This window comes from Cebidichthys violaceus, unplaced genomic scaffold (genome assembly GCF_023349555.1).
Source record: "Cebidichthys violaceus isolate CVI_PGR_0920_01 unplaced genomic scaffold, fCebVio1.0.p SCAF_82, whole genome shotgun sequence".
In the NCBI taxonomy this organism is placed as follows: domain Eukaryota; kingdom Metazoa; phylum Chordata; class Actinopteri; order Perciformes; family Stichaeidae; genus Cebidichthys; species Cebidichthys violaceus.
Window position 1 is genome coordinate 768,174 of NW_027176967.1, and position 119,157 is coordinate 887,330.

The 119,157-nt window shown below is 38.1% G+C and overlaps 9 protein-coding genes across 22 annotated transcripts; 5 read left to right on the forward strand and 4 right to left on the reverse strand.

Moving 5' to 3' along the window:
• Nucleotides 1-350: 350 nt before the first annotated feature.
• On the forward strand, nt 351-12,752 carry scrn2 (secernin 2). Of its 8 annotated transcripts, none has more exons than XM_068702188.1 (10): nt 353-432; nt 3,700-3,862; nt 4,958-5,139; nt 6,160-6,359; nt 7,311-7,526; nt 7,674-7,839; nt 9,810-9,946; nt 11,265-11,329; nt 11,488-11,644; nt 12,390-12,752. In XM_068702188.1, the coding sequence occupies exons 1-9, from the start codon at nt 389-391 to the stop codon at nt 11,638-11,640; spliced, it is 1,326 nt and encodes a 441-aa protein (XP_068558289.1). In that variant the 5' UTR covers nt 353-388; the 3' UTR covers nt 11,641-11,644; nt 12,390-12,752. The 8 variants fall into 8 exon arrangements, with proteins under 8 accessions (XP_068558290.1, XP_068558289.1, XP_068558295.1 ...); XM_068702190.1 differs by lacking the exon at nt 353-432 and adding an exon at nt 2,897-3,005; XM_068702191.1 differs by lacking the exon at nt 353-432 and adding an exon at nt 3,280-3,607.
• An 848-nt stretch (nt 12,753-13,600) lies between these two features.
• On the forward strand, nt 13,601-17,662 carry LOC137866405 (micronuclear linker histone polyprotein-like). Its single transcript, XM_068702293.1, has 4 exons — nt 13,601-13,763; nt 14,660-15,302; nt 15,394-15,495; nt 15,894-17,662. Exons 2-4 carry the CDS (start codon nt 14,700-14,702, stop codon nt 17,097-17,099), a joined length of 1,911 nt encoding a protein of 636 aa, XP_068558394.1. The 5' UTR covers nt 13,601-13,763; nt 14,660-14,699; the 3' UTR covers nt 17,100-17,662.
• A 1,089-nt stretch (nt 17,663-18,751) lies between these two features.
• On the forward strand, nt 18,752-24,442 carry LOC137866404 (micronuclear linker histone polyprotein-like). Of its 2 annotated transcripts, none has more exons than XM_068702291.1 (6): nt 18,752-18,841; nt 19,107-19,640; nt 19,778-19,921; nt 20,757-22,226; nt 23,622-23,697; nt 24,094-24,442. In XM_068702291.1, exons 2-5 carry the CDS (start codon nt 19,149-19,151, stop codon nt 23,694-23,696), a joined length of 2,181 nt encoding a protein of 726 aa, XP_068558392.1. In that variant the 5' UTR covers nt 18,752-18,841; nt 19,107-19,148; the 3' UTR covers nt 23,697; nt 24,094-24,442. The 2 variants fall into 2 exon arrangements, with proteins under 2 accessions (XP_068558392.1, XP_068558393.1); XM_068702292.1 differs by having other exon boundaries at nt 18,762-18,954.
• Nucleotides 24,443-25,585: 1,143 nt separating this feature from the next.
• On the reverse strand, nt 25,586-28,818 carry LOC137866386 (group XIIB secretory phospholipase A2-like protein). Its single transcript, XM_068702257.1, has 4 exons — nt 28,479-28,818; nt 27,340-27,428; nt 26,533-26,698; nt 25,586-26,071 (listed from the first exon to the last, which is right to left on the reverse strand). Exons 1-4 carry the CDS (start codon nt 28,738-28,740, stop codon nt 25,953-25,955), a joined length of 636 nt encoding a protein of 211 aa, XP_068558358.1. The 5' UTR covers nt 28,741-28,818; the 3' UTR covers nt 25,586-25,952.
• A 1,739-nt stretch (nt 28,819-30,557) lies between these two features.
• On the forward strand, nt 30,558-39,282 carry LOC137866398 (uncharacterized). Of its 5 annotated transcripts, none has more exons than XM_068702271.1 (10): nt 30,558-30,954; nt 31,040-31,118; nt 33,323-33,721; nt 34,706-34,819; nt 34,946-35,060; nt 35,187-35,296; nt 35,399-35,535; nt 35,678-37,443; nt 37,545-37,646; nt 38,652-39,282. In XM_068702271.1, the coding sequence occupies exons 1-10, from the start codon at nt 30,872-30,874 to the stop codon at nt 38,978-38,980; spliced, it is 3,234 nt and encodes a 1,077-aa protein (XP_068558372.1). In that variant the 5' UTR covers nt 30,558-30,871; the 3' UTR covers nt 38,981-39,282. The 5 variants fall into 5 exon arrangements, with proteins under 5 accessions (XP_068558372.1, XP_068558374.1, XP_068558373.1 ...); XM_068702273.1 differs by having other exon boundaries at nt 37,548-37,646; XM_068702272.1 differs by having other exon boundaries at nt 33,326-33,721.
• Nucleotides 39,283-48,490: 9,208 nt separating this feature from the next.
• On the reverse strand, nt 48,491-67,197 carry zmp:0000001082 (integrin alpha-D). Its single transcript, XM_068702256.1, has 31 exons — nt 67,149-67,197; nt 64,430-64,547; nt 63,991-64,082; nt 63,793-63,860; nt 63,550-63,664; nt 63,287-63,417; nt 63,044-63,186; nt 62,720-62,867; nt 62,304-62,439; nt 62,116-62,189; nt 60,460-60,577; nt 60,128-60,270; nt 59,436-59,582; nt 58,858-59,055; nt 58,269-58,399; nt 57,558-57,715; nt 57,301-57,467; nt 56,081-56,197; nt 55,339-55,409; nt 55,123-55,264; nt 54,621-54,719; nt 54,365-54,444; nt 54,148-54,228; nt 53,947-54,022; nt 53,253-53,360; nt 53,119-53,160; nt 52,900-53,025; nt 52,691-52,804; nt 52,549-52,581; nt 52,323-52,433; nt 48,491-52,148 (listed from the first exon to the last, which is right to left on the reverse strand). Exons 1-31 carry the CDS (start codon nt 67,195-67,197, stop codon nt 51,918-51,920), a joined length of 3,567 nt encoding a protein of 1,188 aa, XP_068558357.1. The 3' UTR covers nt 48,491-51,917.
• A 1,841-nt stretch (nt 67,198-69,038) lies between these two features.
• On the reverse strand, nt 69,039-72,940 carry LOC137866400 (nicotinate-nucleotide pyrophosphorylase [carboxylating]-like). Its single transcript, XM_068702283.1, has 5 exons — nt 72,885-72,940; nt 72,006-72,259; nt 70,430-70,740; nt 69,457-69,588; nt 69,039-69,332 (listed from the first exon to the last, which is right to left on the reverse strand). Exons 2-5 carry the CDS (start codon nt 72,256-72,258, stop codon nt 69,123-69,125), a joined length of 906 nt encoding a protein of 301 aa, XP_068558384.1. The 5' UTR covers nt 72,259; nt 72,885-72,940; the 3' UTR covers nt 69,039-69,122.
• A 1,331-nt stretch (nt 72,941-74,271) lies between these two features.
• Nucleotides 74,272-86,449, forward strand: ppp1r12c (protein phosphatase 1, regulatory subunit 12C). Of its 2 annotated transcripts, none has more exons than XM_068702263.1 (20): nt 74,272-74,619; nt 75,727-75,901; nt 76,011-76,141; nt 76,513-76,631; nt 77,491-77,650; nt 77,783-77,927; nt 78,098-78,172; nt 78,262-78,326; nt 78,588-78,700; nt 78,785-78,846; nt 79,791-79,921; nt 80,081-80,168; nt 80,666-80,783; nt 81,487-81,602; nt 82,638-82,690; nt 83,085-83,124; nt 83,377-83,481; nt 83,606-83,656; nt 83,992-84,042; nt 85,385-86,449. In XM_068702263.1, exons 1-20 carry the CDS (start codon nt 74,411-74,413, stop codon nt 85,475-85,477), a joined length of 2,100 nt encoding a protein of 699 aa, XP_068558364.1. In that variant the 5' UTR covers nt 74,272-74,410; the 3' UTR covers nt 85,478-86,449. The 2 variants fall into 2 exon arrangements, with proteins under 2 accessions (XP_068558364.1, XP_068558365.1); XM_068702264.1 differs by having other exon boundaries at nt 85,235-85,477.
• A 2,309-nt stretch (nt 86,450-88,758) lies between these two features.
• Nucleotides 88,759-90,327, reverse strand: LOC137866403 (uncharacterized). The gene is made up of 3 exons (XM_068702290.1): nt 90,140-90,327; nt 89,603-89,885; nt 88,759-89,419 (listed from the first exon to the last, which is right to left on the reverse strand). Exons 1-3 carry the CDS (start codon nt 90,223-90,225, stop codon nt 88,775-88,777), a joined length of 1,014 nt encoding a protein of 337 aa, XP_068558391.1. The 5' UTR covers nt 90,226-90,327; the 3' UTR covers nt 88,759-88,774.
• Between the last annotated feature and the right edge of the window lie 28,830 nt (nt 90,328-119,157).

The window sequence follows — 119,157 nt, forward strand, 5'->3', positions numbered from 1 at the left end:
TGCTAATGGTGCTGCCACTTCTCCACACTCGAACTGAAGTTAAAAATATACGTTTTTACAGAACTGTAAGGCCAGGAATCTGTGTTTTAAATCCATTTTCATCAGTTCATCACTCAACACCACTGTTTGTTGACAACGTGATTTGATTTATTGGTGTATTTACAAGTTTTTTTTCCTCCACTAGTCTGTTATAGTTTCACTGTGTCTCTGCTTGTTTGTGTGTGTGTGTGTGTGTGTGTGTGTGTTTGTGTGTACTGTATATGTGTGCGAGGTCTCGTTTGGGTGTGTCTGCCTTTGGCTCAGGTGGGTGTTTACTTCTCATGGTGTTTTTACTGTTTGTGTGCAAGGGCAGACAGGATGTGCGGTGCTTGTCAGCATGCTCTAGGAGATGAAAGGCCGGAGAGGGTGTGGAAGAAGCCGAGTGCCGTTCAGGTAACAGGTTGTCTTTACAGAAATCTCTCAAGTATTTAGTCCTGTTGCCTTCAGCATTCCTAGTGAGCCGTGAGTGAGCGCCACTCACCACCAAGCTGCTTAAAAAAATAGCTCAACACCTCCTACAAATCTGTCCATAACTGAATGCCAGTAAGGTCCAGGTGCTCGATCTCAAAACACAAACATTACTCAAACATTTCGGAGCAGATTGGATGGCGCTCCTTGTTCCCTATGCGCTCAGGTGTGCGTGTGAGCTGTTATTACTCTACTGCCATAAAACTGATTGCATCACCAAGAGACACGCCATGAGTCAGTTTTAAGAATGGGGCCTACTGACATGCATATTGATGAGCAATAGCTACTGACACGACAGTCTAATTTGGACGTTGACATATAATGCTGTAAGTCACTGCAATGCAGTCGGGCAGGTTTAGGTAATTAGAGTTATTACTTACAGCCACCACATCGTTGACATTCTCTATTGTCTCATCTCTTGTTAGCACAGTGGAAGTTATTAGTTTGACTCCATGTTGTCTGTTTACTGTTCAATCGACGGAATTGTTGTGAACAACAGCCGTCGCTTTGAACTGTGACCCAAATTACCACAATACATATTATTTATTTGACCAGTGCACAACATTACAAAGTTAGCCAAATCATCATGAATTTGCTTTCACTTCATAATTCAGTTAGACATCTTGTGTTGGCTTATTTCAGTTTGGGAAGAAGTTTTGCCCTAACCAATTAGTACTGAGTGACACATCTATTCTATGGATGTCATTTTCAGCAGACACATCAGCAGCTAGCTTTAACTAGCGGTTAGGAACAGTTAACGCAAAGATTATTAAGCAATTGTTGGCTACTTGGGGGCAGCTCAACAAGCTGTAAACACAAAATTGATATATAATCTCTTACAGTAAGAGATCAATACAGTTGATATGACAAACTTGTAAGCAAACAGTTGCCTATTTACACATCCAGAAAAGCAACAATAGCCTTGTGTTGTGTTTCTGTCACCTGTCCAATATCTATCCACCGGCTTTTTAGCTCTGTTTTGGTCTCCACCAACTCCTGAGTGAAATGGTAGCGCTTTAGCAGCTAAATACTCCACTATATTTACTGTACTATCTAGTTTACGGTGACCAGACATCACGGTTTGTCCAGGATTGTCACAGTTTTCACCAAAATTAAAATAGTAATAATATACTCATTGTTTTACATAAATGTTTATCTTGTTCTGTCCCACTCATTTATAAGTAATGGACCACACTTCTGAATTCAACACTGATTTGTCTGTATGTGTGTTACTCAATATGTCGTTGTCAAGGCTGTTGCTATGACGCTCTTTGGCTGATATGAGGAAAAGAAAGGCAGAATTTCTGAAGAAGAGCATAAGCTTGAAACATCACTTGTGGATAATATATTGCACTTAAGGCAGCAACAGTGTAAGGACCTTTATTTACATTTTCATTGCTTTCTTCTTTTGGTCCAGCACCTGCCTACACCAGTTTTTGAGGTACTTTACTTGAGTATTTCTATTTTATGACATTTTACTTCCACTCCACTACATTGGTGAACATGTTTTACTAATACTTTGTTGATCACTTAAAAGCCATTAATATGAACAACTTTTTGGTTGCCAGGTTATGTAAAGTCCTGTCTTTACAGACCACGTGCTTTGTCTTTTTAGTTAGCTTTTTATTTAATCGGAGTAAAGGATTATAATCTACTAATACTTACAATAACAAAAATATAAGTGAATTAGGTGAGTAGACTCAAAATGTTACAGTAAGCAAACAGAGATGGGTAAAAGTTACATAGATTAATATAATACAAATACAATCTGCAACCTTATCGCCAGATGCCACTAAATCCAACATACAGGTCCTTTAAAGGGCCGTGTCAGTGATTTAGTATTGTACATCCTCTTTATTCTCAGGAGACAGATTTTAAGGAGAATGGACAAAATCTTGACTTTTAGTCTAGAGTATCGGACAAGCTCCGGCTCCGGAAACACTGGATCACATAATGCAACTATGTTACTAGTAAACTGAACTTCAGCTCCAGTGGTGTTTCTTGTGAAAATGTGAATGCTAGGTAAGACTTTTGTTCAGCTCATCCTTTTGAGTCACACATACATGAACTCATGCTATGATTATATGGAACAATATTTTTGCTATATTTTTCTTCTTACTATTTCATTTTCATATACAATGAATGTGGTGAAAGGCTAAAACTGAAGCGGGAAAACTTCTTGGTAGTGACACTGGGTTATAGAAACTTGCATCATGGAGGGTTCCCCATGAACTGGAGTGAATAGTATTGGCTGGGGGTTTGCTTCCCTGACAAACTAGGCGAAGGGGAGGCAGACTCCCGATGAAGAACGACATCACGAGTCAGGGAGCCGTTCACAGGTGTGGACTGGACTCCTGTGTGAGACGGTGAGCTGTGCTTGTGGCCAGACGAGACGAGACCTTTAAGTACATACCTTTGTATAGCTCGGTCACGTGACTCGGTATTCACAACCTGCCTTCTCACAGCCGGCCGCCCGCTCTCACCATTGAATAAGAAAGGTAAACAAATTCTATAGCAGCATTCGCAGACTCGCTCTAGTTCACAGACTATTAGCCCAGAACTTTACGGTTGTACTAAACCCCCATAAAAAAAGGCGAAATGACACGAAGCGACATGCGCGTCGTTTCTCCGGAGAGAGACGGGCAGTGACGGTCGGTGTGGGCACTTTGCTCATTCAGGCCTTATCTGTATTAAACACTGATCACAAACCGAGCTGCTATCCTATGGGCTTCATCTGCGATCGGCGCACTTTTTGGCGACATTATTTCCAGATTGTATGCGATTAATTGTCGCAAATGCGCGACGAGAGCTACAATAGACCAACGTGGCGGTCGGATTTGTGAAGATTACAGTCAATAAAGTGCTGTGCACAAGACTGCCTCCTAATCCCTGTGTGAAAGGGACGGGCAGTGCACCGGCGGAATCTGACTTTCTGATAAAAGCTGGGTGGGGAATGGAGAGAGAATTTTCCTCTCGACTCCACACATGCACATTATGGTCAAAAGGGTGTAGTCTCACTTGGGTTGAATGTTAAACGCGCTGTCAGACTCGTATGATTAGTTCGAAGTCCGATTGTGTCAACAGTTACTTGGCTGAATCGGTGCGTATTTTACATGTCACCACTTTAAACTCTTTCCCAAGAGCCATCCAGACTTCTAACGTTTTTTTGTGTGTGTTGTTTCTTTATTGCAGGATGGCAGAGGTTCCCATGTCGTGTGATTGTTTTGTTTCTTTGCCTCCTGGCTCTCGCGATGACCATGTTATTTTTGGGAAGAACGCAGACCGTCCCCGGGATGAGGTGCAAGAGGTGGTCCACTACCCTGCAGAATCTCACCCTCCAGGCTTCATGCTGGAGGTAAAGCAGTCCTGGACTCCTGCAGTCTCACACCACATCTGATGCTGGTGCAAATGACTGACAACGGGCCTCATGAATCATTGAAAGAAGTTTACAGATATACTGCATATGTCCACAGTCTGGTGTATTGCAGAAAATAATTGAAAATTAAAGATTCAAATCATATATTTGCTCATATTACATTGCTATTCACAATAACCCTGTCTGAACATGGTAGAATATTATACAGGAGACTTGATGGAGAAACATTCATTCCTGTTAATGTTTACGGTAAAGGAACTGAACGTTTTAACCCACTGATTAAATGCTTTCACCTTTTCACCTCTCAGTGTTAGTGTAAGAAATACTGACTGATACACTATCAGATCAGACTTGGTACCGATGTTGGTGCAATGATATATAGGAACACGTTCTGTCCAGATGTGTTAATTGGCTTCTGGTTTTTCTTCAACAGCTCTTTTGGCTTTTCTGTTGAGTAAAAAAAAAAGAAGGAAAACCCCCAAGACTTTCATCTTGGAATGCACTGGTACTAATAATTTCAGAGTTGATATAATGGTATTTAGTCCTGCAGTTTGGGTTTTAATTGTCCAGGTTTGGACATATCTGTCTCTGAGATTTCTGCCTCAGCCTAAATACAGTGGAGGTAAAGGTTATTTTATTAGCTAAACTTAATGGTAAAGGGTAAACTTAAATAATAATACTAAATTAAAACAGACAATTAACATCATCTAGTAACTTAAAAGTTCATCTAATCAGGGGAATGGTTTCAATTTGCAATCCAGTTGTGATGCAAATGTTTATATTCTGCACCAATTCACCAATATCTGTTCTTAAAATACAATCTGGAACATTTGTACTTTTCATTCTAAATGGGACTAATGGATGCTTTAACATATCGTAGAAAGGCCATATATCTGATGGTATTGCTGCATAGTGATGTGTGAAGCAGGAGCTGATAAGATTAATTTACGTACAGCAATAGAAAGTAATTTTGACCTTTGAGTTTTACTGATGTGAAACTCAAAGGTCCTTGGACCTTAATTTAAACAACGGCTTTCTTTTTTTCTTAGTCTCCGTTTCTTTTTTTGTCTGCAGTGCACATACATCCAGATCCCTCAAGTGGAGCAGACCTGCGCCGTTGTCCTCAGCAAACCTGCCTGGATGTGGGGTGCTGAAATGGGAGCCAATGACCAGGGAGTCTGCATTGGGAATGAGGCTATCTGGACCCGAGAGCCCGTCGTCCCCGGAGAGGCTCTGCTGGGCATGGACCTTGTCAGGTGAGCACAGGAAACCTTTGCTTAAAAACAAATCATTTTGGATACAAAATACGCTTTCCCAATCTCAGCAATAAAAAAATTTTCAGAGCTGACTGGAAGCAACTATTGACCGCATCCTAATTAAATACAGTTTGGATTTTGTATGTTCAATAGAAATATTAACTTAATCCTTTTAGGCTTTGATCGGAAGGGTGTGTAGATTGTCGTGAGCATGTTATGACAGGTGTAGTAAATACTGTTGAAGCAAAGCACAGTATCGCTTATCTACTCATCTCTGTATATAAAAAATAGCATCATCATTGCCTCTAAAATACATGGTAGAGGAGTGTGTAAGTGTGAGATAAATGGATTTTTGACTAATTAATTGTATATTGTAATGTGTGTTATAGTTAAAACGGCCAGCAGGTGTCGCCATTTCACCACTAGGGGGCTTGTCTGCGCATGGTATTCACGCTTTCTTGTAAAGTTTCTCAGAAGAAGAACGTAGAGTAGAGATTTCTGTAACGTAAAGAACAGGCACCCTCAATAAAACGTGTTTAAACTGTATTCAAGGTGAGATTTCGATTTTAAAGGCACACATTGTTTAGGGAAACTGTTACGCTTGTTAGCTAAGGCTAGTAATAGATTGTAAGTCATTGTTTGGTAGAAAACTGTTGATAGGGCCGTTATTAGCATTAGCCCAACAAGCTAACCCGTTGGTGAATTTGACCGCATGGTTATTTTGGTATTGTTTTCTAGTTTGGACATTAGTAAAGTTTCTCAGAAGAAGAACAGCAAGAGAAGAGTGTAACGTAGAGAACAGGCACCCTCAATAAAACATTTGTTTAAACTGTATTCAAGATATCTGCTGCCATTCTTTGGTGCGCCAGCTTAACTGGTCTTCACTGTTAGTTAAAAAGACACATGCTAGGTAGATAAATGCTTGAAAATTAAAGAATAACATTTCTAACCTCATAACTAATGCCCCGTAGAGAAAGACCTTATTCTTTGAAGTAATCCTGCATGATTTGTGATCATCAGACTTGGGTTGGAGCGTGGGGACAGTGCCTGGTCGGCGCTGACAGTGATCACCAGCCTCCTGGAGCAGCATGGCCAGGGGGGGCAGTGCAAGGAAGACCCTGTGCCCTTCAGCTACCACAACACCTTCCTCTTGGTGGACCGCAATGAGGCCTGGGTCCTGGAAACTGCTGGAAGGCTGTGGGTGGCGCAGAAGGTCACAAGTAAGCATGGAGGGTTAAACATCTAGGGTGCAGAGTGAAGGGTACATGTATAGCAGAGGTGGGGCCAAGTTATTGTTTTGCAAGTCACAAGTATGTTTCAAGTCTTTCCCCAAAATACCAAGTTAAGTCCTAAACTTTAAGTTTTGAGTCCTAAAGAAGTCATAATGTGCTCTACAACCAAATGTAATGCCATTTGCGTCTCCGTCTGTAATCTTTGACACACACGTTTTGGAATTATTTTTACCAACTGCCGCTCAGTAACGTAACGTTCTCTCCTGCAACTTGATTGGATGCTGTAGCATGCAAAATTTTACAGCACATGACATCTTTTAGCCCTTCACTGAGTGAATCCTCAGGAATAGCAACGGACATAAAACACAATACACACTTGTGCAGTAGACAAAAGCAACAAGAAACAAGTTACAATATATAAATGTGATTTACAATATGCAGCTACGAAGCACTCAGTATACAGAGTACACAGTATATTGTACAACCAACAGCTGAAACACTGACTGATCTCATCTAAATAAGTCCTGAGTCACAGGAGCCTCAAATATGTATTAATCCAGGGCTTAAAATGGTTAAACTAAATGTACTATTTAGTCTTGTTTGAGTAACGTTTGCAAAAAAACTACTGTGCCCATCTCTATTACGAAATTACTGATCTGGCTGTGGCAATAAACCAAAGACAAATTAAAGATTTTCTGGAGTCATGGATCACCAAAATCAGTCATGACAACGCATCCAGTAGTTGAGATTTTTCAGTCCAGACCTCAGTTGTGGAGCGACCAGTAGACCGCCTCTGCCATTCCTACAGTCGCACCACTAGCATGGCTAAAAGCATTTTCAGAACAAGGCTAAACCAGACAAAAATTATGCATGGAGTGCTCAGATGGTCAAGCAGAAGACTTGCATGTTTACATGCTAACAGCCACTCTTTCTTCTCAGAGGGTGTGAAGAACATCTCCAACCAGCTAACCATCGGTACTGAGGTCACCGCAGAGCACCCAGAGCTGCGGGGCGTGGCCCAGGCTCAGGGCTGGTGGGACGGTGAGGGGGAGTTCAACTTCACTCGGGTGTTCAGCCCTGAGAACCCGCCTGCCAGGATGGAGCTGGCAAAACAGCGCTATAAGGGAGGCACAGAGCTACTCCAGCAACATGACGGTGAGGGTGGTCAAGTCCTACATTTCCCAGAGTGTTTGTGGACACCCCCCTTACAACATTATTGTCCATGCAACATTCAGTGATAGGCATAAACGGCAGTGATTAGTCACAGTTTCTGTGTCTCTCCTGCGTTGTCTCTGGTGTCAGGCTCTGTGACGGCAGCTGTGATGATGTCCATTCTGAGGGACAAGCCCAGTGGTATCTGCATGGATTCTGGAGGTTTCTGCACCACAGGCAGCATGGTATCTGTCCTGCCCAGAGACACCAGCATGCCCTGCATCCACTTCTTCACTGCCACCCCAGACCCCTCCCGGTATGTCACTAACTAGATTAGAAACATCTGTTAAGACTATAATAAACCATGTATATCACAACATATTCTGGAATGAAATTATAATTAGTCTATTCTGCCTCACTTTATAGCCACCTACTGGAAACACAATACTGAAGTAATCCCTTCACATGACAGCTTTTAAATGTGCTGTTCTAAATAAGTTGTGTCTTATGGAACACTTTTATAACATAGGAAAACCTCTGTATCACAAACTGTAGCAAATTGAACTCTTGTTGAAAGGTTTTAGCACTGATTCATACTGTATTTGCATGTGCGCTGTTCTGTGTGCTCTTAAATTCTCAGAAATCAGGGAAACAAAAGGGTAAAATATATGAATAATGCATTATTTTTTGTGTACATCTGGCCAAAAATAATGATAAACTCAACGCAACGGATTGACCTAACTACAATATCTTTTTCAAAGCTTTGTTCCAATGTTATGTATATCTTGTAAATGTTGCAAAATGTGTTTCACGGTGCCTCAGTGGCTGTTTAGACATTGCTGTTTCTTGTCAGGCACTCCCAACAAAAGGGAACAAACGTGTTCTAAATGTTGGAATTTCTATTGTTACACCCACTCATTATAAGAAATGACAAGAGTAGAACGTTTATAATACAGAGGTTCAGCTTTGCAGTTTATATTCGCACACCTTAACCTTCTCACAGTTGACTTTCCAGCTTTCACTAATATGGCAAGGACTGAGTTCAAATAGCACGCCAGTGTACATTGCAATCAAAACGTCTTTCACACTTAGTGAGTTAACACATTCCAAAGTTTACAGACATGATTATTTTCACTGCAAACAATTAACAATCACTTCAAACCTGAAACACGCCCTGACTGCCTGACTGGGATTCGACCTGAGTAAATTTAGGAAAACAAAACAAACAAACAAACAAATATAAGGAAAACAAAACTATTTTGCCCCAATGGCAAAATCTATATATTTTTGCCCACTATTTGGCTCACTCAAAAGAACCCTCCCAAAAAACAACAAGCAAACAACAAATAAAGTCCCATAGCAAGAGCAGCTAATGGACCACTGATACTCTGCAGAGAAACAAATATTAACAATCTTAAAAAAAGCTTCATAATAATACATGACATACAGATTAGATGTTAAATATTGCATGACTGAACTTAAGAATACCTGAAACGTCGGTCTACTTTCCTACCGACTACCAATCGCCTTCAACCCAGCAGGGAAGGCGGGTCTGAAATACATGAAAACAATTAACATCAAACATTCTACAGGATTAAACACTGCACAAAGAAAACAGCCTTAAGCCTACCAATTTGTTCCTGCACTCTTGTCTTCCCTCCACGCCAACATGACACCCACATCACTCCACCAGCCTGAACCACATGCAAAGTGTGTTCTTCCTGGAGGTAGCGCTATATCTGCAAACTTCACTATTTAGAAAAAAAGTCCCTTTTTTCACTTGGGGCCACCTGCCACATTGTTATATATTCTAAATGTTGTCTCATTTTTCATCGTGGGTGTATTCCAGGTGTGTGGTGGGTTCTGTCCGGGGAAAGATGGAAGTAATATGTTTTAACTTTATGGCATCAGAAACAAAGCTGTTAGCATGAGCAGCAATAGGTACATAAAAGACAGTGAAAGACTAAGAAAAAAAACTCATCTTGATAAAAATGGCTTATATGCTGATTGATCAGTTGAAGCAAAAGGTATTCACGTTAAGTTTCCTTTCATTGAAATGTAATTTCTATTTTAAACACAGACATTGAGAAGGTGTTTCAATGCTAATATTCTTTCCCTCCCTATCTGTAGCTTTCCCTGCATTCTGTCTCCACTTTGGGTCGATGGGAGTTTCTATATCTGTCTTTTTCTCTTTCCTGTCCCTGCTCTTACCCTCGTAGGTCTGTATTCAAGCCTTTTATCTTCTCGGACTTTTCTACCCCTGTGCTGGGGGTGGTCTCCCCACAGTTTGGCCCAGACGACCCTGTCAGGAAGCAGCCTCGCTTTCAGAGCCAGGTGGACCGAAGACATGACCTGTACAAGGCCCACCAGGTGGCGCTCAGCACCATGGAGACCAACCCGGTGGGCACTGATGGAAGACCTAGGTCAATGATTGTGATGTGCAGATCCTGGCAGAGTTGGAAGCTCATTTTCATTTAAAGAATACATCCAAAGTAGAATACATTTTATTAAGAGTGGAAGTTGGTCAGTTGTTGGTGATAAATTACAGGCAAGTCGCACACTGACACACTGACACTCCCAGAGCAGAGCAAAACACAACAGGACCTCACAGTTAGTGCACACAAGACACAGAGTGTAGACTAAACATGAACACACTACAAGTACACATTCAAAACCAAAGAGCAGGTTTTCAATCACGACTACCTCACGACCTTACGGGAGGTATTAGTATTTCAAAACAAAGTGACAATCTCCATTAAACCGGCGATACTACATTCTGATTCAAAGCAATGTTTTTTGAGTATGTTGGGCATTCACACTGAAAAGTGTAAAAATGAAAGGTGCATGTTTAGGATTTGGCGGCATCCAACAGTGAGGTTGCAGATTGCCACCAACTGAAACTTCTCCCGTGTGCCAAGTGTGTAGGAGATCTACAGTGGGCGACGTGAGTCAGTGTTTGGTTTGTCCCTACTGGGCAACTGTAGAAAAATGACGGGCGGCTTCGTATGTAGATAAGATAAAATGGCTCAATCAACAATTTTTATTTTCAGATGATTATACACTAAAGAAAACATACTTATTAATGTTATATTCCATTTATGCAATTAGATCTCTCTAAGTGCTACACACTGCTCCTTTAAGTACAGTGCAGATTAAAGTACATTTCTATCCAAAAGAAAGATATGACAGTAATGTTACATAACTTGCGAACACATTATATTAGTGTGATTATTACAACAACCAACACTTTTTTCACTTGTCAAATATTTTTCACCTGCTTACCCAGATGAAAGAAAAGTAACCTTTTTTCACTTGTTCTTGAGTCATAGACAGGAGATAAGTCTATTTAGATCAGATTTAGAAAATGGACCACCAGATTATTTTTCTCACTTGCCTCTAAGTACGTCTGTAATTTTGTAAAGTTAGTGAAGTTTGATTGGCTGTGGCATTTCAAAGTTTGGTTGATGTATTTTGGTGCATGGATTTCATAATTTTATATTTTGTACAAGTTAAGTGGATAGATTTTTTTGCAAATTTAACTGCAGAACAGTATACTCAGGCAGTTAGTCTATACATTTTGTACATCATCAGTATGTAGTATGGAATTGAAACACGACTGTTACCTGCTGTGTTGGTGAGCAACAAGAGTATGTAGACACCCAGATTAGCCTGTTGAGTAAATGGAGGTGTGTGATAGCTGGTACTCAACTACTTTCATTTAGTCTGCATCTCCCACCACAGACGCCTGTTTGAATTTCACTGAGGACTTTCAAAAGGCTAAGAGTGAGATCTGGATTCTCGTAAATGTACGTGATATTAAATACAGAGACTTGTCCATAGTTTAGGATTCAGATCAATGACTCCATTACTTAAGCATGTTAAAACATACAATATGCAAATACTATTTGACCCAGGTCTTATGGTTGTTTTGACATCTCTCTCTCTTTTCCTCTCTGTGTGTCAGGACGAGGGTTCAGCTGTCTTTGAGATTCTGAGGGAACTGGAGTCGCAGTGTCTGAGCGACGTTTCAGCCATCCTTAGTGGAGAGATATCAGGAGAAGAACTGGGGGACTTGTTTTTTGATTCCGTGGACACAGAAATAAAGTTCTACCAGTGAGGAGGTGGGCGGCTTCAGGAGCTGTATGTGGTGTTGTCTCGTGCATGAATGTGTTGCTGTTGTGAAGGGAAAACTTTAGACTGCAACTTGGGAGCAGAGAAACTCAAACCCTGAAGAGACTATTACTGTAATATAGTGATAAATATCCATTACTATGATAATAGAATGACTTTCAGTAGCAATATGGATTAAAGAATACATTGGGTCTGTTCATAAACCAGTACAAAATTGAGTTAATTTCCATGTGTTGTGTTAACTTATGGAGAGTCCTTGCATAACTTAAGAACACACTAGATAACATCTGAGTCAAACACAATTGGATGATGATTTTTAAGATCATAGAAAGTCTGTATCTCCTAACTGAGTATGAGACCAGTGAGAGTCATCACAAAAAACTTTACTGCTGAAACCGGGACAGGTCTGACCATGATCCTGCAGTATTGTAACAGTTATCTTTTGTGTTTTTGTCCAGCAATTTTTTGACAATGTTCTTGGAGTAAAGCACATAAAATAAACTAAATAAAGTTAACCTTTCTGCAGTAAGGCAGTAAGATCAAAAGGTTGAAGCCTTTTTGAGAACTTGAAGTTGTGAAGTTTCTGGTGTCTCAGTATGTTTCTGCTGCTCCAACAGCTCTGCCATTTTTGCATGCAAAAATAGAAATAGCCCTGTGTGGAAATGTGACTGTGTTCCCAGCAAAGGTCATTAAGTGCTTAACCTGTGTGCTGTGTTTAACTGTTGTCTTTTACAGCCCCCTCAGGTGGACATCCCTAACGCTAGCAGAGTTGCAGGAGAAGGCCCCGAGTCTGTTAAAAACCCTGTGTTCCTCATCTGATTGGGCTCTGACTCACTCACACAACACACATCCATCATTAACACAGACTAAATGTCTAAACTGCTCTGATTGGAGCAAATGTATCACCCGAGGAGCCAAAAGTGCCCCTTTATTAGTGAGTATAATGATGTAGACTACACAAGCGCCTATGTAGAGCTGTGTGAAGTTGCACAAATGCAGCGTGGCATTTGTTTAACATTTTGTTTGTTGTTACAAATTAATGGGTTGTCATTTGATGGCTACCTGTAGGAAAAGATCTAATAAAGAATGTGCATAGTCTGTTCTGTGTGTGTTGTGAGCTTCCTGGCCACTGTATATGTGCGGCTGTTGGTATTGGTAATACTGGAGTATGTCTCCTTTACATTTTCTCTCAGTCTCAGCCCTATGTCCAGACTTAAACAGCGCTTTTGCAAGCAATACACAGCATTGATATTAACAATTCAACTTCTGTCTCCATCCTATTTATTTTGTATCATTACTCTGCCTTGCTCGAAAGAGAATTGGAGTATGCATTATTTGGGGGATTTATGTCACTATTACCTCACTGACATTAATTGCAAAGTGATATAAAGTTTTTTAATAATTTTTTTTAATTAGTCCAACTGCTTTATGTAGAATTTGTATTGAAGTGTCCTATTCAAGCCATGACAATATGATAGACAGTTCACATGCACCTGAACCTAAAACTAATGCTAAAAGTCATTCGGCCATTATTGATTTTATGATTTACACTTGTGTTTTTCCTAATGTGACATGTGAAAGACAGTTACACATTATTTCTATAATAATGTGCAGCTCTGTTTAAATCGTAAAATGTAACACCTTTCTTAAACCATAAGCAGTGAAAACCCTGGAGCTATATGACAGCAGCCATAGTGGCTAATTTGCGTTTTTGTATTTACCTTGCAGGGGGATTTTTTGGGGTGGATTTCCCCTGTATGTCGTTTTTCAGCCTATCTACTGTTCGACACTCCAATCCAATAGGCGGCGCTAATGCGTTTTTAAGCTAGTTTACCCGTCGCTAATGGATGAACCCAAGGAAGAAGAAGACGAAGCATTATGTTGGGTTGTTCACACTCCATCCAGGAGGTGGCGGCAGTTTAAATATGTTACTGTCTAGGGGGTAACCAAACGGCCTGGTGGTGAGCGAGGTACACCAACTTCGCGACAAATGTTAGCCAAATGCTAAACTATTTGTTGTTGTCAGGCCTTGGTCATATTGCCGAGCCTAGTTTCAGCTTTTTCACCTGTCCATCCCCTTAAAGAAAGTGGAGTCGTCCAACGGAAAAGGTAATGTAACGCCAGGATGCTAACGTTAGTCAACGCTGTTTTGATGATTGCTAACCAAAAACTGCTCCCTGCACCTTAGCTTCCATGTAACAGTTACACCAGGACGAGAGGGTGGGCGCAAATGTGTTGATTCTAGATGGAAATAATTCCCTTTTTGATGATAATAAATTGTGATTTTTTTTCCCTATTTTATACTAGCAAAAGCTAACTAACGCAAGCAAGATACTACTATGTAGTAGTCGACCTACTAGAAAACGGTTTATCGCTTTGGATAAAAGCGTCTGCTAAATGACTGTAATGTAATGTAATGTAAAAAAACAACAAGTAGAGCTAGCCAGCCAAGCTAATGTTAACGTTAGATCTGAAGCTAACTTCTCCATTAAAAGCTTATGTTTCAACACTGGACGGCGGATCATTGTACTTATTATTATACGCCTGTAGTTGAAGTCAATTGTTGTTAATGTAACAGTTAATCTTGAGTGAAAAATCTCCCCACATTTTAGCTAACGTTCATGACTTGTGATACCTGCTAACGATGTTAACGGTTAATGTTTCTACCTGCAACATCTCGACACATTTGAAGATACATTTTTACTGTTGGTCCCCTCTATGAATCGCACAATAGTTATATGTGCTTAAATATGTTATATAACTTTTAGGAATTCCTTTATGAGCAATCGTGACGGAGAGTTTTTGGACTAAGTGGTGACAAGTTAGGGTGTGCACATCCATGGTGTCACTTAAGCCTACATTAAGTGTGATTCAGTTGTATACTGTTGGTCCTCTATGTGATTATTCAATATTTATAATCAAGGTTTGGCATATTAATCTTTCTGAACTCTTTAATTCATTATTTCAAAGCTATTTTTCATTTTATTGTCTTTTTTTCGCTGCAGGCTTTGACATCCACTCCGCTGCTGGAGTTGCTGTGAGATCATGCAGTCAAACAGGTCCGAGCACAGTCACAGTCGGCAATACAGCGACAGAAGTTCAAGGCTATGGGACGACTACGATCACAGATGGGAAGAAAGGCACGAACCTCACAGAGATGTACCACAGGATTCCTATCAGAAATATAGTGGAAATGGACAGAGTAGCAAAGAGAGTACAAGCAGAAATAGAGAGTACAGTGACTCGCCTAAGATGCTGTACAGCTTGAGCAGGAAGAGCTCAGCGAGGAGATGCGTGTCTTCCTCCGATTGGGGTACTTTTGAAAAGAAAAGGCAAAGGTTTATAGAGGACGATAGAGATGATAACAGATACAGGCTTGAGCCTGAGGATAATACAAACAGGCTGTCACCCGACAGATTTTCACGTGCACACGTGACCAAGGACTTTAAACAAATGCTGCCACAGGAAGAGGATTTCAAATACAGGCAAACACCTCAAGACTCCAGACACAAATATGTGCATGAGGAGTTCACCTATAAGCAACAACATGACAGACAATCGTCTGGATATTACAAAGATAGAGTGGGTCGTGAAAGGAGCCGAGACGGTTCACAAGAGAGGAAACGATCGCGAGATCGCTCCAAGAAGGTTAGTCACAATGTATCAGTGTCACTGTGACACGGACTGTGAAAGATTATTTTTAATGTAGTTTAATAAAATGTTTTTCCATGTCAAACAGAATTATATCAAACCTAGAGAGAGGAACGACAGCCCCTCTACGGATCATGAGGAGCATCTTCAAAATATAGCAATGTTTCCATTGAATGGATCTTGTGGACAGGTGAGTTTATTACCTTTATCATCAGTGACATGTGCACCAGGTTTCACTTGGGGTACAAAGAATAAAATAGGTTGTTTTGCAAGGAAGGAAATGCATTCAACACACATATTTTACAAATTCATAAGCTACCCAGCATTAAATACAGTAAATAAAATCCACCTTTACCAGCTGCAAGATTTAAAGTGATGAACACATTTATTAAATAATATGATACATGTTATTCTGAAATGGCCCATTCCAAATATTGAGTACTTTTACTGTTGGTACTTTGAAGTATATTTTAATGCTAGTTTCTCACAGGTGGTAATTCCATATTCTACACATTTATTTGTTAAATAAATAATGCAGATAGTGTTTCCATAAACTGTGGTTGCTTCTGTGTGTTTCCCCCCCAACAGTCTTTTGTGAGTGACGTCACCAACCAAAGCCCTGCTGTTCCTGAGCAGAAGTCCACCATGGGTTTCCAGCGTTTCCTCAATGTGCTCAACAAGGGCGTGAATGTCGCCACACTCACCAAGATAGTGACTCAGACCTCGACGGAAGTGGGTGATCCAACGAGTTCTACATCTTCTTTCATGAACACTGATCATCCCTGGTCTCCCGGTTATGCCAGAGGGCAACAGGGAAGCAACCAAAATACCAGCCACTGGAGTGAGAGCGTAGGATTTCAGAGACGGGCTTCTTCACAGCTTCGTCACAGGTCCTTCAGCCCAAAGGGGCAGTCTCTGTCTGATGAGAAGTCTCTGCAAAAGAGAGACAGAGAGCAAAGCTACTTAAGCTCCAACAGTAGATCCAGATCTCCCTCAGAAGAAGAAAAGACAACACTGACACCCGAGGATGAGCACAAGCACAGGCAAATGCAGGATGTTTTGCAGGCCATTGGCATGAATTTAGGATCCGAGGAACTGGGCCAAATGTCCAATCGGATCCAAGAGCGGTTATATGGAAAGAAGGATAGTGACCGCCATCGTAAAGGAAGCAGGGAAAGGGATACCAGGCAAGTGTTTTCACCACGGCCACGCAGTAGATCATCATCATCCAGCAGATCTAGTTTCAGCCCGTTAAATCAGGAATATTACAAGAAAAAAGACTCCTATAGTGCTCAGAGTGATGGAACCGAAGTACACCAAGTACAGGTGCACGATGGTGTTGAATATGGCCAGAATAGCACCAGTAGCACTTTACAGGAGAGTGACGAATGTGAAACTTACTCCAAGGAAAGCATGGCTGCATGTCAAGCATTTCCTCAAAATTCAGCGTACACTTTCTTAAAGCCATCTCCTACACCTGTAATGCCGATGTACCCTCCAGTAAACTGTTCATCGCTGCCATACCCACCTCCTCCTAACTTGCCCCACCTTGGACCCAGGCTTTTCTGGCCTCCCAGGCCTCCCTTCTTCCCTTCCCCCCGGGTGCCACCTGTGAGCATCTTTCCAGCAGTACTGGCTCAAACAAGGCACCTACTCCCACAGCACATGAGTAATCCACCCTTTCTTAACTCACTGGGTATGAACCCAGTTCAGCCACTAAACACCGCGCAAAAATCAAAACCACTGTCAAGGCCCCGCTGTTTGCAAGTCATTGAAACCAAACAGCCTGGATGAAGATGCCTGCATAGGGTGAAAATCTGACTGATATAGCAAAAAAAGACTATCTTTTCTCTCTGGAGAATCATAAAAGATCTTCATAATATAAACAACTGGGCCTTCACAGAGCACACAAAACACCCATTGATAAAACAAAGCACTAAATAACACGGACAAGGAAGTGAACAGGACTCAGGTTTATTGACATACCTGGAGCTCTGTCCATTGCCAGCCTATTGTTCTTACACCCGAAACACAATGTCACTCCAAAGAGAAAGATTGTGTGAAGAAAGTTTATTGATCTCTGAACATTTAGTTTTCTTGATTTTGTTTTTAAAACACCATGATTTGATACATTATCATTTTTGTTGAGGTTATATTTGTCAACAGAAGTATTTTTGTCTGAATTATTCTCATGAAATGGCGGCATGCTATTTCGGTCTTCAGAGGGTTTTGGCCAACACGTGATCTATAAAATGTGCTGTACTCTTAGTTAAGCTATTTTCTTTTCTTTTTTTTGTACACATGCAGAAAATTATGTAAATATTTGAATAGCATAATATTAAATGCAATGATTGTAAGTAAGTTGCTGAGAGCCGTTTAATTGCACCAGTTTTTGTTGACTATATTGGGAAGAAAAAAAGCAGTTCTCAGAAGAAGGAAACGTTGGATGGGACCGTCACGTACAAAATTCCAAATGATCCTCCGTGGCAGGCTGCACAGTACATTCAGTTATTGAGACAGTACATAGCACATCAGAGTGGGACGAATCAGGATCTTGGAAAACAACACCACATGGTTTGGAAAAATGTTTCATTTTAATTTATCCATTTCTATACCAAGCAGGTTCACCATACATTACATATATTATCTACATCTTATCGCATATTTTGTATTGATACCATTCTTGACAAATGTTGAGAGTAGGACATGTTAATGAATTTTAGACTTTAGTGAGAGGAACATGAGAACACGCACCCCTGTCTACATCGAAGGAGCTGATGTGGAGCAAGTGAATAGTTTTAAGTTCCTGGGAATCAGCATCACAAACAACATGACATGGTCATCACACATCTCCATCATTGTGAAGAAAGCTCAGAAATGGCTGTATTTCTTAAGGAAACGTAAGACGGCAAAGCTCCAGTGCCAAGTTCTTGTTAGCTTTTTACAGAGGATCAATAGAAAGCGTCCTGAATGAAACATTACAAACTGGCATGGGAAGTGCACGGCACAAAATATGACGGGGCTCTACAGCGGCTCCCAGAACATCATTGGTACCATCTACCGATTGGTGTTAAGAGGTGCCAGCGAAGAGCCCAAAGGATATGAAGACATTACCCACCTCAGCTACAGCCTGTCCACCCGGCTGCTGTCTGGCAAGAGATACAGAAGTATCAGCTGGGATACCACCAGACATCAGAGCAGCTTCTTTCCTTTAGGCTGTAAGACTCCTAAATTCAGCCTCCACATTTATGTTATTTCTACTTTTTAAAAGTTTGTTTTTTTCTTAGGTTGCAAAATTGGACGACAAACTGCATGTCACACAACAATAACACTTTATATGACCCTCTATATGGCCGTTACTCATTAGCAGAGTTATTTCTGTGGTGTCGGTACTCCCTCCAGCAGGGAGCGCTGTTAGAACCCACTTTTCAACACCACCGAAGCAGTGAGAACATTCTTAGCCACACTTCAAGCTTACTTCAAGCTAATGTTGAACACTAACGAGTGTCCTTACCTATTCCCGGAGCTTACTTACGGTCAGTTTTGATATTTTGCTTTTCAAGAACATCGTTTTCAAAATCACATCCCTAAAAATAACCCCCTGTCCGCGATGGGACAGAGGAACGGGTCGTTTGAGTCGCAGTAGTAGGTAAACAATCTGTTAGCTGCGAGCCTAAGCACAGTGTTTAACTTATCGTTACCTGTTAGATCACACCATCTTACATATATTTTGGTTTATGCACACACAGGTCTGTTATGACTATCCCACAGTAATCTCTCCACACTGTTTCTACTCTGCAGAGTGCACTGACTGCATACACCGTGAGAGAAACTGGCTGAAGGATGGATCCACTCGACTGGAATCACGGTGCTGTTCGGTCATTCCAGAGAGGTCTGAGTCCAAATCACCAGAATGATGTCAACAACAGCATGGAGGATGCTTCAATCACCCATGAGGAGTGGCACACTTTCTGCAAATATGCAAGACAGGCTGCTGATGAAGCTCAAAGCAGCATGGGGTGGAAGGAACTCAGTCTTCCCTTGCACAACGTTTACATTCAGGACTCAGAAGTTGAGGACGCAGATGGAGAAGCACTTGAAATGGATGAAGAGGATCCAGAGCTGGCAAGAAAGCGGAAAGAGCTGAGAGAGATAGAGGAGCGAATTCTACTTAAGAAAGCTGCTATTGCCTTGAAAATAGTTGAACCGTTTGTGAAGAGCACAACGTTTCCAGACTTTTCCTCTAATGAATCAGCATCATACATCGGTGCAACTCTTAAAGACAGGGTGAATTTGATTTTGCAGCAACAACATCCTGCCAGCTTTCTGTCAAAGGTGAGTAATAGATTGTTGGATCAGGTAACCAATCTGCTGTTTTAGATCATTATTTCACTTTGAGAATCAGTGTTTTCAGCTTCAACTGTTTTCCAGATAATATTATAGTTTATTGTATCGCCTTGTTTTTTTCTCAGGTGCATTCAACCAAAAAGAGAATGAACTCATCCAGCCTGAGCAAAGGTGGTCTGCTGCAGGACGAACATCCTCTGAAGCTCAGAGTTAAGGCACTAATGAAGCAGAGATGTAGTGATCCATTTGTTTTGCCAGCAAGCATCGAGGTTTGTAATGTTTTTTGCAATTTTGGTTGGTAAAGATGTCAAAGGGGATAGAGGGGGTCTTTTGACTGTTTGATGTGGCTATGAACCCTCGGCAGCCTACCTCCACTGGTCAGACCATTGCTTTCCAGCCATGTTGTTGAGCGTTGGCTGCAAGCTCAGCGTATCTCAGTTTCCTGCGCTCCTAGGCCTCCTCCGCTGCATCCTCCCAGGGCACCGTAAACTTGATGATGTAAAGGAGATGGAGGGAGGGCGTTGGCGCGCGTCCACGATTTTCAAGCACTGCTGCAAGACACAGCAGCACCCGGTTGTGCCGCCAGGTGTTCCCACTACTCTTTCCAGAAAATCCTTTCTAATAATCTTGACCTGAGCCATTGCCTTTGTGACCTTGTTGCCCCCTCCTGCCGACGAACCTCTTCCATCACAAACCTGTGTCTCTGAGACGGAGTAGCTTTGTTCTCGGCTGATATGCTGGCCCAAGGCCACACCTCCCCTGCTCCATGATGTTAATTACGATGAGTTTAATGTTGTGGTTTAATCCCAAATTGTATTTTTTTGTACTAGCTATACCTTTCGTCCGAAATGACCAAAATAATGGATGCTATTTGATGTCATAAATAACAGACAGTGATTCTATGAATCAAAAAGAGTTATTGGGTTGTTTATATTAGTGATTCTACAATAGGAGGTTTTGATTATTTGATTAATTATTATTCTTTCAGTCTCTATACAATTGTTGTTTGGTAAAAAACTTGGAAAGAAAGTGGATAAAAACATTCAAACTTTTGAATTATTGTTTTAACAAAGAGTAATACTTCTGTTTATTGATTTATTCCAGGTCCCTGACCTCACACCACCTCCTTCCAGCCGAAGTGTAACTTCACCAGACAACGAGAATGGCGTCAACGAGGGTTTCCAGCGCTTCCTCAGCATTCTCAACAAAGGAGTGGACATGGACTTCCTCAGTAGGATTGTCAACGATGACAGTGTGGATCTTCCTTTGGGTGAGGATCTTCCTTTGGGTGAGGAGCTCCTCAACATTCCGGTTCCCGCTGTACAGAACAAGTCAGATCTAACCTTCAGGAGTGAGAGCCAGCGATCGGATAGTAGAGCCTCGCTGCTGGGCAGCAGTCGAACCAACAGTGGAGAGAGGAAATGTGACCCGCCCAGTCAAGAGAGATCCCTCAGTGAGAGACTTTCACCACCTGATGATGACGAGAAGAAGAATGACCAGAGTCGATCCAAGTCTCCCTCCGCAGTGAAGAAGAAGAAGAAGAAAGAAGAAGAAGAAGAAAAAACAAAGGTGGACGAGCAGCGTGAACAGCTCCAGAACATTCTTAAATCTCTGGGGTTGAGCCTGGAAGTGGAAGAGATGAGCAAATTAGCAGACCGGACTCAGGAGAGGCTGTATGGGAAGAAGCATGAAGACACAAGAGTAGAGCAAGAGAGTCGGCAGAGGGGCTCTCAAAGACATTACAGTAACTCCTCCTCCTCCTCCTCCTCTTCTTTTTACTCCTCAAGATCAAGCTCTAGAAGCAACAGTCCAAGCCACTCTCGTCGACGGCGCTCCTGCAGCAGAGAACTGAGACGAAGGTCTGAACGCAGCTGCTCGAGAGACAGAAGGGGAGATGAGTTGACACGCCATGACGGTAACAAGGACAGCAGGGAAGAACAGAGGTATGTGGACGAAGACGAAAAATACCCCAAAGAAATCTCTTCTTATCAATATCCATATCAACAAAACCATACGTATACCCAGCCAGATAACAGTTTGTTCCAAGACTCACGGTACACTGCCTACCACAGTAGCACCTACAGTGCTGCTTCAAATTCTTACTGGGCACTTACTCAGGGTGCCATTCCTCCCTCCTTTTATACTAGCGGGTGTCCTTATCCACAAAACACCTACCAACACTTTCCTGGCTCTGTAGTGGCACCTAACGTGGATTACCCCCATCAGCGCGACTCTTTTGACATCAACCTATTTGTGAATCCAGATCTGTCTAAGAGTGAAGGCCAAACTGGATCTGTTTCAGGCAGTCGCTGCCTGCAGGTCATCAGCACTAAGCAGCCAACCGCTAATCACTGTCTACCGACATTCACAACACGCAAGAGGAGTAGAGCCGCGAGGAGACGACGAAAAATGGCAGCAAAACAGATGGTGGAGAAGTTGGTGAAGGTGGAGAAGGTGGTGAAGGTGGAGAAGGTGGAGGCTCCACAGCTTAAAGAAGATGACACTGAAGCCGAGCAGTTGGAAGAAAAACAACCGCCAACGGAGGAGGAAATTAAAGCGAACTTGAGGAAAAAGGTTGGTGGAATGTTGGTTTTATCAGCTTTCTAATGCATCTAATTTTGGGAGGTTAGATAATGGAGGTTTTGTCCCGTTCGTCTGTATGCTTGTTATCAAGATATACAGTATCAAAGAAGTATTTCCCTTAAATCTGCTGAAAAGTTGGGCCATGATGAGCTGAACAACAATTGATGTGTTTCATATGTGTATCAGGGCCCATATTTAGTGCATTTATCAAGTGTCTCAGAGTAGGAAATCACCAATGATTCTTAGTGATGTAAATGGTTTTCCTATTTTTAGGACCAGGGGGCATATTCATACAGCTTCCTAGTACAAGGAGCTGCTCCTAGTGACAAAATGCTAAGAAAAATTCTTAGAGTTATGACGTTTTCAAAGAAGAAAGAGAAAATGGGGGAAAGTCACTAATGTAGGAGAAATATTCTCTAAAACGCTGAATAACAGTAAATTAATGAAACGCCACAGATTACATCGTGCAGGGAGAATGTTTGTGGTGAATTTCATTCGAGGTTCGCTCACTTCTCCAACCCATCGCAATAATGCTGTAACGCCAGAAATAAATTTGTTCACAACACTAAGATATCTGGCAACTGGATAAATGCAACGTCGCTACTTATATAGGCTGTCCAGCAATCACAGAAACGGGTGAAAGCTGAGCCATTTTCCCCCATTAATATTAAATAAATTACTAGAATAACCAGCATGGTAAATAAACTATCAGCATATGAACTGGGCAGGTAGGCCTAAATGTGTTCATCAGAGATGTTCATTTCCTTACACCATGTCTGAATAGAGACTAGCTTCTATGATTACGCCTATTTTTCACTTTCCATTCTATGACCATTATCATTAAGAAAGCTTTTAATGGCCACGTGCCCACACTCGTGGCATCATATTATTGCATACATAACCTAAATCACTCGGTTATCTATTGTCTACAATATATTATCGTAGATAATATCTACATATAGAACCTATACACAAAAGAGTGATGCTGTTTTCTGCTTATCGAATGTTTCCATTGGTATTTGAAATTGAAACTGTATTAAAAACTACAACATGTGATCATATTTTTAACTTTGCTGCTAAAAGAGTTGTAAAACAGCGATGTCACAGAAAGTCAGTGTACGGTAGGGAGCGTCATAAATTACTCTCAAGTTCTACTATGAGGTAGGAGGGTTTTTTCGTTGATGATTCTGAGATGCTTGATCAATCTTTAGGATTTCTCAACATTTTCAGAAAGGGAATTTAATGTTTTCTCATGGAGTACCGCACCTATGTATTACATTTTTTTTACACATTTATCCTGTTCTTGTATATGCCGGCACTGCTACAAAAAATGTAAAAAAAAACGTTTCTGTATTGTTCAACTACTTCTATTCTTTTTATTTCAAGCTTGAAGCATTTAACCAGAAGATGAAGCAAAAAGTCACACAGCCAGCCAACTCCCTCCCATATCAGACTGGTTGAAGTAAGTAAATCACAGTGTGATGTCTTCACCCATGAATAAATGTTCCCGCTTTGGACTGCTTCTGTTTCGTAAGCACTGATCAAAAAAAATGTTTTTCCACTGCAATGATTCAGCACTACCTATTTATGATTATACCAATTTAACATGTAATACGTTAAGTTATGTTATGATGTTACATTTGAGGGGTAAGAACAAATTCTAACCAACAAAATGTCACAGAATGTCTTTTTCTTTCTCACTTAAATCGTATTGTAATACTATAGAGTTAAATGTCCATTAAAAACGAAGAAATTAAGTCTTTATTAACTGCACAATGAAAGAAGGAAATTTGTCAGGAGCATTGAGTAACTCTCATTCGGTCTCACATGTTTTATATTTTTTCTCCTTTCTCTGTAGATGTGTGGATTGTCATGACGGATGATTTGAACCTGCTGTGAGCCCCGACGGACCATGTGGATCATGTTCAACATTCATTATTTACACATGCAGTTAATGGTGTTACAGCGCCATTTAGTGTTTATCATATTTCCAGTTTTGTACTGAATCATCCTCAAACTCTTAACAAGTATATTGTATATTTCTCAAAAGAATATTTTTGTGCCATTAATTGCCGGTTTGGGTTGAGACGGGTATTACCCATATCAGCTCCACTTTTCTGTGAATATTACTACTTTGTAACTCTGTTTATAAACTGCCTTTTTTTCTTGGTGCTGTATACATTTGATTAAACAAAGTATGTTTTGCAGACTCTGTCTTATCTGTTGATGAATGTATATTTTTTTTGATATTAAAAGTGTCAGGTTCAGGTGTTTTGCATTCAAATTGCTTTTCAAAGTGAAGTCTTCCAAAAAATTTAACTGTTAGTAGTCGATACTAAATCAGTGTTGTTCTCTTTCGAGGACATTCTGACCAGTTCAGCACTGTAAACATTAACTCTTTAACACATGTTGACATTTAGCTGTAAGTAAAGTTTAGGCAGACAAAGGACCGCTAAAACAACCTTAGCCTGACAGAGTGGAGCTTGCCGACGTAAATTAAGCCAATTGTGACAATGGAGAGCTAAGTTTTGTAATTTTTAGGCTGCCTTCAAACATCTGGCCGGGGACAGCCGATGAAAACTAGCCTCTGGCTAACTCTGGCTCACTTACAGTTTCACTGTTGATTGGTGTGCATTGTCCCTGCAAAATAAATAAATAAATAACCTGAAGTCATTATTTGTGAAATGGTCAGTAGATGAGCCTTTTATAGACCCTTTGAGTCAACACAGCCTTAACTTTCTCACAACTTTGGACTTACCCTTCACAGGCTTGAGACTCAACGGCAATGTCTCTTTCCAGAGATTGTGATTTCCGTTGATTTTTTTCAAATGTGTCTTTTGGAGCTTTGAGCACCATTATATTCAAGAGAAGGCAGACATCTCTACCGCCGATATCTCCACAACAAGGCAACTAACACTAAAACAATCTATTGATAAATATGAATGTGTTTTTGATTTTGGGGTGAACTGCTCCTTTAAGTAACAGACAGTATATTATAAACTGTCATTAGTAGGAGATTCAGTGAAACTATACAATACGGTTAGTCTATATAGTCATTTACTTTAAAGGTCATTTACTTTAAAGGAAAGTTTGCATAACCTGTTTAAAGTGATTGTGTACCAAACTATGAATCAATGCTGATACTGCCAATAGATAGAATGATGATATAGTACATGCTTTGACTTCCTTAGATATAGCTATGCTCTGTTCTAAGCAGACCTACATGACAGAACGTTTATTACAACCATAAGAGACTTGAGACTTGGACTTTACTTACTTTTGACCATCTCTGCTTGTAGGTATTGAATGGTGTCAGCAGTGTACCATGAAATTAAATAATCACGTCCATGCATGTGTCCATAACATTTATTCATACTGTATACTAAGTAGAACATGGTAATACATACCCAAATGTATGAAGCACAAGAGACTATAGTTCACGCCACAATATTTTTGCTTTTCCAAAATCATATGCCTTTGCCAATTGTATTGGTGCTAATACACAAACATTATTGACAAATAAACAAATACGGTTTTGGCTTGCAACAAAGTTGAACTTTTAACAATAACATCTACATTTTGATGCAAAGTAATGTAATGACTTTGAATAAAACCAGAACAATAACTTCCAAATAAATTACTCAAGTAGTCCACACAGCAGTCTTTGCAACAGCTGCTCTAGTTGATACTGTTATAAATAGGAGAGTGCTTCATGCTTTAAAGTTCATCCTTCTCCTCCCCTTGACAGAAGCATGATGCTCTCTGGCCGTTCATGTAGGGTCTGCAGCCCAGAGTCCACACTGTGTTGAACAAGGTGTCTGCTACTGCTTCACACGCTGAGGAGAGAAAGTGACAGAAACAGGAATGGTCAGCACACAGCAGTATGTACAAAAGGTAAAAAAAAAGGTAATATTTGACATTTTCTAAAATACGCTCAGCATACAGTTAATGTCATAGTCCTCTGAATTATCAGTACTTGGCAGGTTTTAAGCACTTGTATTTTAATTTCTTTCTTTATTTAAATAGATTAGCCGATTTTTTGGGGGGATGGTGGGAAATAAAAAAATTAAAAATACTAGGAAGTATCACAACTGGTCATCATATTTTTCAGCTGTCACATACTGGGTGTATTTCAGTCCTCTCAGAGACCATAATTGTAAGTACTGTATGCAAGTAGAGCATGTACTTAAACCAGTTGTTGAATTATTAAAGCTGAAGTTGAGGCAGAATGGTGCTGAAAAACAGGGATGGGTTCAGTAACTCAGTCCTGGGTTAAATATGGGTTAAATCAACCAACCTTCAACTTTTGACACAAAGCCAAGACTCTTCTTGAGGTCCGAGCAGATGCTGTGGAGGCACCAGCGGAACTTGGAGTCACAGCGGTACTTGTTGGATCCGCAAGTGTCGTAACACATATCCAGCTGATTGCAGCACTTGGTCATGGCAGGGATGCCCATGTCCATCTGGTACACAACAGAGGTGATACATGTATTGGTATGTGGGATTCACATGTGGTTAGTTTTGCTGTAAACTCAAAATGTATTCCATTATGCAGTCAAATAAAGATGTTTAGGGACAGTATGATAATTATTAAGGATGGGAGGTTATATATTATTTTCTTTTTGCTGAAGGATGTTCTTTTGCTTCAGTTTTATATTATATTTTGTCTTTGTCTTGCAAGAATGTCCATAAAGGTGTGTTTTATCATATGCAGAGACACACCAATTATGTCTTTGTATCGGGTCTTTACTTAACATATATAACTATATCATTAACAAGTAACTGGTGTAACCATACTGTAAGTTTTGAGAAACAGTAGACATGGATCTCAAATCTTTCAGGAACAGGCCATTACTTCACTAGCCAACAGTTGCCTTAACTTTAACTAATCTAAAATATAATGCTAATTCAGCACAGCCCAACCTGCTCTGATACTGGGCTAAGCAAAAATGTTACAATGCTGAGTTAAGATATTAGAGTAGAGGATGTAGGAATCGTACGGTTCCATAGGAATGTAGTTTCAGCTTTGTATATACGTATCAATCAAATTTCCAAGTTCTATAAATCCCCATGACTTTGCCCTGAACAGACTGAAGAAGCATACCCCCTCTGGAACAGGAAGACCGAAGAAGTAGGAGCTACATCCATCAGGCTCTGGCATCTGGTAGCCAGGACGAGGAATAGGATCTTTACCTGAAAGGAGAAGCAGACAAAATATCAGATGTAGGTTGTGTATCACAGCAGTTAGAAAACCACATGGGTTTAAAGTTGGCCCATGTACATAGAGAGACAAAGGTTACTTATTTGGTTCACGTGTTATTAGTGACATTCCCCAGTCACTGCATGAATCATTATGAGGTCACAGTCCATTTCCAGGCCCTCTTCCAGATGATAACAGCTATGATAATAACAATGGTGATATGATAAGTATCAGTGCATTATTATAATTGGGTTTATATTGTTGCATTGCTGTTCCATACAGGCAATGTTTAGACTACTAACCACATTACACAGTTTATAATGTAATGTCAACCTATTATACTGTCAGTTACTATTCATAAGAGCAACAGAGGCATATTTGTGCAGAGATAGATTATGTATTGCATACACTGTCAATAAACTGCCTGTCCTGGGAAATGGTATAATTGATCATTTATTTGTGTTTCAAATAGTAATAATGTAGCTAATTTTTACATCATTGTTTGGTTAAATAAAAGTAGAGTAAAAAGTTTAAAATGTGAATATTTAAACCAATTAAAAATTTAATTTCAAATCATTGCTAGATATATAAGATATCATTTACAAAAAATTATATATTTGATGTGGTGAAGTGTAATCAAATGAACACTCTTACTGTGATTTGAGACATATATGTTTTGTTTATGTATTCTTTTAGGTAGAAGAGGCAGATTTTTTGCAATTATTCAATAGCTATGAATTTAACAATTTTGATTCCAAAAAGGAAGACATGTTTTCTTTTTCTCTTGAAGGACTTTATTGTTATTGGGGTGGAAACACCATCAACTGGAGCATAGGACACCCAACCCTTAGACTCACCCTTTCCACTGCACGTAATCAGTATTAAGGGGATACAGTAATACATTTCCTCCTTTCAATTAAAATTAAATTGTAAAATATTTTGAAGCTCTAAAATGATATATCAGGGGTTGTCCACAGCGGCTGATCAATATCACTATTATTCTAACGCTAAACTATACTTACTCATCCATGTAACCGACTTACCATATCGACAGCGGTATTGGCACACTCCATCACGTCCACCCATGAACTCCAGCATCGAATCAAAGTATCCGCCGACTGACTCAAAGCTGCCTCTGAGGGAGTTCATTCCCCACTCTGCGTCCTCGTCCTCCGCCTGTGTGCCATCGGAGGCCTGGTCCTGAGGTGGTGCTGCGGTTGCAGCAGGGTCCTCAGCATCTTGACTGACAGCACTGTGGATGAACAGGCCCAGCAGGAGGGGAGCAATAAGAGCCCAACGGGTCATTCTGTCGCTCAGACAGCTCTATATGGACAGTTAAGAGTTCAGAGACACAAACACACTCAGTGGCACAAACAAAGTGTCTCTGTGACCTAAACTTTGAGCCCGACACAGGGACGGCCTTCTATGTGGAAGAACAAAGTCCACCCTCTATCTCTATCTCTTTGATTAACGATAGGCAGAGTGTGCTTGTTCACCATTCAGCTGAGGGGATTCAATTACATTTTAATCTCATTCATTCAAGAGTTAATTGCTCATGACAGTAACAAAGAGAAGCAAACTGGATAGAGTGGATTTGATTTATTCTAACCCAAAACCATAGACCCAACTTTTTCTGTTAAATATACATCAGTGTATTTGCTAAAGCATTTACATGAGAGACTGTGTTGTGGGTGTTGTAGTACAGACCACAGTCTACTATATTTTAGTTCAGTATATTAGTCTACCAAGTCTGTAGCAGAACCAAATCTCAAGGTATTTCATCACAGGACAACGAGAAATTAAGATAATTGTAATGTGACAACTGACGGGACAACAAAGGTTAAATCTGAAAATTTGATAATTGAAAGGCCAAATTTGATAATTGACAAGGAAGACAGAACAGCAGATACTTCTCATGCACAACCATTGATTTTCATAAAGAGCATGGTTTATTTTCTCAATGGAACATGCACAAATCAAATTAGGGAATACAGTAATAAACATAAAATAATCACTTAACACAGGTATTAAGTTCTCATAGTCAGAGATGAGAATGTGAGTTGAATAAAGGCTACAAAAACAAAAGACGGATAAAATAACATGTAACATACTCATCAAAAATAATAAAAACTGAGACATAAGACAATGTAGTTTCTTGGCACTTTTCTTGGCTACAATTTAAAGTCATTATTAAAGTGTGTAAAGTTTAAGTGAGTCTCTTTCCATTTCCTAATTGCATATGATATTTACCAAGTAGCCTAATACTATAGGCCTTTTTCACAGCAGACATTTTGACTGATTATAGTAGGTAAAGCACAAGTATTACTGATAACATTAACAATGGTAATGGCTCTGTTCAAGTGTCCTATTAAGCTATGCCAGTGGGACAATGAGCCAGCACACATAATACCAGGACCCTGAAACTGGAGCAGATAATTGGAACTCAGCCATCATTAATTTTGTTATATACATCTCTGCTTTTCCTCTTGTGACATGTCAAAATGTCTTCCGTTAAGGACTATCAACTGACACTTTTTTTTAAAATTAAGCTATAATTTATCCCAGAAGAGTACATTCTAAAACATGTGGAATTTGCTATTATAATAGACAATCAAGTCCTTGCATCAACCTAACCCAGAGCTGCATCACAAAAAACAATTTGTACTAAAAATCAGCAACAGGGTATATGTACTTGTTATAATCCTAAAGTTAATATTTTTCCCTTTAGGTAGATGGGAGAGTATATGGTGAATTAAATACTCTTTTATCAATTCTTAATACACTGTATTGAGGGGCATCAATGGATATTGGCCACCCCTGCCTTCATACACTACATGACTCATTCCGCACAGCTTCTCCAGTTTTTACCAAAATGTTTTGTTTGTTTGTTTTGCTTTGTTTTGTTTGTTCTGTTTATCTCTGCCCTATGTAGAGCGTCTTTGTATACTTAGAAAATCGCTATATAAAATGAAAGTATTATTATTATTATTATACATTATGTATTAAATATATCCTGCGATACATAATTCTACCGCTAGATTTCTCTAAGTATCAGGGTCGTCACTCTACACCCCCCTCTGTCCGTATTTGGTAGAGTCCAGGGACTTGACGTCTTTCTCAAACACGGAAGAAGAGGTGAACGATGCAGGAACGATGGCGTGAGCCATGTGAACCACACATTTACTGGACCGCAAATCAAGCTTAATGTTTGGCATATCAGGCCTGAACAGAAAAGCAGGTTAGGATAGGTGATACCTGGGGGAGACTAAAACAACTTTGTTTTATTTCTTGTTTTATGGGCGCGAGGCAGCGTTCCCCCCTGTGCAGGTGGCTGTTAAAAAGTTTTACTTAAATAACCTCTGACTAGGTGGTCACATGCACATCGTGCTAGTCTTTCCACCAGAAGAAACAAATAACTAATGACGAGCAAAATAAAATGGCTTTCGCGAACCTGTTCACGGGACTAGCTGCTGTCGAAGAAGGTGTCAAGAACCCTGGTCCACCCGCCTTTACGCACAGGTGACGGTATTTGACTGTAGTTAGCCATTAGCTGTGATGTGCATGTTATGGCCATTATTCATTAAATATTTGTTTTGTTTTGCAGGAACGAGACTGGGAGCGGTCAAAGAGGCAATGCCGGAAAGAGGAAAATCCAGGTTGAGCAGACTGGCCCTTATAAAAAGGTGAGATGAACTGTAACCAGGCCTGGACTGGGACAAAAATTCGGCCCTGGACTTTTTGGTCCAGACTGGCCCACCACAATCCGCGCGCAGATACTGTGCCAACTCGGTCCGTTGATGTACTGTACATATAATCACACAAGCCCTTAATAACACTACTATACTGAATAATATCCCTTGATATTCTGGAGCATTGAATAAAATAAATGATGACTACACAGTATGTTGCTCACTTGCTCTTAAGAAGGATACTGGAGAAAGGATTTCAGATTCAAGAGTGTTTATTTATACAAATACTCATACAAATACAAATACAAATAGAACTCCCTGTGAAAGACAGAAACAAAAGATGTTATTAATATCCATTCAAGTTGTCAAGTGTTGACTAAAATAAATGTATAGTAGATAGCCAAGAAAAGAGTGTATTGCTCTTACAAGGAGGATACTGGCTAAAGTACATCAGGACAGTGGCACTGGAAGACAACTGTAGGTCCCTCACAAAGCACACACTGGAACAAATATAAAGCTCTCCTCAGCCCTGTGAAAGACAGACAACATTATTTTTGTGATTTGTACAGTACAAATCACAAAAATAATGTTGTCTGTCTTTCATCATTTTCCAACACTTTAGAACTAGATTTACACCACACGCTATCTATTATGTCAAGTAAAGTTCATAGACAACGTTTCTGAACATTTAGTGAATGAGTGTTTATCCACAACATGTTAGCTAGCACACACACCTGCTATCACCACCACCAATCTCCTCCTCCCCCTCCTGTACCACCATGGCAGCGGGAGCCTCACTTTCACTGTCCGACGACACCTCCTGAGAGGGACCCGCCGCGCCCGGCGCAGCCAAAGCCCCGGAGCCAGAGGCTACGCCACCGCCGCCGGCCCCCGCAGCAGCAAACATGTTTATTATATTTCTGCTCTTAGCAGCATCAGTTGCGAGAGCTTTTTTTTTTCTTTTCCCTCAGTTTTTCTGCACCGCCTTTTCGTTTTTTCTCCATTTTTGCTTTCTCTTCTCTCTCACAGATTGCTAATGATGTGTCATTAGCTCATCATTAAAGGTGATTGGACGAGGGGGGTCTGGAAAATGCGTGGGCGGGACTACTGGGCCTATCATAGGGCCACTGGGCCTCTTATGCGTCTTTACATACAAAAAAAAAAAAAGGTCAGCCACTGCCGGCCCATTACTGACCGGCCCACCGGGAAAACTCCCGGTACTCCCTATGGCCAATCCACCCCTGACTGTAACTAATATTAACTAGGTGACAAGGTTCAATTATTGTCATTGTTTGTAGTGCCAAAAAACAATATTTTATGTGGAGGGTTGAGAGTTGCCTTTTAATATCCGTTGGGCTCTTCGCAGGCACCTCTTTTCACCAATATCACTGATGCTGGGTAGATGGGTACCAATGATGTACTGAGCAGTTTAAATCACCCACAGTAGAGCCCTCCTGTCCTTTGCTGTGCACATTTCGTGCCAGTTTGTAATGTTTCCAATCAGGATGGTTTCTAATTATTATTTTCTATCTCTTTGTTAAAGTTAGGTCCTTGTTGCAAAACTTGCAAAAGATTTATGTTGCATTTTGTGAAAGTGATTTAGTTGACTGCACCATTACATCTCAGGGAAAATTCTAGGTTTCTGCATTGTAGATACACTCAGTTTCCAGTTTATGTGATACACCTAGCTAATACTAATGCAGCTTAATACAACAGCCCTGCAATAGACCTGACCTATATGAAGGTTGTAATACTGTACAATATCAGTGTTGTCTAATGCAAGAGAAAGAGTTGAATTCTTGCACACTGGCGGCATAGTTTGTTAAAGATTTCTGTAATGTAGGTTTTTGTCATCTGTCAAATTCACAATATGAAAGATTCCATGAAGCCAAATCAACACTTGAGTCAATTACAACAAACAATAATAGATTTATTTTTAAATGAGACATACAGCAGAACTCAAAATTTAAAAAAATGATTAAAGATGAGATTGGCGATTCAAACAGGATTGTTGAAAGCAATATGGCCAAAATTAAATCAACAAATTGATGAGAAAAAAGAATCAATTACTATTAAGGAAATCTTGTTGTCTGCACAACATGTGTTTGTAGTTGTACTTCCCAAACTTAAAAAGGTTGTCTTACAATATTAACAGGCATGTCGTTGAAATTTAATTTCTTTGCATTTTCTTTCCCCAGAAGCTGTGTCACGAAGTCCAGACAACCAGAAGTTATAATGTTGCATCCTTCAGAGAAGATGACTCCAAGGCCATACACTACCAGATCCAAAACACTGATAGCGAACATGCAAGTGTTGGCTTCACCAAAGAAGTGATAAATAATCATAGTTATAAAACTGGCCACAATAACAAAGGTCAGAATTACACAACTAAAAATAACCGAAATGTGAACAAGCAGCAGCAGCAGCAGCAGCAGCAGCAACAGCAGCAGCAGCAGAAAAAGAAGCCGGAGGGGCCAAAAAATCATCATCATCAACAGAAGGATAGACGGAGACCTGCCCATAGAGGTGGAAGCCATCAGACTCAACCTACTTGGGGACAAGGTGGAAGATACAGACAAAATAGAAATGACAAGCAGGTAAGCAAGAGTGTCAGCCTTGCAGAGTCCTTTTGCATGTCTAATGAAAACGGGGCCAACTGTATATTGTCAAAAACAAAGCCAAAAATGCTGAAAGAACTTTTTAAAAACATGGTCAGATATGATGAAAAATCACAGGGCTAAAAGGCTTTTGATAGCCAATCTACTTGCTGATGGTCTCGTTTACTTACAGTGGAGGAAATAAGTATTTGATCCCTTGCCGATTTTGTAAGTTTGCCCACTTACAAAGAAATTAACGGTCTATAATTTTAATGGTAGATTTATTATAACAGTGAGAGACAGAATATCAAAAAATAAATCCAGAAAATCACATCATATAAAAGTTATAAATTGATTTGCATTTGATTGTGTGAAATAAGTATTTGATCCCCTAGCAAAACATGACTTGGTGGAGAAACCGTTGTTGGCAAGCAAAGAGGTCAGATGTTTCTTGTAGTTGTTCACCAGGTTTGTGCACATCTCAGGTGGGATTTTGGTCCACTCCTCTTTGCAGATTCTCTCCAAATCCTTAAGGTTTCAAGGCTGTTGCTTGGGCAACACCAAAGAGCTGTCTAAGGATGTCAGGGACCAGATTGTAGACCTGCACATGGCTGGAATGGAATTTTTTTGGGGGATATTCTGTCACTCATTGTTATAATAAATCTACCATTAAAATTATAGACTGTTCATTTCTTTGTAAGTGGGCAAACTTACAAAACCGGCAAGGGATCAAATACTTATTTCCTCCACTGTATGTAGGTCATATAGAGGCATCAGTTTAAAATTGAGACTGGTTCATAACCAGTTAACTAACTAAGAAGAGTAACTATAAGTAATTCAGTAACTGACACTAACAAAAGCTTGAATACACCACTATTAGTTCAAGGGGTCAAAAAAAAAAAAAAAGCTTCCTTGAGAACGTTTTAATCATGTATTAATTCAAATGTTTGTGAATCTTAATGTTATGTTCATCTTTCCTCTCAGGACGTCCAAGTGAAACGTCCAAAGTTAATGTCACAGGAGTTCAAGGACCAGAATGCTGTGTTGGTGGATGGGCGGTTAATTTGTCGACATTTCCTTTGGGGAAGGTGTATCAAGGCAGGTCATGTTAAACATGTTTATATATTAAAAAAAGTTATATGATACCAAAGTTGACAAGTAACTTATAGGATAGAACAATGTCTCATTATTCTGGCCTTTATTGAGTGTCATAACTGCACACAGGAGGACGACTGCCAACTGGAACATGTTAAGGGATACAACAATCTCGTCAAAGAAGTGTGCAAGTTCTACGTTCAAGGACTCTGCACAAAGGGGGAGAGCTGCCCATACATGCATAATATCCTTTGGTTGAACAGCAATGATCTGTACATTTTTCATAAACCCATTGCAGTTATAAGTCTTGTACTATTTGTCAGAAACTCAGGGTTGTTGAATATCTAATATTTCCTTTACTAAGCTGCACAGTCATTTCCTTGCAAGTTCTTCCACAGAAAAGGGAAATGTTCTCAAGGAGCAAATTGCAGGTTTTCCCATAAGCCACTTAATGATGTCACAAACCAACTGTTGCATGAGGTGTGTATGTCAAAATCCACTCATGAAAATATTCTTACAATGTTTTATAGGCATTTCTTTGTGCTGAAAACAGGTGCATGTCTCCCCTTCTTCTCACTGCAGGTATTAAAACGTGATGATGACCTCTATGCACCTTCAAAAAAAGCTGAACAGGATTCGTCAGGACAGCCAGAAAACACAGATGAGTCAGAAATTACAGAAGCATGTAGGACTTCTGATACACTCCTGCAACCACTCAGGTATGCACATACAAACTTTAACTTCTCATTGTGATTCTGTAAATACATCAATGTAATTCTTGCATTGGAATTCATTTAGTAATCAATCATTGATACCAGTTATGATATGAGTAAGTAGCATGCTGATTTTTTTTTTTTTTAGGCCTAACTTTTACAACAGCGGAGAAACAAATGCTGAGAATGACTATCAGACTAAAGAGCTGGCGGATATAATGGAGGAAGCTGTCCCATCAAATGCATCAGATACTGCCCAACCTCACACCCCCCCGTCAAGTAACATTAAACATGAGGAGCCAGTCTGTTATTCAGTTGCAGCAGTGCTTGGACCTCAACTATTCAAACCGTTCCCTAATTTCTTTACAACTCCAGGAAGTCATGAATCTGTCAGTTCAGTCTCTGCAAACCAAAGTCAAGTTCCCTACTCTGTCAATGCTGTTCTCAGGTCTTGTAAATCAGTGGAAATTTCTACCTTTAGACACACACCTACCCCTCCTACTGCACAAAATGTGTCCTATACCCCAAAACCTGACTTTGAAGAGTTTGCTGTTCCTGTGCTATGCTCAGAAAACCAAAATGAGAAGGTCTTGCATTTGGTAAACACCAGAAATGAAGTGAACAATTCCCAGGAAAAAGTATTCAAGAGCCTGTCATCGCTCCAAGTGCACACCAGTCTGCTTTCAAAGAACGGCCCTAGTCTTACTCTGGCCTCCAGGGATAACAAGACACGAGGTGGCAATATGCCAGAGTCGATGAAACCTGCTCAAAGAGCTGCTCATGAAGTCAAGTTGGAGTTGCTGCATTCTCCTGTTACTGTAGCAGAGAAGTTTGTGTTACCCAAAGGAGAGATGAAAGGATGCATGCGCCTGCCTATGGATATTACATGCTCTGACACTTGTAAAAGTGAAGGTGTTCTTCCTTTTGGACGCGCTAATCACAAAAGCATTTTTTCAAGGCCATCAAGTCGGACATCTACTTCCAAACATCCTACACAGTTGAGGCCACATCTCTCTGTTCTGACGTCTGACTCGCAAGCCTCAACAAAGCCTTTTTCTCCTTCGGGTTTCACAGACTTTAAAGTTGGAGCTGCTGTTCCTGTTGAAACTGTCACCAGCTTCATTGAGACAAGTGATTCTGAAAACTCTGGCAGTCGTCATTTAGTAGAAAAACAACCCACTGAGAACCACCTGCACTCCAAAAAGACACAATCTGTTCTCAACCATGACACACCTTATTCAACTGCCATCACAGCAGAGTGCAGCAGTAAAACAGCACATTGTGGTGATTTGGCAGTTGGACGTAAAAAGACCCTGAAAAGACCCTTTCATAGCCTTTTCGCAAGCCCCATTACTGACGCTCTGCAGCCAATAGACAATCCTGTACCAAATTCCTCTTGTCCTCAAGGCTTCATTCAATCTTCCTGTCCTGCTCCACAGCTTGCAGGTTGCAGAAGTAATAGTGTTAAAAGTGCAGTTGAACCTGACAAAGCCCCTGCCAGTTCCTTCCTCTGCCTTTTTGCTGCCCCTCTCAGTGCTGCTCCTCTCCCGTGCATCCAATCTCAACCAGATTATTCAAGGACTTCCTCCTGTTCTCAACAGTCAACCCAGTCAGTCGATAATACATCTCATTTATCAAACTCCAAACCCAGCGCTTCTGATTTAGAGACGCCTCTCCAACACAAGGTTAGAACTGTCAAAGAAATCTCTTGTGCGACAAGATCCTTTGTTGAGAATGAAGACAGCTCAACGGAGCACATAAATAAACCAAAGCAACAACTAACAAAGCAGCTGCTTAATCCTGTGAGTAGCTTCGATTCTCTCGGTGAGATATCTACCAGTCCAACTCCTTGTGGTAACAGTCCATCTAGAACACATGCTCATCAGCAGCTGCCTGACATCGCATCCCACAAAGGTAAGGACATGCTCCACACTGCTTACAAATACTGGTGTGAAATTCTGACTTGCACTACTGAAATATGTTGTTAATGCCTCATTTTGTTGGATCTGAATTAGCAGACACTGCAAATTCAGTTTTGAAGACTCTCTTCCTGTGCCTAAGCCCGTACCAACAGGATGAAGAGCAACAGGACAGTTTTCAGATCGGTGTCACTTCAGGTATGCTGTTAACTCATTCCTGTTGAAGAGATTTATATTAATTGGTGCAGGGCCCTTTTGAAAATGTGCCCTGAATGCTTGCTGTGGTGTTTCTGTTCATACAAACAATGTCACACTCAGCACTGTGCTCTGCTACTCACGGTCAGAAACAGTGAAATACACTCTGGTTCAGGAAAAAAACACCATGGGCAGACTTAACCATTAATGTAAGCAACTGCTTGGGGCCCCAAACTAAAAGGCCCCCGACAGCTATTGATTTACTTTGGTGTTTAGATATGAAAAATATGAAATTATTATTAATTTATTATTATTGTAAGTCAATGTACCTTGAAGTCAATTACAAAACAGGCTCTTAATACAACTAAAAAATATGCAACTCAACTGTATACGACTTCTTCTACTTTAGAGGGTAGTATTGTAGTACTAAATTTAACTGACAGAAATGTTACTGGTTATGTTGCAGATTTAAATTTTACTCACAAACATGATGCATTATTATTATTTGAACTAGTGTTATATTAGAATTAAGTGACATTAAGTACATTTGAGTACATTGTGCTGATAATGCCTCTCTCACTGTTCACTTCAAATGTTTGAATGCATGACATTTACTGTACAGTATTAATAGTTTTACTATTATAGTTTTACTTCAGAAAAGAAGTTTTGAGTAGCTCTCATCTTCTACCACTCCCAATACCAACATTCCCAGCTAGAGAAAGGGTTGAAAGTAAATCAAAAGCACAGGGTTTTCCTGGGACCCCCAAAAGACTAAATCTGCACCTGAAACACACCCAAGTCGTGGTTACTCCAGGTCAGAAATATCTGTGAAACACACTTAGTGAATTTAAACACACTTAAGATGCTTGGGGCTTGATTTTTGGAATTTCCATTGGTCATTGTCAAGCTCTATAGTTCTAGTTGTGTTGTATCCCACATTTCTCTGGATAATGTGTGGCTGCTCGTAACTTTGTGTCTCTTTCTCCTGTTATTGTTTGTAATTTGCAGACTCAAGACTCCCAGTCCAACTGTCCACTGAGAAAACAGTTGCACACTCAATAGAGCACCAGCCGTCTCTTCAAACTCTACAAATGCCCTTGGAGGCAACAGTTGGATCTGCCCCCAGCAGTCCAGGAACAAATGAACTTCAGGTGAGAAACTCTGGCACACACAACATGCCGTGCAAACCGGTGGCGCCGCTGATGCAGCATCACACCCGACCAAGACCGAAGCGCGCATCAGAGGAAGTACTTTGGGTAAATGGGGACGTGGTTGTCACACCACTGAAGGACCTTTTTAAGTCTTTAGAAACCACTGTTTTCCATTTCGGACATTAACGTTGAATTACTTTCATGTTAAATCTTACTCATGATCTTTATTAATTTTGCCTTGTGGTCAGTCAGAATAACCGTGTTATGAGAGCACACATATTTAAATCCTGTTCTTTATTTAACATCTACAGTCTTCTTTGAATTTATTGTTTTTTTGTGCAGTTTTAAGACTTAATCTTTGTGTAGTATCAACATTGTAATGATTAAACATTAAAATATTTTATGTTTATTTTACATTTTACTTTTGCACTCAAGAATACAATATTTCTACAGTGGTGCTGCATTAATAAACTTCATGTAAAAATGTCCTTCTGGTTTGTCTTTTACAGTTTGTAGTTGTACCACAAATTGATGGAACACTCATCCACTTATATTTGTTTTCAATGTTCATGTTTCCCAGGTATCACAGAAATAAACAACTCTAGACTTAAATAAGGATTTCTGCTGGTTTATTGAACCGAATTTTAAAAATAGTACTCACAACTTCAAAGATTTTCCTTTTGATACCATGTATTGTTTTGCAGGACAGAAGTTACATCTTGAACAATGACAAATAAATACATTTCATCAATACTATAATACGAAATGTGTATGCTATGCTTGGGTACAGGAAAGTGTGTGTGATATATGTATGTATGTATGTGTCTGTCTGTCTTTGCACAGATATGTTGATATGAATATGTTGTAATAACTAGCGAGTGGCCTCAACATGTGAGAGGGGGGAGGGAGCAGGTGCAGTTGGGCGGGGGGGTGAAGGGAGCTTCATCATGAGCATCAGCCTTGATCATAAATTACAGAAGTTGGTGTCGTGTAATTGCACTGTAGAACTAGACAAATGTTTGCCCAAATCAGTGCTGGGGAAGAACAATATACTCATTATTTTCGCTTCATTTTAAAATACAATTATGATTTTATTATGGTAATTTCCATTCTTGTCCTACGGACTCATTCTTCCACGTTTAACGTTTGTGTCTTACTGCTTTTCAGATGTGCATATTTGATATTCATCACAAGTTCAGTAATACCAGTGTCATTTGCTCAAAGTTACTTTTAAAAGGTAACCTGTAAAACAGTTATTGTTTCTGTTCAGGTCACTTGAAAACAAAGTGGCCATGCACGCAACAAACAAAGTGACTTTTGGTTAAAAAAAAGTTCACATGGCTTTTTTACAATTTTTTTTGTTTCAATTCATCCAGCAAAATCATATTAAACTGAGACCGTAGCCTTTGATTAGAACTTCACCAAACGTGCAGACTTTTGGACCTAACCGGTGTTAGCATTGTGTATTCTGCTGTGAACCATCAGGAAAAACGCCCTGAGATTAGTTACAGGATCCAAGATCAACCTCTCAGCATTGATCAGGTAATGATTAAGGTCTGAAGTCTCTCCTCCTAGCGTATTTTACCCTCTCATAGTCCAGTGCCTTTGCAGACCTGATGCGATGACAGTGAGCACTTCCAACATGTCACAACACTTATGACCAAAGTCTCTAAGTCCAAAGGGTGGACATTTGTATTTATTGTGTAGCTCATTTTTTTATTTTATACACATGGGTGACAAATGCATGAGTTGAATGAGTGAAGGACAATGTGAGCATATACTATGGCCTTGGCAGTTACATGTTTTTTTTGGAGTGACATCTTACACTGCACTCTCCACCATTATCCTCAAAACACAAAATGATGGAAAATCTTTCTGAGGAACGGTGTTCATCCTTCCAGTCGGACATCAATGACAAGAAGCACTGAAGCTGTTCTGGAGGCTCACGGTGACGCAACACAATACCCAAACACTTTGTGTTAGTTTTTCCTTTGATATGTCTCCCATCTGTCTGTCTACGTTGTTAGAAACTGTAGATTTTTTATATTTATTGTTCTGTTTAATTACGTAATAATGATCTCACAAAACATATTTGGGTTTGGTTTCGATCAGAATTATGTGTTTCTCCACATATATTTAGCTGCCGGAGGGCAGACTCAAGTATCCTGTGTAGTAAACTACTGGGCCCCATTTAAAACAATTACTGGACATATAAACAATGCATATACACAGAAATCATACAAGGGCATTTATGAGGCAGTTCATTATATTTTCCTGGTATCCTTAATTGTGGAGCACTTAGATAAATTAACTACAATAGGAGTACTATAAACTAGAAAATTTCGCAAGAAATTTTGACAGTGTGGCTTCTACTGCCCGAAGACGTCGCAATATATATATATACACGCTGATGTTACCGGTAGTATCGTTGAGGTTCGATTGAGATAATGCTTCTCTCTTTTCTGCATTTAGATTCATACTCTTGAAAAAGTTAAACCAAGTTAAAGCTGACGCTTTTATTTTGAAAACTTACCGGATGCTCTATCCCTTATCGGTGTCTGACTTCCTGCCTGGGTCGATCTGCTCTGTGTTAATTGACGCGATAAACCTGAGCCTTGGGCACTCGCGCCCCCTTCATTGAGGCAGAGTAGTGTTTGCCTCTCCTTAATGTCAGATCAGCAACACTAAATATGTTCTACACAGACGTGAAATACATTACCTATTATATGGAAAGAAAGGACATATAAAAGTGTCTACAAATATTACAGTGTGTGCAGGAATGAGACAGCAAAAGGCACACGCTCAACCCAGTTAGTGAGGGATTCACAGTCTGAGGTGAGGAACAGCTGGTCACTGCCTCACCTCACTGTCTCCTCTCTGTTTGAACAGGACATGCGCTAATTCAGAGATTTTGATTATAAAAATGTTTGGAATAATACAGAAATTACATTTATAGCGCAGATCAGTAGAGAAATATTAATATTTATTTTATTTTAGCATTATTTGTTTTTTACATTTCATCATCACACCCTGACTGCACGTCCCTGCGTAGAGCTCTGGGTGAACACAGACGGCTACAGTTTGTACTTCCTGATTCAACAACAACAGGACGTCAGTGATGACAGGAGGAACATCGCGCCAACCGCATCGCTTGAAACGCGTCGCCCCAAACGCGTCGCCCCAAACGCCCCAAACGCGTCGCTCCAAACGCTCCAAACGCGTCGCTCCAAACGCGTCGCCCCAAACGCGTCGCTCCAAACGCGTCGCTCCAAACGCTTCGCTTCAAACGCTTCGCTTCAAACGCCCCAAATGCGTCGCTCCAAACGCGCCGCGCAAAATTCGCATCACTGCAGTCTCATCGTGTCTGTGCAAAGACTTTGTATGTAATCTCATCACACGAATAATTCGCCCTGCGTTCGGTGTGAACACAGCTGGCAGCCTCGTGGGGAGGGGAGGGGGGAGCTGCGCTCATGTGATTGCTTGAAAATGAGGCTGACATCTGATTGGCTACAGATAGGTCCATGTTAAAAAAAACGTATTTGTGAATCCGGCCAGGCAGGGGAGTCTCAAAAAACCCACCAACAAATGTGAAGAGATCCACAAACAAATCCACACAAATCCACAAACAAATAGAAAACATCCACACACAAATACATACAAATGCAGAAATATATTTGTTCTGCGTGCATTTGTGAGTCACATTTATTTGTAAATCCTTCTGTGTAGAGACAAACAGACAGACAGACAGAGAGAGAGAGAGCGCGTGCGTGCGTGTCACTGGTTGCCATGGTGACGACGCAAGGCCTGGAGAGTCTGTGAGTCTTTGTTTATAAACATCAGTAATTAGCTGAATTAAGAACACCTGTGAGCCTGGCAGACTTTTCATGAGAAAACACTGGAAAACACCTGTCAAACAAATGCACTTTATACCAAAACCATGAGTCCAATCAATAAAATAAGTGCACCGTGAGAGAGATAAGACTCTGCCGAACGCCCTGGTATGTTTTTTATGTTCGTAGTGTTATAAATGTGAGCGCCAGCGCAAGTTACAAAACTGGTACCGTCTGCTTTCTTTGACAAATTTCTTTTCTGATTTAACATGGGGTCTAATGGAGCGGTCGGTTGGAATTCATGTTGCTCCACGGCTGTTTGAGCCAAATGTGTAAGTCCGTTGGATTCCATAGACACTTTGTTGCGACCAGCACAAGATTTCCAAGCTTTTTGGCCAAAAATGGTGTATAAAGAGTAAAAATTGTGGGAATGGGAGCAATTTGTTTGGAAAAATCACAGAACATTTTCCTGCTCTGCTTCACTCTGACCGTGATGTCATCACTCTAGCACTTAACGAGCTGCGCAATACACACCCATTATAAAATCTGAAACAGACCCAAAGTTTTGCTGAAACTAAATCGGTGACTTCATGAAAACTATGCTAGCTAGCAAAATGTCCATTTGGCTCAATAACGTCCATCAATTTGGCTACGTTTTAAACTCTGAATCATGTTTCTACGTTAAAGTATGGCTGGTCAATATGGGTCCAAAGTTAAGTGTTTTTTTTGCTTTCTTCACGCCGAAATCCCATTCAAGTCAATGGGCCGATTTTTCATCGTAGATCGCGATTTTCGGGGAAACCGCTGGACGAATTTCTTATAAAAGTCATAGCTCACGATTCCCGATCAAGCCGCACGTGTTGAATTACTTTTTGAGCAGTTGTTGGCAACGCTGTGGGACTAGTTTCGTGGCAAACTCTGATGTGGAAGATGGAGAATAAGAACTAGAAAATGCATTTCCTGCTGAAAATGCGTTGGAATGCTGAAAGCTGAAAGCTGAAATGAATTGCAAAAACATTGCTGAAAATACAGAAATGAGAGACTACCGGTCTGAAAAATGTTGAAGCTCGAAAGCATTTAAACTGGACTGCTGAAAACCCTTCTAGTTGAAACGTCTAACTATGGTGTCTGTAGTTGAAAGTATGAGAAAGAAGGCTTTGACAGTTGAAGAAGTTTAACAGGATTTGAAGATTTTCTCTATAGATATCCCATAATTCAAAAAGTTTAAAGATTACAAATATGAAAAATATCACCCCTCTCCTGAAAAAGCTGAATATTTTTATATTCGAACAGCTTCTGTGGCTTAAAAAATGTCAGCAGTAGTGATATTTGTAGTAGTAGAAGTTGTAGTTGTAGTAGAAGTATTATTAGTAGTAGAAGTATTAGTAATTAGAAGAAGCAGTATAAGTAGTAGTATCAGTAGTCGTAGTAATAGCTGTAGTAGTGGTCGTAGTATTTAATATAACAGTAGTAGTAGTAGAAGAAGTAGTAATAGTAATGGCAGTATTTGAAGTGATAGCAGTAGTATTAGTACTAGTAGCAATCGTACTAATAGCTGTAGTGGTATTGGTACTGGTAGTAGCATGAATAGCAGCAGTAGTGGTAGCAGAGAGAGAGCCAGAGGGAGAGAGGGAGAGACAGAAAGAAAGACAGAGAGAGAAACACAGAATGACAGGAAGACAGAGATAGAGAGACTGAATGAATGAGTGTGAGAGAGTGAGAAAGGCAGACCGACAGTTAGATGGACTGAGTGTGTGGGAGAGAGAGACAGGCAGACAGACAGTTAGATGGACTGAGTGTGTGGGAGAGAGAGACAGACAGACAGACAGTTAGATGGACTGAGTGTGTGGGAGAGAGAGAGAGAGGGATGACAGACAGTTATATGAACTGAGTGAGTGAGTGAGTGAGACAGGGAGATAGACAGTTATATGTAATGAGTGAGTGAGTGAGTGAGTGAGTGAGTGAGACAGGCAGACAGACAGTTATATGGACTGAGTGAGTGAGGGAGACAGGATGACAGACAGTAATCTGGATTGAATGAGAAGAGCAGACAGACAGTTATATGTACTGAGTGAGTGGGAGAGAGAGACAGGCAGACAGTCAGATGGACTGACTGTGTGGGGGAGAGAGACAGGCAGACAGACAGTTACATTGACTGAGTGATTTGGAGAGAGAGAGAGGCAGACAAACAGTTATTTGTACTGAGTGAGTGAGAAAGGCAGACAGACAGTTATTTGTACTGAGTGAGTGAGTGAGTGAGACAGGCAAACAGACAGTTATATGTACTGAGTAAGTGAGACAGGTGGACAGACAGTCATCTGGATTGAGTGAGAAGAGCAGACAGACAGTTATATATACTGAGTGAGTCAGAGAGAGAGACAGGCAGAAAGAGAGTCAGATGGACTGAGTGTGTGGGAGAGAGAGACAGGCAGACAGACAGTTATATGAATTGAGTGAGTGAGTGAGACAGGGAAACAGAGAGTCATATGAACTGAGTGAGTGAGACAGGCAGACAGACAGTTATATGTACTGAGTGAGTGAGTGAGACAGGTGGACGGACAGTCATCTGGATTGAGTGAGAAGAGCAGACAGACAGTTATATGTACTGAGTGAGTGGGAGAGCGAGACAGGAAGACAGATCAGATGGACTGACTGAGTGGGAGAGAGAGACAGGCAGACAGTTACATTGACTGAGTGATTTGGAGAGAGAGACAGGAAGACAGACAGTTATATGGAGTGAGTGAGTGAGTGAGTGAGTGAGTGAGACAGGCAGACAGAGTTATATGTACTGAGTGAGTGAGGGAGACAGGAGGACAGAGAGTCATCTGGATTTAGTGAGAAGAGCAGACAGAAAGTTATATGTTCTGAGTGAGTGGGAGAGAGAGACAGGCAGACAGACAGTTAGATGGACTGAGTGATTTGGAGAGAGAGACAGGCAGACAGACAGTTATATGGAGTGAGTGAGTGAGTGAGACAGGTAGACAGACAGTTATATGAACTGAGTGAGTGAGTGAGACAGGCAAACAGAGAGTTATATGAACTGAGTGAGTGAGACAGGCAGACAGTTATATGTACTGAGTGAGTGAGTGAGACAGGTGGACAGAGAGTCATCTGGATTGAGTGAGAAGAGCAGACAGACAATTATATTTACTGAGTGAGTGGGAGAGAGAGACAGGCACACAGACAGTTACATTGACTGAGTGATTTGGAGAGAGAGACAGGCAGACAGACAGTTACATTGACTGAGTGATTTGGAGAGAGAGACAGGCAGAGAGACAGTTACATTGACTGAGTGATTTGGAGAGAGAGACAGGCAGACAGACAGTTACATTGACTGAGTGATTTGGAGAGAGAGACAGGCAGAGAGACAGTCAGATGGACTGAGTGTTTGGGAGAAAGAGAGAGACAGACAGACAGTTATATGAACTGAGTGAGTGAGTGAGACAGGCAGACAGTTATATGTAATGAGTGAGTGAGTGAGTGAGACAGGTGGACAGACAGTCATCTGGATTGAGTGAGAAGAGCAGACAGACAGTTATATGTACTGAGTGAGTGGGAGAGAGAGACAGGCAGACAGACAGTTAGATGGACTGACTGTGTGGGAGAGAGAGACAGGCAGACAGACAGTTACATTGACTGAGTGATTTGGAGAGAGAGACAGGCAGACAGACAGTTATATGGAGTGAGTGAGTGAGACAGGCAGACAGACAGTTATATGTACTGAGTGAGTGAGTGAGGCAGACAGACAGTTATATGTACTGAGTGTGTAGGGAGAGACAGACAGACAGAGAAAGAGAGAGTGTGTGTGTGTGTGTGTGTGTGTGTGTGTGTGTGTGTGTGTCATTGGTTCCCATGGTGACGGCGCAGCAGTTGGAGAGTCTGTGAGTCTGTGTGTTTATAAACATTAGTAATTAGCTCAAGCATGAACACCTGTGAGCCTGCCGCCTTTTCATGAGAAAAAAACTGGAAAAACACCTGTCAAACAAAACCACAAAACTCCCATAACCATAGCCCCTATTTCTCCGATATTAAGACTGAAGTGCAAGGATGACTTGAAGAACAGATCATGCGAATATTGGATCTGTAATGTAAAAAAAAGTGGCTTCAATGGCGATTTAGAAATGGGGTACGGTTGTCTGTGCAAGACTTTTTTGAAGTACGTTTTAACATTGGGGTCTATGGAGGAGAAAGTTGGTTTTCCTCTCAAGTAAAGGCTTTTGAGCCAAATGTGTAAACCTGTGGGATTCCAAAGTCATATGTCTACGAGAAGGACAAGATTAGCTACGTTTCCATCCAAAAATTATGCATGTAGAGTGAAAATTGAGGAGTCAGTCGCAAAAGACAAATATTTTTTTCACAGGAATCTCAGCCTTCTCTTCACTCTAGCGGTGACATCACGCACTCTAAGCTGCGCAATACACATCCATTATAAAAGCAGAAAAGGACTGAAAAACACATGAAAGCAAAAATGCTACTATTCAAAAAGTGTAAAAGATATCAAAATGATTATAACATACAATCATTGGTCAGGGTTTTCTCAACATTTGAAAGTTTAAATGGTGTCTCTAGCTGAAAGTATGAGGAAGTAGAAGGATCTGAAAGTTGAACAAGTTTAAGAGGATTTAAAAATATTCTCCATAGACATCCCATTCAAAAAATAAGTTGCAAAAAGCTTAATAATTAAAAAAGTTGAAAGATTAGAAAAATTATGAGAAATAGCACCCCTCTCCTGAAAAAGCTGAACATTTATATAGTTGAATGGTTTCTGTAGCTTAAGAAATGTGGAAGTTATTAAGTGCCAAAATACGTATGGAAGAAATAGTTGAATAAAGATTCGAAGAACAATACTTGGAATGCTGAATCAGCATTCCAACAATAATAAGCCCGCAGGATTACAGTCAGTGTGCTTTGGCACAGGCAGTATTACTGCCTTGTGCCACAAAGCCACACTGAATTAATAATTGATCACCTCTGACATTTAACATTCTCTAGATATCACAGCCAAGGATGGTTTGATGGCACGTGATGAATTAATGGTTCAGGCACAATTAAAAAAACAGCTGCTGTTTGAACATAGACAATTTGACACAATTGGTAAAATGCAAACCTGTTATTAATGGCATTTCTACATCCACTTGTGGCTAACTGGAAACTGAGTTGCACAATGATTGAGAAACGTTCAGTTCAGCAAAATGTGTTCTGCAATAAAAAGTAATACAAAAAACAGGAATTCTGAAAGATTCTAATCATTATTGTTCATGGTATAGTGTTAGAGAGTCGGGAATAAATAGTAATACTCTTTCAGTGTAGGTAGTCACTGAGGTTGTAGAAGTAGTCCAGGTTATGTTGAATTCCTCTTTCAAACCATAGACTGAAGTTTCCCCTCAACACAATTGTATTCTTACTTTCTCAATCTTGATGTATTGTATGCAACTGATGGCATTGCCAGCCTGTGTGATGAATGAGCTGCTCTGGGGCTTCGGTCACACTGATGCCAGGGTGCAAAGCGCTTAGTGCTTTACCAATCTACTGAAAGGAAAAACCCCAGCTAACTGAAGCAATCATCACAAACACATTTAAAGAAATGTTTAAATCATCAAGATATATGTTTAAAGGTGTCCTTGCATTTATTTTCTTGCATTTTTGAGTTTTTTACTACTAGTTTTTTTGCAGCTGCATTTCTGTATAAAATGACAAGATATATGAGATGCCATTTTTCTGGACAGGTTGTCAGTGAAAAGATAATGTATTTTTAAGTAAGTAAAAAGGTGTTTTATTTGTTTAAAACTGGCGCATCATAGAATGATGCATGACAAACACAAGATAATACTTTAATACAATATTCAATCTCTCACAGACACAATGGGATTGTTGAGGGTTTTATTGATAGAGAGCATAAACACTGCCCCAACAAGATAATCTAAAGGCATAAGAAAAATATATATACTGTACAGACACAATGGAAGACCAAAAATTCTAAACTCATACTGCACCTGTTAACACAAAATTATACTTGTTTTTTCCCTGTGGCCTGAAATGTAAAATGTTATTTAGTAAGTTATTTGAAGGTTTACTTTACAGGAATTGTTGCTTACTTTTTGTAAACAACATTCAAAGACAAAGTTTGATTAATGTGACTGCCTTTCAGGCTTGAAGATACCCCTTAAGCTGCTCCTGTGGACAGACAGGATTGATTTCCTCCTCACTCGTTGCTTTGTAACATACACACAATTTTGTGCACTTTATTGTAAAGTGGTACAAACCAAATGACTGCTGCTTATAAAAACAATGTTTTGCAGGCTCACAAATTAACAATGCATTACATTTACCACTGCATTCACACAAATGATCAAAAAGTTATACATTTTCAGAAGCACTCGGCTATAACACAAGTAAAACTCACATTTGCTCAATAAATACTGTGAGAGGTTCAGGGATGATTTAACACAGTTGCAGTGTTGAGCAGTTTTCAACACATGAAATGTCAATTGATGTGAATCATCACAGTTCAGTCATATAATTTAGTTAATAGCTAAAAAAAAAACATGCTTATGTGTCCAGTGCCTCTTTAATATTAATACTATATATAAAAGCATTTCACCATGTTATGATTTGACAAAAAATGAACAAAAAACTGCTTTTTCCAGAGATTTCGTTTTCAGATTTTGTTTGATCCGGAGCCTTTACCTATAACTGCTGTAGCTATGGAACGATGATAATGATAACAGTTTGCTGTATATAGAGGGAAGATTATAATCTTTGTCTCTGTTAAAAGTCTGGCGTCTGATGTGAATGATCTCCCTCCTTCCACTGACCCCTGGTCAATTACCTTGATGTTTTCCCAGTCAACACTGTGTGGCCACGTTCACAGACAGCTGATGTTTCTGGTGTTTATTCAGTCACTTGTTCAGTGTCCTTGCTGTTTTACACAGTTATTGTGTGTGATGAAATACACCATGTACATGTTTTTTTTTCGGGGGAACCTTGTCATAAGAGTGTTGATCTCACCCATGATGGTAACCAGCAGTTACCACGTGACCAAAGGTTTTTTTTAAAGCATGAACGCAAACAGCAGAATAAAAGAAGCTAACGTTAGGCAAAAAATTAATTGCACCATGCAATTCATTTTTACCACCACCACTAAGCCAGTGTTTGGTGTGATCAAGGGCGTAGGTTTGCATATGGTCCACTAGTCACGACCAAAGTTTGGGAAAGACACAATTGTCCCCACCAATATTTTGTTAATTTGAATTGCCTGTTAGAAAAAATAATGTTGCACAATATATTTGCAAACTCATTCGTATTATCTATACTATGTTCGTCGCCCAGAAGAGTGAAAAATACATTTCCAAGTTTTCCAATGCGCCCTCGAGCCTGCGAGACAAGATTCTGTCATTTAATTGGCTGAAGTGGCTAAGTCAGAAACACTCCGTGAATCGTGACTTGCAGAAAGAGAGCTGGCAGTAGTCTGACACAGTAAGCTACTAAATACGTCAGGAAATAATAAAGCCTCAGAATAGTATTTCGTTTGGTCTCAGCATTGATATTGTTGACCCTTTTGTGCTTTGTAGATAGGAAAATGCTACCAAAAAAGAAAAGAGATATCCGAAGTTTTTTTTACCAACTAGAGGGTAAGTAGCTATCAAGAAGCCCAGGTCGTTGTTAGTTAGCTAGTAGTAGGTTTTGAATCCAAATATATCATCCACGTGAATCGTGTAGATCCGTAGATTTTTTTTTTTTTTTTTTGGGGGGGGGGGGGGGGGGCTAAACTGAGTGAGAGAAAAAGTGATGTTGTGATCTTTGCAATAAAACATCTTTGATGTGACGTGTCGAGTCTTGGCCAATCAGCGTTAAGATATCTACACGTCTTCATTTCCCTCCGTTACAGTTTAAGTTACGTTATGTTCCGTTACAGTTCAGACTTGCTGGGTTAATGATAACGTCCACTGCATGCGGAACTTTGTCGACTGTTAACGTTCGTCATTATCGCGATTTAGGAGGAAAGAAACGTAACATGATGAAACATGCATGAGTGACCGCGTGAACTGAACCGGGGGGGTTCAGTTCACGCGGTCACTCATTAACGTTAAACCGGAACACCGGCGGATCTGGTTGCAAGTTGGTTTTTTTTTAACTCAAAGTAGAATGAGGCGATATCGTGGTCATAATAACTTGTATTCGTCATAATAACTTTTATGACCACGAAACATGAGGCCCAGATACTGATGAGATGATGAGGTCAAAGAGCTTAATGAAGAGGAGGCTGTTTGTGTAGCGCAGCTTGACGCAGGGCTGAGCTGTGAGTGGAGCTGGGCCTGGATAAAGGTGTTCACTGTGATGACCACAGCCAGTGTACTAACAGTCCCAAGTTGCTCCCAAGAACCCTGAAGTAATGAGAGAGGGTTAAGGTGCCACCCATTCTACAATGGAAACATATTTGAAAGTTGTTAGTATATTATCCCTTTGATAGTAATAAGGCTATCTCTGTTCCCTGTAATCTCGACCAATGTCAGCAGTCAACTAAGCATATTTAGTGTCTGTATTAAATTGATGAATTACTGTGCAGGAAAAACAGCAGCCTGAAGCTACAGATGTGGAGCAGGGTGGTGATGAATCAGCACCAGGGGTTCAGGTGAGACGCTGGCTTGTCCATTTTGGTAAAGATTGCATTAACTTGCTGTTTTTTAAGGGATGTTTAGACAATGTTACCCATGAGTGTTAACATTGACACTGGCTATTTTGAGAATAAATGTTATACTTGTAGGTAGTAAAAAGGTGCTATAAATTGGGATGCCCAAATGTATGCATCATATAATTCATTAATACATTATTTCATTGCTCAGAAATCCAGTACCATAAAACCTGAACCAATTACCTACATATTAAAAATTTCAGAACAAACAAAAGCGTTGCATGCACTTCACATTAGATAATTGTTTTAATGGTGTCCCTACCAATGCTGAGACCAAACCTACGCCCTTGGGTGTGATGGTGTGGTGGCACTTGTTAGGACCCACCCTTTTTAAAACCCTCAAAATTAAAGAGTGAAATATTTACTTACATATTTTATGCCATAGAACAAAAAGTTAAAATCTCTTAAGCTTGTGTTGCCAACAGACCTTATAAAGCCCATTAAACATTAAAGCCCATTAAACACACAAAAAAAAACATTGACTTTGAGATGAGGGAACTGGAAGTGCAAAAATTCTAACTGATTTCCTGGCAACTCATTCCTGCAGTACTCTATAATGACCTCCTGTGCATGCTGCATGCATTATAATTCAGTCAGCCCACTAATCCAGTCCCTCCTCTGTATCAGCTGGTGGGGTGCTGTTGTTTGCCTCACCATCATCAAGAAGTGTATCTTCCTCTGAAGGTTCGTCACATTTGCCGTTAGTCTCCGATTGGCCGACTATTCCGTTGGTGGGGGCAGATGTGGACTGTGTAGGGGTACCAGCCTGAAGAGCAGCTTCGTCCTCCTGCTCTCGATAATACTCGAGAGTTTTCATCTTAAAGCAACCCAACTTATGACAGACACAAGAATATCATTAGACCAAACGCCACAGAGGCACATTTTGCAGCAGAAAAGTATAATTTAAATGTTATTTGATCAGTTACTAACATTCAAGCAACAGCTCGAAGTTTGTCTTGGATAGAAGTTTTTCTTGTATTAATTAAATTTGGAATTCGACTCTCACCTTAAACATGATGACAGTGATTATGATCAGAAGCAACAGTCCCAGTCCAACTCCAGTTAAAATGATCAGCAGTTGATCCGGGGGGATTATGAATTCAACCCGAACTTCAGTCTGTTAGCAGAGAATACACAAGTGTTCAAAGTTGGGCCTCTATATATTTGAATAAGGATCTGAAATGTCTTGTAGATAAAATAGTTTTGGCTGCTCATGTGTAGACTGAATGTACCCATTTCACCGTTGGATCGTTGTTGGACTTCTCCTGCGTAAAACCATATTTATTTTGTTAATATATATACAGTATATCATCATGAAAAACAAAAAAAGCAATATCTTTAAAATAGCATAACTGTGGTCAAACGTGAACATACCTGTTGTTTATGAGAGTCCAGCACATATCGTTGCTTGTCATAGTTGACATGTATAAAGCTTTTAAATTTAACCTCTCCGCCATCTCCAGTACATCGTTTAAGAAAGGCAATATTCTGCAAAGTAAGAGTGTGTCAGTTAATGATATATTCACCACTTTCAATGGTATATGTGGTATGTATACTCTGTGTGTGTGGGTGTTGCTACGTACCGCTGCATACTGTTTGAGATCCCTGAATTGTACGTCTCCTGACAATGTGAACTCAGTAGGTGATTCTTTCTCCAGGATGAAACTGTCACACACGATGATTTTACAATATTTTTCTGGCGAACAGTACTGTAACACAGCAACAGTTAATTTTATTAAGGGATTTGTAATTCCACAACATTTTCAGTTAGAATATTTTGATACTAAATATGTTTTACCTACTTCAGATTTTGTATCAGTAATGCCTGTGCATTGAGTTTTGTTCTAAAAAAAAAAAAGTAATTAAGGATTTGTAATCCCATAGAAAGCAGCAGTATAATCAAGTAAAAGTAGCGTTCTGTCAGTCGCTGAGTTACCTGCTGGACAAAGACTTGATAGTTTGTCATTTCAAAGTTATGTTCCAGTTTAGTTGGGAAGAACAGGGACACGTTGACAGGAAAGTTCTTGAAACCAAGATTTTCTATCTGCAAGAGTGAGAAACATTTGCTCCATTTTAAAAGAATAGTTTGACATTTTGGGAATTATACCCTCTTGCTGTGTGGCAACAGTGCTAGCCACTACACCACCATGCAGCCCTCAAGTAGCATGTTGTGTCTCATTTATTTAGTCCATTCAAACTCATGTACTACATTGCAAACTACCTGCCCATCACATCACACAGTTAGCTAGCTGGTGAATATTTAGCAACTAATTCACCTTGGAGTTGGGGAAAATCAAAGCTGAGCAAAAAGGAGAGTGAATATTCAACTAAAGTTTGTCAGGTGAACTGAAACAAAACTCCAAATGAATGCTACTTTTGCTTTGTTTCTGCTGGACGTGTAAATAGGCAACTGTATGCCACAGTAACGAGTTCCCCATAACATCTTTACGGTGATGATGTGTTAGTGTTGTGTTTGATATTTGTTCAGCTCCTGAACAAATATCTGATTGTTTGTAGCCAAACAATCAGCAAAGGCAGGTCTAAAATTGCAGCTTGATCAGTAAGCTACTTAATGATTCGTTGAAATTTGCTTTGATGGTTGCTTGTTGCACAGTAATTTACTGCCTCACCTTGTATATTGCAACCACTTTTTTTGTTCCAGTATCCTCTGTTGTGAAGTTCAGATAGTTGATAGGGTCTTCTTTCCTGAAAAGTGTACAGGATAATCACAACATGCAGGTAGCTGTAGGATAATATTACCACTGACTGGATAATAAATGTAAACATTTAAAATGACTAGGCATATATAAGAACTACAGTTCTCAACTTACACTATTACTGCCATTTTTATTTCAAATTGCACTGGGATGCTTTTGGTCAGGAAAGTAATCCTGGTGGAGTTTGTATTATCGCTGAGGATATAAAAAGCATTTCTTGTGAATATTAAACAGGAAATATGTAATGATATAGTAATCAATCATATTTTAGTAATACATAGACAATGTTTGGCTAAGGTCTGTGTGTTGGATTGTATGAGAAGGCCGCTACCTTTCACCAGTAATGTTTATCGTAATTGTGTCATCCCACTCATACTCATTCATGATGTGGAAAGAAGTTCTGAATGTTGCCTTCACAGGAAAAAAGGAAATGATGTTAGATGTGAGTGAAAGAGAAAATATCTAAATGAGAGAAGTTGCCATGGTTGTAACTGTCACAGGTTCAGGCAGTTGGTCACAGTTCTTGATTTCTGAAAATAGTGAAACTTCTGTCTGGAATGAGGGCGTCCGGGTGCAATATGACTCACAGCTGATCTGCTGCGAAACACAGGGCGGCTGACACCACATGTAGTTCTGTCAAGTACTCCCTCTAGATCTAGACAGCTGTGGACTGTTGGTCGTGTTGCCTGTTTTAGGAAAGAAATATGAACTGAAACACTCTGGAATAAAAGCTTTTAGTTTGAATTCAATGCTGTCATGTTTGTGATGTGTTTTTTTTTTTAGCTTTCAGGCAAGTCAAAGATTTCAAACAACATTCGTTCTCACAGTCTGATGTTTTGATCAGTAACACCTCTGGCAACCCACACATCCTGAATGGGTTTTCTTCATCTACTCTTAGTGGCACAGAGATTGTGAAAGAAAGCATTGCAGTAGTTTTGCACTTGACATCAGGGGAGGTTAATTAAAGTAATGTCTTTCTGACATGTTATTTGTGATATAATTTAAAATTAGTATCATAACTTCTAATAAGCAGTAAAGTTGGAACAAGCAGATGTAGACATAGACATAAAAGTTTAACTTTAAAGTTACCTCTACAAGAGTCATCCTGGAGAAGGAGAGGCTTCTGGGATAGTGCATTGTTAGGCTGGTGTGGTAGGAGTCATCACCATGATTGGACAGTTTAACAGATACGTTGAAGTAATTATCTTCTGCCACCAATAATGTTGGAGTCCTAAGAGAAAGAGAGAATCTGGTCATATGATGTTAATGTTACAGTTGTGTGCTGTGTTTATAATTTATACATACGTGAAGTTGAAATCCACGTCAAGTTCGGCAATACAGGTGTCATTTTTTCTACAATGCTTTTCAAAGGGAATCTGTAATAAAATGAAATGTCTGTTCAGGTCATCGTTGAAAATACAGAGCCATCCAGAAAACAATGGTAACAAAGACACAGGATTCCAATAAACAAACCAGACCTACCAGACAAATTAATTATTAGTCACAGATGATTTTGATGATGATATGACTGAAACCTAACAGGAATGCCCTGACAAGCTGATCTGCACTTTCCATCTACCACCACAATTAATGTGCCAGACTCTAAGCCTGGCAATGGTAGTTTACAGCTCCACCACTTTGGTCAGAACAAAAATTTCTCAAAACATTTTGGATGTAAACTTTGTACATTGTTTGAATTAATCAGAGAAGTAATTTCAAATTCCTTGACAATATAACGACTAAAAAAGTAAGATACAAAAGTTTTACATTTAAAGTTTCTAGCTAGCCTGGAAAAAATACCACCATTTGGCTAATTCAGATCTTTGGTAACTCAAGGCAGTCTTTGCTGTCTGTGTCAAAGGTAAATTCCGACTTGGAAAAGTGAATTAAAAGACAAATTGACAAAAAAAACGAATTCCATTCATCCTTTTCTTTATGTATTCACAAATGTCTCACAGATCAATTTTTGCACATGTAAAGAGAAAATCAGCAAGGATTGAAATGAATGTGACTGCCTGCAGCCTTTTGCTGAAGTCACTGTACATACCTCAACAACAGCCTGCATTTTGCTGTCTAAATTCAGGACGGCAATCGCACTCTCACTGTCAACTTGGGAGAAGTTTAATTTGATGAGGATGGGTGATAATGTGTCTTTCACACATTTCTGCAAGAAAAAAAATAAGTCATCTGCATATTGTTGAAGCGCAAACAAAAAGCAGACACTTCATTTTAGAAAATTTGGTTTCAACATTAAGCTAAAGGACTGAATAATGCATTAGTGCAGAGGTTTTCAACGTTTTTCAGGCCAAGGACCCCCAAACTGATAGAGAGATGGAGCAGGGACCCCCTACTATATACGGTATATTGTATAAAATTGTGTTTATATTAAACTGGACCTAGTGCCATGTATAAACACACCTTGTTATTGTGCATTCAATTCTAAGCTATTCAAATAATACACAGGTTCATATATTCATGTTTTTATTTTAAATGTGCAAGGTATAGTGAGTAGGGTGGCTGTGCAACTGCCATTTAGAAACATACCTTGTATGATATTCATGCATACAAGCTATTCAAATTGACGTTTTTATTTTAAACATAAATGTGGAAACGAAAATGAGTGATGGCCTATTAGTGCCACCGCCATGCATAAACATACCTGTTATCTTGCATACAATACTGAACTATTAAAATAATGGACAGATTCGTGTTTTGAAAAAAAAATAAAAAATTGTCTTATCAACCAAAAATTTCGCAGACCCCCTGTTGAAGACCTCTGCATTAGTGTATTACAATTATTATTACTGTTTTAGTTTTTTGGTGATTAAGCTGACTAATAAGTCAGCATCTGGTTTTACAAACTAAATTTCTGATAACGTGAAAGAAAAGGTGTTGCTACACAGGCAGGTAGTGCGAATATTTTCTATTTTTATATATATAACAAGTGTCAAAGTGTTAATGGAAGTCATTATCAGAAAATTTTCTTATCTGTGAAGACAAAATTGAACACAATTTTGAGGAATCTGTAGCATAAAGAGCCCTTAGAACACATGCCCAAAGCATTCATTTTGACATCTTAATCACCGTAACCAAAAAAAGTTAATCAATAAATTTGACAAAACTTTTTGTGGATTTAAAGTGTGTTGTGTGGATTAGTGGAAATATCTAGGAGTCTAGCTGAGGTATATAACATGAATGGAATTTATAGATGTACAGTTTGTCATAGCTGCATATGGGAGGGTGAATATTATCAATTAATCTCCATACTGGCATGTAGACGGAGTAGTTGAAGCAGGTATCTTCATCCATCAGTTCATAGGTAGAGGTAAGATTTCTAGCTTTGTTGTTGGTTTGACTGAAGAAACCTCGAGATGTTTGTCTCATTGGATCCACATCGAGCATGTACGAGATGTTCAGGCCAGAGCTCATTGCCGCTGCAAAGGCATACATCAGGATTAGAATATTGATAGGGTGTGTTGTATCAGCAGCTGTTAATGAATCCCATTATTGAGTCAGGCCCGTACCTGGTTTGCTCTTTGTTGTTTCTACCATTTCAAAGCAGGCTGTTAAGGTAACCATTGGTAAAGTTTCATCTGTGTTGCCCAGGCAGTCAATTTTGTCAGTACTTATCTTATTAGGTAGAAAAGACAGATGGGCAGTGACATTAAAGATGGTCCTGGACCTGAAAGACATTCATCAAAAAGATGGATAATCAGACTTTGCACATGATATTTTCTGTAGGGTGATTGTTTACTTATGCCTGAAGGATGGTTTAACAAGATCTCAGTTCATGAATTTGAATTGGGGCTTCTGATTCATCCATTGAGTCATTTAGGTTGCTTATATAGCAAATGATTGACATTTCTCTCCTTCATTCAGACATCAATAAGAGTCCTTACGCCTGATTGGTTGAAAACACCAAATTTTATCTCAACTTTCTTTTGGAATCAGGCAAAAAATGTGCTATTCTTTGGTTTAGTATAAAATCATCTAGTTGGTGTTCATGAAGTTCTATAGTTTCAAAAAGAGGCAAGTCACTTCATGTAAACACTCATCATGTACCATTAACAGTACATGATGATTGTTCTGGTCCGTACATTGTCTCATGGTGCTTGGTAGGTTCTCGGGCAATGTGCTCAACTCTTTTGTTGTGAAAACTCATCATTGAGATGTAGACAGGCTTTGAGAGAGAAGGAGTTAGCAATTGTACAAGATAATGTTCACAGTATCCATACCTTAAGACAACAGCCGAGCCCTGTGATCCGACAACAATATCTGGGAGTCCATCCTCTCCAAGGTCAATGTCCCCATCAATGGCTTGTCCAAAGAATCTCAGCCCAGCCTTTATTTTCTGTCCCATGATTCTCTGGAATAACAGAGATTGGACAACTGAAACAGTGCATGATTTGCACACATATGAAAAGACGTTCATTGGAGAGGGGGAGTTGTCAAATGCTGTGTGTTTAGTTATTTTGGTAGATGCCCAGTGTGAGACAGGTACAGGTTTTTAAAGCTAAATACCAATATCACTGAAAAATACCCTGATAATAATCTGTTTCTCTACTAAGCCATATTATTTAAAGGATGTCTTTGTTAGTTTTATTCAAAAGCCAGTTCATGTCTGATGTATTGGCAAACAAACTCATTTGTCTAACCCTCATGATATTGATGCACTATCAATTATTTTTAAAAAACACCTGCTCCAGGCATAGTGACCACTCACCAAATCTGTGGCTGTTTTGTTCATGTATAGGGCCAACTAAGTTTATCTCAAAAATACAACAAAACAAAAAAGACATTTGTCAGTTTTTTTCTCTGTCTCACCTGGCTGAAAGTGCTGCGTATCCCTCTGTGTCTGTCACCCAGGTAGATGTACACAGACCCCGTGTTATCATCCTCAAGGGGGGCTCCAACAGCTATGTCTCGGAGTTGATCTCCATTTAAATCTGCAAGACTGGATATGGTGGAGCCAAATCTCCCCATGGATGGTGCAGTCACATTCAGTTCATGTATCAGTTGCATCTGTTGGAAATAAGAACATATTTTCATTTGTTAAGAAAATAATGCATTTATTCCTCATTAATACTCAAACACTGGTTCTAAACCATAGACTGTATATAGGAAGTAGATGTATTTACTGTGACCTCACCCATTAGTTTGTGGACCACGTTTATTTTATTTTTTGTGGGAACAGGAAGTGACTCAAGAGGTTGGAGCTAAGTACAACTGAACGCTGAACAGGAGATTTTTAGGCAAACACAACGTTACAATTAACTTTCATGAACTGAAAAGACACTGTAAAAGGGTTAAAGTTGTAAGACCAAAACATGGTGAACTCCCAGATTGTGCAACACCGTAATAGCGAGCTGTCAATCACGTAGTAGCCATTTATCACTGCCCACCTCATCAGTCAGTGTGTAGATGTAGATCTGGCCTTCTTTCTTTTCCTGATGCTGATAAAACAGTGGAGCTCCCACCAGCAAGAAATCTGTGTTACCATCTGAGTTCACATCTACTGAGCACAGCTCTGCACCAAAGTAGGAACCAATCTGAAAAGTGAAGTTTATATCAATCAAGTAAAAAAAAAAATGATATCCCTTAACCATTTTTGAAAAGCCTACATGTATAAACATTTATTGTACTTCGAACAACTGTCATTTCCTCACAGTTTTTCTTTAAGCAAAACTAGGTGGTGCAAGTGCAAGGAAGTGCTCTGGTTTCCTCCCTGCAACCACAGAAATAATATGCCTTTGCACATTTTCATAAAGATGCAACATGCAGAATTTTGCATCTCTAAATGCATTTTATCAAACAAATATATATGATTACTTTAAGGCAAAAAGAAGTCAGTCAGTTTAGTTTTCTGAGTCTGGGGTTTACAAATGTTACTGAGTTATCTGAAAGGTAAAAATATAAACCTTCCTTTTTCGACAGGCTACTGTTCGTTAAGTACTAAGTAGGTTAATGAGAAATGTCCTAAAAAGGAAGGACGCTAGCTCTAATGGGATAACAAAAAGGCAATGGCAGGAAAACATGCTGAGCATAGCACCCTTAAAACTTAAAAACTTTTTTTTTTCTCAAGACAATTACCAACCTGGTCCCCATCTATTCTTTGGGCTGCGTTCCAGTTCTTTCCATCGTGTCTGAAAAGTACAACCCGTCCTATGTGCTCAAATCTTGGTGCCCCCGTGAAATATAGAGGAACACTATTCTTCTCTCCAACAGAAAGAGAGTATCCTGCAACAGTGTCAGTCACATATGGTCAGATTGGAAACTGATAGAGGTAATTTACTGAGGCATATATTTTTGCCAAGCATCACCTCAAATAAAATAGAGCATCAACATCTTTAACCAAATAAAAAAATATATTTTGAAATAAAGAAGCAGGTAATCTGAAAGAGAAAGAAACAACTTTATGTTCAGTACCCATGTAGGAGTCCATCAGCATTTGTGGATCTTCAATTTGTGTTTCTTTTTGTTCATGACGGTCTTGGAGAGAACCACGCCAGCTGTTTGATCCCACTGAACCCAGAATCAATTTATCCTGTTAAACAGAAATGTGCAGGTCCAGTCAGAGCACAGAGAGGAGTGGAATTACCAACAGTAATTATGTTGGGAGGAGACAGATCAACTGCGTCAGAGAACAAATCATTTAACAGACATTCAAAAAGCTAAGAAACCAAATAAGCAAAAAACATGTAGTCTCCATGCTAAAGTGGAGCATGCTAACTGTACACATTTAACTGTCAACATTGATTTGAGGTGGTTGAGCAGTTAACATTAAGATGATGTCACACTTATGCTGTACATGGTATTTAATGTTTATGGTTAGTTTTACAGATTTATAATGGCGATCTGCTGGAAAAATATTTTTGGGCCGCAGATTTTCTTTTGTTATTTCAGTATCGCAGTTAGCCCCAACGATAAATCAACAAACAGTCTTTTTTTTTAGGTAGCTAGCATCATGTGTCAAAGAAGTCTACAGGATACTACTTTTTAGCCTTATTTTAGTAACTATTCCATGTATTTCGATTCACTAATTACCTCTCTATGTATTTTTTTTATGGTTGTTGTTTCTACATAAATAACACTCTCCTGGAAACAAGTATGACTTTTTCTGTTGCATTTTTGATAAAGTAAGCAGCTCAAGGCATCTTTGCTGCCAATATGTTTTTGATAACGAATGTAAATCTGAAACCTGTATTATCAAAACTCCCTTGTGGTTACTACCAGTTTTTATTTTAAATCTTTTATCTTAAATTGTCTGTATCAAACATCACTAGTTCAATTTTACCTTGATGGTGCGCTGTAATTTAAAATTGCTAAACCATTGATACATTACATTACAGTATATTTATCCAAAGCGACTTACAATTCAGATTCTATCACATTTCTACACCGTAGGCACAGCTACGGGAGCAATGTTGGAGTTAAGTGTCTTGCTCAAGGACACATCGGCATGCGACTAGCGGAGCCAGAGCCGGGGATCGATTGATCCTCTGATTGAAGGACGGCCCTGCTATCCACTTAGCCACAGTCGCCCACACCACACTGATAGGTCAAATGTTTGTCCTGTTGTACTCCTTGCAAAGTACAGTACATACATTGGTGGAAAGAGGGATACTACAATTATCCTACTTTTTCAGTCCTCCAGTTGTTTGTTATGGCACAGAGTTTGTAACCAGAAGATTGCAAGCTATTGCTGAATAGCTGAGAGTGTTTCACTTATGCCATGACAGAAAAGTAGAAGATAACAGGCCAACCAGGATGTGGCATGGCATGTATTCTAACTTAATTCATATATTATGAGACAATTGTACAAGATGCAGTCACCAATCTTTACAGGTGTATAGTTGAGTTTAAAATGAAGGCAGATTACAAAGATGGCTTTGATCAAGGGGGCCGGAAGTATGGGGGAATAGGAAGTGGGGAAGGGACCATTGGGCCCCCACTTTGTGCATTGACCCAAATTGGTATTGCAAGATGGTCTCTAGCTATACATTCTTTTTATTAACTAGATCAAATATTGCTGTTTAAAGATACTGTTTATCTGACCCTTTACAGATTTTTGACTTTACTCACGTTGTAGATGACAGCACTGAATCCACTCTGAGACATTTCATTGGTCATTTCGCCTGCCCGAGCCACTTTGGAGCCTAAACAGAAACCATTAGCACTTCATGTTGCTATTGCAGAGGTTCACCAGGGAGATAAAAAGGATTTTTGTAACACTATTGTACGGGAGGAAAAAAAACTGAATTGAACATCACCTTCCATTTTAAAGATCTTTTTCTGAAAGTTTTCCAGTACTCCTGTCAGTCCGTCATAGTTCTCAATTTTGAAGGCATTTTTCTCTTTTGGTTCTGAAGCAATGGCTCTGAATAATTCCATTTCAACATTTTTGACCTGAAACCAGAATGCTTCTTGAAAAAAAATGTAGTATCCAGAGTTCAATGTCAGCTAGATAAACAATATAATTTTGTACAATCTTGGACTCAAAACTAGACAAAATATTTTTTAAATGTTCTGATGTTGTGTTTTTCTGAGAAGTATGACTGTGTATTATCTGCATAGTGGTACAGTTGTAAGACTTGATCCCTGAGGAATTACATGTGTGACTGTTTTAGCTGAATAAATAGATTAATCAGACAGAGTAATGAGACATGTATATCACATCACAGCTTACCCCAATGACAAAGCGAATTATGTTTTTATCATCATATCTTTTAATAATGCCTTTGTCTGAATCGGTAGGAACTCCATCCGTAATTAGTACCACAACTTTAGTTGCATCAGGAGAAGCACCTGCCTTTGGGTTTTCCAAGATATGATCCCTGAAACAAATGTAAAAGTAACATTAAGAAAATAAATAAATAACCCTTCATCCATAAATTAACATTTATTATTTCAACAAATAAGATGCTCATAAGTAGAGTTGTACTGTGAAAGTTCTTTAATGTTTTCTAAATGTTATTCAGTTAGAATTTGAAAACTTTTTTATGTAACTTACAACACAAATGTGAGGGCTCCGTGTGTATTGGTCAGAGACCTCATATGTTGTTCTTTCATAAGTTTACCGCGATCAGTACCAGCGTTGTAGTCGTTGAAGTCAAAAACTTTTTGATGTTTTTCAGAGAACTGAACTGCTGCAAACTGAAAAAAGCAGACAAGATCATATAGTAGTCAACATTATGTGCATATAATTCAACAAACAAATGCTATGAACGCTTTCATTTTGCAGTAGCACACAGACCTTGATTGATGAGTTCTTAAGGCTGTTCATTATATCAACTATAAAATCTTTATTTTTTTCGAACTCTGCTTCGGTCATACTCCGTGATCCGTCAAATAGAAAGACAAGGTCCACTGTCTTTTTTGTGCATTCTGAAAAAAGTGAAAATTTGTAAAGGATATTTAGTCAGGACAAGGGCATTGACAATGTTATTTCAGTGCGGGAAGAATACGTTGTAATAACCACAGAGTTGTAGAAGTTTACACTCTCCAGGTGTCTTTTACCTTGGAAAGCAGGTCTGAAAGAGGAGATTGTCTCAAGTTGATTTGTGATGTTGTAGCACTTGCTGTTCACATAGGAGTTCCCATTACATTGATGGACTACACTTGGACTACACACCTAGATCAGAACATATGAAGGTGAAAGAAATTGATTCATCATACTGATTTGTTTTGCTCAGAACTTGTCACAGAGAAAGTGTATTTGCGATTTTTATCAAGCTTATTGAGCTTTGTGATTTTTCTCACAGTGAATTCGGAGCGTTTGAAGTCTTCAGCTATCGACAGGCCAAAGTGCTTGACTGGTATTGTTGTGTCTGTTAGAGAAATATGTGCGACAGTAGCATTTAATTTGACATTTCTTATTTCTGCATTGTTGGACACTGTATGTTTTCATGTTTTTTATTAAAGGATTCATTATAATATTGAAAAAAATTATTTATATACCTTCAGGGTTGAAGCACTCGATCTTTTGGTTTTGGTCGGATTTACATATGCCACCAGATCCATTTAGACGCAGCGGTGCAGTTACGATTATTCTGTGAAGTGGTTAATCATTTTAGTGGCCAGGCTAACATGAGCGACCACAGTTTTAACTAAGGGAAATACAAGGCTTCTGCTGTTGTCAGCATTATGTAATGCAACAGGAAGGTGAGTCACAGCATGCAATATCATTCAAGGTAATGAACTACAAAGTGTTCAGAGGAGCTTCTGATAAAGTAAACCAGAATGATCTTCCTTACACTTAAAGTATATATATATAAAAGGAAACCATGGATGGCTAATAGAGATTTGATCACTTTCACTTTATGAGTAATCACAATTTTGACAATTTCAGGACAACACGACATATAACTGAACCACCAAGCTGCAAATGGAAACTTACCCTTTGTTCGTGCCAGACATGAATTGAAGCACTTTGTATCCAAAGAAATCCTTTTGTTCCCCAATATAGACATCTGGAGTTGTCATATCAATGTTGAAAGTCAAAGAGACAGGGATGGCTGCAATTTGTAAGAAAAAGACCACATATTCAAGTTTTGATAAATGGCATGGGTAAATTCCGACCACTCAAAGCACTTTAACACTACATGTGATTCTCCCATTCACACCCATTCAGACACTACCGCTACCATGCAAAGTGCCACCTGCCCATTAGAACTAGCTAACCATTCACACTCTTTCATACACTGTAGGCACAGCGTATAGGAGCAATTTGGGGTAAAGTGTCTCACCCAAGGACACATCGACATGGACTCACGGAGCCGGGGATCGAGCAGCCGATCCTCTGATTGAAGGACGACCCGCTCTATCTTAATCTAAATAGGTGGCAACTAATTTGAAATTAATAATCAGAATTTGAGAAATATGAAATAACATTAGTTTTAGAAATAATGTTATATTTTAACGATTGGCTAGTAATCTAACATTGTCAAGCATTCATCACTACAGTTCTTTATAAGAATGCATTGATTTACTAAATTGTTTAGGTCTGCACAACCCACTTTTTACATTTAAGAATATATTTCTAGAAAAAGAAAATTAAATTATAAATACAGTTCAAATATAGGAAATGTAGCTAGTGTGTAAAAGAATGCCAAAGTAAATCTGAAAATGAATATCTTTAATCCTGCCTTTTTCATGATGCACTTACTTTATACATGTAGACATGTGGCTGCATCAAGAGCGCCATTGTTCACATACAATAATAAACATCTAACTAGGGGACAGATCAGGGCCAAATCAAGCCCAGTTGACACCAGAATACATTACTTGAGAACGTCTGATTTTACAAACTTTAAACATAACTACACATTGTGACACTCAAGGTGGTTGCTATAGTGTTATTCTTAACTCCACCGATCTAGCATTGCACTCCTAAAATATCAGCTTCAGGATGGACTGTTTTAAAGGATCAAAAAGGATTAAATTTGATGCAGAAAAATGCATACTTCCTTGTGTCAAAACCCATAGATTGTATATAAGAAGTGGACGTAGTCACTGACATCACCCATTGATTTATGGACTGCCATTTTCTCATAGACTTCTATACAATCAGACATCTTTTTGTAACCAGATAGTCGCCCCCTGATGGCCAGTAGATAGAATGCAAGTTTAACAAGCTTCTGCATTGAATTTACCTTTCAGGCCAGGAGGTTGCCGCTTGACAAAACCCAACGAATGCATTACCCACAATGCCACTCGTTTGTAACAATTTGGAAGGAGATCTGTGTGTGATGTGCAGTAGCGGCTATTGCTTAAGCTGCTAGCCTTAAGCAAAGATGAGGAGTGGGTTACAGAGGTCTGGAAAGCTTACTTATTTCTAAGTCCACACATCGAGATTTTTGAAATTTTCAATCTTCAGACCCAGCCAAGTTTATCAGATAATACACGCCTTCTGGAGCCAAAATATACTACACTAAAAAAATATAAAAAAAATAATAATAATAATCTCACCTAGTTTCTTCACAAACCTTTCTGCCATTGTTGTTGAACTTACTTCTGGTGTGCTACCCACATTTCAAGTGCTTAATTGCATTATGCAGATATGTGGCATTAATTCTGAGGGAACACATAACCAAAGATCTAAAGAAGGCAAGATGCTCCGTATCTGCTGGACTTTAATTGTATCCATAATACAAGTTATTGAGGGAAATATCAAATCATGAAAAGACAAATCTTTCTAATAAATGAAGAAAGTTGTTTGTGGTCCTTTTGTTGTTCAGTCTACAATGAACATATATTCAAACCAGATGAATCAGAAAACATATCAAATATAAAGCTTGAGTTTAATCTGATCCGTCCTCACTGTTTCATGTTGAAAAAAATCTTATCAGTCCGATCGGATGCAGTGTCCAATCACATAACTGATGAACAATGAGGGGGCGTGTCTGCCGTTAAAACACTTCCTGGAAGCCTGTTCTCGTGGGTCCTCGCTCATGGCTCCTCCTCGATCCCGCCTCTGTTCTCGATCCTCGCTCCTCCGAGGTAAATAAGAGCTTTGGGACGGCCATCAATATGGCGGCGCAGAACAACTTCTGGTTCAAGCGAGGATCGAGGAGCGAGGAAATGACAATTAAGAGACTTGAGATGTACGCAGAGACACAGGCGGAAATATTCTACTCTGCTTTTTTTTAGTGTGTGCTGCTCATAGACATTTAAAACAAATTATAATTTACATTTTAAAATCGCAATAACAATTTGTTTCTTTAAAACCACGGACCTTTCCGTTTTTATTTTGGCATTCTTCTGTAAAAAGTAGTTTCACCACGATGGATTTCCTGAGCTTTTGCACTCAGCACACATCAAACGGAGTGTTGAAACTGAATTGATTGAATATGATAAGATCTGTATCATGAGCATTTAAGTAAAAAAATTAAAAAACATACACCTAAGGTTTTTCAACATTGCAAAAAAAAAGAAGCTACTTTTTGTTGTTGTTTTACCCTCCCAAAAGGAGCTCACACAACATCAAACATCTCTCAAGGGGTTTAGCCTCAAAATCATCTTCAAGTCTTTCCCCACACACATAAAACTATATTTTCTTTTGTAGATACATATTGTCTCATAAATTACTCAACATGTAGCAAAATTTGAGATCTTACCAATAGCCACCATGTAGGTGAGCAGGAAGATGCGACGCTGCCCATACATCATTCTTTCTAGACTCACAATGCTGCCACTACTGCTTGAGACATGTGACTGTGCAATACTTCCTGTGTTTTTTTGTTTTTTTTTAAATTAGGGTGTTTCCGTAGCAGGTGGTTGTGACACTTCTGCTCACACAGCAATGTTCTCAGCAAAATGTGTCTTTTTCCTCATTCTTCTTCTTTCTTGTGTAATTCCTAAATCCCTCATTTTGTACTTTATTGTTATTGGTATTGTTAGCACAGGCATCTGTCATATTGGTTTAACATCTTTAAATTAACCTGGAACCCAAAACACACATTTTGGTCAACCTCCACAACATGTATACACTATAATAAGAAGGATTTACTGAGAACAAGACTGCTCCACTGTAATTATTGTGCTTAGGACAATTAAAGACTTAATTCCACCGCCATGCAGTTCTAACCAGCGTTGCACCAACGTGCTGAAGATATATTCCAGCAACTATTAAGAGCAAGAGACTCTAAACGAAAATACTTTGAGATGAAAGACTTAGTCCAATAAATATAATATAATATCAATTTTCTTTATAAAGAACTTGATCATTTGATTTGTGTGTGTATGAAATAATAGGGACCTGTACACCTTGAGAAGAACTCCATAGCAACCCTGAGATTAAGATTAAATTGATTAATATCAAATTTGGAAATTTTATTTTATGTTAAATTCTGTTTGTCAAACTAATGGTGGCTTATGGTGTAAACTGAGCACCATCATGATTTTATAATAATTTATGGGTTCATAAATTATAATTTAATCTCTAATAATAGTGACATAAATTGATATTAATGAATTATTATTTATTAAATCTGCTACCAGCAACAATGCTACAACATACAGACAGTAGGAATAGGAATTATACCACCAACCATTCATTCCTATCTATAGGTATATATTTTTACATAGGTTTTTTTTACCATATCATTCATAGTCTGATTCATAGACCATTGTATTCTTAAAAACATGGCAAATATTTATTGTTTTTAATGCTGTTGACAGTATTTTCTGATCTATGGAGTGAAACAAAGAGAAATCCCAAACTCCACCTTTAAAAACCTTTGACTCTAATATGTCAACAAAATTAAACAAGAATTTTGAACCTGGCTTTATCCCATTTTCAGATTTGTGTTCTTGAAATTTAATCAAATTATCACACATTTGATAAGATAATGCCTTATTTGCATATTTAAACATACATCAACAGCTCACAACAAGTTATGTTGATTTTTACCTCTGAAAAAGAACCTGGAGGTTGCGGTTTCACTTTGGCTGCCTGTGATGTCTGTAGATTATACAAAAATAATCTGGACATATTTTCTAGTAAGAAATGGGGCTGTTGCATTTTTCAATGATGTGAGCACCATTCACCTCCATTGTGTGTGGGGTGGCAGCAGATGTTAAACCTCAAAACCAGGAAAACTAAAATAAAAGTATATGCGTGGCTAGACACCACTATTAGAAAATATTTCAAGTGAGAAGAAAAATGTTTGGTTGGGACATATTATAGGTTGTCTGCTAACCTATAATTTAAATTTTCCTTAATTGTCCTGTATGTCTTTGATATCTCTGCTGATTCATTTTAACTTGTAACTGCTGTTTCTCTATGGCAATGCAGCTTTGCATATTTTGCTTTTCAAAGAACTACTTGAAATTGTCATTGAAGCTACACGGCCCTGGCAAAGAAGCAAGTACAAGCTTGTTTCTGTTTTCATTTTATTAAATGACTGACAACACAGTGAGCAAACAGGATGTGAATTGTTTCTCACGCTTTAGAAAGATAACTAATCGTAGCTGTACTGGGAAAAACTGAACACACTAAAAAGAAGTCTCCTCTATTTATCAGAACAATATCTCACACCCTGTTGTCCTTCAACCAGTGGTCCACTGTGTACATTGTTTTGTGATGGTCATCAATATTGCAGGCTTGAGTTAACAACAGGCTTTTGAACCTTGAGAGAAAAGTCCACAACTGGGCATCCCTGTGTTATGCAGCCCAGAGAAATGATGTCCACATTTGGGGACAAATACATAGCCAAGTTCTCTGGAGTCACTCCTCCACTGGCCTCGATCAGTAGTGTTGGGAACTCCTCCTTCAGTGCATGAGCTGCACCATGGAGCTCCTATGGTGAGAGACAATGTGGAGAAGGGATGTATTGTCTCATATAGTGGTTAAGTGGTATGGTGAGTTCAAACCAGGCAATTAAAAGAAGTGATCGGGGCTTGTGTTATTTCCATAGTCTTTACCTGAGGTTGAAAGTTGTCCAGCATAACTATGTCTGCTCCAGCTCCAGCTGCCTCTCTGCCCTCCTCTGAAGAGCGGCACTCCACCTCAATCTTACTGCTGAAGCCAGACACTGACCGGGCAGCTTTCACAGCCTAAAGAACAAAGATGGTTAATTTTTTTGTTGTACGTATTGTATTGTAAGCACATCTGACTTTAGGACAGATGTCAGTCTCTGTCCAACATTGTCTGTTGACAAACTTCCTAAAAAAAACTTGATTGCAACAGACCATAAATATACACAAATACACTGTAAAAGATAAACTATCTGTGATTTGTTGACCTTCTGACAGTTATTTTAAGTATTTAAACTTTTAGATAGTATTTATTATTTTGATAGAATGGTTTAATCAAAATAGTGTTCTATCAAAATAATAAATATTGGCAACATGTGTTTTTTATGCAGTCATTTTGATGGTTTTGCTGTGTGACGTAAAACTGGCCGTTTAAATTTGAACAACTTGAATAGAGTTTTATACTGTACAATTTATTATAAACATAATTTGTGAACCCTAAAAGACTGTTTAAAATAAGACAACTTTTAAAGGAGGATAATTAAAATAACATATTCGGATTAATGGTCTTCAAAGTATATATTATAAAATATTTGAATGCTTTTTTAAAATGTATAAAAGTAAAGAAAGATTATACTTTTATAAGCATAGGAAACCCTCTTAACCAAGTTTTTTTAACTGTCCTTAAAATGTGGTAAATTGAAACCACATAATTCAAATTTTAAAAGTAAAATATTTGAATGCTATAAACAGAGGGGTAATTATATTTAAACTTTTTCAACATTTTCAATAAATTTAGAAATAATCTATTGTGTTGCTTTTTAAATTCAAAAAATAAAAATGATTATGGCCCCTTTTTTTCTTTTGAACATGCTTAACTTCTTCTACAAGCCATTGTCCGATCTGTGGTGCAGCCGCCCACCTGTGTGATACTTCCTGATGCCCAGACATGGTTGTCCTTCAGCATCACCATTCCACTCAAGTCCTGTCTATGCATGGACACACTGCCAATCAGCATGGCGTACTTTTCCACCAGACGGAAGCCCGGAGTGGTTTTGCGCGTACCAGCCACTTCTCCATGCCAGCCTCTCACTGTTGCCATTGCCTGGAGCTGAGAACAGCGTGTGGCGATCCCCGAGGCCCGGGCCAGGCAGTTGAGAGCCGGCCTTTCCCCGAGGAGGAGGCACCTTGCTGGGCCTCTCACCACAGCAGTCAGCGTGATGGCATTTGGACCTGTTGAGGGAAGACAAAGACATTGGAGGATTTAGAGTTCAGAGAGTTTGACCATGACTATAACCATCGGATTCTAGCAGCCACTGGTAACCAATGCAGGGTACGGAGTAACGGTGTAGTGTGAGAGAACTTGGCTCGGTTGAAGACTGCTGCATTCTGGACGGACAGCAGAGGTTGGATGGTGCCTCCAGGAGCAAGTTCCAGTAATATACTGCCCACATTCTGGTGGGAGAATTGATCTTAAGTGATGTACATTTTCTGAACCTTAATATGTGCAAGATGAAGGAGCTAGTCATTGACCTTTGAAAAAGAAACTAGACGCATCTCGAGGTTTCACCACAAGTCAGCAGGTTGAAATTGTTTCCACTGCTCTTACAAATATTTTGGCGCCAGTTCCTTGTTTTATGCTGCAGCAAAGAGCATAACAACCAATGATAGGAACAGGATTAAAGGGCACTCCAACTATTTCGTGTTGCCATTAAGTTGGTACACCCACAAGAGACAGATTTAAAAAAAAAAAAAAGAATATTTAAAACTGATGCAGCAGAAACTGAGATGTCCTGACTTTTTAGTCAACACACTGGATAAATGTCCATAATGCAACTCAGTACTGTCGCATCTTTTGTTAAACTCTGTGTCCGGTTAATCACCATGATGACATAAGTTGCATTTCCTCAGACTCTAAAACGTTCTGAAGGCAAACTTTTTTCTCTGGCTGAGTTAACTGATCTTCATGTGAAAATTGTGTCTTGTCATATTTACTTGTTTTCTGAGATATTTTGCCACCTGCAAAAGTTCTCTGACGACTCTGGAATTGTCGGCCTCATCACGGACGGGGATGACAGGGAATACAGAGAACTGAACCAGGACATTGTAGGCTGGTGCCAGCAGAACTGCCTCCAGATCAACTCAGGGAAAACCAAAGAGCTGGAGGGGAACTTTCACCGGGGAACAACATCCAGGGAATGGACATTGAGATGGTGATATCTTACAACTACCTGGGTGTTCACCTGAACAGTGAACTGCACTGGGCAGACAACACAAACACATTATACAAAAAGGGACAAAGCAGACTCTATCTGCTGATTGTACTAGTTTGTGATTTATTGTTAATAGTGGCAATATGTCTTTGATATGTGGACTGTTGTAGCTGTCCTACTGGTGCATCTTTTGTCCAAAAGAGCAAACTAGTTTCCCCTCTAGGGATTCATACATGTATCTAATCTAATATCTTTGTGCTTTGGAAGACAATGTGTAATACCTACCAATCTCAGCTCCCTCCGGATGAATCCAGTCCACGCTGCATCCGACCTCAGTGAACACTGATGTGAAGAAGGGGCTCCCTGCCAGGACACTGTGTGGTGTTTTGCACAGCAACCGTGCCTCGACCTCCTGTGACCCCACACATACTCCTGCCGGGTCAAAGTTTGGTGTGTCCTCTGCCAGCCACTCTCGTGCCAATCGGGTCAGTGTGTAAGGTGGGATGGAGTGTGCTGCTTTGTGCGAGGGCCGAGACATTCTGATACATGCGTAAATGGAGGAAACTAGTAACTTGTTGTTCCACTTGACATGAAAGAGGAAACTAATAGATAATGAAGTGAAGTAACTCAATATGCTTTCTTCACAATGACTGTGAAATTCAGAAAATTCTGTGCTGTGTGCTGTAGATGACACTTTCAAAGTTTAATGATACATTTGTATTGTTCCTCTCCCTCTGTTTCCATGAAAGAATGACAGTGGAGAAGTTGTAGCAAAGCAACAACTGCAAGAACACCAAAGCAGATATTACACTCTGACAGACGTAATGCCTGAGTGGCAGAAATAAAAAACATCATAGGGGTTATTTATTATAAAGTATCATAAGCATGAGTGGAAAAACAAGAAGCCTGTATGTTGAGACTACATTCAACAAATCAATTTCACAGCACCCCACCCACCAAATTCCTTTTTTATGTTAAACTATACTGACAAATTAAAGGAAAACCCTAAATTTTCACTGAAGAAGTCAGTGCTGTATCATAACCTACAACTAGGTGGTGTTTTAAAGGAATTATTACAACCACAGCATATTCTGTCACACATTTACTAGTTCACCAGTCCAAGATCGAAAAGCACAAATAAATGCAAATTAGGTATTTACTTACTTCCTTCAATGGCTGTCCGATTTCTGTCGGTCACAGACTGTAGAGTTGTACTGCTGAGCAGAAAGAGCCACAGGAAAAAAGTGACATGGAATTTGACCCTGTGTTCACATAGGAATGTTTACAAGCTATGTAAGTGTTAGGACTTAACATTGATCGTTTAAATCAATGCTGATTCACAGGTCAGTATGAATATTTGGAAAAATGAGTGGAGGTAAATTCACGTTTTAAGTCAATGCAGCTGAGCAAAATATATGCATAACCTGCTGTAGGCCTAACCCACAGGCAGTGCATGACAAACTAAAATATGCAACTTTTTTGTACTTGGGATACATTATAAATTGGATGTATTATGCACAACTTTTTTTGTCTGTGGCACTTTGCATACAAATCTTTACCTGCCTCTTTTCTCAAATAGGCTTTATACCACTGATTATTTTGGGGCCTTTGTTGCTCTCATGTGTGTGCCCACGGATGTGGTGATCAGCAGCATTGTGCTAACTATATGTACAGGGAAGTTATTGCAACACCAACTACATTATACAGCAATAAAAAACACTCAACCTGCAGCACATCAGATTAACAACTGCATTGCTTTTACCGAGACAGACTGCTTCTTTCTAAACCCCTATTGTGGCTTTATGAATGCTGGTTATCCCAGCCTCAGGCTAGCAGCCACTGCAAGGTAGACAGCCCATGAGAATGAGCAGTGCTGGATGGAGACATGCACAGTAAAGTGGGAAGACTTGCACATCACTTACTGCCTTAAGGCAAAAGGTTGCATATTTCATCTTCAAACTAAATGGTGTACAGGTTGTGCGGCTTATGTAATCTCAATAAATGGCCCTGCTGTCTCCATATGGGGAAGCGGACAGGACGAACTTTGATTAGTCAAGCTTGGTCAATATCCTCAAAGCTTAAGGCTTCCCATCAGACAGTCAGATCCTATAATAGTTCAGTCCCACTTTCTTTAAGTTTAGGGCACCATTTATAAGGGGTAAAAAGTAATAGAGGCTCCTATTGGCTTGTTATTGATTCGCTTTGGACCTTCTTAATTACCTTCATTGTGGATATCATTTCAAAATACAACTGATCCGAGTCTCACAAGAATCACAATGTCAGGAAGTGTTCTGCTAACTGTGTGTGCATTATCATGTGTACAGTTCCCAGACATTGAGCTTTACTGCATTTCCCCTCCACACTATATACAGGTCTAATGGTCTAATCCTTCCTAAAATCAGTATGTGGTATATTCTATGTACAGCCTATGGTCTAATACTTCCTAAATTCAGTCAGTAGTCTACTCAATACACTGTCTATGGTCTACTAAAGAACAGTGGCGGTGACGTCAGACAGACGACAAGCCCGAACAGCTTTGCGCGCTCCCGACGCCAACGAACACGAGCCGAGGCTTCCTCCACATCCAGAGCTTAGAACAAGAACCAGGAAGTATACACATGGAGGGTGTGTCGTTCCCTGCCAGTGAATGTTTTATTTTTAAAAACACAGTCCTCCTCCTCTAATAAATAATGGGAGACTCGGCGAGGACCAAGCGGCGGGAGCAGCTGAAGCGCTGGGCCGGCTCATGCACCAACAAAGCGTCGGCCGTGCCCAGGCGGAGGTGGCGGGGCGATGCCGAGAACGGAGCAGGGGAGCCGGAGGCCCAGTTTAGCGACCCGCCTAGGGACCAGCCAGTGTGTGTAGGCATAGATGAAATCAGTCCCCTTCTCAAACGACGGTGAGGAAACGTCTCGTCGAAACGTTTTACAATAACAGCCGGCCGGCTAACACCCAGCTAGCTTAGCTTAACATCTAACGTTAAAGACATGTTAAAGGAGGAATGTTGTGCTTGGGCTTGGACAGGGGGTGGAACAAATAACACGACCCATATGTCTTTAAGTACAATATTCTAGCCCCTTTCAGCTAAATAACATCCACTCAACTGTCAGTGGCCAACGGTCATTTCTGTGGCCATAGTGTGTAGTGTGTAGTGTTAGCTAGCTAACAATCAGTCCTGGTGAGGGTCTGCTTGTCAAGCACCGTGTTGCTCATTCACTTTTTTTTGCAGTGCTGCCAATACAGGCAGTGGCAATCTATTTTTAATGTTCATTGTTTTCTTATTGGCAACAAATCCCACGAGAAGACCAAAACCACCAATGAACTGATCATAAAGCAAGTATTGCCTTTGTATTTAAAGCCTGGTCTTGCTTGTTTGCCCCCCCCATAGACTTCAATTGTTAGGGAGCCCGAGTGTTAAATTGGGTGACATGGTCCTTCAGTAACATAAACTAGGCTACTATGGTTTACTTTTGAATCAGGTCCACATAAACTGTCCTGCAGCTTTAAATATCCACTATCGCACCAAAATCCACAATTTGCAAAAGTCCCCAAGAAATACATATTTTACTGAGTGTTTTGCAGGAAATGCCCAGCTGTTTTAGGGAATTATTTAAAAATAGACTTTGTATTTATGACATCTTTAAAGATTTAAGACTTCAGTCCAGCTGGCCTTGGGACTGCAAAGAACCACTGATATGGTAGGGATGCCTGAAAATATTAAGAGATGGAAAAATGCATTGTTGGCTTAAGTATTTTCATTGGATTTGTTGACAGGAACGAAGCCATAAAATATTGCCAGCCTCATCCTGTAATTAAACCCCTTTAACAGTCTTATCACATCACATTGACTTTTCCTACACGGCTACTGCAACTGTGTTGAAAAATGTTTATTTTTTGTCTATTCCCTGTATGAATCTCACTGGTGCTACAAGGCATGTTTCTTCTTTAAATTGGCAAAACTGCTAATCAGAGAGGTCATCTAGCTAACTGTATCCCCTGTCTTTAGGAAAAGGGTGAGGTTTGACAGGGCTGCAGAGTTCCTGGCTGCCTGTGCCAGCGGAGACACAGAAGAGGCCCAGTTGATGCTGAAGGAGGCCAAAGAAACCAAAACAAGGAAGGAGGAGGAAGTGGCAGAAATTATCAACTGTTCCAATGCCGATGGAATAACTGCTCTCCACCAGGTGAGGCAGTTTCTCCTCCAAGGGTTTAATCAAAATTTCTGGTTGATGCTGATATGAATGAAACATTTATACTTTTTTTTTACTTTTTGTTTTCCTCTCTTCTACACAGTCCTGCATAGATGGCACCATGGAGATAGTGTCCTTCCTGTTGGAACACGGTGCCAACGTAAACCAGGTTGATAGTGAGGGATGGACACCGCTGCATGTTGCTGCCTCCTGCGGTTACTGTGACATTGCAGAGTGAGTAGTATACGTCTCTACAGTTAGCAGACTACAGCTGTGTAATACAGTACTCTTTGACACTTTGGAGACGTCAGAATGCAGCGTGGGTGCCAGAGTATTTGTGCATTGAACAATACTAACATTGTTTTCCTGTTTGGCAGTCAGCTGAAGCTTGAGTGGGCTGGCCTGGCACACAAATGCATGCAGCTCAAATGATTTAGCAGTTGATGCACCATTCTTTTTCCTACAGTCTCTTGTTCTGTTAATAATGCCTTTTTGGCATCGCTTTGACGGTAACGTGATAGGATTAGGCGTTTCCGTCTAGAATTGGTTGGCAAATGTTTCTGCAGTTAAATGGATTCTGACTGTGTCCATGTTTGTTTTGACAGTTTTCTTATGCAGCAAGGTGCATCTCTCTCTGCTGTAAACTGTGATGGTGACGTTCCACTGGACATTGCTCTGGATGAGAGCACTGAGTCCCTCCTTCAGGGTTACACTCTGAGACAGGGTGAGTGCTGTCCTTTTTAAAAGGATGCTTCATCATTTGTTTGTGGTTAATCTTGGGCAAATGTGTTTGTGTTTCTTGATATGAGAGGTTTAAATCCTGCATACTTCTAAGACGAAGCATAATTAGTAGAGATGCACCAATTTGGGATTTCAGGGCTGATAATAATTTATGATCTGTAGGGCTATACCAAATGTACTTTTTGCTCAAATTCAAAGCTTCTATTGAGATTTTCGAACGAAACTTTAAATGTCTGTTGTCTTATTTTATGACGTCATCACCCCAAAAAAATTGTTATTGTGGTTATCTAAACCACAATAACAATTAATTCATGTAATTCATGGTCCTGTTAGATTGCTGCTAGACTGCCCCATTATTATGGGTGTGTTTCTCCCTTTGTGTGTGGCAAGCAGAAGAGCAAACAGTTTTTTGGCCTCAGTCAGAAACAATCCTACGCATCCATCACTGGAATCTAATTCTACAAATAGTATAATACTCATAATATTATTGTAGCCTTTAATCAGCCCTACAGCCCTAAATATCCACTTGTTGTGTCCGATACCAATATGATAAATGATGATATTAATCTTACAAATGCAACAATGTGAAGACAAAAGTAAATATTTTCATACTGACCGGTTTATTTTTTTCTGTGCGTGCCTGCTCACTGACCGACACAGAGAGCCCAAGAGAAAGAGAGACAAAAGTCCACACTCAGAACAAGTATCAACTGATATTTCATTACTGGAACAATAACAATGATTTTGAATTTTCTAACATAATCCCTAATAACTACCCAAATGGAATGCCTCGTATATAAAAGAAGAGACGCATGTGTTTGACATGTTCTGTCTGTGTCCAGGTGTGGACTTGGAGGCAGCCAAGCGGCTGGAGGAGGAACAGATAATGACGGATGCCCGGATCTGGCTATCTGAGGGCCCACCTGCTGATGTAAGACACCCCAGGACCGGGGCCACCCCACTGCATGTGGCTGCAGCCAAAGGCTATCTAGAGGCTCTCAAGTAAGCATCTCCTAATGTTTTTCATAATGGATATAATTTAACATTTGAACTTAAACATTTCAGGAAGTTATATTTTGTCATTTAGTGTATCATGCAGTTCTGCTGTTGTCAACTTGCTGTGGTGTTGTTTAGGATACTGTGTCAGTGTGGGCTGGATGTGTCGGCTATGGACTTTGATGGCTGGACGCCTCTCCATGCTGCAGCACACTGGGGTCAGGGGGAGGCCTGTCGCATCCTTGCTGAACAGCTGTGCAACATGGAGGCTCGAAGTAATGCGGTATGACCCCATATATTTCCGAAAGCTTTTCTTATTACATCATTCTTCTATGTTTAGCGTGTTCTTTCATTTCCAGAAGCAGCATGACATTTAGATCATTTGTAGAAGAACTTGGTACTGTAAATGTAACATGCTTTTTCATTTTTGTCACGTTGTTTCTCACTTTTTAGGGTCAGACACCATTTGATGTAGCTGATGAAAGCATTGAGGAGCTCCTGGAGGATTTATCACAGAAACAAGCAAATGTGAGAGAGTTTGTCTTTACCTGGTATTATATGCATTTAATTTATGTGATTTTAACCAAAAGCACTGACAACTGTCTCTCTCTCCACAGTCTATATTGGACAGGCAAAACCAACCAGGCTCCACCGCTGCAAACGCACAAAACAAACGGCGGAGGTTAGTGTCCATCTGTAACATATCCTGAATTATGTTTCCCAATACAACTTTTTTTTTAATTGTTCCCTGCTGTGAACACATAGGGCAGGTTTCCCTGACAGGTATTAAGCGTAAACTAAAAACAAATAAACATGCCAGTAACACCTTCATCCACAAACATTGCCATGTAATCAACGCAGGAGCTCTGAAGAGTTTCTTTGAGCAGTGTCATCCAATAAGCTCCCTCGATGCCAACATCTGTCCCCATTTCATGTGTCCCAGGAGCTCAGTGTGCAGGATGAGTAGTAAAGACAAGATGAATGTGCAGGACCAGTCTAAAGAGAGGGGTGTTTCGGGAAGCCTGGAGCTGAGTGAGGAGAAAGAGAGCAGCTCTGGTAAGCCTGCTGCTGTGTTGATAAAAGTACTACAAACTCTGTAAATGCCTGTGATTCCAAAAGATGCTGGTTCTCTTTTCCCAGAAAGCTACACCGTGTCCAGTCCAGAGAGTGTGATCACATCCACAGCATGCCCTGATGACAAGGTACAAATTACAGTGCACATCAGCCAAGTGTTTTATATGAAGTACATCATAGAAAAGCTTGATGGAAAAGACAAAATGTGATCAAACATTCTTGATATCGCAAAAGGGTTTTTACTTTTTTCAATTTGTGCTTTTGGTGATTTTAGATATTTATTTTTTTTCCTCGTTGTTTTCTACAAAACTACTATTTTACATAGCTTGTTCTTTTTGCTCCAGCCCAGTTGATGTAATTACAACAAATAAAAAAAATATACTAAAAAGAAAATCCCTAAATTTGCAGTTTCAATTTGTTGTCTTTTGGATTGGGATTTTGCCTGTATATTAATGAAGAAAATATTGTTAATTTTCATTCAGTAGTTTTCTATTGAATGAAAACATGGTGTAAAGAACAAATAATGACTAAAAACAATATTATGAATATGAGCAAATTAGAAAAAAAGCCATAATGTCTAATGTTCCAGCAATTTTAAAACAAACAGCAGTGATATATATTCCAAATGGGAAAGAACATATAGTTCAATACTTTCCGCCTACCTGACTGCCTACCCTAACTCTTTCAACCTCAAGTAACCTCAAGTGTTTGCTCTTTCAAACACAAGAGCAAAGCAATGTACTGCTGTGATCGGGGGTGATTTTTATTTTATTTTTTTCACCGCCTATCCTTGCCATCAGACAGCCCTTACTGACGGGGAACTGAAGCTGTTATAAACTATGCTCTCTTCAAAAGAACAAGACTCCGTTTACAAAATCAGTAAAATTACCTCACAGTACACAGGAGTTGCTGCTCACTTAAAAAAATCCTAACTAACCTTTTAAAGAATGTTGACTAAAAAAATGTATTTGAACAGTATGCTGACATTGGGGCCATGAATCAAAAGTTTAATTGTTGACAGTTGATTACAGTTAAGCCTATGGCCTGTTTTCTTGTGTCTTACTTGGTTCAGACACCAGAGGAGAAAGGCGAGGAGGAGCAGGAGCAGGACAAGGCGAACCGCACTGCCAGAGTCCAACCAACCCCTCAGACGAGGGAGGCCGCGGCTGAGAGCCCCAACACCCCCAACACTGACAGGCGCAAGTAAGAAACAACACAGTGGTTGAGCATGAACATAAAACATTTTTTGTATTTAATAAATAAATGAAAAATACGGTCCCCTAATGGTTCTCTGATTGTAAAAAATGTGAACATATAATACTGTCTATGGAGCATATAATTTGTGTTTGTTGGTGTGTTTAGGTTCCAGGCTCCAGTCAGAGATGAAGAGTCTGAGTCTCAGAGGAAAGCTCGCTCTCGCTTGATGCGGCGGTCCCGTCGCTCCACACAGGTACTGCTTCACATCGGTTTTATTATGTGCAAAAAAAAAAAAAAAGTTTGTAACAGGCAATATATTTGTGTTTCAATATACAAAAAATGTTTCTAGAGCAGTGTTAACAACACATGGAGTATGAGTGGACCCGTTTTATTGAAGAGTAGCCACTGACCGAGCTCCTCTAATTTGGTGAAAAACACATTTCATGTCCTAAAAATTCTTCATAATAAAAGTGCCCCTTATTTTGAAATTTAAAATCTTTTACTTTGAGGTAGCAGCTAACACCAGTGGACTAATTGATCAGTCGAGATAATCATCCGATCTGTATAACTGAGTTTTTCCACAAAGGCACCACTTGAAATCTTGTGTTTACCAAAGATGTGTTAATTAGTTTTGTGAACGCCATTCATTCAGCATGAAAAAAAGCATAACGTTGATAAAGAACCTCAACTAAAGAGGTCTTAGTTGACTGGCCTTTGAGTGATTTTAGTTTTTTTGCTCTGTACCGGCAGGGTGTGACTCTGACAGACCTGAAAGAAGCAGAGAAGACTGTGCCTAAAGCTGCAGATCCACCGCCTCGCAACATCCAGCCTGTCAGCCCCATTGTTACTGTCACACCTGCTGAAAGGGGTGAGTGAGGCTGAAACGCTAGAGCCATTTCTATTTACTGTAATACTAGATACAAACATGCTGTATATTGTGGGTGGAGTGCTATTCCGGATAGTTTTGAAAGGTTGAGGTTTCCTCACATGGGTTCTAAGGGTGCTGCTGGTGTGGAGGGTTAGGTGTGGTTTATCTAGCGGGGTGGCTACCATATATTCATATTGTCGTGGGTAGTGTACTGCTTCCTCTTTACTATGTTTTGGCCACCCTTTCCCACACTCAATGCTTAATTTTTTTTAAATGTGGAACTGAGCATTTCCTCGTCTGATGACACCATGTTTACTTAAATCAGCCTGTTGGATCAGTAAAATGCATCAGGTCAGTTTTTTAAAGATCACAAAGCCAAACAGAGCGTCATGTTAACTGATCTCGCTACTCTCAACTTGCAGAGATAGAAATAGAAACTGAGGTCAAAGATATGACAACTTCCGGTTTTACAGAAAGTTATATTTGGAAACTAATCTACCTGATTGCATAGTTGCTTAGATTAATCCTGAACTGAGCTCCAGTGACGCATCTGTCAAGCACCTTTTGTGTTCTAGCCGTGTTTGTTACATGTTATTCATTCTTCTTTGGATCTTTACACCGGCGTGGGACGTGGTTAGTTAGATTCTTGACTCAACCAAATGTCCTTCAGGAGTGTTTTTTTGTCAACCTCCATGTGTTTCAGATACAGACCTAGTGAATGAGGTGGAGCCAGAGGGAGAGAAGCGTCTGGGAGTGAAGGACAGGAGGAGAGGGAGGAGGGAGCGACGCTCCACTGGCATCGTTCAGCCAGGCGGAGAGGTAAGAAAGAAAACAACCGTACATCATCACAAACATGGCAGAGAGCTCACCACAGTATTTGTGTGTGTGTGTGTGTGTGTGTGTGTGTGTGTGTGTGTGTGTGTGTGTGTTACTTTTTTGCTGGAAAAAGGAAAGTGACAGAGGCTTGCAGCTCCGGCCATGTCACTGCTTCCCAGGGCCGTTGACGTAGTGCTCGCTGCGGAGAGTAACTCCCTTAGCCCATTGAACATAAATCCATAATATATTTAGCGCTCTGATAGTACGATGTTCTTATGTGAGGGCCCTGGTTAGTAAATGTATTCTTTGATTTTAAAACAGTAGCCTTAAGTTGTTGTCGCTATTTAGCCTTTCTGAGGCTATTGCCAAGATTCTGCTCTGGTGGTCCTGCAAATAGTGCAACTTATATAACTTAAATTCACTCATAGTAAGGAGATTCATTAAAAGCACGAGTTTTTATTGAATTTTTATTTACAATATTATTCATCAAAATTGCATCACCAGAAGGTACAGGCTGGCTCACGCTGGAGCAATGTAAAATTGCCTTGAGAAGAAATAAGTTAGTTTTTTGATATAGTTGGATATATTACAGGCTGTTAAGGCCTGTAGGCTGTGTAACTGTGTCTCTCACATAATGCACGCATATGTGCGCTCACTCAAACACACACAGAGGAAAAGTGAGAGAACTTCCTTCCTTTACAAGCTTATGTTGCTTCTCACCTTTCACTCAGTAAGTCAGTAAGAGAAACAGATCTTATTCAGTTATACAGCTGTTAAAAAAAAACACTGCCATTGCGCCTTAACGTGCAGAGCGTCCGGTTGCAGCCATTGAGCTTGAACCCCGGAAGCCTGTACATGAATACAGCGGTGGGAGACCACAACAAAAACACAAGCTGTCATACTTTCCTCAAACTTGCTACTTGACTACAAGCATTTTGATTGAAACAAAAAAGGCTACAAAATGTGCAACAGCGAAAATGTCCTTATTAAGATAACGACTGTCGTGCAGCTGACAATGTGAGCCTTTTTGTTTTTCAGAATGAAAATGAAGATGATCATTTGGATGATACAAACAGTAACAGTACCTACAAGTAAGTGTTTTTTTCCTCTCTGTGACATTTTATTATAATTTCACACATTTCAGAGACAAACCATGATAACAGAATATTTGTTTGTTTTTTTACTTTTTGGTTATACATCTCTTTCGCTTTTAAAAAAAAATAAAAATGTTGTGTTATGGCTTATGTTCAATTCTTTTAAGTTGTGGTGATTAATGTCTTAAATGATGGCCGCAGGGGAAGATTGTTTGAACATGGTTGACTGTGTACTCTGCATTTGTATGTGCACCAGCTGGTTTGGCCTGCTAGTTGTATGTAGTGTTATTTTCAGGATATAAAGGTAAATTCTTAGTTTTATCAATGTATTGCCTTTGTTTGTGTGAAGGATTTTCTGTCGGGTGTTTAAAAGTCTTGTGTTTCTCTGCAGTGAGAGTCAACTGGGAGACTTATCAGCTGACTACAGAACGGTATGTGTCTGACCCTTTTCTCACAGAAAAGCTCACATATTAACACACCTGAGGACTGAAAGTGAATTATAGCTGATATCTAAACCAGCCTGAACAGGAGTGACACCCAGCAAGCTGTAGGGAGAAATGAACAGAAACCCCCAGTAGACCGTACTGTAGCATCACTCATGCTAACACCTGCACACGTGAGCTTTTATCTTCAGGTTGTTGTAGTTTGAATATCTTTGTGTGTGTTTTTGTGTTTCCCTCTAGCTGTACTTAAAGGTTCTGCAGGAGAACCTGGCGCTAAAGGACGAGCTTGAAGAAAAGGAGCTGCTGCTCAGCCAAAACAAAGTGGAGCTTGAGAGACTCCAACAGGTGTGTGTGTGTGTGTGTAGTTGTGTGTAGTTGTGTGTAGTTGTGTGTAGTTGTGTGTAGTTGTGTGTGTGTAGTTGTGTAGTTCTACAATCACCTGTTTGAATACTGTTTCTCTCTGTGGCAGAGTCAAGAGTGCAGCACAGACAGACCGGCTCTCCTGGAACTGGAGAGATTTGTAAGTCGTGTTTTTTTCTGCGTCTGTTCTTCTAGGAACAAACCTCCTGTACTATATACATAAATACTATTTTTTATATATATATATACATACACACAGAACATATATTTCTATATCACAATAAGGAGAAAAGCAAAAGAGTTGTAACAGTTAGTTTTAAAAATCAAAACATCTTTTATTTTCTGGTCACTGAAGCTGATAAAATAAATAACCAGAGAAGGATTGCATGTTTATATAGCGCTACAAGTTCAGCAGAGCCTGAAGCCAAGGAGTCAGAAACAATGAATGGACTTTCTGGCAAAATGTTTTTGTGATGTTCAAACCGTTGTTCACAGGAGAAGTTGGCCCTGCAGAGGAAAGCAGTGGAACTGGAGGATGAGCTGAAGGTACAGATGTCAACACTGATTACTTACCGTACTGAATTAACTTTAGTGTAATTATTTGATGCTCTTATTCCCAAATAATTGATTATAACAGTTGCACAAGCAATGCTGCTTTCAGATGAAAACTTCAGAGTGAATGTCCAAAAAAATATATATTTATTGTATGCACTGCAACATATTGTGACCCATTATGTTGGGCACCTTTTGTACTTGATGCACCTTAAAAAATATACACTTACAACGCTAAAGCTAGAATTGTTTTTAGTGTCATTAGTTTACATGTTTAATGTAGCCTATAGGGATGCTGCCCTGTCATTAGCGCAGCTGCATTTTCAAGTTTAGAGGGATGGTTTAGATTTTTTTTAAAGGGGGGTTGTATGAGGTACTTATCCATAGTCTACAGTAGACGGCGACCGGCATCCACCCAGCTTGGCAGGAAAGTGGTCACAGAAGCAAAGCAATATATTGCTATGAACAAAGGCAGCAGCAAAACTTTATTTTAGCCATAATCAATATCAGTTTAAGGGTGTGCTATATTCAGCCCTTTCTCATGGGGAACTGAAGACATTTATATGTGCTCTCTTCAAAGCCACAAACAAACTAACCAAACTATACTCTCATTTATTTCTCCAGAGTGTAGGTAATACACTGACTTTGGTCGTAAGTACCTCATACAATCCCACATTAAAACAATACTAATTTTATAATAAAAAATAATCCAAATCTTTCACCATGTGTGATCCAACTAAGGCAACATCATCGTGTGTTTGAAACAACGATAATGTAGTATTATACTGGAGGTCATTCGTAGCAACCATGTATTTATTTTTGCACCACTAAAAGTCCAGCACAGTAACGAGAGCATATGGTTCGTTTGTCAGCAGTGTAGAATGGTGAGATTTCAGTCTCCTGTGGCTAAAGGTCCTACAAAGAAAATATAATGGATATTTTGTAAAAAACAAAACAATTACCACTGTAGATTTAACGTAAGATCACTTGAGGTTTCCTGCAGTGTTTTACTGCAGAGGTGGACCACTTCAACTGGTGGTAATGCAAAAAAAATAAATTCTTCCAGCATAAAAATTACTTCTCTTGAATGAAGTAAACAGTTCAGTTTCATGGTAAAAGAGTAGAACGCTGTGATACTGTTATATTTGAAGGAGTGTTGAAGCTAAAAACACCAATGTTTCTGTAGGTTCTGGGGGATCTCAGAGCAGACAACCAGAGGCTCAAGGATGAGAATGCTGCCCTCATTCGAGTCATCAGCAAACTCTCAAGATAAATCTTCAAAAAAAACTACATGGAAATAAATAGTATTACTGGATTTCTTCTTTTGCCAACTCAGGAGACACAAATCGGGAATGGAGACGGCAGCATCGAACACCTGCACATCACATTCTACAGTAACTGGAACAAGTATAGATTTCGGGGTTATTAGCCTGTGTTTGGGCCTTTATGTTTTGGCAGATCTACTGTATAACAAGCTGAACTGCACCGCCTGTGGACTGACAGGACTTTCCCGTTTACATCTACTTTTATATTCAGTCTTCATTGTTGTATTTTTTTAACTGGAATATTTTAGTGTGCTTTGCTCCTCCGAAACTTTGTATAAAATCTGTATCAAGAGACTTTAAGCCATGCACAGTGCTAGATAGCCATCTTGACCTCTAAAGGGGTTGAGGGGAAAAAAAACAACAGACATCAGTCAGGTGTTGGGGATGTAGAAAAAGAAAAAATGACTTACCGCAAATGTGCCAAAAACAGCCCCAGTTTTGCATGTCCACTTGGAGAAAACTCCAAGTGGTCAGTGTTGTTTCTCAGGATGAGTCTTGGGTGGATGCTTTCTGTTTTGGCTGACTACTAGTGGACCAAATTTGCATGCTCATTTCTCCCTGCTCCTCTGAATGTATATTTAATATGTATATTTATGTACAGGGGCCATGTGTTCTGACAGTGATGTAAAGAAGTAGTTGTGGACTCTGTTGTACAAAGGACGGTTCTGGGTGCTTATCATAGAAGTCAGGTGCAGCTCATGTTCAGAGGGATTTTTACAGAAAATGTTTGTTACAAATGTCAGATCTTTCAAGAGCTTGAGGAGAATGCATAGCCGTATCCCTCTATCCTTAGTACTGTAAGTCAGTAGTAATTTTGCTTCACCATTTTGACTGGATGCCTCTGAAAGCAACGACCCTAAGCTAAGTATTCACCCTGTGACGGACAGCTGTTAGTATTCAACAGACAGGCCAGATGGGTCAACATTTGAATGTTTTCTCCAATTTTAAAAAAGAAACTTGCATGTCAAATTGTATTTTGATGCTGTGCCTTTCAATATACATTTTTAGTAATATTTCTATTTTGCTTTGGCAAATGTACACTGTTAAGTATAAAATACAGGATGGGTATAACTTTATTAAGGCTCTGTTTATTCTTTTACAAATTACTGGAACTTGCCTTTGACTATTTTTCTGAAAGGGTCGTATGTTTTTTAAAAGTTTGTTTTTTTTGATACTGCGGTATATGTAAAAAACTCTTAGTATGGAGATAAGAAATATTGCTTGGCTCTATAGCCCGGACAATATATTTGCTGATTTTAGTTTATCGCAGATATATCATTTTGGCGAGTATGTCGGCCAATAAGTAATGAGAGTTTCATTACTGAAATGTCTGTGCTGTATTTTTTTCTCTCCAGTGTTAATTATTTAAGAATGGGTGAAAAACGTTTTGCCAGGATAATTTGTCTCCTTTTTCATCTGTGAAACCAGTGGAAAAAAAAAATTGGAAGGTGAATTTTTTTTCTTACGGTTGGTTTTATTTCTCTATTCAGTCTAAAGATGAGGTATGTGATAGCAAGATATGTAAATTAAAACTCACAGGGAGAAAAAAATGTCTTGATTTAAAAATATATATATAAATAATAATTCTTCACATGTTCTCACAAATGAAAACTTTTTTATGGAACTTGGAAAGATTATCCTGGCAAAATTACTTTCACGCTGGCCTCTCCGAGCATCTTTAGTAGTGTCCACTACTAATGGTCACAATTCTTTTAGAAAATAACGAGAAAGGAAGTATTGGATATGCGATTTTTCTGTCAAATACTAATATTAGCATTAAACAACTGTTTAAGACTGCCTCTATTTAAGACCCAACAGATTCATGTTTTAGGCCTCTACTACTACGTCCTGTTTGACTGGTCTTAATGTCATCAGTCATGTAAATAAAATAATATATACAGTCTAGAAATGTAAAGCTCAGACTAGATGCTGGCTCTAGATTCCTTAATATAGGTCAAGCTACAAAAAACGTTGAATCCTACATTTCATTGTTTTTCTTAAAACATATAGTATAAAAATTCAAAGTATACTATGCCATGAAAAAAATTCATAGAATACTGTGTCAGAAACAAAAGTCATAGAAACTCAGTATAGTATGTCATCAAATGGTCATAAAAAAGTCATGGTATAGTATTCCATAGGAATGTCCTTAAAGAAGTCATACTTTATGCAATGTATATGAAAATATTAAAAAGTTAGTACTGTATGTTTTTATGTCTAAAAATGTCATTAAAAAGTCATAGTATGTTACGTCCTAAATTATGAAACTCCTTCTGAAGTATGTCAGAAAATATAAAGTCATAGTATAGAAGATCAAAAGGTCAGAATAGTATGTCATACAAAAGTTAAAGTATTGTTTGATTACAAATTTTGTGCAAAAGTAGTATGTTGAAAAATGAAAGCCATAATATAGTACTTTGAAAAACTTTGTGACGAAAGTCATAGTCTTAGTATGTCCAAAAAAGTATAGCATCTCAAAACAGTCTGTCAAAAAATGTCATTTAAAAGTCATTGTATATATAGCATTTTGAAAAGAATCATGAGAAAAGTCATATATGTCCAAAAACATCATGACTAAGTATGTCAAAGAAAGTATGGTATAACAGCAAATGTTTTGAAAAAAGTCCAACCCAGTAAGTACTGGGTTGGAGTGTCAGAAAAACTTCATGGAAAGAAGTCTCGGTATAGCCTGTCGAAAAACTTCAGGAAAAATGTCTTTGTATAGCGTGTCAAAAAACGTCATGAAAAAGTCTTGTTATATGTCAAATAACTTCATGAGAAGAATTCTTAGTATATGTGGAAACAAGAAATTTTAGTATATGTCGAAAACCTCCATGAAAAGAAGTCTTGGTATAGCGTGTCAAAAAAACTTTATAAAAAATCTTTGTATAGCGTATTCATTTTTAACTTTGTTCCTACATCATTTCACTGAAATGAAACTTCTTTTACAGTTTTTGCCCGTTGCTTGAACACATTTTGCAAAACTTCGCTGATTGTGCCCAAACTCTACACACAAGTAAACATGACACAACACTGGGAAATATACCATTCACATCTGTGTCAAATTGAAACTCTGCTATCAAAACCTAACATTCCTTTGTCAAAATGTAACTCTGATGACAAAATGACACATACTTGCATCATATGCATACACTTTCAGATCAGGGGGAACACAGTAGTCTACTTTATATAAAACACTAAAGTCTTTGATTTTCACTGTTTATTCAGAAGGCATATTTTCAGGAGGCACATTTTCAAACAACCAAAAAAGCAAATAGGCCTACTCAATATTGTACATTGCAGTAACATGAATTCAGATAAAGCAAAAAAGAAAATAATAATAATAGAAAAAACACTATACTGTAAACACAGAAAATCATGGCAATTGTGCATACGTGGGCTCATGGATTCCGCCGTCTGTTGGGGTCTGGCCACAGGACCTCATCGACATCGCAAGCAATGTCTTCTCCGGCTAGGCACCGGGGAAAATATCCCCTTGCATGACGAAACCATCCATGGATTGCTGTCACCTGAATGTCGCCGCAGGCCTGTTCCATTGCCTGCAGAAGAGGCATGCGGGCATGTGGTTGGCGGTCATATACACGCCATCTCCAAGCCGAAAAGAATCCCTCTATAGGGTTTAAGAATGGTGAGTAAGGGGGGAAGTATACCACTTCTAATTGATTGTGGTTGGTGAACCAGGCCTGGACCAGAGCAGCCCGATGGAAACTGACATTATCCCATACCACCACAAACCTGGGCTGATTTGGTCTGTTCTGTACAACTATATTATGGAGAGCATCTAGAAATGTGAGTATATGTTGGCTATTGTATGGACCTAGTTTTGCATGATGATGCAGAAGCCCTCGAAGGCTTATGGCGGCACACATTGTGATATTTCCCCCGCGCTGCCCCGGGACGTGCACAATTGCCCTTTGGCCAATTACATTACGACCCCGTCGTCTTGTTTTGCTCAGGTTGAATCCAGCTTCATCAATGAAAATGAATTCATGAGGCTGTGCAGCTCCATCCATGGCCAAGATTCTCTGTAACAAAAAAGAAAACATATTACTGTACTACATTGCTACACATACAGAACCCTCACCCCATCACACAGGTACCTGTGTAGCTCTCCGAATGGATCCATGTGGTACTGATATGGTACATATTCAGCTGCTACTGGATTTCAGAAATACTGTATTGTAAATGTAAAGGACAGTTACACTTACCCGTACATATTCAGCTTGAAGTCCTTTGACCCTGACACTGTTCCTCTCAAATGGGACCCTGTAGAGCTGCTTCATGGTGTTGTTGTGTTCTCCCAATATGCGTCTGATGGTGGTGATGCTCACATGGTTTATGTTGTTGAACACTTGCCTGTCTGCAAGTATTTTCTGTCGTAGCTGGTGGAGACGGATGGCATTGTCTGCCCTCACTAGGTCCACAACGGCAAGTTCCTGCTGTTGTGTGAACAGGCGTTGGCGTCCTCCCCAAGAAGGTCTTCTAGTCATTCTAGTGAAATACAACCACAAATTGTCATCGGTTTGCTTTTTGTTCTTACAGTACAGTATATACTGTATCATCCACTGTACTGAAACATCTCATTATAATCATGGTATGTTTCACAAAAATTATCACTTTGGCTGCAAAGGGAGCATTAGCACCCTGCAATACCCTGTACAAGTGATGTGGTAATGTGATATACTGTAGTAGAGTGCTGTAAATACCATCTGAGTAGAGTAGAAGATAGAGAGGTGAAGACATACCTGTTTTCTAGTCGGAATGTTCTTATTACAGATGCCACTGTGAAGCGGCTTAGATGTGGGTGGACTCTCTGCCCAGCTTCCCTCATAGTCAGGCCATGGTTGATGACATGGTCCACCAAAATTGCTCTTACATCATCAGAAATAGGGGTCCGTGCAGGGCCTCCTCGACCTTGACCTTGTCCTCCTCCTCTTCCTCTTCCTCTTGCTCTCCCTCCATCCACGCTTGCAAAGTTCTTGAAATGGCTAAACTGAGGGCTTTTTGTAGCTGGCTGATTGGTGTTCAGTTTTGCAAGTAAGTGCCTTCAGGTGTGTATTTGACTGGTTGCAATTACACGATGTGTATTGTATTTTGGATACATGTGTTTTCCAAATGGCACCCTGAGATTTCATTTTTAAACGAAATGTCTTATGTATGAAATAGAGTGTAGTATGCAGGACCAAGTGTGTTGCAGAATTGCAACTAGATTGCAACGCAGCGCTTTTGTTTAAGGTATGGGTACATGTGTTTGAGGTATGGTAACAAAAGCTTCAAGTTGTGTTACTTTAGTCTAAGCATGGGTCTATAGTGTTCAAGCAACGGGCAAAAACTGTAAGAGCAGCAAAAAAAGTGAAAATGACACTTTAGGCAGGAAAATGCTGAAAGCATCAGATTCTAATGAAAACATCATGAAACTGTGATATCAACTGTCCTAATGCACTTTTTTAAAGACAATCTTTGAAACTGTGTTTACTTTCACAAAATCAAAATGTGGCCTTTTCCAAGCCTGAAACTTCTTTTAAGAGCAGCATAAAATGTGAAAATGCAAGTTTAGGCAGGAAAGTGCTGACAGTATCAGATTCTAATGACAACATCATGAAACTGTGAAATCAACTTGTCTAATGCACTTTTTTGAAGAAAATCTTTAAAAATATGTTTACTTTCACAAAATCCACTTTTGGCCTCTTCCCAGCCTGAATCTTGGTTTCAAAGCAGCAACAAAAGTGAAAATGCCAGTTGAGGCAGGAAAATGCTGAAAGCATCAAGTTATAATAAAAACATCATGAAACTTTTAAATCAACTGTCCTAATGTACTTTTTTGAAAACAATCTTTGAAACTGTGTTTACTTTCACAAAATCAAAATTTGGCCTTTTCCAAGCCTGAAACTTCTTTTAAGAGCTTAACAATTTAAAATGCCTCTTTAACTAGTAGTGCTGTAAGCACCAAGTTCTACTGAAAACATCATGAAACTGTAAAATCAACTGTCCTGAGGCACATCTTGATGAAAATCTTTGAAACTATGTTTACTTTCACAAAATCCACTTTTGGCCTCTTCCCAGCCTGAAACTTCTTTTAAGAGCAGCATAAAATGTGAAAACGCAAGTTTAGGCAGGAAAGTGCTGAAAGCATCAGATTCTAATGAAAACATCATGAAACTGTGATATCAACTGTCCTAATGCACTTTTTTAAAGACAATCTTTGAAACTGTGTTTACTTTCACAAAATCAAAATTTGGCCTTTTCCAAGCCTGAAACTTCTTTTAAGAGCTTAACAATTTAAAATGCCTCTTTAACTAGTAGTGCTGTAAGCACCAAGTTCTACTGAAAACATCATGAAACTGTAAAATCAACTGTCGTGAGGCACATCTTGATGAAAATCTTTAAAACTATGTTTACTTTCACAAAATCCACTTTTGGCCTCTTCCCAGCCTGAAACTTCTTTTAAGAGCAGCATAAAATGTGAAAATGCAAGTTTAGGCAGGAAAGTGCTGAAAGCATCAGATTCTAATGAAAACATCATGAAACTGTGATATCAACTGTCCTAATGCACTTTTTTAAAGACAATCTTTGAAACTGTGTTTACTTTCACAAAATCAAAATGTGGCCTTTTCCAAGCCTGAAACTTCTTTTAAAAGCATAATAGGCTGAGAATGTACCTTAAACCTGTAATGGTGTGTAAGAATCAGATTCTAATGAAAACATCATGAAACTGTGAAATCAACTGTCCTAATGCACTTTTTTGAAGAAAATCTTTGAAACTATGTTTACTTTCACAAAATCAACTTTTAGCCACTTCCAAGCCTAAAACTTCTTTTAAAAGCATAAAAGGCTGAGAATATACCTTAAACCAGTCACGGTGTGTAAAGCATCAGATTCTACTGAAGACATCATGAAACTGTGATATCAACTGTCCTAATGCACTTTTTTAAAGACAATCTTTGAAACTGTGTTTACTTTCACAAAATCAAAATGTGGCCTTTTCCAAGCCTGAAACTTGTTTTAAAAGCAGCATAAAATGTGAAAATGCAAGTTTAGGCAGGAAAGTGCTGACAGCATCAGATTCTAATGAAAACATCATGAAACTGTGATATCAACTGTCCTAATGCACTTTTTTGAAAAAAATCTTTGAAACTATGTTTATTTTCACAAAATCAATTTTTGACCTCTACCCAGCCTGAAACTTGTTGAGCATACAATGTGAAAATGCCTCTTTAGCCAGTAAAGTGCTGTAAGCATCAAGTTCTACTGAAAACATCATGAAACTGTGAAATCATCTTGCCTAATGCACTTTTTTGAAGAAAATCTTTAAAAATATGTTTACTTTCACAAAATCCACTTCTGGCCTCTTCCCAGCCTGAATCTTGTTTTAAAAGCAGCAAAAAAAGTGAAAATGCCAGTTGAGGCAGGAAAGTGATGAAAGCATCAAGTTATAATAAAAACATCATGAAACTGTGAAATCAACTGTCCTAATGCACTTTTTTGAAGAAAATCTTTGAAACTATGTTTACTTTCACAAAATCAACTTTTGGCCTCTTCCCAGTCTGAAACTTCTTTTAAAAGCATAAAAGGCTGAGAATATACCTTAAACCAGTCACGGTGTGTAAAGCATCAGATTCTACTGAAGACATCATGAAACTGTAAAATCAACTGTCCTGAGGCACATCTTGATGAAAATCTTTGAAACTATGTTTACCTTCACAAAATCCACTTTTGGCCTCTTCCCAGCCTGAAACTTCTTTTAAGAGCAGCATAAAATGTGAAAATGCAAGTTTAGGCAGGAAAGTGCTGAAAGCATCAGATTCTAATGAAAACATCATGAAACTGTGATATCAACTGTCCTAATGCACTTTTTTGAAGAAAATCTTTGAAACTATGTTTACTTTCACAAAATCCACTTTTGGCCTCTTCCCAGCCTGAATCTTGGTTTAAAAGCAGCAACAAAAGTGAAAATGCCAGTTGAGGCAGGAAAATGCTGAAAGCATCAAGTTATAATAAAAACATCATGAAACTGTGAAATCAACTGTCCTAATGCACTTTTTTGAAGAAAATCTTTGAAACTATGTTTACTTTCACAAAATCAACTTTTAGCCACTTCCAAGCCTAAAACTTCTTTTAAAAGCATAAAAGGCTGAGAATATACCTTAAACCAGTCACGGTGTGTAAAGCATCAGATTCTACTGAAGACATCATGAAACTGTGAAATCAACGGTCCTCATGCACTTTTTTTGAAGAAAATCTTTAAAAATATGTTAACTTTCACAAAATCCACTTTTGACCTCTACCCAGCCTGAATCTTGTTTTAAAATCAGCAAAAAAAGTGAAAATGACTGTTGAGGCAGGAAAGTGCTGAAAGCATCAAGTTATAATAAAAACATCATGAAACTGTGAAATCAACTGTCCTAATGCACTTTTTTGAAGAAAATCTTTGAAACTGTGTTCACTTTCACAAAATCAAAATATGGCCTTTTCCAAGACTGAAACTTATTTTAAGAGCTTAACAATTTAAAATGCCTCTTTAACCAGTAGTGCTGTAAGCATCAAGTTCTAATGAAAACGTCATGAAACTGTAAAATCAACTGTCCTGAGGCACATCTTGATGAAAATCTTTGAAACTATGTTTACCTTCACAAAATCCACTTTTGGCATCTTCCCAGCCTGAAACTTCTTTTAAGAGCAGCATAAAATGTGAAAATGCAAGTTTAGGCAGGAAAGTGCTGAAAGCATCAGACTCTAATGAAAACATCATGAAACTGTGATATCAACTGTCCTAATGCACTTTTTTGAAGAAAATCTTTGAAACTATGTTTACTTTCACAAAATCAACTTTTGGCCTCTTCCCAGTCTGAAACTTCTTTTAAAAGCATAAAAGGCTGAGAATATACCTTAAACCAGTCACGGTGTGTAAAGCATCAGATTCTACTGAAGACATCATGAAACTGTGAAATCAACTTGCCTAATGCACTTTTTTTGAAGAAAATCTTTAAAAATATGTTTATTTTCACAAAATCCACTTTTGGCCTCTTCCCAGCCTGAATCTTGGTTTAAAAGCAGCAACAAAAGTGAAAATGCCAGTTGAGGCAGGAAAATGCTGAAAGCATCAAGTTATAATAAAAACATCATGAAACTGTGAAATCAACTGTCCTAATGCACTTTTTTGAAGAAAATCTTTGAAACTATGTTTACTTTCACAAAATCAACTTTTAGCCACTTCCAAGCCTAAAACTTCTTTTAAAAGCATAAAAGGCTGAGAATATACCTTAAACCAGTCACGGTGTGTAAAGCATCAGATTCTACTGAAGACATCATGAAACTGTGAAATCAACGGTCCTCATGCACTTTTTTTGAAGAAAATCTTTAAAAATATGTTAACTTTCACAAAATCCACTTTTGACCTCTACCCAGCCTGAATCTTGTTTTAAAATCAGCAAAACAAGTGAAAATGACTGTTGAGGCAGGAAAGTGCTGAAAGCATCAAGTTATAATAAAAACATCATGAAACTGTGAAATCAACTGTCCTAATGCACTTTTTTGAAGAAAATCTTTGAAACTATGTTTACTTTCACAAAATCAACTTTTAGCCACTTCCAAGCCTAAAACTTCTTTTAAAAGCATAAAAGGCTGAGAATATACCTTAAACCAGTCACGGTGTGTAAAGCATCAGATTCTACTGAAGACATCATGAAACTGTGAAATCAACGGTCCTCATGCACTTTTTTTGAAGAAAATCTTTAAAAATATGTTAACTTTCACAAAATCCACTTTTGACCTCTACCCAGCCTGAATCTTGTTTTAAAATCAGCAAAACAAGTGAAAATGACTGTTGAGGCAGGAAAGTGCTGAAAGCATCAAGTTATAATAAAAACATCATGAAACTGTGAAATCAACTGTCCTAATGCACTTTTTTGAAGAAAATCTTTGAAACTATGTTTACTTTCACAAAATCAACTTTTAGCCACTTCCAAGCCTAAAACTTCTTTTAAAAGCATAAAAGGCTGAGAATATACCTTAAACCAGTCACGGTGTGTAAAGCATCAGATTCTACTGAAGACATCATGAAACTGTGAAATCAACGGTCCTCATGCACTTTTTTTGAAGAAAATCTTTAAAAATATGTTAACTTTCACAAAATCCACTTTTGACCTCTACCCAGCCTGAATCTTGTTTTAAAATCAGCAACAAAAAGTGAAAATGACTGTTGAGGCAGGAAAGTGCTGAAAGCATCAAGTTATAATAAAAACATCATGAAACTGTGAAATCAACTGTCCTAATGCACTTTTTTGAAGAAAATCTTTGAAACTGTGTTCACTTTCACAAAATCAAAATATGGCCTTTTCCAAGACTGAAACTTATTTTAAGAGCTTAACAATTTAAAATGCCTCTTTAACCAGTAGTGCTGTAAGCATCAAGTTCTAATGAAAACGTCATGAAACTGTAAAATCAACTGTCCTGAGGCACATCTTGATGAAAATCTTTGAAACTATGTTTACCTTCACAAAATCCACTTTTGGCCTCTTCCCAGCCTGAAACTTCTTTTAAGAGCAGCATAAAATGTGAAAATGCAAGTTTAGGCAGGAAAGTGCTGAAAGCATCAGATTCTAATGAAAACATCATGAAACTGTGATATCAACTGTCCTAATGCACTTTTTTGAAGAAAATCTTTGAAACTATGTTTACTTTCACAAAATCCACTTTTGGCCTCTTCCCAGCCTGAATCTTGGTTTAAAAGCAGCAACAAAAGTGAAAATGCCAGTTGAGACAGGAAAATGCTGAAAGCATCAAGTTATAATAAAAACATCATGAAACTGTGAAATCAACTGTCCTAATGCACTTTTTTGAAGAAAATCTTTGAAACTATGTTTACTTTCACAAAATCAACTTTAAGCCACTTCCAAGCCTAAAACTTCTTTTAAAAGCATAAAAGGCTGAGAATATACCTTAAACCAGTCACGTGTGTAAAGCATCAGATTCTACTGAAGACATCATGAAACTGTGAAATCAACGGTCCTCATGCACTTTTTTTGAAGAAAATCTTTAAAAATATGTTAACTTTCACAAAATCCACTTTTGACCTCTACCCAGCCTGAATCTTGTTTTAAAATCAGCAACAAAAAGGGAAAATGACTGTTGAGGCAGGAAAGTGCTGAAAGCATCAAGTTATAATAAAAACATCATGAAACTGTGAAATCAACTGTCCTAATGCACTTTTTTGAAGAAAATCTTTGAAACTGTGTTCACTTTCACAAAATCAAAATATGGCCTTTTCCAAGACTGAAACTTATTTTAAGAGCTTAACAATTTAAAATGCCTCTTTAACCAGTAGTGCTGTAAGCATCAAGTTCTAATGAAAACGTCATGAAACTGTAAAATCAACTGTCCTGAGGCACATCTTGATGAAAATCTTTGAAACTATGTTTACCTTCACAAAATCCACTTTTGGCCTCTTCCCAGCCTGAAACTTCTTTTAAGAGCAGCATAAAATGTGAAAATGCAAGTTTAGGCAGGAAAGTGCTGAAAGCATCAGATTCTAATGAAAACATCATGAAACTGTGATATCAACTGTCCTAATGCACTTTTTTGAAGAAAATCTTTGAAACTATGTTTACTTTCACAAAATCCACTTTTGGCCTCTTCCCAGCCTGAATCTTGGTTTAAAAGCAGCAACAAAAGTGAAAATGCCAGTTGAGGCAGGAAAATGCTGAAAGCATCAAGTTATAATAAAAACATCATGAAACTGTGAAATCAACTGTCCTAATGCACTTTTTTGAAGAAAATCTTTGAAACTATGTTTACTTTCACAAAATCAACTTTTAGCCACTTCCAAGCCTAAAACTTCTTTTAAAAGCATAAAAGGCTGAGAATATACCTTAAACCAGTCACGTGTGTAAAGCATCAGATTCTACTGAAGACATCATGAAACTGTGAAATCAACGGTCCTCATGCACTTTTTTTGAAGAAAATCTTTAAAAATATGTTAACTTTCACAAAATCCACTTTTGACCTCAACCCAGCCTGAATCTTGTTTTAAAATCAGCAAAAAAAGTGAAAATGACTGTTGAGGCAGGAAAGTGCTGAAAGCATCAAGTTATAATAAAAACATCATGAAACTGTGAAATCAACTGTCCTAATGCACTTTTTTGAAGAAAATCTTTGAAACTATGTTTACTTTCACAAAATCAACTTTTAGCCACTTCCAAGCCTAAAACTTCTTTTAAAAGCATAAAAGGCTGAGAATATACCTTAAACCAGTCACGGTGTGTAAAGCATCAGATTCTACTGAAGACATCATGAAACTGTGAAATCAACGGTCCTCATCCACTTTTTTTGAAGAAAATCTTTAAAAATATGTTAACTTTAACAAAATCCACTTTTGACCTCTACCCAGCCTGAATCTTGTTTTAAAATCAGCAAAAAAAGTGAAAATGACTGTTGAGGCAGGAAAGTGCTGAAAGCATCAAGTTATAATAAAAACATCATGAAACTGTGAAATCAACTGTCCTAATGCATTTTTTTGAAGAAAATCTTTGAAACTGTGTTCACTTTCACAAAATCAAAATATGGCCTTTTCCAAGACTGAAACTTATTTTAAGAGCTTAACAATTTAAAATGCCTCTTTAACCAGTAGTGCTGTAAGCATCAAGTTCTAATGAAAACGTCATGAAACTGTAAAATCAACTGTCCTGAGGCACATCTTGATGAAAATCTTTGAAACTATGTTTACCTTCACAAAATCCACTTTTGGCCTCTTCCCAGCCTGAAACTTCTTTTAAGAGCAGCATAAAATGTGAAAATGTAAGTTTAGGCAGGAAAGTGCTGAAAGCATCAGATTCTAATGAAAACATCATGAAACTGTGATATCAACTGTCCTAATGCACTTTTTTGAAGAAAATCTTTGAAACTATGTTTACTTTCACAAAATCCACTTTTGGCCTCTTCCCAGCCTGAATCTTGGTTTAAAAGCAGCAACAAAAGTGAAAATGCCAGTTGTGGCAGGAAAATGCTGAAAGCATCAAGTAATAATAAAAACATCATGAAACTGTGAAATCAACTGTCCTAATGCACTTTTTTGAAGAAAATCTTTGAAACTATGTTTACTTTCACAAAATCAACTTTTGGCCTCTTCCCAGTCTGAAACTTCTTTTAAAAGCATAAAAGGCTGAGAATATACCTTAAACCAGTCACGGTGTGTAAAGCATCAGATTCTACTGAAGACATCATGAAACTGTGAAATCAACGGTCCTCATGCACTTTTTTTGAAGAAAATCTTTAAAAATATGTTAACTTTCACAAAATCCACTTTTGACCTCTACCCAGCCTGAATCTTGTTTTAAAATCAGCAAAAAAAGTGAAAATGACTGTTGAGGCAGGAAAGTGCTGAAAGCATCAAGTTATAATAAAAACATCATGAAACTGTGAAATCAACTGTCCTAATGCACTTTTTTGAAGAAAATCTTTGAAACTATGTTTACTTTCACAAAATCAACTTTTAGCCACTTCCAAGCCTAAAACTTCTTTTAAAAGCATAAAAGGCTGAGAATATACCTTAAACCAGTCACGGTGTGTAAAGCATCAGATTCTACTGAAGACATCATGAAACTGTGAAATCAACGGTCCTCATCCACTTTTTTTGAAGAAAATCTTTAAAAATATGTTAACTTTAACAAAATCCACTTTTGACCTCTACCCAGCCTGAATCTTGTTTTAAAATCAGCAAAAAAAGTGAAAATGACTGTTGAGGCAGGAAAGTGCTGAAAGCATCAAGTTATAATAAAAACATCATGAAACTGTGAAATCAACTGTCCTAATGCATTTTTTTGAAGAAAATCTTTGAAACTGTGTTCACTTTCACAAAATCAAAATATGGCCTTTTCCAAGACTGAAACTTATTTTAAGAGCTTAACAATTTAAAATGCCTCTTTAACCAGTAGTGCTGTAAGCATCAAGTTCTAATGAAAACGTCATGAAACTGTAAAATCAACTGTCCTGAGGCACATCTTGATGAAAATCTTTGAAACTATGTTTACCTTCACAAAATCCACTTTTGGCCTCTTCCCAGCCTGAAACTTCTTTTAAGAGCAGCATAAAATGTGAAAATGTAAGTTTAGGCAGGAAAGTGCTGAAAGCATCAGATTCTAATGAAAACATCATGAAACTGTGATATCAACTGTCCTAATGCACTTTTTTGAAGAAAATCTTTGAAACTATGTTTACTTTCACAAAATCCACTTTTGGCCTCTTCCCAGCCTGAATCTTGGTTTAAAAGCAGCAACAAAAGTGAAAATGCCAGTTGTGGCAGGAAAATGCTGAAAGCATCAAGTTATAATAAAAACATCATGAAACTGTGAAATCAACTGTCCTAATGCACTTTTTTGAAGAAAATCTTTGAAACTATGTTTACTTTCACAAAATCAACTTTTGGCCTCTTCCCAGTCTGAAACTTCTTTTAAAAGCATAAAAGGCTGAGAATATACCTTAAACCAGTCACGGTGTGTAAAGCATCAGATTCTACTGAAGACATCATGAAACTGTGAAATCAACGGTCCTCATGCACTTTTTTTGAAGAAAATCTTTAAAAATATGTTAACTTTCACAAAATCCACTTTTGACCTCTACCCAGCCTGAATCTTGTTTTAAAATCAGCAAAAAAAGTGAAAATGACTGTTGAGGCAGGAAAGTGCTGAAAGCATCAAGTTATAATAAAAACATCATGAAACTGTGAAATCAACTGTCCTAATGCACTTTTTTGAAGAAAATCTTTGAAACTATGTTTACTTTCACAAAATCAACTTTTAGCCACTTCCAAGCCTAAAACTTCTTTTAAAAGCATAAAAGGCTGAGAATATACCTTAAACCAGTCACGGTGTGTAAAGCATCAGATTCTACTGAAGACATCATGAAACTGTGAAATCAACGGTCCTCATGCACTTTTTTTGAAGAAAATCTTTAAAAATATGTTAACTTTCACAAAATCCACTTTTGACCTCTACCCAGCCTGAATCTTGTTTTAAAATCAGCAAAAAAAGTGAAAATGACTGTTGAGGCAGGAAAGTGCTGAAAGCATCAAGTTATAATAAAAACATCATGAAACTGTGAAATCAACTGTCCTAATGCATTTTTTTGAAGAAAATCTTTGAAACTGTGTTCACTTTCACAAAATCAAAATATGGCCTTTTCCAAGACTGAAACTTATTTTAAGAGCTTAACAATTTAAAATGCCTCTTTAACCAGTAGTGCTGTAAGCATCAAGTTCTAATGAAAACGTCATGAAACTGTAAAATCAACTGTCCTGAGGCACATCTTGATGAAAATCTTTGAAACTATGTTTACCTTCACAAAATCCACTTTTGGCCTCTTCCCAGCCTGAAACTTCTTTTAAGAGCAGCATAAAATGTGAAAATGCAAGTTTAGGCAGGAAAGTGCTGAAAGCATCAGATTCTAATGAAAACATCATGAAACTGTGATATCAACTGTCCTAATGCACTTTTTTGAAGAAAATCTTTGAAACTATGTTTACTTTCACAAAATCCACTTTTGGCCTCTTCCCAGCCTGAATCTTGGTTTAAAAGCAGCAACAAAAGTGAAAATGCCAGTTGTGGCAGGAAAATGCTGAAAGCATCAAGTTATAATAAAAACATCATGAAACTGTGAAATCAACTGTCCTAATGCACTTTTTGAAGAAAATCTTTGAAACTATGTTTACTTTCACAAAATCAACTTTTAGCCACTTCCAAGCCTAAAACTTCTTTTAAAAGCATAAAAGGCTGAGAATATACCTTAAACCAGTCACGGTGTGTAAAGCATCAGATTCTACTGAAGACATCATGAAACTGTGAAATCAACGGTCCTCATGCACTTTTTTTGAAGAAAATCTTTGAAACTGTGTTCACTTTCACAAAATCAAAATATGGCCTTTTCCAAGACTGAAACTTATTTTAAGAGCTTAACAATTTAAAATGCCTCTTTAACCAGTAGTGCTGTAAGCATCAAGTTCTAATGAAAACGTCATGAAACTGTAAAATCAACTGTCCTGAGGCACATCTTGATGAAAATCTTTGAAACTATGTTTACCTTCACAAAATCCACTTTTGGCATCTTCCCAGCCTGAAACTTCTTTTAAGAGCAGCATAAAATGTGAAAATGCAAGTTTAGGCAGGAAAGTGCTGAAAGCATCAGACTCTAATGAAAACATCATGAAACTGTGATATCAACTGTCCTAATGCACTTTTTTGAAGAAAATCTTTGAAACTATGTTTACTTTCACAAAATCCACTTTTGGCCTCTTCCCAGCCTGAATCTTGGTTTAAAAGCAGCAACAAAAGTGAAAATGCCAGTTGAGGCAGGAAAATGCTGAAAGCATCAAGTTATAATAAAAACATCATGAAACTGTGAAATCAATTGTCCTAATGCACTTTTTTGAAGAAAATCTTTGAAACTATGTTTACTTTCACAAAATCAACTTTTAGCCACTTCCAAGCCTAAAACTTCTTTTAAAAGCATAAAAGGCTGAGCATATACCTTAAACCAGTCACGGTGTGTAAAGCATCAGATTCTACTGAAGACATCATGAAACTGTGAAATCAACTGTCCTCATGCACTTTTTTTGAAGAAAATCTTTAAAAATATGTTAACTTTCACAAAATCCACTTTTGACCTCTACCCAGCCTGAATCTTGTTTTAAAATCAGCAAAAAAAGTGAAAATGACTGTTGAGGCAGGAAAGTGCTGAAAGCATCAAGTTATAATAAAAACATCATGAAACTGTGAAATCAACTGTCCTAATGCACTTTTTTGAAGAAAATCTTTGAAACTATGTTTACTTTCACAAAATCAACTTTTAGCCACTTCCAAGCCTAAAACTTCTTTTAAAAGCATAAAAGGCTGAGAATATACCTTAAACCAGTCACGGTGTGTAAAGCATCAGATTCTACTGAAGACATCATGAAACTGTGAAATCAACTTGCCTAATGCACTTTTTTTGAAGAAAATCTTTAAAAATATGTTTATTTTCACAAAATCCACTTTTGGCCTCTTCCCAGCCTGAATCTTGGTTTAAAAGCAACAACAAAAGTGAAAATGCCAGTTGAGGCAGGAAAATGCTGAAAGCATCAAGTTATAATAAAAACATCATGAAACTGTGAAATCAACGGTCCTCATGCACTTTTTTTGAAGAAAATCTTTAAAAATATGTTAACTTTCACAAAATCCACTTTTGACCTCTACCCAGCCTGAATCTTGTTTTAAAATCAGCAAAAAAAGTGAAAATGACTGTTGAGGCAGGAAAGTGCTGAAAGCATCAAGTTATAATAAAAACATCATGAAACTGTGAAATCAACTGTCCTAATGCACTTTTTTGAAGAAAATCTTTGAAACTATGTTTACTTTCACAAAATCAACTTTTAGCCACTTCCAAGCCTAAAACTTCTTTTAAAAGCATAAAAGGCTGAGAATATACCTTAAACCAGTCACGGTGTGTAAAGCATCAGATTCTACTGAAGACATCATGAAACTGTGAAATCAACGGTCCTCATGCACTTTTTTTGAAGAAAATCTTTAAAAATATGTTAACTTTCACAAAATCCACTTTTGACCTCTACCCAGCCTGAATCTTGTTTTAAAATCAGCAAAAAAAAGTGAAAATGACTGTTGAGGCAGGAAAGTGCTGAAAGCATCAAGTTATAATAAAAACATCATGAAACTGTGAAATCAACTGTCCTAATGCACTTTTTTGAAGAAAATCTTTGAAACTGTATTCACTTTCACAAAATCAAAATATGGCCTTTTCCAAGACTGAAACTTATTTTAAGAGCTTAACAATTTAAAATGCCTCTTTAACCAGTAGTGCTGTAAGCATCAAGTTCTAATGAAAACGTCATGAAACTGTAAAATCAACTGTCCTGAGGCACATCTTGATGAAAATCTTTGAAACTATGTTTACCTTCACAAAATCCACTTTTGGCCTCTTCCCAGCCTGAAACTTCTTTTAAGAGCAGCATAAAATGTGAAAATGCAAGTTTAGGCAGGAAAGTGCTGAAAGCATCAGATTCTAATGAAAACATCATGAAACTGTGATATCAACTGTCCTAATGCACTTTTTTGAAGAAAATCTTTGAAACTATGTTTACTTTCACAAAATCCACTTTTGGCCTCTTCCCAGCCTGAATCTTGGTTTAAAAGCAGCAACAAAAGTGAAAATGCCAGTTGAGGCAGGAAAATGCTGAAAGCATCAAGTTATAATAAAAACATCATGAAACTGTGAAATCAACTGTCCTAATGCACTTTTTTGAAGAAAATCTTTGAAACTATGTTTACTTTCACAAAATCAACTTTTAGCCACTTCCAAGCCTAAAACTTCTTTTAAAAGCATAAAAGGCTGAGAATATACCTTAAACCAGGTACGGTGTGTAAAGCATCAGATTCTACTGAAGACATCATGAAACTGTGAAATCAACGGTCCTCATGCACTTTTTTTGAAGAAAATCTTTAAAAATATGTTAACTTTCACAAAATCCACTTTTGACCTCTACCCAGCCTGAATCTTGTTTTAAAATCAGCAAAAAAAGTGAAAATGACTGTTGAGGCAGGAAAGTGCTGAAAGCATCAAGTTATAATAAAAACATCATGAAACTGTGAAATCAACTGTCCTAATGCACTTTTTTGAAGAAAATCTTTGAAACTGTGTTCACTTTCACAAAATCAAAATATGGCCTTTTCCAAGACTGAAACTTATTTTAAGAGCTTAACAATTTAAAATGCCTCTTTAACCAGTAGTGCTGTAAGCATCAAGTTCTAATGAAAACGTCATGAAACTGTAAAATCAACTGTCCTGAGGCACATCTTGATGAAAATCTTTGAAACTATGTTTACCTTCACAAAATCCACTTTTGGCCTCTTCCCAGCCTGAAACTTCTTTTAAGAGCAGCATAAAATGTGAAAATGCAAGTTTAGGCAGGAAAGTGCTGAAAGCATCAGACTCTAATGAAAACATCATGAAACTGTGATATCAACTGTCCTAATGCACTTTTTTGAAGAAAATCTTTGAAACTATGTTTACTTTCACAAAATCCACTTTTGGCCTCTTCCCAGCCTGAATCTTGGTTTAAAAGCAGCAACAAAATTGAAAATGCCAGTTGAGGCAGGAAAATGCTGAAAGCATCAAGTTATAATAAAAACATCATGAAACTGTGAAATCAACTGTCCTAATGCACTTTTTTGAAGAAAATCTTTGAAACTATGTTTACTTTCACAAAATCAACTTTTAGCCACTTCCAAGCCTAAAACTTCTTTTAAAAGCATAAAAGGCTGAGAATATACCTTAAACCAGTCACGTGTGTAAAGCATCAGATTCTACTGAAGACATCATGAAACTGTGAAATCAACGGTCCTCATGCACTTTTTTTGAAGAAAATCTTTAAAAATATGTTAACTTTCACAAAATCCACTTTTGACCTCTACCCAGCCTGAATCTTGTTTTAAAATCAGCAAAAAAAAGTGAAAATGACTGTTGAGGCAGGAAAGTGCTGAAAGCATCAAGTTATAATAAAAACATCATGAAACTGTGAAATCAACTGTCCTAATGCAGTTTTTTGAAGAAAATCTTTGAAACTGTGTTCACTTTCACAAAATCAAAATATGGCCTTTTCCAAGACTGAAACTTATTTTAAGAGCTTAACAATTTAAAATGCCTCTTTAACCAGTAGTGCTGTAAGCATCAAGTTCTAATGAAAACGTCATGAAACTGTAAAATCAACTGTCCTGAGGCACATCTTGATGAAAATCTTTGAAACTATGTTTACCTTCACAAAATCCACTTTTGGCCTCTTCCCAGCCTGAAACTTCTTTTAAGAGCAGCATAAAATGTGAAAATGCAAGTTTAGGCAGGAAAGTGCTGAAAGCATCAGATTCTAATGAAAACATCATGAAACTGTGATATCAACTGTCCTAATGCACTTTTTTGAAGAAAATCTTTGAAACTATGTTTACTTTCACAAAATCCACTTTTGGCCTCTTCCCAGCCTGAATCTTGGTTTAAAAGCAGCAACAAAAGTGAAAATGCCAGTTGAGGCAGGAAAATGCTGAAAGCATCAAGTTATAATAAAAACATCATGAAACTGTGAAATCAACTGTCCTAATGCACTTTTTTGAAGAAAATCTTTGAAACTATGTTTACTTTCACAAAATCAACTTTTAGCCACTTCCAAGCCTAAAACTTCTTTTAAAAGCATAAAAGGCTGAGAATATACCTTAAACCAGTCACGGTGTGTAAAGCATCAGATTCTACTGAAGACATCATGAAACTGTGAAATCAACGGTCCTCATGCACTTTTTTTGAAGAAAATCTTTAAAAATATGTTAACTTTCACAAAATCCACTTTTGACCTCTACCCAGCCTGAATCTTGTTTTAAAATCAGCAAAAAAAGTGAAAATGACTGTTGAGGCAGGAAAGTGCTGAAAGCATCAAGTTATAATAAAAACATCATGAAACTGTGAAATCAACTGTCCTAATGCACTTTTTTGAAGAAAATCTTTGAAACTGTGTTCACTTTCACAAAATCAAAATATGGCCTTTTCCAAGACTGAAACTTATTTTAAGAGCTTAACAATTTAAAATGCCTCTTTAACCAGTAGTGCTGTAAGCATCAAGTTCTAATGAAAACGTCATGAAACTGTAAAATCAACTGTCCTGAGGCACATCTTGATGAAAATCTTTGAAACTATGTTTACCTTCACAAAATCCACTTTTGGCCTCTTCCCAGCCTGAAACTTCTTTTAAGAGCAGCATAAAATGTGAAAATGCAAGTTTAGGCAGGAAAGTGCTGAAAGCATCAGACTCTAATGAAAACATCATGAAACTGTGATATCAACTGTCCTAATGCACTTTTTTGAAGAAAATCTTTGAAACTATGTTTACTTTCACAAAATCCACTTTTGGCCTCTTCCCAGCCTGAATCTTGGTTTAAAAGCAGCAACAAAATTGAAAATGCCAGTTGAGGCAGGAAAATGCTGAAAGCATCAAGTTATAATAAAAACATCATGAAACTGTGAAATCAACTGTCCTAATGCACTTTTTTGAAGAAAATCTTTGAAACTATGTTTACTTTCACAAAATCAACTTTTAGCCACTTCCAAGCCTAAAACTTCTTTTAAAAGCATAAAAGGCTGAGAATATACCTTAAACCAGTCACGGTGTGTAAAGCATCAGATTCTACTGAAGACATCATGAAACTGTGAAATCAACTTGCCTAATGCACTTTTTTTGAAGAAAATCTTTAAAAATATGTTTATTTTCACAAAATCCACTTTTGGTCTCTTCCCAGCCTGAATCTTGGTTTAAAAGCAGCAACAAAAGTGAAAATGCCAGTTGAGGCAGGAAAATGCTGAAAGCATCAAGTTATAATAAAAACATCATGAAACTTTTAAATCAACTGTCCTAATGTACTTTTTTGAAGACAATCTTTGAAACTGTGTTTACCTTCACAAAATCAAAATTTGGCCTTTTCCAAGCCTGAAACTTCTTTTAAGAGCTTAACAATTTAAAATGCCTCTTTAACCAGTAGTGCTGTAAGCATCAAGTTCTAATGAAAACGTCATGAAACTGTAAAATCAACTGTCCTGAGGCACATCTTGATGAAAATCTTTGAAACTATGTTTACCTTCACAAAATCCACTTTTGGCCTCTTCCCAGCCTGAAACTTCTTTTAAGAGCAGCATAAAATGTGAAAATGCAAGTTTAGGCAGGAAAGTGCTGAAAGCATCAGATTCTAATGAAAACATCATGAAACTGTGATATCAACTGTCCTAATGCACTTTTTTGAAGAAAATCTTTGAAACTATGTTTACTTTCACAAAATCCACTTTTGGCCTCTTCCCAGCCTGAATCTTGGTTTAAAAGCAGCAACAAAAGTGAAAATGCCAGTTGAGGCAGGAAAATGCTGAAAGCATCAAGTTATAATAAAAACATCATGAAACTGTGAAATCAACTGTCCTAATGCACTTTTTTGAAGAAAATCTTTGAAACTATGTTTACTTTCACAAAATCAACTTTTAGCCACTTCCAAGCCTAAAACTTCTTTTAAAAGCATAAAAGGCTGAGAATATACCTTAAACCAGTCACGTGTGTAAAGCATCAGATTCTACTGAAGACATCATGAAACTGTGAAATCAACGGTCCTCATGCACTTTTTTTGAAGAAAATCTTTAAAAATATGTTAACTTTCACAAAATCCACTTTTGACCTCTACCCAGCCTGAATCTTGTTTTAAAATCAGCAAAAAAAAGTGAAAATGACTGTTGAGGCAGGAAAGTGCTGAAAGCATCAAGTTATAATAAAAACATCATGAAACTGTGAAATCAACTGTCCTAATGCACTTTTTTGAAGAAAATCTTTGAAACTGTGTTCACTTTCACAAAATCAAAATATGGCCTTTTCCAAGACTGAAACTTATTTTAAGAGCTTAACAATTTAAAATGCCTCTTTAACCAGTAGTGCTGTAAGCATCAAGTTCTAATGAAAACGTCATGAAACTGTAAAATCAACTGTCCTGAGGCACATCTTGATGAAAATCTTTGAAACTATGTTTACCTTCACAAAATCCACTTTTGGCCTCTTCCCAGCCTGAAACTTCTTTTAAGAGCAGCATAAAATGTGAAAATGCAAGTTTAGGCAGGAAAGTGCTGAAAGCATCAGACTCTAATGAAAACATCATGAAACTGTGATATCAACTGTCCTAATGCACTTTTTTGAAGAAAATCTTTGAAACTATGTTTACTTTCACAAAATCCACTTTTGGCCTCTTCCCAGCCTGAATCTTGGTTTAAAAGCAGCAACAAAAGTGAAAATGCCAGTTGAGGCAGGAAAATGCTGAAAGCATCAAGTTATAATAAAAACATCATGAAACTGTGAAATCAACTGTCCTAATGCACTTTTTTGAAGAAAATCTTTGAAACTATGTTTACTTTCACAAAATCAACTTTTAGCCACTTCCAAGCCTAAAACTTCTTTTAAAAGCATAAAAGGCTGAGAATATACCTTAAACCAGTCACGGTGTGTAAAGCATCAGATTCTACTGAAGACATCATGAAACTGTGAAATCAACTTGCCTAATGCACTTTTTTTGAAGAAAATCTTTAAAAATATGTTTATTTTCACAAAATCCACTTTTGGTCTCTTCCCAGCCTGAATCTTGGTTTAAAAGCAGCAACAAAAGTGAAAATGCCAGTTGAGGCAGGAAAATGCTGAAAGCATCAAGTTATAATAAAAACATCATGAAACTTTTAAATCAACTGTCCTAATGTACTTTTTTGAAGACAATCTTTGAAACTGTGTTTACCTTCACAAAATCAAAATTTGGCCTTTTCCAAGCCTGAAACTTCTTTTAAGAGCTTAACAATTTAAAATGCCTCTTTAACCAGTAGTGCTGTAAGCATCAAGTTCTAATGAAAACGTCATGAAACTGTAAAATCAACTGTCCTGAGGCACATCTTGATGAAAATCTTTGAAACTATGTTTACCTTCACAAAATCCACTTTTGGCCTCTTCCCAGCCTGAAACTTCTTTTAAGAGCAGCATAAAATGTGAAAATGCAAGTTTAGGCAGGAAAGTGCTGAAAGCATCAGATTCTAATGAAAACATCATGAAACTGTGATATCAACTGTCCTAATGCACTTTTTTGAAGAAAATCTTTGAAACTATGTTTACTTTCACAAAATCCACTTTTGGCCTCTTCCCAGCCTGAATCTTGGTTTAAAAGCAGCAACAAAAGTGAAAATGCCAGTTGAGGCAGGAAAATGCTGAAAGCATCAAGTTATAATAAAAACATCATGAAACTGTGAAATCAACTGTCCTAATGCACTTTTTTGAAGAAAATCTTTGAAACTATGTTTACTTTCACAAAATCAACTTTTAGCCACTTCCAAGCCTAAAACTTCTTTTAAAAGCATAAAAGGCTGAGAATATACCTTAAACCAGTCACGTGTGTAAAGCATCAGATTCTACTGAAGACATCATGAAACTGTGAAATCAACGGTCCTCATGCACTTTTTTTGAAGAAAATCTTTAAAAATATGTTAACTTTCACAAAATCCACTTTTGACCTCTACCCAGCCTGAATCTTGTTTTAAAATCAGCAAAAAAAAGTGAAAATGACTGTTGAGGCAGGAAAGTGCTGAAAGCATCAAGTTATAATAAAAACATCATGAAACTGTGAAATCAACTGTCCTAATGCACTTTTTTGAAGAAAATCTTTGAAACTGTGTTCACTTTCACAAAATCAAAATATGGCCTTTTCCAAGACTGAAACTTATTTTAAGAGCTTAACAATTTAAAATGCCTCTTTAACCAGTAGTGCTGTAAGCATCAAGTTCTAATGAAAACGTCATGAAACTGTAAAATCAACTGTCCTGAGGCACATCTTGATGAAAATCTTTGAAACTATGTTTACCTTCACAAAATCCACTTTTGGCCTCTTCCCAGCCTGAAACTTCTTTTAAGAGCAGCATAAAATGTGAAAATGCAAGTTTAGGCAGGAAAGTGCTGAAAGCATCAGACTCTAATGAAAACATCATGAAACTGTGATATCAACTGTCCTAATGCACTTTTTTGAAGAAAATCTTTGAAACTATGTTTACTTTCACAAAATCCACTTTTGGCCTCTTCCCAGCCTGAATCTTGGTTTAAAAGCAGCAACAAAAGTGAAAATGCCAGTTGAGGCAGGAAAATGCTGAAAGCATCAAGTTATAATAAAAACATCATGAAACTGTGAAATCAACTGTCCTAATGCACTTTTTTGAAGAAAATCTTTGAAACTATGTTTACTTTCACAAAATCAACTTTTAGCCACTTCCAAGCCTAAAACTTCTTTTAAAAGCATAAAAGGCTGAGAATATACCTTAAACCAGTCACGGTGTGTAAAGCATCAGATTCTACTGAAGACATCATGAAACTGTGAAATCAACGGTCCTCATGCACTTTTTTTGAAGAAAATCTTTAAAAATATGTTAACTTTCACAAAATCCACTTTTGACCTCTACCCAGCCTGAATCTTGTTTTAAAATCAGCAAAAAAAAGTGAAAATGACTGTTGAGGCAGGAAAGTGCTGAAAGCATCAAGTTATAATAAAAACATCATGAAACTGTGAAATCAACTGTCCTAATGCAGTTTTTTGAAGAAAATCTTTGAAACTGTGTTCACTTTCACAAAATCAAAATATGGCCTTTTCCAAGACTGAAACTTATTTTAAGAGCTTAACAATTTAAAATGCCTCTTTAACCAGTAGTGCTGTAAGCATCAAGTTCTAATGAAAACGTCATGAAACTGTAAAATCAACTGTCCTGAGGCACATCTTGATGAAAATCTTTGAAACTATGTTTACCTTCACAAAATCCACTTTTGGCCTCTTCCCAGCCTGAAACTTCTTTTAAGAGCAGCATAAAATGTGAAAATGCAAGTTTAGGCAGGAAAGTGCTGAAAGCATCAGATTCTAATGAAAACATCATGAAACTGTGATATCAACTGTCCTAATGCACTTTTTTGAAGAAAATCTTTGAAACTATGTTTACTTTCACAAAATCCACTTTTGGCCTCTTCCCAGCCTGAATCTTGGTTTAAAAGCAGCAACAAAAGTGAAAATGCCAGTTGAGGCAGGAAAATGCTGAAAGCATCAAGTTATAATAAAAACATCATGAAACTGTGAAATCAACTGTCCTAATGCACTTTTTTGAAGAAAATCTTTGAAACTATGTTTACTTTCACAAAATCAACTTTTAGCCACTTCCAAGCCTAAAACTTCTTTTAAAAGCATAAAAGGCTGAGAATATACCTTAAACCAGTCACGTGTGTAAAGCATCAGATTCTACTGAAGACATCATGAAACTGTGAAATCAACGGTCCTCATGCACTTTTTTTGAAGAAAATCTTTAAAAATATGTTAACTTTCACAAAATCCACTTTTGACCTCTACCCAGCCTGAATCTTGTTTTAAAATCAGCAAAAAAAGTGAAAATGACTGTTGAGGCAGGAAAGTGCTGAAAGCATCAAGTTATAATAAAAACATCATGAAACTGTGAAATCAACTGTCCTAATGCACTTTTTTGAAGAAAATCTTTGAAACTGTGTTCACTTTCACAAAATCAAAATATGGCCTTTTCCAAGACTGAAACTTATTTTAAGAGCTTAACAATTTAAAATGCCTCTTTAACCAGTAGTGCTGTAAGCATCAAGTTCTAATGAAAACGTCATGAAACTGTAAAATCAACTGTCCTGAGGCACATCTTGATGAAAATCTTTGAAACTATGTTTACCTTCACAAAATCCACTTTTGGCCTCTTCCCAGCCTGAAACTTCTTTTAAGAGCAGCATAAAATGTGAAAATGCAAGTTTAGGCAGGAAAGTGCTGAAAGCATCAGACTCTAATGAAAACATCATGAAACTGTGATATCAACTGTCCTAATGCACTTTTTTGAAGAAAATCTTTGAAACTATGTTTACTTTCACAAAATCCACTTTTGGCCTCTTCCCAGCCTGAATCTTGGTTTAAAAGCAGCAACAAAAGTGAAAATGCCAGTTGAGGCAGGAAAATGCTGAAAGCATCAAGTTATAATAAAAACATCATGAAACTGTGAAATCAACTGTCCTAATGCACTTTTTTGAAGAAAATCTTTGAAACTATGTTTACTTTCACAAAATCAACTTTTAGCCACTTCCAAGCCTAAAACTTCTTTTAAAAGCATAAAAGGCTGAGAATATACCTTAAACCAGTCACGGTGTGTAAAGCATCAGATTCTACTGAAGACATCATGAAACTGTGAAATCAACGGTCCTCATGCACTTTTTTTGAAGAAAATCTTTAAAAATATGTTAACTTTCACAAAATCCACTTTTGACCTCTACCCAGCCTGAATCTTGTTTTAAAATCAGCAAAAAAAAGTGAAAATGACTGTTGAGGCAGGAAAGTGCTGAAAGCATCAAGTTATAATAAAAACATCATGAAACTGTGAAATCAACTGTCCTAATGCAGTTTTTTGAAGAAAATCTTTGAAACTGTGTTCACTTTCACAAAATCAAAATATGGCCTTTTCCAAGACTGAAACTTATTTTAAGAGCTTAACAATTTAAAATGCCTCTTTAACCAGTAGTGCTGTAAGCATCAAGTTCTAATGAAAACGTCATGAAACTGTAAAATCAACTGTCCTGAGGCACATCTTGATGAAAATCTTTGAAACTATGTTTACCTTCACAAAATCCACTTTTGGCCTCTTCCCAGCCTGAAACTTCTTTTAAGAGCAGCATAAAATGTGAAAATGCAAGTTTAGGCAGGAAAGTGCTGAAAGCATCAGATTCTAATGAAAACATCATGAAACTGTGATATCAACTGTCCTAATGCACTTTTTTGAAGAAAATCTTTGAAACTATGTTTACTTTCACAAAATCCACTTTTGGCCTCTTCCCAGCCTGAATCTTGGTTTAAAAGCAGCAACAAAAGTGAAAATGCCAGTTGAGGCAGGAAAATGCTGAAAGCATCAAGTTATAATAAAAACATCATGAAACTGTGAAATCAACTGTCCTAATGCACTTTTTTGAAGAAAATCTTTGAAACTATGTTTACTTTCACAAAATCAACTTTTAGCCACTTCCAAGCCTAAAACTTCTTTTAAAAGCATAAAAGGCTGAGAATATACCTTAAACCAGTCACGGTGTGTAAAGCATCAGATTCTACTGAAGACATCATGAAACTGTGAAATCAACGGTCCTCATGCACTTTTTTTGAAGAAAATCTTTAAAAATATGTTAACTTTCACAAAATCCACTTTTGACCTCTACCCAGCCTGAATCTTGTTTTAAAATCAGCAAAAAAAGTGAAAATGACTGTTGAGGCAGGAAAGTGCTGAAAGCATCAAGTTATAATAAAAACATCATGAAACTGTGAAATCAACTGTCCTAATGCACTTTTTTGAAGAAAATCTTTGAAACTGTGTTCACTTTCACAAAATCAAAATATGGCCTTTTCCAAGACTGAAACTTATTTTAAGAGCTTAACAATTTAAAATGCCTCTTTAACCAGTAGTGCTGTAAGCATCAAGTTCTAATGAAAACGTCATGAAACTGTAAAATCAACTGTCCTGAGGCACATCTTGATGAAAATCTTTGAAACTATGTTTACCTTCACAAAATCCACTTTTGGCCTCTTCCCAGCCTGAAACTTCTTTTAAGAGCAGCATAAAATGTGAAAATGCAAGTTTAGGCAGGAAAGTGCTGAAAGCATCAGACTCTAATGAAAACATCATGAAACTGTGATATCAACTGTCCTAATGCACTTTTTTGAAGAAAATCTTTGAAACTATGTTTACTTTCACAAAATCCACTTTTGGCCTCTTCCCAGCCTGAATCTTGGTTTAAAAGCAGCAACAAAATTGAAAATGCCAGTTGAGGCAGGAAAATGCTGAAAGCATCAAGTTATAATAAAAACATCATGAAACTGTGAAATCAACTGTCCTAATGCACTTTTTTGAAGAAAATCTTTGAAACTATGTTTACTTTCACAAAATCAACTTTTAGCCACTTCCAAGCCTAAAACTTCTTTTAAAAGCATAAAAGGCTGAGAATATACCTTAAACCAGTCACGGTGTGTAAAGCATCAGATTCTACTGAAGACATCATGAAACTGTGAAATCAACTTGCCTAATGCACTTTTTTTGAAGAAAATCTTTAAAAATATGTTTATTTTCACAAAATCCACTTTTGGTCTCTTCCCAGCCTGAATCTTGGTTTAAAAGCAGCAACAAAAGTGAAAATGCCAGTTGAGGCAGGAAAATGCTGAAAGCATCAAGTTATAATAAAAACATCATGAAACTTTTAAATCAACTGTCCTAATGTACTTTTTTGAAGACAATCTTTGAAACTGTGTTTACCTTCACAAAATCAAAATTTGGCCTTTTCCAAGCCTGAAACTTCTTTTAAGAGCTTAACAATTTAAAATGCCTCTTTAACCAGTAGTGCTGTAAGCATCAAGTTCTAATGAAAACGTCATGAAACTGTAAAATCAACTGTCCTGAGGCACATCTTGATGAAAATCTTTGAAACTATGTTTACCTTCACAAAATCCACTTTTGGCCTCTTCCCAGCCTGAAACTTCTTTTAAGAGCAGCATAAAATGTGAAAATGCAAGTTTAGGCAGGAAAGTGCTGAAAGCATCAGATTCTAATGAAAACATCATGAAACTGTGATATCAACTGTCCTAATGCACTTTTTTGAAGAAAATCTTTGAAACTATGTTTACTTTCACAAAATCCACTTTTGGCCTCTTCCCAGCCTGAATCTTGGTTTAAAAGCAGCAACAAAAGTGAAAATGCCAGTTGAGGCAGGAAAATGCTGAAAGCATCAAGTTATAATAAAAACATCATGAAACTGTGAAATCAACTGTCCTAATGCACTTTTTTGAAGAAAATCTTTGAAACTATGTTTACTTTCACAAAATCAACTTTTAGCCACTTCCAAGCCTAAAACTTCTTTTAAAAGCATAAAAGGCTGAGAATATACCTTAAACCAGTCACGTGTGTAAAGCATCAGATTCTACTGAAGACATCATGAAACTGTGAAATCAACGGTCCTCATGCACTTTTTTTGAAGAAAATCTTTAAAAATATGTTAACTTTCACAAAATCCACTTTTGACCTCTACCCAGCCTGAATCTTGTTTTAAAATCAGCAAAAAAAGTGAAAATGACTGTTGAGGCAGGAAAGTGCTGAAAGCATCAAGTTATAATAAAAACATCATGAAACTGTGAAATCAACTGTCCTAATGCACTTTTTTGAAGAAAATCTTTGAAACTGTGTTCACTTTCACAAAATCAAAATATGGCCTTTTCCAAGACTGAAACTTATTTTAAGAGCTTAACAATTTAAAATGCCTCTTTAACCAGTAGTGCTGTAAGCATCAAGTTCTAATGAAAACGTCATGAAACTGTAAAATCAACTGTCCTGAGGCACATCTTGATGAAAATCTTTGAAACTATGTTTACCTTCACAAAATCCACTTTTGGCCTCTTCCCAGCCTGAAACTTCTTTTAAGAGCAGCATAAAATGTGAAAATGCAAGTTTAGGCAGGAAAGTGCTGAAAGCATCAGACTCTAATGAAAACATCATGAAACTGTGATATCAACTGTCCTAATGCACTTTTTTGAAGAAAATCTTTGAAACTATGTTTACTTTCACAAAATCCACTTTTGGCCTCTTCCCAGCCTGAATCTTGGTTTAAAAGCAGCAACAAAAGTGAAAATGCCAGTTGAGGCAGGAAAATGCTGAAAGCATCAAGTTATAATAAAAACATCATGAAACTGTGAAATCAACTGTCCTAATGCACTTTTTTGAAGAAAATCTTTGAAACTATGTTTACTTTCACAAAATCAACTTTTAGCCACTTCCAAGCCTAAAACTTCTTTTAAAAGCATAAAAGGCTGAGAATATACCTTAAACCAGTCACGGTGTGTAAAGCATCAGATTCTACTGAAGACATCATGAAACTGTGAAATCAACGGTCCTCATGCACTTTTTTTGAAGAAAATCTTTAAAAATATGTTAACTTTCACAAAATCCACTTTTGACCTCTACCCAGCCTGAATCTTGTTTTAAAATCAGCAAAAAAAAGTGAAAATGACTGTTGAGGCAGGAAAGTGCTGAAAGCATCAAGTTATAATAAAAACATCATGAAACTGTGAAATCAACTGTCCTAATGCACTTTTTTGAAGAAAATCTTTGAAACTGTGTTCACTTTCACAAAATCAAAATATGGCCTTTTCCAAGACTGAAACTTATTTTAAGAGCTTAACAATTTAAAATGCCTCTTTAACCAGTAGTGCTGTAAGCATCAAGTTCTAATGAAAACGTCATGAAACTGTAAAATCAACTGTCCTGAGGCACATCTTGATGAAAATCTTTGAAACTATGTTTACCTTCACAAAATCCACTTTTGGCCTCTTCCCAGCCTGAAACTTCTTTTAAGAGCAGCATAAAATGTGAAAATGCAAGTTTAGGCAGGAAAGTGCTGAAAGCATCAGATTCTAATGAAAACATCATGAAACTGTGATATCAACTGTCCTAATGCACTTTTTTGAAGAAAATCTTTGAAACTATGTTTACTTTCACAAAATCCACTTTTGGCCTCTTCCCAGCCTGAATCTTGGTTTAAAAGCAGCAACAAAAGTGAAAATGCCAGTTGAGGCAGGAAAATGCTGAAAGCATCAAGTTATAATAAAAACATCATGAAACTGTGAAATCAACTGTCCTAATGCACTTTTTTGAAGAAAATCTTTGAAACTATGTTTACTTTCACAAAATCAACTTTTAGCCACTTCCAAGCCTAAAACTTCTTTTAAAAGCATAAAAGGCTGAGAATATACCTTAAACCAGTCACGTGTGTAAAGCATCAGATTCTACTGAAGACATCATGAAACTGTGAAATCAACGGTCCTCATGCACTTTTTTTGAAGAAAATCTTTAAAAATATGTTAACTTTCACAAAATCCACTTTTGACCTCTACCCAGCCTGAATCTTGTTTTAAAATCAGCAAAAAAAGTGAAAATGACTGTTGAGGCAGGAAAGTGCTGAAAGCATCAAGTTATAATAAAAACATCATGAAACTGTGAAATCAACTGTCCTAATGCACTTTTTTGAAGAAAATCTTTGAAACTGTGTTCACTTTCACAAAATCAAAATATGGCCTTTTCCAAGACTGAAACTTATTTTAAGAGCTTAACAATTTAAAATGCCTCTTTAACCAGTAGTGCTGTAAGCATCAAGTTCTAATGAAAACGTCATGAAACTGTAAAATCAACTGTCCTGAGGCACATCTTGATGAAAATCTTTGAAACTATGTTTACCTTCACAAAATCCACTTTTGGCCTCTTCCCAGCCTGAAACTTCTTTTAAGAGCAGCATAAAATGTGAAAATGCAAGTTTAGGCAGGAAAGTGCTGAAAGCATCAGACTCTAATGAAAACATCATGAAACTGTGATATCAACTGTCCTAATGCACTTTTTTGAAGAAAATCTTTGAAACTATGTTTACTTTCACAAAATCCACTTTTGGCCTCTTCCCAGCCTGAATCTTGGTTTAAAAGCAGCAACAAAATTGAAAATGCCAGTTGAGGCAGGAAAATGCTGAAAGCATCAAGTTATAATAAAAACATCATGAAACTGTGAAATCAACTGTCCTAATGCACTTTTTTGAAGAAAATCTTTGAAACTATGTTTACTTTCACAAAATCAACTTTTAGCCACTTCCAAGCCTAAAACTTCTTTTAAAAGCATAAAAGGCTGAGAATATACCTTAAACCAGTCACGGTGTGTAAAGCATCAGATTCTACTGAAGACATCATGAAACTGTGAAATCAACTTGCCTAATGCACTTTTTTTGAAGAAAATCTTTAAAAATATGTTTACTTTCACAAAATCCACTTTTGGTCTCTTCCCAGCCTGAATCTTGGTTTAAAAGCAGCAAACAAAAGTGAAAATGCCAGTTGAGGCAGGAAAATGCTGAAAGCATCAAGTTATAATAAAAACATCATGAAACTTTTAAATCAACTGTCCTAATGTACTTTTTTGAAGACAATCTTTGAAACTGTGTTTACCTTCACAAAATCAAAATTTGGCCTTTTCCAAGCCTGAAACTTCTTTTAAGAGCTTAACAATTTAAAATGCCTCTTTAACCAGTAGTGCTGTAAGCATCAAGTTCTAATGAAAACGTCATGAAACTGTAAAATCAACTGTCCTGAGGCACATCTTGATGAAAATCTTTGAAACTATGTTTACCTTCACAAAATCCACTTTTGGCCTCTTCCCAGCCTGAAACTTCTTTTAAGAGCAGCATAAAATGTGAAAATGCAAGTTTAGGCAGGAAAGTGCTGAAAGCATCAGATTCTAATGAAAACATCATGAAACTGTGATATCAACTGTCCTAATGCACTTTTTTGAAGAAAATCTTTGAAACTATGTTTACTTTCACAAAATCCACTTTTGGCCTCTTCCCAGCCTGAATCTTGGTTTAAAAGCAGCAACAAAAGTGAAAATGCCAGTTGAGGCAGGAAAATGCTGAAAGCATCAAGTTATAATAAAAACATCATGAAACTGTGAAATCAACTGTCCTAATGCACTTTTTTGAAGAAAATCTTTGAAACTATGTTTACTTTCACAAAATCAACTTTTAGCCACTTCCAAGCCTAAAACTTCTTTTAAAAGCATAAAAGGCTGAGAATATACCTTAAACCAGTCACGTGTGTAAAGCATCAGATTCTACTGAAGACATCATGAAACTGTGAAATCAACGGTCCTCATGCACTTTTTTTGAAGAAAATCTTTAAAAATATGTTAACTTTCACAAAATCCACTTTTGACCTCTACCCAGCCTGAATCTTGTTTTAAAATCAGCAAAAAAAGTGAAAATGACTGTTGAGGCAGGAAAGTGCTGAAAGCATCAAGTTATAATAAAAACATCATGAAACTGTGAAATCAACTGTCCTAATGCACTTTTTTGAAGAAAATCTTTGAAACTGTGTTCACTTTCACAAAATCAAAATATGGCCTTTTCCAAGACTGAAACTTATTTTAAGAGCTTAACAATTTAAAATGCCTCTTTAACCAGTAGTGCTGTAAGCATCAAGTTCTAATGAAAACGTCATGAAACTGTAAAATCAACTGTCCTGAGGCACATCTTGATGAAAATCTTTGAAACTATGTTTACCTTCACAAAATCCACTTTTGGCCTCTTCCCAGCCTG

What these genes read in the sequence shown, in the direction of transcription:
- LOC137866398 (XM_068702271.1), top strand. Translation starts at nt 30,872, where the DNA reads ATGGCTTTCGCGAACCTGTTCACGGGACTAGCTGCTGTCGAAGAAGGT. An exon ending in GAGCTGCCCATACATGCATA is followed by an intron (nt 35,061 to 35,186) that starts ATATCCTTTGGT and finishes ACTAAGCTGCAC; the next exon opens with AGTCATTTCCTTGCAAGTTC. An exon ending in ACACTCCTGCAACCACTCAG is followed by an intron (nt 35,536 to 35,677) that starts GTATGCACATAC and finishes TTTTTTTTTTAG; the next exon opens with GCCTAACTTTTACAACAGCG.
- LOC137866400 (XM_068702283.1), bottom strand. Translation starts at nt 72,258, where the DNA reads ATGTCTCGGCCCTCGCACAAAGCAGCACACTCCATCCCACCTTACACA. An exon ending in TCCGGAGGGAGCTGAGATTG is followed by an intron (nt 70,741 to 72,005) that starts GTAGGTATTACA and finishes TTCCCTCAACAG; the next exon opens with GTCCAAATGCCATCACGCTG. An exon ending in TGGACAACTTTCAACCTCAG is followed by an intron (nt 69,333 to 69,456) that starts GTAAAGACTATG and finishes CTCTCACCATAG; the next exon opens with GAGCTCCATGGTGCAGCTCA.
- zmp:0000001082 (XM_068702256.1), bottom strand. Translation starts at nt 67,197, where the DNA reads ATGTATGGGCAGCGTCGCATCTTCCTGCTCACCTACATGGTGGCTATT. An exon ending in TGTTTCGCAGCAGATCAGCT is followed by an intron (nt 54,445 to 54,620) that starts GTGAGTCATATT and finishes TTTCCTGTGAAG; the next exon opens with GCAACATTCAGAACTTCTTT. An exon ending in ATAAAAATGGCAGTAATAGT is followed by an intron (nt 54,023 to 54,147) that starts GTAAGTTGAGAA and finishes TACACTTTTCAG; the next exon opens with GAAAGAAGACCCTATCAACT.
- scrn2 (XM_068702188.1), top strand. Translation starts at nt 389, where the DNA reads ATGAAAGGCCGGAGAGGGTGTGGAAGAAGCCGAGTGCCGTTCAG. An exon ending in AGAAGCCGAGTGCCGTTCAG is followed by an intron (nt 433 to 3,699) that starts GTAACAGGTTGT and finishes TCTTTATTGCAG; the next exon opens with GATGGCAGAGGTTCCCATGT. An exon ending in GCTACTCCAGCAACATGACG is followed by an intron (nt 7,527 to 7,673) that starts GTGAGGGTGGTC and finishes CTCTGGTGTCAG; the next exon opens with GCTCTGTGACGGCAGCTGTG.
- LOC137866403 (XM_068702290.1), bottom strand. Translation starts at nt 90,225, where the DNA reads ATGAGGGAAGCTGGGCAGAGAGTCCACCCACATCTAAGCCGCTTCACA. An exon ending in ACATTCCGACTAGAAAACAG is followed by an intron (nt 89,886 to 90,139) that starts GTATGTCTTCAC and finishes GTATTTCACTAG; the next exon opens with AATGACTAGAAGACCTTCTT. An exon ending in TTCAAGCTGAATATGTACGG is followed by an intron (nt 89,420 to 89,602) that starts GTAAGTGTAACT and finishes TTTTTGTTACAG; the next exon opens with AGAATCTTGGCCATGGATGG.
- LOC137866386 (XM_068702257.1), bottom strand. Translation starts at nt 28,740, where the DNA reads ATGACCCGTTGGGCTCTTATTGCTCCCCTCCTGCTGGGCCTGTTCATC. An exon ending in CCAATACCGCTGTCGATATG is followed by an intron (nt 27,429 to 28,478) that starts GTAAGTCGGTTA and finishes TTCTCCTTTCAG; the next exon opens with GTAAAGATCCTATTCCTCGT. An exon ending in CTTTGTGTCAAAAGTTGAAG is followed by an intron (nt 26,072 to 26,532) that starts GTTGGTTGATTT and finishes TTCTCTCCTCAG; the next exon opens with CGTGTGAAGCAGTAGCAGAC.
- LOC137866405 (XM_068702293.1), top strand. Translation starts at nt 14,700, where the DNA reads ATGCAGTCAAACAGGTCCGAGCACAGTCACAGTCGGCAATACAGCGAC. An exon ending in CGCGAGATCGCTCCAAGAAG is followed by an intron (nt 15,303 to 15,393) that starts GTTAGTCACAAT and finishes CATGTCAAACAG; the next exon opens with AATTATATCAAACCTAGAGA. An exon ending in TGAATGGATCTTGTGGACAG is followed by an intron (nt 15,496 to 15,893) that starts GTGAGTTTATTA and finishes CCCCCCCAACAG; the next exon opens with TCTTTTGTGAGTGACGTCAC.
- LOC137866404 (XM_068702291.1), top strand. Translation starts at nt 19,149, where the DNA reads ATGGATCCACTCGACTGGAATCACGGTGCTGTTCGGTCATTCCAGAGA. An exon ending in TTTTGCCAGCAAGCATCGAG is followed by an intron (nt 19,922 to 20,756) that starts GTTTGTAATGTT and finishes GATTTATTCCAG; the next exon opens with GTCCCTGACCTCACACCACC. An exon ending in AAGCGAACTTGAGGAAAAAG is followed by an intron (nt 22,227 to 23,621) that starts GTTGGTGGAATG and finishes TTTTATTTCAAG; the next exon opens with CTTGAAGCATTTAACCAGAA.
- ppp1r12c (XM_068702263.1), top strand. Translation starts at nt 74,411, where the DNA reads ATGGGAGACTCGGCGAGGACCAAGCGGCGGGAGCAGCTGAAGCGCTGG. An exon ending in GGTCCCGTCGCTCCACACAG is followed by an intron (nt 80,169 to 80,665) that starts GTACTGCTTCAC and finishes CTGTACCGGCAG; the next exon opens with GGTGTGACTCTGACAGACCT. An exon ending in AACTGGAGGATGAGCTGAAG is followed by an intron (nt 84,043 to 85,384) that starts GTACAGATGTCA and finishes TTGCCAACTCAG; the next exon opens with GAGACACAAATCGGGAATGG.